The sequence below is a fragment of the Oryzias latipes genome, chromosome 16, assembly GCF_002234675.1.
Source record: "Oryzias latipes chromosome 16, ASM223467v1".
NCBI lineage: Eukaryota > Metazoa > Chordata > Actinopteri > Beloniformes > Adrianichthyidae > Oryzias > Oryzias latipes.
Window position 1 is genome coordinate 14,143,944 of NC_019874.2, and position 121,896 is coordinate 14,265,839.

Sequence of the window (121,896 nt, forward strand, 5' to 3'; positions counted from 1 at the left end):
CAAAAAGCCAAGATCCCATTGACCTCTATTGAGAAACAGCTATTACTCAGTCCAGGGCTTTAGGTGGACAACATGCAGCAGTGGTGGTCTTTTTCAATGAAGTCAAAACATAAAATGTAGAAAATCATGAATGTAAATATTGATCAATAAAAAGAAGTACTTTTTGCAATGCGTCATAATCTATAAACAAGTCTATAAATAAATGTAGTCTTACACTGACTGTACTAAATTGTTTTTAATTGGTGTAAAATTAGAATATTACAATATGTATGTTACCTGACACTGCCAGCAATTACATTTTTTTTAAATTTCTTTCTATTCTTTTCTTTAAAAATTTTAAAAGTGCCGGTACCAGCCCACTTGAAGCAATGACTCAGTCCCATGTAACACAAACTTTTGACATGTTTTTGCTAATCCAATTTTGTTTTCATTATATTTTTTTCTGTAGTGCAAGTTATTGAAGATAGAAACTGACCAATCAGATGCCTCGATGAAAGTTGGTGGTCTCACGTCAAACGTTAGAAATGTTTGTTTGACAGGTTATTGTGAGCCCGTTTTGAAGCGAAAAGAGTGTGAACCTCCAACAAGCTCAGATTGGCAAAAGTGCTGACTCAGACAGACTCAGACCAATCACCGCTTACTGACGATATCTGGTTCCAACATCGCGACGTCCATATTACAAAAGAATGGTGAATGATTTGAGTTCATTTCATTAGAGCCCGAAGGAATTCATTTTTAATGGGTGACATCACACTCGCTCGGTCCAGTCCTCATACACAGTAATTGGTGCTGACAAGTTCATCCATTGGGACATCCATTGTTAACGTTAGCTACTTCCGCAAACAACAAGTGACGTCGTTCACCGTTGAGTACTCTTCTGCGCATGCGGGTCACTTCTCGGTCATTTCACGGTCACACAGGAAATCACAAAAGTTTGCATTTAATTGGAAATGTGAACGGCCTTGCAAAAAAAATGATTTTTTTCAAAAAATCTGAATTGAGCCTTAAGCCCTGCAGTGTGAACGTAGCCTTAGCTGTGTATTACACTACAATATAATAAATATAGCAACTAAAATGTTCAGATGTTTATAGGTGCTTCACATGAAAAGCTGTTTATATCTAAAACCAACTTTAGCTTTCCCTCATTTAAGCTTTCTGCTTTCTTTATCTCTCATTTCATTGTCTCTTAAAAAATATATTTTTTAAGCAAGTGGTTCTTTCACACAGCCAACATCAACAGCTAATAAAGCCCAAAGATAAACATGGAGCTTGGTCTGTGGCAGAGTGGATTTCATCCCCAGAGAGCATTAGCCAACTCCTGTCCATCTGCCCAAACACAAACCTGCTGCAGGGAAAACAAGAGAATACCAACACAATGCGGTCACATCAAGAGTTCTAGTGGTCTTCAAAAAAAATAACTTTAAAGAATACGTTTGTCAGCAAAAACCACCAAGGCTTATCCTCTGTGCTTTCATTTTATCCCCAAAAGGTATCATGACTCCTTTTTTTGTTGTTATTGTGATGTGTTTGACTTTGGCCAGACTAAATAAAAATCTAACAACAACTTATAGACAGGCAGGGGCCTAAAAACTAGCTGGCACCCAGTAAAAATTCGCTGCCTGTGAGTGAAATAGTCTCTGGCTACTTTTTGATGATGAACAAAAGTTTCATTTAGTATTTTGCAGCAAATAATCTGTGTATTCAGGGACCGAAATTAACACTCATCACTTGCAAGCATTTCTTTCTGTTTGCCGAGTAAATGTTTGTGCTAAATTAGTCATATATATTTTGCTCTCCTTTCTGTGATTTTGTATAATTCTCTTTCTCTACTGTATGCATGCGAGGTACACAAGAACAAACGATACGAGAACTGGACCCCCACGCCCAGGTCACTCCTGTTATCCAGCTCCGTGTAAAGTTTGGCTGATGAAGCACCGCGACATGTGGCGATTTTAACAGGATCCAGACAGAACTGGAGGATATATCTGCTGGACTCATGGCAGCAGCAGGAAGTTTAATAAAAAGTGCTAATTTAGAGATAGTCTTTAGACACTGATGCTATGATGCTAATGAGCTGTTCTGCGTGTCGCCAGTTTGTGACCAATACCTGGTTTAATGTCAGACAATATTTTCACCGATAAAACTTAGGATGAATATAACAAAACTAATTCATAGGATGTTCATGAAAATGTTATCTTCCCAGCATTATAGAGCCAGTGTTGAGCTGAAAAAAGCCCCCACTCCTGAGGTTGTGTCAGACAGCCTCTATAAATGCCTCGATCTTTACTGTCAATAACATAATGGCAAGAATCCAAATCATTATAATTTTTGATTTATATAATTATAATTATATAATTGTAAATTATAATTATAATTTCATATAGAAATTAATCACCTAGAGACAAAATTATTGAAAAAAGTGCATTTTCTGTTAATCTGCCCACCTCTAGTAAATCTGTCCTTGTTTTCTCAGCAGGTTTTAATTTGAGTTACAAATAATAATAATTGATACTTTATTGATCCCACAATGGGGAAATTCTTCTCCGCATTTTGACCCATCCCCTGGGGGAGCGGTGAGCTGCAGCCTAACCACGCTCGGGAGGCAGTAGCGTTGAGGGGATTACCTAAGGGCCCTCACTGGGTGATGTTCACTGCTCACCATTGATATGGTAATTGACCCAGTACCATTGTTTATCCCCCTCCAGGAATCAAACCCTGGATTCCTGCATTGTAGCCTCTCACCTTACCAACCGAGCTACCCAATTAGATTGCATCAAAATGCATTTATACCATTTATGAATTACTTTTATGCTATTTCATTTTCGTGTAATGTAGGAAAAATGTAAGAAAATAACTGTCATTATGTTCAGTCGGTTCAGACTAAAGACTGACATAGCTCTCCTAATTGGGCAGGGGGGCATTTTTTTTAGCAGTGTTGTGCTGCTGTGCACAGGAAAACAGAAAAAACGTATTTGAGATAGTAAAATAAACATTTCATTGACAGTGTTACAAGTAAGTTTACTTTACCAGCAAGGGTCCTTCAGGGGCTCCTCCTCAAACGTTTTGGAAGTTGTGTAGTAGATAAGCGATCACAGGAAAACAGGTTGGGGGAAATCATAGTTGTCAACAGTAATAGAGTCGAAAAACTAAATACCCCTCTCTCCTGCTTTGAAATAAGCTGAAACAATGCCCCAGGTGCCTGGAAAATGGCCAAAAAGAGCCCTAAAGTCAACGCCTTTCTCTTTCAGCGCTTGGGTGGTAGCCTTCCACTTTCTCCTCAGTAGCCTCCTACCCTAGAAAATTTTTTGAGGCCCCTGGACAGCACAGAAAAGAAACATATGTTTCAGATAAAACAATAATGACTAAGGTTGGGTAACACATTACAACTATCCAAAGATAGTTTTGTGTGTCCTTGATTCTGAAAAACAAAGTCTTCATGTTGGAACGGAGTTCGCCACAGTGCATGAACAGCAGGTGTTCCCTGTCATCCTCAACAGAAAACGGCTTTAGTCAGAGATATACAACGATCATAAAAGAAAAGTGTGGTTTAAAAGGCAAATATGAGGAGGAGATGCTTAATATCATTTTTAGTCAAGGGGACCTCTGCCAAATGGAACACAACTTAAACAATTCCATCTGTGTCCTGGAAATTGGGTGATAAACTATTTTCTTGCTTTTGAAGTCTTTCGAACTGGATTTTACTTTTGACGTTTGAGGTTCTACTTTTAGGAACACTGAAGCTTTGTTGCAGTCTGTCATATACGATTGCTTTCTCCACCTGGTGGTGCCAGTGTGAGTCATGTGTGTTATGCACGCATTATCAGATCCCCAGTAGCTGTTACCCATCTCACATGTGGACTTACTAATCACATGAAATACAGATACATGCTTGCATGTATTTTCAGTGTTTCTGTAGATCTGTGCACCATAGAAGTGTCCAAGCTTTCCAGCATCTGTCTTGCCTGTGTGAGTGTGCCTTCATGTTTTCCATGCACATAGCCCGTGTGCAGCAGACTTGTCACTGCTCAGTGCCAGCACACAGATGTTTGGCCACTGCCTTTTCAGCAGGATTTCATCAGGAATCTGTGGACAGAAACAAAGAGGACTGTTCATACAGACCAATGAGTCTGTGTAGTCTGATGGCAAAGAACAAAAACTATTGAGTTGTATAAAGTAATTAAAAGCGAACATTTCCTGTTGGGTTTAGTGAACATGTGAAGTTGTTTCCTGTTCGCAGGGCGGATGGAGCAAAGGTAAAATTACAAATTAGTTTTTCATTTTTACAGACTAAAACAGTTGCATCAACTGAATCAAAGTTGTCTTCTCTGTCCTGCAAGAACTGTGATTGGTCCAAAATTCGGGAGGATGTGGTTAATATAGATGGTTGAATATTGTGTGGGAGTGCATGCTTAGTACAAGATACAAGTTGAAGATCTGATCTTTACCCTGGATGTATTTTCTTCCTTTTGTGCTTTAAGCATGCAGTCTTTTCTTCAGTCAACTGAAAGACCTTCCAGTACATCCTCCATAGCCTTTCTGTCACTATGACATGGTATATAAGTCACTGCTACAGGGATCAGTGCCCCTGCTGTGTCCTGCAGTTTGAGGGCCCCCAGAGGACTTTTATGGAGTTCTGCGCATAAACTTTTCTACAAGCATGACATGCCCTGACCAGAAGGACCGTCTGATTCCACTGAACAGTGTGTCTTTGGGACGGTGATTTGCTCACCACACTAATGAGTGCAATCAAAAAAAAAAACACACAATTATCCAAAGTTTAAAGCATTAGCCAATAATGACTGATTCCTTAAATCAATTTTTAAATTATTTTTACTGTAACATAATTATATAATACACTATGAAATAATACACTGCAAAAACTCAATCTTAAGAAAGTGAAAGAGACCCTTGTTTCACAATACATGTCTTATTTTCTGTCTTGCAAGAAAAAAAAAATCTTATTTGGAAATTTTTTCAACAGCAAACCAGAATTTCTTGAATAAAAATTATTGGTAAGACAACTTTATTGCCTCACTGGCAGATTTCTTGCTTATTTAAAATAACTTTTTTTCAAATTTTAGGAACTTTTGACTTGTTTCTTGATGGCCTGTTTTTGCAGTGTAATAGCAGATGAAGAAATATTAAAGTTTTTTGTGACTGTGTTTTCTATGACACTCAATTGTGTGTTTTTTTAAAGTTTTGTTTCTCTTTCTATGTTTGAAGAGGAATCAATGAACCTCAACTTCACGATCAAGAAAGCATTCTAAAACTGAATTTACAAATTTACTTAAAAGAAATGATTTTGTGCAACCTAAGGCATCGATCAATCATCTCCATTCTGTAGCAGTGGAATCTCAATGCAAGAAGAAGCTTAACATCAAAATATGAACATTGTTGTTTATCAAAGATTCCAAACAAAAAGATCAAAACGTTCACCACCTGCTAGTTGGAAAGCGCTTAATGGCTGCCTGGGACAGCCTGTGCTCCATAATCAAAGCTGGCTGATTCATCCTGCTAATGGTTGCATGTTGCAGCTGCACAATGACAGGGATCCCTGCCCAGAGTCACAACAGCCACAATCACTTCATGTGCTCAATTTTGTGCAGATGCTTGTTTCCAACCGCAGTCAGAGACTTTAATTTTGAGTTTTGCTTTTTTTTTTTTTAAACATATCAGCATAGCAATGTTATGATACTGACATTATTCTGGGGTTTCTGAGTTCTTTTTAGAAGAAAAGTAGGTCTGAGAGAGCACATAACCTTGTTTGACTCAGTCTAAACACAGAGAGAATATAGACAATGCAAGTACAACATTGGTGAAATTCTTGAGCCTAGCTTCTGTGAAAAGACAAAGACGACGTACCGGACATATGCATAGGGTGTGAAAACTGTACAACATCCTGTAGAGATCTTTTTTTTTTTTTTTGGAGGGGGGGTTTCTGCAGTTTGCTGGGTCACAAAATATCACATCAAAGCGTGTCTTTCTGATTATTCAGTGTTACTTAAAATGTAATTTATACCGTTTAATAGGATTCGTCTATTTTGACAAGAAGTATTCTGTCTGCTCTTTCTGCATTGGTTCGCTGGACCAATCTCTGATATTTCCCATATTTCCCACAGGATTCTGGAACATATAGGATTCAGTTGGTTGAGCAGGTTGGCCAACGATTCAAAGATTGGCGGTTCAATCCCCGCTCCCTCCAGCCAACTGTTGTTGTGTCCTTGGGCAAGAAACTTCACCCTCCCTGCCTCCAGTGTGGCTCCACTGGTGTGTGGATGTACATGAATGTCCCGGTGATGGTCAGAGGAGCCATAGGTGCGTGCATACCTGCAGCCACGACTCTGTCAGTCTACCCCAGAGCAGATCAGTAGCTAGCTACCATCACCAAGTATGAATAACCAGTGAATGAATAATGAACACATTGTAAGCGTTTTGAGCGCATGGAAAAGTGCAGATAAATCCAATTTATTATTATTATTATATTATTATTATTAAAAAATAGTGGGATGGACAAATAAACCAGAGTTTACTCCTCCCAACTCAGCAACAACCCGAGAATGGGAGAATGGGCAGGACTGAGTAAAGAAAGAGCTCTGCTGAGTCTACCCACTGGTCTCCACCACCTGCCAATCAAACAAATATGATCCTAATAGTGCAGAACTTTGATTTCTAATGAAATTAAGACGTTGACATGGGCATTCTGATACCCCCCACCACATTCATGATTAGAAAGCAGGGCGACAAACAGGAACTTTTTTGCAACCTGCTACATGGAGTTTTGTGTTAAGTTAGGCTTTTTAACTGGGAACTTGATGGGAAATGGAAACCAGCCTGCAGTAATCATTTGAGGAACAAGACTGATCAAGATCAATCTAACAAGGAAATGAAGGTTCTCTCCTGAATTCAGTCTCACACAAAATATTGTTTGCTTACTTTTGAAATAGACCAAACTAAGTCAAATATGTATTTTACATATTTTAGCCAAATTATGCAAAAAAAATTAAATACCTACAATGATTTCATGATTTCAATTGAACAATTTTAAGTTTTTATATAATTTAAAGAACCGGAAAGACTTATAAATCATTTTAATTTAAATGTTCTTTTGCAAGAGAAAACATATAAAACTTGACAAGAGATTCTGTTGCTACTACTGGAAAACATCTTTGCTGTTTTTAGGATTATTTTTTTGTTTATATATTTTGCTCCTGAATCAATTAGGCTCAGTTGGTAGCCACAGCGTAAAAGTCATACCCAAGTTAGGTATGTCATCTTTATTCATTAATCTCATCCCACTGCCTTTCCACTTTCTCATTGGCCCTCTCAGTGTGATGTGCTTTGTTGGGCTGACCTCATGCAGCGCCAAGGACCTGCCAGTCCTCCTTGTAAAACCCCCATGGCCATTTTAATTCTCCAGCCTCTTCCACCACTCCCTTTATCTAATTAAATCAGCTCTCTGTGGGTCCTTGGCACTGGAAACAACATTGTGGGGTCGCTAGACAAGCAAAACAAATGGAGAAACCAGCATGTGAAGATTAGAAGCAGAGCCTCCATGTGGCTTCTGAAGTAAAATCTGAGAGGGAGGATGAAAACATGAGGGTCAGGAAGGGAAATAGCATATAAAAGCAAGAAAGGTGCAGAACAGGAGAGATTTGGGTTAAGATATATGGTGTTATGGATTCAGTAAAATATATACACAAGAAGAAAAAGAGGAACCAATGAAAAGAAAACTTGATGAGGTAAATTAATATTGAGTAGTCTTTAAAAAAAACACATTTTGGAAACAACAAAAAAACCTGTCATAACATTTTACTTTTCTTTTTAACATCATGGTGTGGCCTACCACTTTATGTTTAAATACAGGTTTACGTTATTGTTGTAAGTGACTTAAAATTCGGTATAATGGAAGTTATGAAATTAACACGAGGACTGTAAGAATGATCAGTGTTATGGCATGGTTTAAAATCCACACAATACACACATAACACACGGATAACTCAGTCACGCCATTTTCAGGAAAGTAAATGTTTCCTTCAGATTCAACAGAAATAGAAAGAGAAAGTGAGACTAAAACAGAGTTTCATATATTTTCCAAACATTTAAAGACAGAACCTACTTTTTGTTGCATTTGTTTGTATATCTTCTGGTTAAAATGTTAGTATAAATCAAGACTTTTTTCTCTGTCCTTCAACCCAGTCTTTTAATTATATTTATTATCTTCCCCTTTTTAAAATAGCTTTTGGACGTCTTTGAAACTTCTTGGTTATCGTCATTATTTGTGTGTCTGAGAAAGACTTTGGCATTGGTCATTATACTTTTAGCATTATTGCCCTCTACTGGTGAAAGGTGAAAAATATTCTTTCAGGATGTTGTCAGATTGACCCAAGGTGTGAACCAAATGTCTGAATCTAGGCTGAATCTGAATATATGTATATATATATATATATATATATATATATATATATATATATAGAGAGAGAGAGAGAGAGAGAGAGAGAGAGAGAGAGAGAGAGAGAGAGAGAGAGAGAGAGAGAGAGAGAAAGAGAGAAAGAGAAAGAGAGAGAGAGAGAGAGAGAGAGAGAGATAGATAGATAGATAGATAGATAGATAGATAGATAGATAGATAGATAGATAGATAGATAGATAGATAGATAGATAGATGATAGATAGATGCAGAGTGTAAAATAAAAATATATTTAGTGTTTTGTGCAAAAGTTGTTGTTGTGATTATCATACAATTATTCCAATATGATTCAATGACTCTTTATGCATCGAAACACAACAGTGAAGTTAAGAGATTCAACTTGGGCTAAAATCTTTTTTTTGTACTAAAACACATGTCAATACAAATGCAAAAAAAAACACACAATCTCACACACTTAAATGGCAAACTAGAGCAATCCCTAGCTGGTCAATTAAGACGTACAGAAGGATCAAGAGAAGCTGACTCCCCAGCTCACATGACTTCTGTTGTCTGATACAGTTTTCTCTGGAGGAACACAACTGATAGCAGTTGTTTGTGTGTGTGTGTGTGTGTGGGGGGGGGGGGTATGCATGTGTGAGGGAAAGGGAGTGTGGGGGAAGATATTTGTTTGAACTGGGATGCAAGTGTGCTAATGCAAGCAAAAATTATGCAAAAGGTTTCCCCACACTCCACTGGACCCCTGTAGGAACAAAAGGGAACCATATAACAATGGAGCAATGTCATCATAATTCATGCCCTCGTTTTGTGAAAAATCTTAAATAAATTATATTGATTTAAAACACATTTTTGAAATATCTAAAAATATGGTGGTAATTATGACTGCAAACTCACATAACCACAAATGTATCAAATTCTTATTAGTAATACACTTGTCATATTTCATTACTTTGCTGGTAAGTTATTTAATACCAAATATCTAGTCAGAGAAAAGGGCTCCCTGAACCTTCTCTGTTTCTATGATGCTTTGCAGCAGATAATGGCCCTCACTGTTTTATGTGGATGAAAGCCAACTATTTTATTTTCCACAACTGAAGGGAGCAGCAGAGGGAGAAGAGGTGAACCGTGTGTCAGGGTGACATGAATTGCCCCAAGCAAGTGGCATGAACTGTTTATTAGATACGATGAGATAAAACTCTATGGCATGAAGGTAAGAAGATTTCTTAAAAACATATAAAGAAACGTGTTTTTCTTTAGAAGAAAACATGTATTTCTTTGATGTTGTAGTTTGAAAACATGGTACTCAAGAAATCAGGATTTTACTACAGACATGCAGCACACTATACAGTCCTGACAAAAAAACAACAACATCATAACGTCTTAACAATTCAGCACAGTGATTGTACACATGCAGCAATTCTAATGTAAGGTTTCTCCTTTTTCTATTATATCCCCCATTTGCCATACAGCGTTAACAGCAAACAAAGTTTGCTGTTTTTAGCCAAAAAAAAGATCTCTACAGCTACTCAGTGTTAGCAGAATAATCAAACACGAAAAGAGCTTCTTTTTGGCCTAACAATTTACTAATGAGAAAATTGATTGGAGTACCGCGTGCTAAAGAAGGATCAATTGGCCAATGCCTGTACACTGACATCTGTTAACAATGCTGTCTGATTATGTAAATACAGCACATAGAAACTCAGTTGCTCTTTGGCCACTTGAACTGAAGGTAGCTCCCTCTGAGAGGAAAATAATGCAACCTTACTCTACAAAGAAGCAGCACATCCGTCTGAGATGGAGTGGAAGCAAGAGAAACAGAAAATGAGGACAAAGAGGTCATAACGTGTGTTCCAGGTAAAATTGTTGCATCTTTTTTTAGCTTTTGATTTTATATATTTTAAATAAATCGGTTTCTAAAGACAAATCAAAGAGATTTCTATGACAGTATAAAAGGGAAAATTGAAAAAGACGAATGAGTCTATAGTGTGCATTGAAGAGCAAATAAAAAATACAAAGTAACAAAGAAAAACCTGTAAAATTCTTATTGTATTTTGTTTTTTTTAAGGTGGCTGGAATTAGAAGTCACACTACAATTATCTTTTGATCCATTGTAAAAGTGTTCCCAGTGGTCTTTTAATTATGATTATGCCATTTTTACCCCCCCAAAAAACAGGTGTTATTTTCAAGGACATAGTTTCTGCAGAGCAGCAATATCTTATTTAAAATTTGCCTGAGTTGTGGATGGTACTGTTGGCAAAGAGTAAGCCTGCCCCTACTTCCTGTCATCTATCTGTTAACACTTTCTCCCGTTAGCTTACAGCTCCTCACAAACCCCCAAAATAACATTATTGTTGCAACAAAAATGGCGAGCAATATATTCAGCTGTATAGTTTTGTGCCAGATATCAGCTTGGATAAGGAAGGCAAATACGTACAGGGATCTACAAGTGGTAGCATCAGGAGCAGAAAGCTTGAGGCCTGCCGATTTTAGCACCTACGTCTTCGCCAGAAGATTTTTCAAACAGTATTTTTTTTATCTGCTCCTGATTCACCATGATTTCATTAAAGAAATACTCAGAAATTCTAAGCTTATTTTTTTATGTGTCCTACAGCATCAGAAAAATGGCACTCGAACATGTTTCGTTGGAGTGAGTCTTTATTCTACAAGATGTTTCGCTTTTCTTCAGTTTCTTCATTTCTAACAATTTATGGGAATTTGAGTTACTCTTCACCTCTGAAGAGTTTAGCCACTTCAGAGGTGTGGCAAGAAAGTAAAAAAAATAGCTGCAATGTTGGTAGACAGAAATGTCATCCATCCAGTGCTGACAATATTGGATGTCTAATGTCCTATTACTTGATACTTTGATTGGCAGGTGGCTGGACTCAACAGTACTCATAGAAGCGAACAGAGATTGCAGGAGAGGCTGAGCAGACTGGGTTCCTTCTTGAAGAGTTTTTTATTTAATTTATTTTCTTTATGATTAATTAAAATTAATGCATCTGCCCTCTTCTACGGAGTAAACTGTCGGGGGTACGGATGCACTGACAGGAACAGGGGGAGGATTGACAAGCTGGTTCAGAGGTCTGGCTCCTTTCTGGGATATCCCATGGATAGGTGAGAGGAGGATGTCATGGAGACTGGAATCTATCATGGACAATCTTCTTCATAATCATCCTCTGAGACCATGGTGCACTGAGAAGCTTCTTTAATCAGAGACTTTGAAACCTCACTGCAGGAAGGAGTGCTTTCACAGATCTTTCTTCCCGTCAGTATTAGACTACAATGCCTCATACACACTGGACAATAATTGCTGTTGTAGTTCTTCACCTTTAGCATATCCCTTCAATGGTCACCACAGCGAATCAGCTTTCACTGATTCACACAGGTGGGTTGGCAGAGAGTTTTAATGCAGGATGCCCTTCCTGACACAACACTGTATTTGATCCAGGCTGAGAACCGGCACAGGAGGATCTAGTCTGGGAACCCCTTGTGGCAACATAGTTAGGAAGTAGCATGACGGTCTTGCCCAAGGATCCAAACTGGATGACGCTATAGACATATATATTTCAGTGGACAAAGCAGGTTTGATGTCACCTATAGAAAATACCTTACCTCAGGCTCCAGCAAAATGAACCCAATTCATTTTTCCGCGACACGGGCACTGTATTTGGAGCCAGTCAACAGTGATTGGTCTGAGTCGGTTTGAGTAACGTTTCCTGGGCAACTACAGTAGCAAACCATGAGAAAGCTTGTTCGAAATCCACACCCCTTCCACTGAAGGCGCAAGAGTTGCTTTTACTGAAGCATCTGATTGGTCAGTTTATAACTTGAATAACTTGCGATAAAAAATATATGTCCAGAAGAAAATTAGGATTAGCAAGAAGCTGTTGAGAAAATGGTATCAAAGCAAGAAACATTTTTCTGACAAGTAGAATGGCTGAGTAATAGCTGTTTATTTCTCAGTAGAGGTGTATGGGATTTTGACTTCTTGGAGCCAGTGGGTACTTCCTGTTTGGAACGCGAGGGGGGAGGGATCAGTCTGTCCAGTGATAAATAATGCCAACGGATGAAGCTCATCGCGGCCCCTGGGAAACAAACCCTGGTTTTCCTTTTTTTTTTTTTTTTTTTTTTTTTTTCTTTTTTTCAACTTGTCCTGTCCAACAGCTAGGCAGACAGATGAGAGCTGAGGGCCTCTTGGGTTGGACATATTTTACTTTAACAAGAGGGGTTATTAATCTTCAGACAAACCAAAGGTATGTCTGAATAAACCCCTTTTGTAATTGAGGCCAAACTTTATTAATTTCAAACATGTCTGAAAATCTTTGGTGTTGGACCGGACGGAAAAGGAAAGAGGGGAAGAAGAAAGAGGGATGTTAGAGAGAGGGGGGGTAGGGGGTGATAATAGGAGGGGAAAGGGGATAAGACCATGAAGCAGCATAAAGCAACAAGTTTACTGGTTGTTAATCATTATGGTAAGGTTCAAATGTAAAAAAAAAAACAAAAAAAAAAGGGCGGAGCCTGTCCACACACACACTCAAATGTTATAAACACACTTGTTAGTTGCAAAAATGTCCACCTGTCGACATGTACACAAAACAGATAGTGTTCACACGCATACTTATGCCTTAAAACCAACTAGTGTGAAATATTTCAGTCATTCAGTCTGTTGAGCTGACACCTGTGCTCAGGTGAGTGTTTATGTTCTTCTAAAATGGATGGTGGAACGTGAAAAGAAGGAGGGAGAGTGCCCAGCCATCCCCACCCCAAGACCCCCACCGCACCAGCAGCGGCAGCCGGATTCCCCCCAACACCACACGGGAACCGGCAGGGAACAACCGCCGCCCGGGCGACCAAGCCCGCCACCCAGGCCAGGGCCAGCAGGGCCGCCGCAAGGCCCCCAGAGCCAGAGAGCAGGGAGGCACGGAGGGAAAGAGGGCGCCGCCCCAGCCCAACCAGGAGAGCAGCCCCCCCGCCGCGCCGGGAGAACCCAACGCAGGGCCCCACCGGAGAAGGACGCCCACAGCCCCAGACGAGCACCCCACCACCACCCAGGAGTTCCGGGCATCCCCCCGCCCCAACCCCAGGTACGGGCCAGGACCCCCCAAGGGAGACCCACTCCGCACTCCAGGCAGCCATCCGCCCGGCCAACGGTTGGTCCAGGGAGGAGCGAGGCAGGGGCCCGCCGCCCCCGCCCAGGAGGGGGGAACCCCGGGGAAAAAAGAGGGCCCACAAGGGGTGTTGTAAATATGGCCCGACCCTGGTTTTCCATGTGCCAGTCATGCAGCCAACTGAACCATCCAGCTGCTATTCTATTCTGTTCTATTCTATTCTATTCTATTCTATTCTATTCTATTCTATTCTATTCTATTCTATTCTATTCTGACAATATCACAATCTGCCACACCACAGATGTAAATAAGAAGGTTTTTCAGAATTTGTCCTCTCTGGACACATAAAGGTTAAATAAAGAATATATATATATGTTTACATAGGTGAAAAGATTAAAATAGATGTGAAAATGTAACACCAATGTCTTTATTATGTTGGTAAAGTAACATGCCATCATTATGTATTCATAATAATGAGGTGAGTGGTTTGTTGTCTAAATGCTAGGGGGTCCTGGTTTAAATCTCTGTCTGTATGGGTGTTTCATGTTTTTCCTGTTCATATGTGGGTTTTCTCTGGATACTCTACTTCCTGCCACAATGTACAAACATGCATGTATAGTTAATTAGCGGTTTTAAATTGCCCAGGAGGAGTGAGTGTCTTGGTTTGTTTGTCTCTGTGTGGCCTTGGGATGGACTGCAGCATGTCCAGGGTTTCTTTTTTCCAGAGACAAGATGAAAAGGCTTCATTGCCTTAACAGCAAACAATATTTTGAAATTCTTGCAAACCTTTGAGATAAGTTGAAGTGGCATTGTGATCTTCCTTTGGTTTTTGTATTCAGAAAAAATCAAGGATCATTAGTAGAATGCATAGAATTACCAAAATACACATTGCTGAGAGAGAGCACATGAAAATTAACCAGTAACCGGAATGTGACCTTGCAGAGTTTGAGAAACCCTGAGAAGTACAAAGACCCATTTCAAGAAAATCGTCCATTTGCTACTCAACAGTTCCCTACTGGTTGTCAACATTGGATTGTTAAGTTTAGAGTGTTGAGGTTTCAAAGATCATTCGTCTGTCCACCAGTGTCAACGTTGACTCAGTCATGAAAATTGCAGTGTGGAAGGCGGGCTGACAGTTTCACAACTTCCTCGCAGAATTCAGCCAAGTGTTTTCAAGTTCAATCAACCATCAAACATTGCTAAGGCCATGCCAGCACTCAAGGAAAACAGCAGTCTCAAAGTTGATCTCTCAGGCCAAAGTAGCTGCAAACACCCTTGAAAGCCAAGAACACATAAACACAGGACAGGCCTCAGCAGCAGGACTCATAAGAAAGCGCTCTCATTAAACAAATGAGAGCCGTTTGAAAGCATTTAGCACACAGCCAATGAATGTTGGATTGTTTGCACCTTGCGGATAGGGACCATTTTTTTTTTTGCTGCAACAATGCTGGTTTAAAGCCCGTAAAAGTATTTTAACTACCTCTGTATAATTTAATGTCGTACAATTAGAAGTTTGGTAAAAGCTGCGTTTTCTTCAGAAAAAACAGCCAGGGGGACAACACTTACCTGGCTGTTTGTTAAATTCAGCTGTGATTATAATTATCTCTGTTTTGGCTGAAGCTATTAATAGTGCTGTTGTGACATGGATGCCTTGCTGACATGCTCCATACAACAAAGTGTTGCTAGTATTTTACCTCATCTAAAATGTCGCCACTGCCAGTAACGAGGTCATGAAAATATTTGCTTCTTTGCTGCATTGTGCAGCACTCACAGTAAACATACCTTCACAAAGCTTCAAACGGGCCTGCAGACATATTGTTTTGCGATACTCTGACCCCTATTTCAAACAAGCCTCTCCATTCACAGCTGTTTTGCTATGACAAGAGTGACCGCTAACCACCTAAGTCGAAACGTTCCAGTAAGACAGAGAAGTTTACCACCAAGTGGACACGCATCCATGTGTACATTCACATCAAAACCCACATTTACCACATAAGAAATGAGCATGATAGATTTCAGAATTTGAGTCATATTTACCGATCCCGTCATACAAGACTGTATGCACAAGGCCCCCAAAAAACATCCGCAAACCACTCACAGACCTTCCTAAAGGCCACCCTCATGGCAACACACTCATTCCTTTGACTGTCCCCACAACCACGGCTGGATGAAGCTCGTCTGCTGGACTTTTATATATGTAGTTGTAGATTTAGATAAGTTAATTCTTTTCTAAGAGTTCTGGTAAATCGCCTGTCCGTCCTGGGGGAGGATCTCTCCTTCATGTGGGCACCCCTGAGGTTTCTTCGTTTTTTCCGGAATCCGGTTTTTTTGGGAGTTTTTCCTTACCGCGAAGGGGGGTCTAAGGGCAGGGATGCCAGTATAGCTTAGTCAGTTTGTTAGTTCATTTTAGTATTTTTCTATTGAACTCTTTGTATTCGTGATCCTTTTGATTTCATGTTTTACTTCGAAGCCCATCGAGACGACTGTTGTTGTGATTTTGGGCTATACAAATAAAATTGAATTGAATTGAATTGAATTGAATTCCTCATCAGACCAGATTAAGCTAGATCTGCATGGGGAAATCAGAACTGGATTTTTATTTTTATTTATTTTTTAATAACAGAAGAATTTCACGGAACACCTGTTTACAACAAACACTGGCCAGCAGTCTACAAAAGAACATATGCATTAAATGCATCTGGCATTCCTTAATATAGCACACTAACCACTGTAGTGGCAAATATCCATAAAAACCACATGCACTTCTTAGAGCCCTACTCCCTCTAAACTGTTAAAAACTAATTAGAGACTTCAAACAGTATCAGTTAAAGAACTGGGTCTTCTGCTTTGGAGTAAAAGGAAACCTTAAAACACTTATGGTTTGAGCTGTTGTGGTTCTACAGTATAACCATGGTCAAAGCTAGTCATTCTTTTTCTCTTCTCCATAGAGCTCTGTTTGTTTGTTCGGGCAAGGTAGTATAACTTGATTTATTTTGTTTGATGTGAGGCAAAGAGGCAAATTAAACAACTTTCTTATATGTCTTCAGAGGACAGTTAGCTTTCAGTCATTGCTGCTGGCCCTTGTTATTTTGATCAAAGTAATTTGTGCTTTTTGATTTTTTTTTTTAGCAGCTTTCTCTAAAGTTGAACATACTTCTTTACACCGTGATCTTAGCACACTGAATGCGAGCTTTCCTATTTGGCACACTTGTGAATCCCCTCTTTTTAATGGTCATATTGCTCCAAAATACAAAGAATCAAAGAGACAAAGAAAAGCCAGAATGATTCGTGGTTGATAAAGTCACACAGCCACAGATGTTGCAGGAATTTCCGATAGACATGCACCTGAAAATAAACTGAAACAGGCCACACCACTATTGTTCCCTTTTTCAGTCAAAAGGGGTAGTTGAGGGGGGTCAGCGTGTTTGGTACCACTTCTATTCTCCTACATTGCCTTTCAAATTGTGAGGTATGTGAAACATCTGGAAAGCATTCGCAGAATTAAAAATAAATTATTAAATATTTATGGATGACGGGCGCTTGGCCAGGATGTTGAGTGTAATTTAATGGCAGATGGCTTAATGGATTGTATAAATTTAATATGAGCTGTGGCATTTAGCAACAAGTCAAAAATAAAAGAGACTATACCTGGACTAACGCCATCATATTTACTGAAAGAAAAAAATAAATCAGTGTTCAAAGTGCTATTTATGATCAACCTCATGATTTCCGGACTGAAATCCGGAGCTTGAAGTGCAAATGTGTCCGTGCCTGGCAAGAGGTAAAGTTCCAGCTTCATATGCACGCAGCGGAAGATAAAAAGTGTGATAGTGCATCAAAACAATTAACGGAAAATGGAATCAAGCATGAAAACTCAAACTTGCAACACTTGTTCAGATAACTCAATACTACTTCTTTGTGGACTTTTATTGTGCATTTGATGCACATAAACATAAATCTGATTCTCAAAGCACTGATTGAAACGAAATACGTTGCCTTTTTGAAGTTAACATTTTTCTAACTAGATTTTGTTTTTCAAGCTTTCAACGTAACCTGGTTTTTATGAGCTTTTATACCTACAATTGCATCTGGTGTTCCTGCCTAAGAACTGAAACGGTCAGCAACCGTTTTCCCCTTTGGCTGAAAAAGAGCCACATGGTAGCAGCTGGTGTTTGTGTTTAATCAGTGCTACAAATGAAGGTTTCACCAGCCAGATCTGATGCTAAGAAGAAGAAAAATACAAGTAAAGATCCAGACATTCTGATTTGTGTGCTCTTAATAGACTGTTAGAGCTGAATTCTTCTACAGTGAATGTGCTTGGTCAAACCGCAAAGGTTATTTTAAACCCATTTTGTAGATAACCACAATAAAAAAAATGTTTTTTTGATGATTAGCAAGTCATTTGCTGGCTGCAACATATTTTCTATTTCCTGCTTCGCACTGATGGTGGCTTGAAGCTCTGAAACGGGATCAAAGGCTTTTCATACACCATTAACCAGGAAGTGCTGCAATAACAACAAGCTGTTGCCAGTTTTGACACCCTTCCTAAATTCTCCAGGATTTTCTTCTCACCCAGAATAATTATTGGAGTTCGGACTCACTTTCTGAATTGTTTTAGCTCATATTTTAAATACTTCAAATAAATATTTTTTAGGATAGGTTTTATTTATAGGTACATTTCATTTTTGTGCATTCTTTATTAATTTTTTTTAATGTAGAAAAAAACTTTTAAGGCCACATTAATGGCATTAACATTCATATATTTACCTGCTCTCTCCTTTATAAATTTGAGTAACTTTTACTAATGGAGGAACAGTGTGGAATCACAAAATTTAGTAACAATTTACTCTATACATATTTTTTTGTTTTTTCATTGAAAAAAACAACGATTTATTTGTTTTAACACAGCTTTATTTGGAATTACTGTTGTCATATTGCAGACCAAAGAGTTTATTTACTTGTTTTATTTACAACACGCTCATGATTTCGAGGTTGACCCCCGTTGGGTATATGTCCTACTTTAAAAAGTTGCTCAAACACCACTAAATATAAGGTTTCTAAATTACTAACTTTTCAAATAAAAGAATTAGCATTAAGCAATGTTTCAATAGCTTGCTTGATAGTTTTTTATTTGCACAATAAGAAAACAAAAAGGTATCTATAAAGTATAAAACTTCTGCATTATTTATTTTGAATTTCATGTTAGTCCATATGTAATTAGAAAGAATCTTTGCTATGCGTTCACATATTCTTCTTATGATGAAATGAGTAAAAAACAGTTTCTTTCTTTGCAAAATGGAGCTCAAAAAGATATAGCTGTCTTTACAAGAGAGTTTATTTTACAAGGTCAGAGCTTCTTGTTCAAAGTATTACTGGCAAAATATATGTATTAGTAGGAACCTAACAGCCTTACAAGTGAGTTAGCAAATATTTCAACTATCAAAACTGGTCAGCAAAGATAGGTATGATCATGGAGGAGGAGGGTGTTGGTGTGGGCTTGTTTCTTCAGGTGGTGTGATTGACAGATTTACATTGATCTCTTTAGAGAGACTCCGGCATCTTGGTTAATCACAATAAAACTATTAATTCTGGATTCTAAAGGTCAAGGTCAGTGTAACATTGAAACTAAAGATACTAAAAACAAAATGGTGTTACAATTACAAAAGGGGTTTAATCGGACATACCTTTGGTTTGTCTGAAGATTAATAACCCCTCTTGTTAAAGTAAAATATGTCCAACACAAGAGGCAGTCAGCTCTCATCTGCCTGCCCAGCTGTTGGACAGGACAAGTTAAAAAAAAAAAAAATGGTGGATTTCTGCAGCCATGGTGATTTCGACCTGAGGCCTTAAAAACATTTCTCTGGACGAAAAACTCCAAACATAATGAATGTCTCAATTGCTATTTACAAAAAAAATAACTTACAGCACAAGTTGAAGACTTCTTTTAAAAAATCCTGGCATCCCATCTGTCTTGAACTCTTTTTTTTTTTTAACTTGTTCTGTTCAACAACTGAGCAAACAAATTAGAGCTGAAGGCCTTTTGTGTTGGACAGGTTTTACTATCACAAAAAGAGGTTATGTAACTTCGAGAAACAAAGTGTAGATTTGTAGAAACCCCTTTTTGTTTTTTTTATTATTTTTGTATAAACCCTTTTTGTTTTTTTATTATTTTTTATTTATTCGTTACATTTAGTGTGAGTGGGGAGGGAAAGGGGAAGAATGCGAGGGGTGGGTGGAAGAGAGTAAAAGGAAGAGAGGTTGAGAATGTGGGGGATACAAGCGCTGATTTGAATAAGTTATTATTTTAAGTTGTGTAAAAATCATACCAGATCTGCTGGAAAGACAAATATTACATCCAAAGGTGAAATTCTGACACGAAGAGGAGCGGAAGGTATCTGTCCATCAATACACTATGGGTTAGGAGGAGGGATGAAGCAGACAGGGAGCAGTGTGGCAGTGTGCACGTGTTCATGGGGTTGGAGATGCTGCCGAAGTGAACCGTGTGTTCATAAGCGGAACCAGATCCTACCCAGCCAGACCAGGAGAGGGGGGGAGAGTACCCCAGGCCGGGAGTGCCACCGGCGACGGGACCCAAGCAGCCCGGGAGGGGACCGCCCAGCCAAGTGCAGAGGGGGGCCTACAACCCCGGCGCCGAGAGGCATAGTCGAACCCGGCGTCTGGGCCCCCAGGCCACAGGACAGGCATGCTTAGCCGTACCAGGCGGCAGCCATGGGGGCCACCGGGTGCCGAACACCGAGATGCGGGCCGAGGACGCAGCCAGGCCCCCAAGAACCCATCACCCACCCACCACCCAGCCGGCGCCCCGTCTCCGCGAACCAGTCCCGGCATCCGACCCAAGCAACCCAGAGATCACCGCGCAACCACAGCTCCACCCCCCCACTACTCTATCCTCTACAACCCTCCTCACCCGCCATATTATCCGACCCCTCCTTCCATACTCCCCCCAATCCCCTCCCCACTCTGCGATGGGGAGTGAGAGCCCCAGAGGATCCCGGTGAGCCAGCCCCAAGGTCTGTCCCACCCATGCACTCTCGCACACGTGCTCACAATCTTCTGGATGCCCCCCCCGCCATGCAGTAACCCCTTCCGGCCGATCGACCCCCCAGCGCCGCACGCACAACCACCACTGTAGCCGACAGGATACCCACAACCCTGGCCGCCCTTAGAGGACCAGGCTGGAGAAGACCGGCCGCCCCTGCCCGACCCCACCTATGTATGGTGGTGTGAGTGAACTCTGTGTTTGCTGCAGGTAAAATAGGAGGTCTTTAGTATGGCGGGCCCCACCGCTGCCAAGCAGTGGAGCCCCCCCACTCCGGGGTCCCTCTGTATGTGGTGTGTATTTGCTGTGTGTGTGCTGCTTACATGCAGTGTGTATGTCTAAAGTGGAAGTTAAAATTGTGGGGCGGACCAGTGAAAGATGAGCATGGATGTTTCACCGTGCCCCCCTCCACCAGACCACCCCCACAAGGCCCTAGATGAATCAGGGTGTCTAGTATGTGAGTAAAAGTGAAATAGAGGGCAGGCGCTGACGCGACCCCAGAGAGAGACACCCCCAGTGAGCCCCGCCAGCATGTCCCACCCACCCAGTTCCCGGAGCCCTATGTTCCTGTGTGCAAATTGTCTGGGTGGGAGCGGGGATGAACAGGCGGAAACGGGGGAAGAAGGCTCCCCCAAAGGCTCCCCCAAGCGACCGGCCCCCCAGCCGGCCGCGGTTGACGTTCCCCCTCCCAGGGCGGCCAGGTAGCCAGGAGGTGGCAAGCCAGCCGCAGATAGAGGCCATAGCCGCGCCAGCGCCGAGAGACAGTCAGCAAGGAAGGGGCCCTGTGCCAACCCGAGGGGCAGGAGGTCCGAACCCACAATTCATGCCCTGACTTCACCTAAGGACTAGCACACGCCCCCCCAGGGCGCCCCCCCTCCTAAAAAGATAATAAATAAATGGAGAACCAAAAATAGATAAAAATAAATAATAATATATATTTATAATAATAAAAAAATAAATAAAATGAAATAATGAAGTAAAATTAAAAATAAAATAATAATAATAATTATAATAACAATGATAATAATAGAAAAAAAAACAAGAAAAAAAAACAGAGGAACCCCTTAACCCCTGCTGTGGATGCATGTCCGACTCCCGGGGGGCCAGGCCAAGCGTCAAAACAACCGGCCGAGGGCGAAACACCGGCCGTAGACAGCCAAGCCCCGGCCCCAAATCCCAAAGCCCCCAGCCACCCTGCACTGTCTACCCTGCGCCCAGAAGGCACCAACCGAGGAACCCCTGCCAAGTTGCTGGCAGGCTGGCTCCCATTTTGTAATGGGTAAGTAAATTGTATTATCTATCTTAGATATCAACTTGTAAATTTTGGAGGTGAGCTTTGTATTTTTAAGGTCGATGAAATGTGTTACTGTAAGGGGAAGGTCTAGATCTATTTGGGTCAAGCAATATTTAGTGCTTATAGTTGATTTAGGTTGCTGACATTCTAGAAATCTGTCTTTAACTCTTGAAAATTTGTCAGTTTTAGCTGTTTTGCACAACACACTTTAGTAGAGCTTTGGTCACTATACTGGAGAAAACTATGAAGTTTAAAAGCCTTAAATAAACTTTTAATACATTGTTTATAGCACACAGTAACACACAAAGCCAATGGCGTGTGTCTGCAACTGGAACTGCTGTGAGTATGCATGAGTGGTAGCAGCTGTATAAACAGATGGCAAATAGCCATAAAATAAAACACAGTGGTAATAATAAACACAAAAAACTAGTCATACAAAGTTACAAGTTCCGACAGGAAGCCTGCTTTTAATCATCAGATGTCATTAATTTATTTTTTATTTTTTTGGTGTTTCAACGCAAAACCTTCCTTTATATCTCTCTAGCTGTCTTAGACTTATGGCATTAAAAACCTCACGTGTCGGACTTTGGCTGTGTTGGATCAAAATGGTTTCCAGCTCTCTGCACAAAGGACTGATTGATTGCCTTTAGATGTTGTTTTCGTCCAAGTTAAGGGAACTTGGGAGAACATACGGACATTCACACACAATATATTTTTTTCCCTTTCCAAAAAGTGTCAAAGGTAATTGCTTAAATGTGTAACACTTCTGATGTTATTGGGGACCTCCAACAGATGAAGACAGTGATCCTTAAAGCTAACTTTCTATGATAATGAGCTGCTCTCACATTTTACTGGGGCCTTCCATCACTCTAACCAAAAAGTTAGAGTTCAGTTTTCTTCTAAATGTTCATGTGTCCTTTTTTAAGGGAAGTTGGTACAGGTGAGACTGGAGGAAATGTGAAAATAACACATTTTGTTTTTTGTTGGTGTCAAATCTGAAAATTGAATTGAAATAATATTTTAATAATGTATATTTCACATTTAATATGGTAGATTGGGAAAAGTACAACTTCAGAAACTACAAGATAGATAAATAAAAACAAATTTTAGATTTAAAGGGCCTACAGTATACAATGCTTTTCTTAAGTCTTTCAGAGTAAATTATATCCATTTATATTACAATGCTTTGGCACACTAAAGGATAATTTTTTAATGAAATACAAGTTATTTTAACGAGCTCTTTTCAACCATGAAGTAAGACAACTCGATATATAAAGCACAGTCTTTCACTCCTTGTGGGTGCTGTCTTAATGTCAACCTTGAGCCGGCCTCTGCAGCGTGTCTGCGTTTCGTTCATGAAAACAAACAACATCAGAACTTTTGCAAAGTAGCCTGGGGGCAGTGCTGACATTACAGACTCTTCCTGGAAGGGGCTGTTCTCACTTAGTCACAAACTAAGAGTTCGTCCATTTTCGTGGTGCTCAGAACGCGGGTTTTGAGAGGAATACTCAGAAATGCATGAAATACCGCTTTGGGGTTGTGTGTAGTGAGGAATTAACAATATAATACATGTAAAAGCTCAAAAAATTTTGCATGGGCCCTTCAACAGTTGAAAAATGTTTCCAGAACTCTGTGTTCATTCAAAAATACATGACAAACCTCCATGTGCCCTGTTTTTGTAAACTTTTTTCTGTTTCTAATGCAGATTTTAAAAGTTTGTGCAAAATAAGGATTAAGTCCTCATTTGCACAGGTTCATTTTTAAGGGTAAAATAACAGGATAGACCACATATTAATATATATAGAAAAGCGGTTTCACACATGTTTTTTTTGCTGGGTAAACTCCCAAAAATCCCATTTAGCTACAATCATCCAGCAACAAACACAGCTGCAATAGCAAAAGGCAGCCAGTTCATTCCTGCAGTGTAAGGGTCCGAAGGTGTCAAGATTGCTAACCCCTAAAACACAGCAAATAAAATTGATTTACTGCTGCTTCGCCGGCTGCACCACACTTTATAAAACTGTCCAAAGCAAAGTTATGACCTTGGGTAACATGCATGAACACAGTCACAGACTCATGCAAACACTCAGAGGTATAAACACATGCATATATAAAATGGATTTAAACAAACGTAGTTAGATGCATTGAAATTCTCCCATTATCTTTGCAGGCTGTTGCTTCTACTCAGGAACAGATCTAGACCAACAACCCTAATAAGGCAAATAATAAAACACTCACGAAATGATACGATCATCCCAGGCATTTCAAATGTAAAAACAATGACTGTTACATGTTCATTGTTTTTACTGTTAACAGGCAGTGGCTTTGTTTTCAAGGTGGATGTGTATTTTTTGGATGATATAAGAGAGCAGAAGTGCAGTAAACTTTGGACAGATAAATAAGGTGTTGATTTGGTTAGTATCAAACTGGGCTGGGATGGCTTGCAACAATAAGGACAGTATTTTGGCTTTTGTCAATAATTTATACTAGAAGTTGAGCATTTAAGTGCACTTGCATGTAACAATGCTTTGTGCTCATGTCACAGGAATTTTGAAGAAGTTCAAGTTCCGAAATTCCAAAAACAAATGATAGTGTGGATTGATTGTAGCAAGGGAGAAAGTGGGAAAAATCTAGAACAACCTTGTGAGGCCCCGACAGGCTGAGAATCTGGTTGGTGACTGATCAAAAACAAAAAGAAGATTCAATAAATTGGGTTTTTTAATAGTATGTAGCCAAAATACATACCTACATTTCTCCAGTCAAGAACCATGGCTTCAGGCCACTCGTTAGAAAGGTAGGTGGCGTGGGTGGAGTGGTGAAGTATCTTGGGGTCTTGTTCACCAGTCAGAAATAGTCGTAGCATGAAATTGACAGGCGGATTGGTGCAGCGTCCACTGTTATGTGTTCACTGTACTGGTCCTTTTTGGTGAAGAGAGAGCTGAGTCAGAAAGCAAAGCTCTCAATTTACCGGTCGATCATCGCTCCAATACTCACCTATGATCATGTGCTCTGGATCATGAACGAAAGATTGAGTCCCTTTATTCAAGTGGCTAAAATAAGCTTCCTCCATTGGGGGGCCTATAGGTCCCTTAGAGATAGGCTGAGAAGCCTGAAGCAGAACGTTGCTCCTCCACATCTAGAGGAGCCAGTTGAGGGGGCTCAGGTATCTGGTCTGAATGCCTCCTGGAAACCTCCCTGAGGTGGTGTTCTGGGAATGTCCCACTGGGCTGAGGCTCCTGGGAAGACCCAGGACATGCTGGAGAGTGGCCGGGAAAAAGGAAGTTGGGGCATCTTTGCATAGACTGCAGTTCCATGACTCAGTTCTGGATGATGGACTAACATGCCTTGATACAAAGGATTGAAGGATTTGGAAAGGCCTCATGTTCACTGCAAAAACTCAATCTTAAGAGAGTAACAAAGACTTGAAGCCTTGCAAGAAAAAAATCTTATCAGAAAACGTTTTCAATAACAAAATAATCTTAGTTTGAGAAAATATGTCTTATTGACTTTTAGTCACTAAGACACAAAAAAAGTCACTATTAGTTTTTTTCTTAAGATCAAAATTCTTGGGAAGACCATTTTTCATTACCCCATTGGCAGATTATTTTTTTTTGAAAAAAAAAACGTCTAAATAAAGAAATTCAATAAAATTAGATTCCTTCAAAAGTCCATGTGACTAACTAAAGCAAACACTAAACATTATACCTACTTTTTATTTATTTATTTTTTACCATTAAAAATATAAATGTCCTCAGACTGCATCAAACTATGCAGCTTGAATAAAACACATTTACAAGCTTTGCACATTGGACAATACAGTAAATGTAAATCCTCTGCCTCGTCGGCTCTACCCGCTTTCCTAAAAGGAGGAAAAGCAGAGCCATACTCTCATGAGTTTAAATCACCCTCCACTGCCACACACTCCCTTTGTGCAGTTCATCCCTTCACAAGACGGTTGTGTGGATCGCTGACGTTAAGCAGATGCCCCGGGCTTTATCTTGTCATGACATAAAGCTACTGAAGGAAACCCGTTGGGCTGAAGGGTTCAGTATGAACGTAGATTACACATTTGCTCAATATCCTGTTGGCAGCAGAACTGTTTGAGGTGAAAATCTAAGAATGTGTCAACCAAATGTTTGAGATGTCCCTTTTAGCAGATGTATACATTTGTCCATATTGTATATTTCAAAATTCATTAAAACAAAATTTTACTATGAAAGTTTAGTCATGCAACAACATCATTGTCGCATCACTGCTTATATAAGTTATCGAAATGACTCTAGTTAGCAAAATGCTTCAGCACTGAAAGGAATTCTGGGACTTCTCATGAACACGTCAGCTCAACTGTTAAGACCTGATAGCTGTCAGCGTCTTGAAACAGTTGAGGATTGTAATAAAGTAAAAGCAGTGAGACTAAGCAGATGTGCTTTGAATTATCTTGTCATGTTAAACTGTTACTCTGTTTTTCAGGACTTTTCCTACTCGATGCCCTCTTTGTTGCCAGTGACAGCGTTCTGATTAACAGCAGCTGTTAGTGTAACACAGCGTTTGACAGGACCCAATACAAACTATTAACTGTTTCTTTACAGAAAGACCAAATGTTACACAGTAACAAAAATACTGGAAATTACGTGTTTATACATGTCAATTATTACAGGGTGGGTATAGCCTTTTTGTGCTTTTACAAAGGTTTCCTGAATTGGTGCAAGTAAGACGGAGCTCAACCTTAAGACTTGACAAAACCCTTGTTAAACTTCCACTCTGCTACAGACAGATCTGCTGTCTCAATGGTTCTTTTCTCTTAATTGCATAAACATTTTATGCCATGTGCCAATCCTCCACATCTCCCACTTTTGCATGGAATGCTTCACCAATGACGTGTCACCTTCAGAATTGCAGTGGTGGAGGTTTGATCTCACCTTGTCACCAAGCATAACGAAGGCTCCTGGAATCAGCGCTCTATTAAATCAGCCTGGTTTGCATCAGGCAGTGGGGTCTGGTGGTAGCAGCGAGAGATGAAGAGGCATGGAAGGGGGAAAGGGAACAGGAGGCCGGGCAGAGAGGTAGGATTAAAAATAATTTGGTAAAATAAATGAAAAAGTTGAATAAAATAATATTAAAAAAGAATTAGTAGGAAAAACTTTGAAATATTATTGTGCAATTGGAAGAGGCTAGTTTTTATTTCTCACATTTCACAAAAACACATTTTGTTTTGCATTGCTGACATTTTAATTAAAAAACCTTTCCATTTAGTTGACACCTGAACCAAGACATTACAATTAGTTTAACACTTGAAGGAAAATGAAAATGGTATTAGGCAAGGCAAGGCAAGTTTATTTGTATAGCACAATTCGTACAAAAAGTAATTCAAGGTGCTTCACAAAACAGAAAAATGCATTAAAATCATAATACATCATAGAAGTAATCAACGTAAAATTTACTTTAAAAGAAAAGAACAAATTTGAAAATTAATTTAAAAATAAAGGAAAGAAAGGAAAGAAAAGTGCAGATAGGACCTTTCAGTCATATACACGGCTAAACAGAAATGTTTTAAGTCTAGATTTGAACATGAACACAGAAGAGGCCTGTCTTACGACTTCAGGGAGGCTGTTCCAGATTTTAGCTGCAGAATATTGAAACGCTGATTCCCCTTGTTTAGTTCTGACTCTGGGTATCAACAGGAGGCCGGCCCCTGAGGTCCTCAGAGTACGAGATGGTTCATATGGCACTAACATGTCAGAGATGTACTTTGGTGCTCGGCCATGGAGAGACTTGTACACAAGCAGAGCTGCTTTGAAGTCTATTCTTTGAGGTACAGGGAGCCAGTGCAGAGACCTGAGCACAGGACTAATGTGATCATACTTCCTGGTTTTGGTCAGGACTCGAGCAGCAGCATTCTGGATGTACTGAAGCTGTTATACAGTCGAAGCAAGTCGAAGTTATGAAAAGATTCACTTTTTTAGTCACCGTTGTAATTAGTTATGGATTGTTTTGTTGATCCACACTAAACGAGTATAGTCTGACTGTAACAGTCTGTAACATATCAAACATCTTAAAGCGAAACATGTCGCTATGTGAAGTTGGATAATTACTGGCCTGTTAAGGGACATTTCTTTTCTTTCTTTATTTCATTCCTTCATAATTTGAAATCTTTTACGTTTGAATTTGTAATGATATTAAACAATAAATAAATAAAAAGTACCCTCCACTCTTACAGCTGAAAAAGTAAAAAGAAATTAGAATAACTGAACTCCCCAAAGGATAACCCAGCATGGAACAATTACTTGTGGAAAAAAAAGGTTTTCTGTCATCCATTTTTTCATCTTCCTGAGACTCACCCTGTCAATCCTGCATCTTAAGTCTTGTGTTCTGTTCTGTTAATAGCTGATATTAGCTTACAATGATCGATTTCAGATCAATTTGTGCTGGTATGTGTGGAAACAAAATAGTTCAATTAATGTAGCATAATACAGTTATTTGTGCAGAGATTTGTTCAACATTTTATCTGTAATCTAATAAAACACTGATGTACATATACAATTATCTCTCAGAAATAAGTCCTTGCTATTTGGTCATTTTTGACTGATGTATCTCAATAACTACTTGCAATGACAAGCTTTTAATACTAAAAAGCGTTAGCTCAATAAAATAATGACTAAATATTTTAAAACTATAATATTGACATTTTTGAATATCTCTTGTTTCACTTTTATTCTCGAGCTGAATTATAATTGCAAAAGAACGGAGAATCAATCATAAAAGACCTTCATTACCCACAGGTGCAGCACCTATTCTGTTTCAAACAGAGGTCATTGTCACCCCCTATACAGAATGGAGGAATGATGGGAGGGATAAAGGGAGTAGAGGACAGGACCCTTCATTGCCTGTTTGGTTCGACAATGAGCTGTTTCTGCTTCACTGAACGGTGGGTTTGTGTCTGAAATGGAAGAGAGGGACGATGAAAAGAACAAAGAGAGGAAGAGTTGTTACCTCATAGAAGTACTGTCCATCCCATACACACACACATGCACGCAAGCACACACACATGTACCCCCACCATCCTTCAGCTGTCTTATATGACCTTGTACTGACCCAAGCTGTTATCTCCCTCACCTGTCCACAGGGGATCTCCTCACCCTGCTGTCTACTCATCACTCCCTGTCCAACTGTGATACCCCAGTGGCAGCTGACCGCACAATAAAGTATTGTTAAAGCCTGCATGTAACAACCATGAGACAGTTTGTGTTCACCAAAAGAAATGCATGGAGACAAAACAGAAAAAAGAAACTAGAACAAATTATGCAGACATTTCTTTAAATTCTGAAGAATTTGCATCTGCAAATTCTAAATACAGAAACTTATAGATGTAATTAGTTCATAAATAAAGGCTTATAGAAAATTAAAAAACTTTCAGTAGCCAAATTTGATCTAGATGTTTGTGTTTAGTCCCATTTTTTAACTAAAATTAGTTCTAAACAACACAAAACTTCTTCACCAAAACTTTCTAATTCAGTTGGATGCATCAGTTTGGGATCCAGAAAAAGGAATTTTAAAGGGATTTTAGAAAAAATGCACGCAGAAACTTGTTAGTCGTCTAGAGGCAATAGCGTCAACCAGAGAGGTGAGTGATAGCGAGATGAGAGCACTACCTTTCCCCTTGCATGACACCCATCCATCCACCTTTGTAACAAGAGAGCATCAGAGCTTAGGCCAACAAAGGCAGCTGGACTGGTTTTAGTCAAGCACTCACCACAATAAAAGGTCAAGAAGAACATCTCCTCATGTGTGCTTGAATGTGTGAGTATTTTGTGACAGAGACATCCATAGTTCGGTCTACTTAGCCTCAGTCATATCATCAAAGGACACAGGTGAGAGCAGCAGTGTGGGTTCTGGGTTCTCCTGTTACCCTCTCAGATCAGGGCAGACACATCAAAGAGGGGTTCCTGAAGCTCGCACACAGACCAAAGCATTAAAAATTCAAGAACATACTGTATGTCCACAAATATGCTGACAGACAGAAGAATGATGTACCCATTTAAGTGTCTTTGTATCCCACAAGCATAAATTATACATCACACTACCTATTTTTCCTGAGCAACACTTGAAAGATGTTGTGTTTGGTTACCTATACAACCACACAAAATCATACAGTAAAAAAGGTCTGTGGTTTTATTTTCATTTGTTTTACATAATTTCAAGATGTTTACTTATCACTGTTAAGAAACCAAAAAGAGAGAGAGAGAGAGAGAAAGTTGTGGAGATCAGGGGAAGTTGGAGAAACATGACAGAAGAATAGAAAGGAAAAAGCAAACTGAATGGACAAGCAGAAAACACTTTGGGGAGGAAAGGTAGAGAGACCACAGTAAAGTACACCAAAAAGATATCGAACCTACTAAGAAATCGACAAAATTGTGGCATTTACATCTGCAGAATCACATATGTAAACACGAGCAAACATAAATATGGCCACGGATATATCCTCCCAAAACAGTTGGACAAAATTAAACTTGCAAAAAAACTCAAATTCACAGAGAATCAAAAAGTCAAAATCACACCTTCCTTTTGAATTATTGTTCATATTAAAACTCAATGCAACGAAACAGGGGTGGGCAAAAGACGATAAGAAACTTAAGCAAAATATGCGGCCCATGACTTCTGCTCCTGTCAGCAACTGGTTTTGGCCCACTCCTCAAACTGCTCCTACAGTCTCAGGTTGGAAGGTTGTCCTCTGCAGACAACATGTTTCAGCTCCTTCCCCAGAGGTTTAACAGGATTTAGACCTGAGCTCTTTGAAAGGCTACTTCAGATGGTCCAGTGTTTTGTTTTTTAAGCCAATCTTGGGTGTTTTTAACAATGTGTTTTAGATCATTATCCTGATGGAAGACCCATGATTTGTGACTGAAACTCTAGACAGCACATTTCTCAGCAGAATGCCTCAATAATCTCAAAAACTCAATGTTCTCTAAACAGATTCAAGACACCCTGTTCCAGATGCTTTGGTAAATGTTGGACTGATGAGTCATAAAAATGCTTCACTTTTATATCCTTTGTGTTATGGTGAAAAATGGGGTAAGTTTAAAGTGTGTGACACTATAGCTTACTCACTATCTTTGGATAAAATAGTAACTGGGATAAAAAAGAAAATATTTGCAGGAGTATTTTATACTGTTGAGTTTTGTTTCAAAATATTTGGAAATCATCTTGGTTCTACATCTGTATAGGTCGGGAATCTGCAGCATTCATTACGTAAAAAAGCCTGCTATCTACTGCTATCCAGTAGGAGCCACAAAGTCTTGCTTCCCCCTTTACGTAATGAGATACTGATTTTCATTTAAATTTAAATAAAGCATTGTTTATTAGCCACAAATAAAACAGAATAATTAAGATATTGGAAAAAAATGAAATAGTTTATACACTTTTACAGAGGTTTACATGACTTCCTTTCAAAATAAAAGACATGCTGTACCACATAGAATCCCCTCAATGTAGCAAATGCAGTAGTAGGAAGTGTGGTGTCAACAGTGATAGATGGACCAGCAACGGGGTCCACTTCACAGCCGTGAGGCTGCAATGTAAAACTCCAGCCGCCCCAGCAAGGACGACAACCGCGGCAACAACCACCAACCAAGCCAGCAAGCCCTAGTAGAAAAGATCCCCGCAAGAAACACTTGAGCTAAAATCATAACAAGATGCCAAAATTAAATACATAAGATAGATAATAGACAATCCTCCTTAAAATCTGGTGATGAATTGTTGGGGGATTATGGGTACTGTGGTCAGGTGCCTGGTGGAGCAATATGTGCTTCAAAGGTTTGTGAATGGGATGAATAAATTTGACTTATTTGATTGTTGTGTTTCGCTTAATGCCCCTTATAATCTGAACATACTTTTATTTTTTTAAATTATTCTTCAACCAAATTCCCATAAAGGAGAGGTCAAGGAGGTTTTCAAATGAAACAAAAAATATATGTTTTATCAACTTCGTTATTGGTGTCTTGTGTTTAAAATGAGTTAAAAATGTACTTCTTTGTTTATTTGGATGATTATTTTGTGGAAACACACAAAAGAATGAATAAAACAAAAAAAAGAATGTTAACACTCATTTAAAAATGAAAGAAGAGATCGGGTCAAAACAGTTGAGAGCTGAGACTAGCAAAGATTTACAAAAAATGAAATCGCACACACTTGTAGAATTACAACAAAAAGAAAACACATGCACATTTCACATTTTACACATGTGCAGGGTTACATATAAACCTATACAGATCGCTCTAGATCTGTAAAGAACAATCAAACCTTTTGACTAGTGGGTCACAAAGGGTTCTAAAATTTGAATGAAGGGCTGGACCACGATGCTTGTTTTGATAATTCACCTCCAAAGAAAAAAGAAATAACATGGAATCTGAACAAAAACCTATTGAATTTAGATTGAAAATTGATTTAAATATTTTTTGAAAAGAACATTTTTATTTCAAAACTGAAGTTTTTCTTCTCATTTTAGTGGCAGCCAATGGATTGATGTCCATTAGGGAAAAACACAAATTTAGAGAAATGCTGCATTTTCCTTGGAAAAATGACTGTCCCACTCAGAAAACACACAGGAACGTCAGAAAAACAACAAATCTTCAAACACAACATAAATGCAGAATAACTTACTGCACCTAAACAAAGCTCAGTTTATTTCCTATGCACCATCTATGAGGAGACACCAGAATTACATGAAAAAATAAAACGTTATTAAGGATTGTTAATATAATTTATTGCAGTTTTGCAGGCAAAATTAAGTAGTTTGACATATGGCCTGAGTTTGCCCACCCCTGTTTCAGCTATGATGATGCCTCAAAGATAAGTAAAACTATAGCTAATCCTCACTTTAGTAAAAATGAAACTAATGGGCTACTGTGTGTTATCACAGACACTGTATGTTTTGTGCATGCACACAATACAGTCTGACAACATGATTCCCAAACAATTCTTAGTGTTCTGCAAAGTTTAAGTGGAGCAGGTTGACATTTTGGTGTGCTCTTTGTGGTTCATCTTTTAGAGAGTGAGGGGAAAAAAAGAACGCATCTACGCTTGTCATGCTGTAAAACTTACAGTAAGTGAAGTAATGTTTTCCACTTGGTCAGAGAGCTGAGTTTTTCATGGAGGATTTTGGCAAGTTAGATGACTTTTGAAGCCAGATCCTCATTCCATCCAACGTCTGCTATGGTTTTTGAGACTAAATCAATAACACAGTCAACCCTAAAATATGCATTAGGAATCATATGAACTGTATCCAAATATGGATTTAGTTTAGTTCCAAAAAATCTTAAATTAAATTGTCGAAATCAACCATGTATTATTGAATAGCGTCCTTGCTGAGTGAAATCAAGTCCTAAATGTCTGAGTGCACGAGAGATTTATTTCCATTATTTATTTTTCTCTTCCCATTTGGCATCTACTATGTATTTGATAAACAATGTTATACTACAATGATTAGGATTTTATAGGCCTTTACGCTGAAAACAGAACAACTTTTTCCTCTTCATACATTAATCCTACAGGTACAATAAATACTTAAACAAGGGTAAATTTGAATGACAGATTTATCTTATTTTAAAAGCCTTTTTAATAAAAAGCATAAAACAAAAGTTTCAAAATAAAATGTTTTAGTTCTCCTGTCAAAGGTAAAATAAGAAAACAAAACTACAAATGAACAAGACATTTTCCCTGTAATTTTCTGAGCACTATGTTAACATAAATATATGAAAACCATACTCCAGGAGTTGTGGACCCTTTTTCAAAGTATTAACTTTGTAAATTTGTTCTTCATTTTGTTCAGGTCTACAACATCAATGACATACACTGGTGGTCTTTTCTCTTCCCAGCTTTCTATTACGGAGATTTGCAGACATTTGATTTTGCCCAGCAGTCATTTTAACCCTTGTGCTATCCTATAGGGTCAAGATGGCCATTGATATGTTCTCCTTACTATGACAGAGGTGGATAAAGGTGGAGAGGATTTCATCTAATCCATGGAAACCAGTGAAGATCACAAATCATTGAAGAAACAAGTTCAGCGCACTGTCTAGTGCAGTGTTTTTCAACCTTTTTTGAGCCACGGCACACTCTAACCTTGACAAAAATCCCGCGGCACACCAGCATCCCAAAAAAAAAAAAAAAGCAGAAACTCATAGTCTGTTTTGATCTACAGCCCCCCCCCCCCGGCAATCTGACGTGCATTTTTGTGATAATTGTGGCAGAAAAAGCAGGAAGTTGCAGATGTTTTTCTAAAAGATGTAATAAAAGTTAAACATACAAACTGTATGTTCGTTGTGTTTTCAAGACGCTGTCCCTTTAAGCCAATGCATCATGGGAGATGTAGTGTGAAAACTGCGACAAAAAGGCAGAAAGACTCGCGTCTCTGAGCTTCATGGTTTTATTCACTTGTTCCACGGTCTGATACCGGATTCTGTGGAAAGCTACACCGCTAAAGACGAGCTTTAGCTGGTGTTTTTGTCGGAACTGACTGAGTTATGAGCTAAATTGGAACAAGGAAGTGGAGACTTTAACCACTTCTGATTGGTCAGACTGATGACATGTGATTAAGCCTTCAAGAATGATTGGTGGAGTCGTGGAGACAGTAAAAGCTGCGGGACTTTTCCTTACACAGTTATAGCTGCAGCTATTTCGCGTTACCGTCATTCTTATCAAAATGTCTTTAATAGAATCAAATAAACACAAAGAAAAAAGTATTTTATGATCGTTTATATTCCTCACTACTCAGTGTTTTATCAGGACCTGTTTGGATGAACAAAGAGCTGATTTCCTGGAGATGGGAAATGCTTTTAGATCAGTTAATGAGGGCAATTTTCCACGGCACACTTGACCATCTCCCACGGCACACTAGTGTGCCGCGGCACACTGGTTGAAAAACACTGGTCTAGTGCACATGTGTCAAATTCAAGGCCCGCGGGCCAAATGTGGCCCTCCATGTCATTTTATGCGGCCCGCGAGAGCATAAAAGTTTTTAAATTCTTAAAATAAAAAATAAAAATTGGTGTGTATTTTTTCTCATCTCGGGGGAATTGGACTTGAAATATCGGATTGGGCAACTATACATTAGAACTTAAACCCTGTCCATATAATCTAACCTGACAGAATCAAATGTAATAGGATTTATGCTAGACTAACAAGTAAACATATGTTTTCTATGCTACTGTGATTGTCACTTTAAAAAGTTATAGTAAGTTTTACAAGTTATTAAGGAGTAGTTATATTCATTTTTCTTTCGATTTAGTTACATTTATAAATTATTTCTGGCCCTTTGAGGACAGCCACTATGCTGATGTGGCCCTCAGTGAAAAGGAGTTTGACACCCCTGGTCTAGTGGGTCTAGATGACCCAACTCCCAATGTTAAAGTTTCTAGGATAGCACAAGGGTTAAAACTACCATAACATTTCAATCAGGCTTGCGTCTGAAGTTTGACTGGCCCACTGAACCATGTGGATCCTCTCCTTTTAAGATTTAACTGCCAGATAAGGTATGATAAAGTTTAAGCAGTCTTTCAAATGGCTTTAGATACATTTTTATTAGTCTTTTTGGAAGAAATTTTTTAGCTCAGCAATGCTGGAGGGTTTTGAACATCTAGTAAAAGGTCATGCCACAGCCTGTGAATCAGATTTAGGTTGAAGTAACAAAGTCACTTAAAACCCTTTCTTGTTTCTTTTCAGTGGTGTACTGCTAGAGGAATTCTGTTTACTATCATGCTTATGAAGCATGACAATTAGCCTCAGTCCAAAAGTGTGGTTTATTGGTCACATTTTCTTCTTTAAGCTATTCTGTGCTTAATTTATGGTTGGATCAATCAAAGACGAGTCAACCAGTTCTGATGTCAAAAGTTAACTCCTGGCACTTTATTTAAAGACATCCTTTCACAGACTACACTTAGTAAACATTACAGCAGCTGTTTCCATTACACATTTGTGCAAAACTTTATCAAAATTCTAGAAATGTCAAAAAAAACACAATTTCAAAATTACACTGCAAATCATAATTATGCAAATAAACGCAAACCAAATCATAATTATGCAAATAAACGCAAACCAACTCACGCAATAATTAGTTTAAAAGCATGGCGACAGATGTGAGCAACAGTTTTATTTGCAGCAGATACATTCATATTTCTGCCACAGCACTGGCACCAATCATCATCTATCTATCAATTAAGGAGTCATGGAGCAGCAGGCTCATTACATGTGGGAGCGGCTACAGACGAATCGATTTTGGGAAATCGCGGTTGGTGATTTTACAGAGGAGCTGTGGATACAATAATTCCGCTCAATTTTTGATGAACTGTGTGATTCTGTGGCACCTCTTGTGCTCTTGTGGCGCCCGCCCTGCAGTGCCCAAAGCAGCTAGTTCCTACAAAGAAGCGCATTTTCAAAAAAAGTGTTTCCATTGTGAAATACGTCAATTTTGATTCATCTAAAAAAATAAAACTACATCCTCCAAAAACTTTTTTGGGATAAATATGAGTTTTTCGAAATTGTTGTATTTCCATTAGGTAAATTTATTATCGCAAATCCTGACTGCACAATTTCCTGGTCAATGGAAATGCAGCTAATTTTTTGACTAACCTAAAACCAACTAAGAAGAATGCTTATGAGGTTAGTCTTACTAAGTGATGATGAATGTCCTTCACAACATGGTTTTGCAATTCTAAACTCCAAAGTCACAATACCAGACACCATTGCCTCCCATAGATGTTTGCGAGGATTTTGGCTCAGCAGAACCTTTCCTCACTTGCTGTTCCTTTAATTTTGTTTAGTCCGTCAGTGCATTTTGTTTGGTCATGCAAGTGCCAAGCTTTTGAGAATCTTAATCTAGTGTAGTTTGGTTCAAAACTTTGCACAAACGACATACGTAGAGAGAGAAAGGAATATCCCTGTTTTGACACAACTCAGGTTCCTCTTTGTTTGCTGCTTAAACTTTGCAACACTTAAAGAAGAATCATACATTTATTTGTTCAGGATTATCTGAACCACCTTAAAGCTTTGGGTCAAAGAAAATTCCACCAATCCATTAACACTGAAATGGTAAATTCAGATCACAAAATATCGGGAACATGAGTCTCTCCTTTCTGTCTGTAGGTCTTTTTTTGAAAAAACATTTATTTGCAAACTTTTTATTTTTATTTATTATTCTATAGAAATGAATGGTCAAGAAAGATTTACTTGATTCTTGATCATCAATTTTCTAAACATGTTCTTCCCTTTACGTGCTCACAAGCTTGCTGGAGTCTACCCATCAACTGTCTGGTGGGGCACACCCAGGACAGTTTGCCATTTTTTATTTAGATTATCCACCATCAAATTGTCTGCATAGTTATTGTGTTTGTCAATTTTTGGGGAAAAAAATAGATGATAAAATTGCACATAAAGTAATTTCTAGCAAGAAAAATGGAGGAACATGACATAGGGGGTAACTTACTTGACATATATGACTTTAATAAAAAGCGTGTTTTAACATGTGTTGCCTTGCATTATTACATTTCTATTGAATCAATTTAAGGAAAAGGGGGACATTAAGAATGAAATAAAAAGTTTGGAGCTGTGTTTTATCTGTGTGCATGTAACAGAACATTGACAGGAACCAGTGGCAAAGGACCCTTAATGCAGGAGACCAGGCGTGATGGCAGGAACTTATTTATAATTATTTTTTAAATTAAAAGATAAACTCAAACACAACTTAACTAAAAAACAAGGGAGAAACAAAAGAGTAACAAACCAGATGACTTGACAAGCATGAACTTAAAAAGTAGACACATAAATACACAGAAAGTGATTAGCTTAAATTAGAACAGCTGTGGGTGATTAGAAACTTGAACCTGGTGTGACTTTAGCAGTAGAAAACAGAACAAAGAAAAAAACAACTAAAAAACAAACCAAACTAAAGGCCATAATCCTCACAGACATAATAAAACATAATTATTGTGATTATAAATATATGTCTGGCATACCATTATATTTTTCCTGTACATGTCAACTTCAAAATTACTTTATGGGTCAAATCAATTTTAATGTTGTTTAGTCTGCTTTATTTTGATAAAATGCTTTGTTGTTTTACTTAAGGACCCACAAAATTGTCCAAAACATGAGTCATGATCTACCATCACTCTGATATATATATTTATTGTTTCTCTCTCATGATCTCAACATATTTTATATTGTCAAAACTGCTCACTCACCCAGCCAAATAATTAAATTCAGGTGTTGCAGTCACTTCCCCGTCTACAGCTGTAAAAAATTACACACCTAGACTTGCAGACTGCTTTTGCAAACATTTGTGAAAGATCGGGCCGCTCTCAGGAGCTCAGTGAATTCCAGCGTGAATAAATGCAGCATTCCAACTCTGCATTTAACTTTGCCAAGTGCATGTTTTACACAGTCGACTGTTTTTAGAAACAAAGTCGAAGCGACTGGGAATGACAGCAACTTAGCCATGAATTGATAAGGCATGTAATCTGACAGAGCAAGGACAGGGCATCTTGATGTGTGCGGCAGTCACCATGTTTGTGTAGAGTCAATCACTGTGGGCCTTCAAATCTCATTTGGTCTTCAGAGTAGCTCAAGAACAATGCACATAGAGCTTCATGGAGTGGGTTTCCATGGCCAAGTGGCTGCATCCATGCCATGCATTGCCTAGTGCAATGCAAAGATGAGGTGGGGTAAAGTAAACCATCACAAGACTCTAGAATGGTAGAGACAAATGATCAGTCGTACAGGGGGTATATTCGAGGGTTGTTTTCTAGAGCTGAGCTTAAACATTCAGTTCTAGCGAAGAAACTCTAAATGATTCAGTAAACCGAGAGATTTTGGAGAATTCCATGTTCCAGGCTATGTCCAAATTCCCTCCCTGCTCCATAACTACTAAAAAACTATACAGTACAAGGCTATCTAGTGCCCTGGATTTAAAAAGTAATTTGAACAGCATACTCACTACATTTTTCCCCCTAAACATCAAATATGATATCACCAATTTCCAGAAATAAAAAAGAAATTTGAACATTTACACAAAGACTATTTATGTGTTCTGATGGCGAAAATTTGGATGGCTCATAAAAGATATATTATGTTCTCAAAAATCATGCAAACGCAATGCATTGTGGTTTATATTCGCCAATCCAGTGTACATTGATGCACACTGTTTATTTTTTTAAGGACTTCTTGGAAATTTCTTGGATTTTGGAATTGTTGATTCGGATTCGGACTAAATTGCAAACGTACCTCATAGTGAACTAAGTAGTGAAGGAATGCGGACACAACCAAAGACTTTGTGGGAACAGTTTGGGAATGGCTATTCCTGTTCCAGCATATCTGCACTCCAATTCCTAAAGCAAAGTCGAAGGCGACATGGATGTTTGGTGTGGAAGAACTTGAGTGACCTGCACAGAGTCCTAAACCTCGACCTACCAGAACACCTTTGGGATTAATCAGAGCAGAGACCAGGACCTCTTGCTTCACATCAGTGTCTTACAACACAGATGTGCCTCTGGACAAATGGTCACATAAGTACTCTTGTGGAAAATCTTCTCAGAAGATGTAGCTGTTATAGCTGCAAAAGGTGGGCCAATGTCATAATCTATGAATTACAAATGAAATGTCACTGAAATTCAATTCCCTGTAAATGATGATGAATGAATTCTTTGAGAAATTCAGTGTAACTATTAAATACTAAGAAGAATTATCAAGCACAACTGCAGTACAACTGATAAATGTAATGTTTTATAATTATAATATTTCTAATTATTTGATAATTAATGCAAATATAAATGCTTTTCAAAGATGCAAGAGTGTTCAAAGTTCAAAGCATAATGGCTGCTTTGCAGGTGCTGTCTGTTCCTAATGTGGTTTTAAACTTGGCTGGTAATTGGCAGCATTTGAAATGCCCTTCAACACCTGTGAGTCATGTTCACCAAAGCTGAAAGATGGAAAGCTTCCAGTATCCTTTTTTCCAGCAGCCCTATCTGGAAAGTTCTGATGAAGTGTTAAGTGTGTAATAAAAGGTGGGATAAAACTTCTTAAGTCAGAACATGATTCCCCTCCAAACACTTTGAATGATCTCTTCATGATTTGCCAAGCAATTTACCAAATTAGAAATTCAGAAAACCAATAAACTCACATTGGTTTCTGTGTCAGAACTATGGTACGTGCCAGCATGGTTTAAACAACGAAAGGAAGCTGTTTACCTTCAGGAATCCAAATGTTCTTGAAGTACAGGAAAGCAGAGCCATCATTCATGATTTTATTGTTACTTTGTTAGGCTTTTCTTTTTCTAAACCCACTCATATAACACTAAAAGTTAGCATCAATTTACCAAAAGTAAGCCAGCGGCTCATTTGTGGTTTGAGGTGTTCCAAAATGCAGCCATTGTGCAAAAGTGTTTCATGTTGATGTAGACCAGTGACAGAAAAATGGCATGGGCTGCCAACAAAGTACATGGTTTAAGAGCAATGCTGTCTCCATTTAATACAGCGTGTACAATTTTTTAACTTTTTACTCTGAGCTAAGTTGAACAATGTAAGTATGCATCATGTGAAGACATAGAAACGATACAACACGAAGAAGTGAAAACTAACAAAACTCAGTCCCCAATCATCTTTGAAAGTTCATAAAGCCAGAATCTGTTGAATATTGGCGAGTGTTCTGAAAAAATGTATGGATAAATAAATAATGCTTAATAATGTTTCATAGAAAAATTGTGTTGAAACAATGTTGATTGCAATACTAATTTATTTTACTTATTCCCCCCCCCAAAAAAAAAAAAAAAAAATCCCTTTAGTTGCTCTCAAGAGAATCTGGCATCTTCAGTCTGACTGTTTACCAATACATGTCTTTCAGATATCTGCAGACAGAATGATGATAATGATCAAAAGTGTTCACACTGAGCATTGATCAGATTAATTCATTCTCAGCTCTTAGTAAAAGATTAAACTTGAATAAAAGAGAATTGCATGCAGTGTTTTTGTAGTACTTCTTTTCAGCTACTTTACTTGTTTGTACAGTTCAGTTGTCTAAATTAAAATTAGTTAGATGTTTTCAACTAAATGCAAAAATTAGTAAACATTATTGCATAGAAAGTTGATGGAAAGAAAAAGTAACAAATCTCTTGTATCTATATAATTCTGAACATATAGGCTCCTGTAGCTTGACTACGTTGTAAGGATTCCTTATTGCTGTCACTTATTGTAACCAGTTAACTTGTCAAATAAAACCGAAAAATAAGATAATATAAACATACATCAAAGAATCTCAATCTTTGTTCGTCTCTTTTCTGAATAAAATGTAAACATGGCAGAGTTTAAGTCTGATGCTGGTTTATAGTCATGGCACATGCTCAATCACTGACTCTGACAGGTGGTAAGTCAAAAGTATCTGAGTCCAGAGGTTGCATTTTAGTAGCAAGCTGTTGCTTAAAAACACAGTATTTTTTCTGAAAATCCCCCATCATACAAACTGCTGGCACATCATTACATACACTCACAGAGCCCCAAACTCTGAATCTGCTCTTCTGACATTTACACACACCAACATGCTCCTGCATGCACACACTCAAGGTTACACAAACACGTTTTTATTTATTTGGATTCATAGGGCCGCAAAATGTTCAACAAAGCTGTGCGTGGATGAAATGCAGAAAAAACAACATACTTTTTATCCAGAAATATCCCAAAATGGGTAAACAAATAAAATCAACTTTCCAGCACACAGCATAAAATCATTGTTTACAAGCTGGATTTACATAAGAAGCTTTTTGTATGTTTTTTTTTGCAGTGTTTTGCATCCTACAAAGTAAGTTCCATGCAGCAAACAGCAAATCAGCAAAGCCTCACTGAGTCTGAACACCAATACTTGGTAAAAGATCAAAAATCAAAAGGAAAAGCATCTTTATTTCTGTTCTATTTGTGCATGATTGTTTGGTGTTTTTGCTTTATATTAAACTAAAGTGTTCTAATGCCATTTTAACCCACCTGTTCTGCAGGCGCGTGCCTTACAGATTTTCCCTTTTTTTTTTTTTTTTTTAATGCACCGCAACATAAAACAGAGTTGTTACTGCTCTGGGAGGTTCTGAATGCTACATGGATGAGAGTCGGGTTGGTCCTAGCCAGCTCCAAGCTGTAACAACAAGAACAAGCAATAACTCAAATCCGCAGGGTTTATTTGGTTTGACTTCCTCACTGTCAGATTCTGGCAAAGAGGCTGTGGCCACATAGCGCAGGAGAAAACATGAAATCAAGAACTGCTTCGTTCACATTGGTTTAGTTGTCAGCCTCTTATTTGTCTGCAGAGTGCATCTCTGGAAAAACCTGTCATTAAAGTCAACTTATGTGTAATATCTGAGTTTTTCAGCACACCTATGGGTGTGTGTCAAGAATGTGTCATTCAATGTTAATACATAGTAATACATGGATTGCATTTAGTTTGAAATCTGCAGAGCATCAGTACAGTCTTGGTGAAAAAATAAAAGGAATTACTGAAAAGGACACATTGATTCAGCAATATTACTAATATTTGGTATTTTTTCTGATCTAGTTTTGATTTAGGAATATACATTTTGTACCTGATCCATTTTTCCAACTCTTTTCTTTTCTAATAATGGTTGCCAGATATGGTAAAGTTTAAGCTTTAATTTAAGAACTGACACATTTAGCTATATTTTGAGCAACAGTGCACTTTATCACCTGGGTCTTAGAAAACATAGAGATCTTGTTCTCTTCTAATGTTCTAACTTATGACTGCTACGTTAAATTGAGTCTCAGCAGTGGACCTTGTCATGGGGACAATCTAATATTTACAAACTGCAATACAAACAAAAAAATTTTCTAAGAAAGTGTGGAATTTCGTTTCATAAAACCATGACAAATGTATCCAGGAGTAATATATATATATATATATATATATATATATATATATATATATATATATATATATATATATATATATATATAAGTAAAGTCAGCTTTTAGGAAGGAAGAACAATGTTCTCAGGGGATTATATAAGAAAGGGAGTGGATGAAGTTTTTTTTTAAACTCACTAAAGATTTTACATAGAGGTATGACCCTCTTTAAAGTCCCACTCCAATCATATTTTGATCTATTGTAAAAGTGTCCGCCTTTTAATTATGATTGTGCCATTTTTAGCTAAATAAATTAAAAAAAACTTTTCTACGACACAGTTTCTGCAGAGCGGCAGTAGGTCATTAAAATGTCACCTCTGAGTTGTGGGCAGTACTGTTTGCACGGACCAAATCCGCACCCACTTCCCCTTCACTCATCTATTTATACGCTCTCCCACTAGCTTTTGGCCCCTCACAACCCCAACCTTTAACATTAGCCGTGCAACAAAAATGGTGGGCAATATCAGACCTATTCAGCGGTACAGTTTTGAGCCAGATGGCAGCTCAAATGAGGAAAATGAAGATGTCAATGGTTCTATCAAGTGGATGCATCAGAATGGAGCTGAGCAGGGAGCTTGTGGCCCGCCGATTGTAGTTTGTAAAAAACTGCAAGCTTTTACCAACTGCATTTTATGCGTCTGCTATTGATTTCCCATGATTTGATAAAAGAAATACTCAGAAATGCAAGTTTGATCTGAATTTTCTTGAAATATGCCCTACATCATGAGAAAAATGCTGCAAGAACATGTTAAAAGCAACAAAAAATGTATTGGAGTTGGATTTTTGGAGGAAAAAAAAGCAAGAACAAAACACAAACTTGGATACCTTAAAAGTTACAAATCCGTTAACATCTAAAATAAATGAATTAATAAAGTATTTAATGTGAAGTGAATGCTTTGCTGAGTAATTATCTCCACCTTTGATGTTGTCAAAATCCCAAAAGCATCATCTCCATTGTTGCTCTTCACTGAACCAAAAAGTCCTCGTCTGTGATCTTGGTAATGTTCCTGCTTTTTTGTTTTTCAGAGCTGCTGTATGCGCAGCCCACCTTCCCCTATCACCCTCTTCCTTATAGGTTTCACAACTAAAAACTATTCATCCCCATTTTATCTCTATTTCGAAACTACCAGAGTGTTGACGTTAAGCTATCCTGTCCCAACTCCCTTCTGCATCTGGGTTCCAGCTTAATAGGGTTTCAGATGAAGGTTTCTATATGTGCAAAACCTTTGCTTCACAACTTTTATCTTGTATTCTTTTGCTGTCATAGCTCAAATGAAATTTATAAGAAGCAATTTAGGTTGACAAAAATAAAATCAAGTTGCAAATACCTTGACTGAAAAACTGACAGATAATGGATGTGCTTTAACTCAATCAGTCCTAAATATCCTCACCTGTGCATAAAGGACAGGTGTGTGAGCACAGCCAGGAGACTATGACCCCATTACTGATAGGGGTGTGATAGTATCCGCAGGTCCCAGAGAGGAAAGCATTAAAGTGCTGTGCGTGTACCCATGGCCCTGACTAACGCACACCCCCATAGACTCACATTCCGCTCAGCTAAACTGCCATGAGAGCTGTGGGGGTGATCAGCACACTGTCTGCACAGCAAGGAATCCTCACAGACACACAACTGTCTGTTTCACACAAACAAGCGCAGATGCAATATCCTTACACCTCGGTCGGGCCCTCCCAGGAGGCACTGAAGTGCATCGCTGAAATTTGACCCTTACTTCGACTGTTCTCTGGAGCAGAGCAGCTCATCCTGAAAAATGTAATTTCTCAGTTCAAGAGTTGATCTGTGGGTTGCAGAAACCATACAAAGTGGGCTGGGGGTTGAGAAGATTTTTTTTTTCTCTCTAAGATAGGTTTATTGGAAATTGACTAGGAGGGCTGAAGATCTACAGCTGCTTTTAAAGTCTAAGGAACAGATTATTATTTTTGGTATTAAAGTCTGCAACTAATACGAAGAGAGTAGGAGCAGCCAGAACGCTGCGGGTAAAAAGCACATCCAAAGATGTATTTGTGTATAAATATCTGGAAAAGCAGACAAAATTAATATTTCTTCTTTGTGGTTTTCTTTCCGTATTCTCAGAGATTTCCATTGGCAGCTTCACTTTCCTCTCACTTTGCAAAGTGGCTCGTTAGTGTCAATGTGAGTGAGTGGGTCTGTACTGGTTCTATGGTAGGTTTGTTTCCTGTCCAGGATATTTCCATGCTTTTAGCACGGTGCATGCTGGGACTGGCTCCTGATATCCCTTGGAAATTCATGGAAAATGTGTAACTGGATTAAAAACCCTCTCATAATATATATTCACTGGTGTTATATATTAGGATCACTTAGAGACATTAGAGCTTTATGAGCAAAGAAAGAGTGGAAGGGGAAATGTGTCAGAGCCACCATGTTTGCCATCTTGGCAGTGTGTTTATGTGTTTGTGCCTCTTTGGCAGTTCGGAGGCATTAACAAAAGGCGTCAGGAAGCCATCGAGTGGTTTTTCAACATTAATGAAGAGCAGCACTGACGACCGCAGAAACCCACTCGTCCACACAGACAGTAAAAGCATGAAATGAAGCACATATGCTTCAATGTTTGTTTTTATCCGTTTTGCTCCCTCCCACTCTCCGCAATACATACTTTCCGGTCGTAATAAGTGTGATGACCCCATGAACACACTTTAGTCTACACACAAACAGAAAACGTTAAAAAGCAATGCATGTGTGAGGCTTTAAGGTCACATTTTAGTAAAAAGAGCAAGCTCCTAAACCATCAAATTGACTGGCAAAGAACCTTTACGGCAAAGCCTTGTGTAATTATTTAAAAAAAAATAGACAAATGTGGTAATTTAAAGTGGGCTGTGGATAGGTGAAGAAAAGGATGAGGAAGTTGTGTGACAAGACGTTCAGTCACCCCCTTTACTTCCTGGGCCAACAACCCTCATCACTTCCAGGCGAGTATCTTAAAGAGGATGTTGTGTGTACAGAGCTGCCCTGCACTTTCTCAACCACAGCTATATCACTTCAAAAGCTTAGCCACTGAACTGTTTGTTTACAAGCTGCAGAGCCCTGATTGTATGGCTAACAGTTTGCATGTTGGAATACAGCAGAGCACATGCAGGAACTTCAGCTACCACTTTAGAAGCATTGTTTCTAGGGCTTTGTCTGCTCGAGGCTTCCATCTAGTGGCAAGGAAGTCTGTGATGCTGGAAAATGTTGGTCGTTCCATTTGATGCATCACTAAAGCGTAGAGTTGTTAATCTTTGAAACAAAGCCTTGTCTGGCTCCCTTTGCATATCCATTTCTTCTTACATTTTAGTCACAGAATGGTTTGAGTTTCACTTGCCTGTGGAAAAATCACAGCTGGTGAGACGTAGCCCTCTTTCTGCTGCACTTGATCATCATCTACAGAGACTAATCAAGGCTTCTCCGGGTTAATGGGGGCACAGGTGTGACTTGAGGGCACTGGAGGCGGAGAGAAAAAGGGATGGAGGGCTTGCAGGTGTCCAAATTCTCCTGGACACAGACAGGTGCACAGCACCTGCGTACCATGTGGTCCTGTGTGTGTGTGCGTGTGTGTACGCTAAGCGTGGAGACTCATGACTACCAGCTGTGCTCTCATACACCTCACACCTGCAACCCCAGAAAAACCCACACAGCTTTCAGCTAAAATCACTGCAACACACATTTTCACATATGCCCTCCACAAGGTGCAGTACAAAGTCTGTGCTGGAGGCTTATTAGCTATCTCTGTTTAATAAATGCGATGGGCATTTTTCTGGAACCAAAAAGAGTAAAAGAAGTGATGATCTAGTCATATGGGAGAAAAAAAAAAGTTAAAGTGAAACAAAAAAAACCCCTCAAACTATCAGATTATTCTAGGCTAAAAAAACAAACATGATAAAATTTCTATATTGGGCTTTTTGTCTTATATTTGGATTTTATATGATCACTTTGAAAACCAAGCATGCCTCCAGAATTGATTAACTTATGTATTTTTTTTTCATTTGTAACTTTTCTTCATTTTACAGTGTGATTAAAAAAAAACTTTTTTTTCTGGCACCTCAGTTTTTTTAACCTTGATTTGTGCACCAATAAAACAATCACGACTAAGTAACATTTTTTTCCAATGCCAACAAAAATTTTGTTCTCTGAACTGACAGTTGCATAAATAAATATCATGACTTGTTGAACTTTGTGTAAATTTGACTATTTGTTTTGTTTACTATGAGAAATTCTGGTCCCTTTTCAGTCTGACTACGTCATATGTATAATTATATATTTAAAAATAAAAAAAACGCCCATCTCACCCTTCTGCGGGTGGTTTCTCACACAAGCTCGGGTCCTCTGCCAGAGGCCTGGGAGCGTGAGGGTCCTGCGCAGTATCTTAGCTGTTCCTAGCTCTGCGCTTCTCTGGTCTGCGAGGTCTGAAATATACTGTGGTGGACAAAATTGTTGGTACCCCTCAGTTAAAAAAAGAAAGTCCACAATACTCACTAAAATGACTTGAAATGCTCAAAAGTAACAATAAATTAAAATTGATTGAAGATTAAATAATCAAAATCAGCCATTACTTCTAGTTGTTGATTAACAGAATTATTAAAAAAAAAAAAAAAAAACTAATGAAATAGGGCTGGACAAAAATGATGGTACCTCTATAAATACTGAGAACTAATTGCTCAGGCGGTCATGATGAACTCAGGTATGTCCTTTAATATATATATATATATATATATATATATATATATATATATATATATATATATATATATATATATATATATATATATATATATATACATATATATATATATATATATATATATTTTAAATGTTACTTAATCGTGATTGTTTTATTGGTGCACAAATTAAGCTTACAAAAACTTGCCAAAAAAAAAGGAATAAAGTTTTTTTTTAATCACACTGTTATAAAGTATAAAAAGAGAGGGACAAAAAGTGCAAGCTCCAGCTCAACCAGTAGAACATGCCCCCCGCAGTGCCAGGAGGGCCCAATGCGGGACCTGCCCCAGAAGAGCGCTCAAAGCCCCAGACGAGCACCTCACCTCTGGGCATCCCCCCACCCCGACCCCAGGTACGAGCCAGGACCCCCCAAGGGAGACCCGCCCCGCGCTCCAGGCAGTCACGCACCCGGCCCACGGTTTGTCCAGGAGAGAGCAAGGCCGAGGCCAGCCATCCCCACCCAGGAGGAGGACACCCAGGGGAAGAGGGAGTCCACAGGAAGTGTTGTAAACATGGCCCGACCAGGCTCGCCGACAGTTGGAATTTTGGCGAGGCACAGCGCTCAGGGGTAAGGACCAGAACCCACACCACAGGGACACGGACACCCCCAGGCTCAGATGTGATGTGATCCCCGGCTCTTGGTCTTGCCAGAACTAAGAAGAACTAAGATCTTTTTTACAAGAACATAAAGATGAGAGTGTGCTTGGGTAGTTTCATTGACTTAGTTGGCATTTTGGAATGAAATACGCAAACATTTTTCTCACCTTATTTTAGTTTGCTTTCATACTTAAGAGGACCAGGATGCCAGAAGACGTGCATCAACAGTTGCACGTTTGGATGTGGTACTACCTAAAATGAAAAATGATCAGTAAACTTAAAAGGCAGAAACTAACTCTGGCAGTGAGTTGTCTGACAATCACATATTAAATTCCTCTGGATGCCTACTACACCAAGTCCGATCAAGTGTAAATAACACTGTTTTAATTGTTAGCAATTATGAAACTTAGTTCACCAGTATGCTGGATATTTGGTTTGCACTGACAGTGAACCCATAGCCTTGTTTTCAGACAGAACCAGGTTCGCTTGTTTGATCCACATTTAGTCCAAAACACGCTTCATAAATTGCCTGTTGACTCTGCATTTTCCTGTAGGAGTGAGTGGGGGGTTGTCTGATTTTGTGCGATGTATTTGCTGGTGACCTGTCCAGGATGAACCCTGTGTTTGCCCTGAAGCAGCAGATATGGGTTCCAACAACCTCTGTTACCTTGGACAAGATAAAGTGGGAAAAGAAGATGGATTTGACCACTGTTTTAACAAAAAAAGAAAAGATTAAAGTGACACAGATGCATATTCATGCAATATGACACAAAATCCCTTTACTTTTTAATCTAATAATATTGGTTTATAATGAATAGATGTAGGAGTCTTGTATTATTGTTATTTTTACAGTTCAAGGTATATAAATTGATTTTAATTTAAGATAAGTTTATATTTTAACTTTGTGCTGCGTGCTATAATTTCTTCATCAGCTGATTCAACAGGTTGCAGTTCAATTTCAGCTTAAGGGAGTTCAATCAGGAGTCATTTTTCAAAAGAATTGGGGTTCACTGGAAGTTGTGCTTTAAAAGAACAGAGGGGAGACAATGGAATAGGTAAACAATATAAAATGAGGAGGATGACTGCTCAGATAAAAACCTTGCAAATTGTGGAAATGGATAAAAAAGAACAAGCAGAGAAAAAAATGTTTCCTTTAAAATCAACTAAAACAAAAACTTGATTACCCAAAGGAAACTGAAAATAAAACAAGCCCATCTCTGTAATTATCAAGCAGTTGATGGTTAAAATATGACTATTTTTGAACTTAGACCGCCTTATTATTGCCGAGAGACATCAGAAAACGGCTGTGCTGCAGTTGGCATCCCAAATCAAACAAAACCAGATCTCACAAGAACATGTATAAGCATAAACACATTCGCAAACCAAACTTCCTCCACGTCTGGATAGTATTACATGCTGCAGAGGATATCCCCTCCCACACACACACAGGCGTACACACGCCCTCTCCCTAATTATAGTCTGCATCATTGAAGCCGAGCGCCCTCGAGAACACGTTTTCTCACTTTTCACTGGCAACACACACTCACAGACAAAACGCTATTCAAACATAGTAACAGAAGGCTGCTGCTTTGAGGCCACTGTCTTCAAAATACAGTAGGTCGTCTGTTGTGGCAAACCAGGGCCTCATTTCCCTGAGCAGAAAAAATAGTAGGCTCTAAAAGCCAGAAGAGATAAGTAAAGAACAGCCAGCAGTCTGTCTTATGGAACCACTTGATTTAGCAGAATTATGACAGACAACAAAAGGGCACTGTGGGGACTGTATACAACCGCTCACCACAAGCGATGGTGAGCCGGGTTCCATGTGATGACGCCTTGGAGAGCAAAGAAGGAAGCGTGAGGGACAGACAGAGGCTCAAGTGATAAACAGAGCAGCATGATAATGTAGCTGAAGGCCTGCAACACGGCTCTCTGGAGATGAATAATGAGCCCGGCTGCATGTAAACTGTGGTCGGAAAACAACTAAAGCTGCTGACTTACTGTAGTGGCACAGAGGTGAGGAGGCCCTACATTTGGTCTCTTGCCAGAAAGAGGTCTTGCTCACCTAAAAACGTTCCTTTTTGCTGAAGTAAAGCAGGGTCATCAGTGTAAATTTACATTCAGATTTACCCTTGAGATCTCCTGAAACTCCCTAAAAGTTTAACCCAAATGACGCATGTGGACGTGATAGTGATGTCCACATATATCAAACTCTTGATTTCTTTAAATTTCTCTTAAAAAACAACAATTTCAGGTACAAAAACAAAAAACAAGCAAAATGTACCACTGAAAGGTAAGCTTTAGCTCTACATTATCAAAAACAAACAGCATTGTTGCTAGGAAAATGGAAAAACCACCATCATTTTTATTATAATTAAAAACTTGCTTGATCTACTGAATAGGTATGAAGGGAGGATCAACAGATTGGATGGGCCTCATATGGAGATCAACTTGAGGTTGTTCAGTACAAACCGCTGTTAATTGTGGGTTTACTTGACAGTTTTGCATTATCCATCTTGACACATCACAAAAGTGAGGGAGTAGCAGCGTCGTTGTAAATGGAAATTTTAAAATGATGATTGTGAGTTCAAAATAAAGAGAGATTTGTTGATAAATCTACCTGATTTTGGAAAACATGCAGTGCACTTTGTGGTTAGCGTACGTGGTAGTCAAAACTGATGCGTTGATCACCACAGGAAGATAAATTAAGCAAAAAATCTCAAATGGTCCTGGCTTGGATGTCCTTTTTGAAAAATATACACTGTATATATACAGTATATATAGTATTTAGTCAGTCACCAATTCTTCCAAAGATTTGATTGAAATGCTTCTTATGAAGCCACTCCGTTGTTGTTATCATTTTAACCCCATGAGGAGAGATCTTGCGAGGAGCCCCAGATGGAGGGAGATCATCAGTGGTCTTGTTTGTCTTTCATTTCCTGATAATTACTTCCACAGTTGATTTCTTCACACCAAACTGCTTATCTATTGCAAATATAATCTTCCCTGGCTGGTGCAGGTGAACAGCTTGGACAGCTTTTGGTCTTGGCCACAACGGAGTTTGGAGTATGGACAGGAGTCTTTTATATAGATAATGAGTTTAGACAGGTGCCATTAATACAGGTGGACATAGGATCCGCTTACAGAAGACGTTACAGGTCTGTGAGAACCAGATGTCTTGCTTGTTTGAAGGTGACCAAATACATAATTTCCACCATAATTTACCAATAAATTCTTTCAAAATCAGACCTTGTGATTTTCTGGATTTATTTTTTCTCATTTTGTCTCTCTTAGGTGAGGTGTACCTATGATAAAAAATTACAGGCCTCTCCCATCTTTTTAAGTGGGAGAACTTGTACAATTGGTGGCTGACTAAATACTTTTTTTTATGAAACACAGCCAAGTATAAAAACATATTCTGCTCTTAGTGCTTCTTGGAAAAAAGTGGATATCCTGGAATGCAGAAGTTTGTTGACTGCAACATATGCAAACACAACAATTTCAATTTGAATTTAGAAAGATAAAAAAAAACTGACATAAAGCATAACAGTAGCTTTTTATCCCACCATGGCTTGTAATGTATTGTGCTAAACCATAATTATGAACAAAAGTCATTAAAAATTCAGTAGACAGTTAATACCACTAACAATATGAACTCAGCCAGTCATTAATCTGATATAAGATCAAACCTTTTATAAAAGACACTTGACAACTTGCATTTTATCTTTTTATTTAATGAGAATAAAAAATTATAAAAACAGTAAAAACATGTTTAATATAGTACATTTTTAATAATGGAGCAAAAAAAAAAAATTTGTTAAGATGTCTGGATTGACTAATTTTTATTGAAATATTTTGTGTCCTCTTTGCCACATCTCTTATTCAGTCCACTGAAGTATTTCTCCCTGAAGGCATTGTGTCCCTGGTAGGCGCTGAAGTGGGGGTCTGATAGATGAGCAATGATGTCAGATTCCTGCAGAGGAGAGGAACCAAGGTTACCATGTTGATTACCATTGACCTAACAGTTCCTTGTTTTACTGTCATTAAGTATACTGCATAAGGACAGAGTGTGAATATTGTAAGCCCACCTCTGGCTCTTTGACTTTCTCCATAGTGATCAGGCGTCGAGAAGTTTGGCTGGAGAGCATCTGTTCGCAGTTGCTGATGATCTGAAGACACGGGTGAACAGGAACCATCTCATCACAATACCTGAAAACAGGTCAAACAAATGATTACAATCGCAAATGATTGGTAAATAATAATAAGGATTTTTGCAAAATCAGCGTAGGCAAAATTGGGCAAATTAACAACCTGTTCTAATCTGGGCATTAAAAAACAGACGGGTCAGTATTAAAAAATCCATTAGTAGAAGAATGACCTTAAAAATGGATTCATCTAACAAATTTAAATGAAACGTAATGGTTTTTTTTTCATTTGGTTTAGAAGTTATTTGGTGTTTATTTGTTGATTTAAATAGTGTGATCATAGCAGGTCCTGAAATTTGGCAAAAAACTTTTTTAGTTATGAGTAAAAAGAAAAAACTAAAGAATAAATGAAGGCAGGGACATTCATAAACTATATATGAACAGACCACAACCCTTCCTAACAGGCAAATAAGACCAGGATGGAGATACTTAATATCCTAGCACCATGTTTGGTGAAAGAAAAAGAAAAATTAGCAGAAACATCTGTTTTGGTCATTTGAGCTGGTTTTGGAGCCACACAACCTGGTCACCTTGACTGCTGGTTCTTTCTTCACCAACCAGGCCAGGTTAAGGCCTATTAATAGCAGCTGATGTATATGTTTACACGTTTGTAGCAGTAGCACTTTCTCCAAACCAGCATCTGAATAGCAACAGTGCCTACTTGAAACCCCATTTGTGCTCGACTGTTTGCCTTGTTGCCTAGGCCACATGTGGGTCTCGGCGATAATGTTTGGTCACCACGGTGACTAGTGGCTGAAGCTTCCACAGGATACCTCCTCTTGCCAACCAGAACAACTTTAAACAGCTTCATTGGAGTTAGTGGCCTGATGGGGATAGTCTTTCATTTTTTTCCATGCAACCTTTTGGCCTCTGTAAATAAAAACTCATAAAAATGCCACTCCTCACAAATTATTTCACTTTATTATAGGTTTTGGCATGGAAAACTATGAAAGTCAAACCAATTTAAAAAAAAAAACACTCAGCAAAAGGGTCTGAGAAATGTTTTCCTGATGACCGACTTTGATTATCTTTTTTCTCGAACTTGCTGATAAAGCAGAAAATCTAGAGAACTAAAACGTATTGGTGAAGAAATGTCAAATTTCATATTTATGGTTTCCTTGTTTACGTTCTAATCAGCTCTCTGCTTGGTCGTGACGACTGACGGTGCATCGGCATCTTTTTCCTCCGCATCCATTTATTTTTTGAAGAGCAAAGATTGAAGAGAGTTGAAACTGAGTTAGAGGTTGTTTGTTGCCAACAGCAATTCATGTCACCTATCATTTCACGCACGCACACACACACACACCTCTATCCTCACAAAGTGCCTACTGTTCTGTTGCAACCACAGATGCACACGCATGAACGTGGGGGGCAACAGAAACCTGATAGCTCCCCCACGGAGCCCCAGATTAGACCCCGGAGACAGACTCTGTCTGAACATATACACACAGACATACACATCCCAAAAAATATACACACACTTTCAGGTCAGCATGCAGACCATAGAGACAGATAATTCATATATGGCAATGCCTGCCAGGTTCAGATGTTTATTTTGGTACAGCTCTCTACCAAGAATGGAGTCCAGCACCAATGAGATGAGAAGCAAAGAAGACAAATGTGTGAAGATGATGACACATTCACAAATATAAGACCACACACATACAGTGGGGCAAAAGAGTCTTTGGCATTTAGTGATTCTGCAAGTTGTCCCACTTAAAAAGATGAGTTTGGTCTGTAAGGTAGAAACACTTCAACTGTGAGAGACAGAATATAAAAAAAAATCTGATTTTTAAAGAATTTTATTTGTAGAACGGTGCAGAAAATAAGTATTTGGTCACTGCGAAAATTCACTTCAATACTTAGTAATGAAACCCTAGTATGCAATGACAGAGGTCAAAAGTTTCCTGCAGGGCTTCACCGGGTTTGCATTGTAGCTGCTATTTTGGTCCATTCTTCCATGCAGATCTCCTCAAGAGTTGTGATGTTTTGGGAAACTCAGACTTTCAATTCTCTCCACAGACTTTTTATTGCATTGAGATCTGGAAATTGGTTAGACCACTCCAGAACCTTTAAATAGTTTTCATGTGAGGTTGATGTGCTTTAGATTTTTGTCATGCTGGAAGATTCAGCCACCTTTCATCCTCAATGCTCAGCTAAATATGTGTTTTCTGCATTATTGTCGAAATATACACCTTAAAAATCAAACCATGTAATTTCCTGGGTACTTTTTTTTTACATTTGGTAAAGTGTATCTATCTATGATGAACTTTACAGACCAAACTCATGTTTCTAAGGGGGAGAACTTGCAGAATCTGTGACTGTCAAATACTTTTTTTTCTACCATACTGTGTGTGAAACTGCTTTAAGAAAGAAAGAAAAATGAATTGAAATATTTGGTGTAATTCAATACATTTTTTCCAAAGTGCCAAAAAAAAGAACTTCACAGTCTTTGCAGTGGTGACAAGAGTTCCATCCTTTGGTCTTTTCTTCCCCTGACATCTTTTAACACCAGCAATCTGATGTAATTCCTACTTTCCCAGCGGAACACCTGCACTTCCTCACTTGCTACCATGACACAGCACTTTTGACAGAACAAACCTTTGTTTGCAAAGTGGTGCTCATCCGCAGTCAGGCTGATTTAGCGCAGCCTTTTTCTATTGATGGAAATAGTTAAACACACCTCTAAACAATGTTGTTGTTGCCTTTGATGCTTCATCCAGAGAGGAGTGCTGAAGACGGGGACTCGGTCAAGTGGACAAAGCTAAATTTTGCATTCGTACTCATCACTTTATTTTTGCCTGATTTCATTAAATTAAAATGGCAAGAAGTCCCACTTTGTAGGGGTGTGAATTATTACCCAACTGGAACTGGCACAAAAAAAACATTAAATCTGCTACAATAAAAAATCTGAATTTGTAAAATTATATATTAAAAGCTTTAATCAGCTAAACAAAAAAACATTATACAATGTCAAAAAACAAAACTGTATTTCCGAGGAGATGCTGATGTAATACCCGTCAACACAGCATTCATACATTATTAATTAACAGTACAGTACTGTGGATCATATTTTGTGTAACTTTGGTGCCAATGACCCCATCCTGATTTTTTTCCCTTCATCCTCCGAAGGTAAAGTCTGTAAGAGGTGCTGGTAGGGATCCCCAGATTGTCATCACATTGATTTTACGATAATAAAAGTGAACCTACCTATAATTTCAGCTGAAAAAGGTGTGTGGTTGTTATCATTAGCATGCAGCTTTCTAAAGACTGCTTCTGAGTTTAAAGAATGAATTGAGCTACTCCTTACACATAAACTAATCCAGTATGACTTGTGGGAGCTCTGATATCAGAGAGGCCAGGTTCCTGTGATGCACTCAGGACAGGTATCTGTGGAAAGATCCACAGCTTCATGGATGCCCATCTAGGGCTAAAGCATCATGGGAAGCTTATTTATACTCATATGGGGTGAAGGGTAAAGATTGCTGCTAATCATGGTTCCATCATCTGTTACATGGGGGGCGGGGGGGTGTTTGATGCAAGACATGTCCAAAACCATGTTTATGTCCACATTCATGATCCATTAAAATGTTTTATTCATAAGCTTCTGTTTTTCCAACTCACACTTCTGATTGGATAAAAATGAAACTTTAAAAGTTTAGCTTAATGTGGTTTATTTTAGGTACAAAAAGATTGGGTTAAATGTGTGGGTTTACTTTTAGAGTCCTTAAAATTTTCTCAAAAAATACTTTGATTTGTGTTTTGAAGTACATTTAAAAAAATGTTACAAAACGAAATATTCATTCATTCATTCATTTTCGTAACCGTTTTTCCCTTTCGGGGTTTTTCGGGCTGCCGGAGCCTATCCCGGCCACTTGTGGGCGAAGGCAGGGGACAACCTGGACAGGTCGCCAGTCTGTCGCAGGGTAGAATGTCCACAATCACACATTCATTCACTCTCACACTCACACCTATGGACAATTTAGAGTGACCAATTAACCTATGAAGCATGTTTCTCCGGGGTCTCCGGCTTCCTCCCACCGTCCAAACGAAATATCGTTCTCGATTTACTATTTTCAAACAAAACATGGAGATGAAAACTGCAGATAAAAATTAAAACGCTTAATAATCTTATGATGTGAATCTGTCGTTTTTTGAATTGGTTGTTATTTAGGAGATTTAAATTTATGATCATAAGCAAAAGATTTTAATGTAAATCCCTAAGTCTTCAATTTGTGAAGGTCTGATTTGTGGAACAAGTCTGCCCCCTGCTGTTAGAAGTCCAGAACTGAACATAAGTGGATTTCCTGATAAAAAAAAGGTTTCATCAACCTTTGAAGGCTGGATATTCTTTAATTCTGAACCCAAACGTAAACAGTCCAGAAAATAGATTATCCAATGGAAGTCTTGTCTTGTGTATTGCTAGCTAGAAAAAAAAACATTTTTCTAAAAATGTCATTAATTTTCCCCCCCTGAGATTTAAAAAAAAACTGTTCTGACAGCCAAGTTTGTAACTGAAACAACTTTTTGAAAAAGTGTAAGCCCATTCCCAAGCAAACCTCCACCTCTTTAGACGTTCCTCCACCTGCTCCCTGCTCTCACTTCAGAACCCAGTTATCCACAAACATCCAAATGTTACATTCATGCAAAGAAACACAACCCAAGCCTTCCAACTTAGCAAATAAAGTTCACTTCTCTGTGTTTTTGTGACATTTTTATGATAAATTGTAGCTTCTTATAATATATAAAACCTTGTTGTGGACTATGGACATATAATGGATCTTAAGCTGTTACAAATAAAAAGGAAGACATTGATCACTGTTCCACAGATCATTTTATATATATTTTTTTGTTTTCTATGATTATTTTTATTACAATCTTTCTTTCAAATGTTTCACCATCTGCTTTCCGTCTGTCCATCGGCAAAGAGGTTATCAAACTGAACAGTCAAAAATCCACACTAAAAAGGTTAAATGTGTGTTTACTCACTCTGGCCTGTAGATAGGCAGCCAGTAGACCAGCCTCCCACCCAAAACCAGGTGGTGAGCAGAGAAGTTCAGCAGATCTGTGAAGATGTCACTCAGGTGGTAGGCCTGTGAGACCGGCACATGAGACTCGACGTAGCTAGAACAGGCAATCAGGGGGGAAAAAAGGTTCCGAATGAAAATGTGAAATGACATTTAGATTCTTTCTCATAAAATATTTGATTCTAAAGATTTTGCTGAGTCAGACTCTGTCATTCAAGTGGTCACAAGCAGGTTTGGTGGAACTCACGTGCAGTCAGGTAGTTTAGTGTTCTCTTTGTAAGAGCCTGTTTTTCTTGTAGATTCCCGAATACCATATGGAGCTATGGAGAATGGAGAACAAGCAAAGACAGAAACGTACATCTGTAATGAATGCAAATGTTAGCTTTGACTCTTTAGAACCATGAGCACTTTGCTCTGCTCCTTGTCTGCATCATCAACACGCAGGAGGTCAACTGTGCGGTTAGGAAAACAGAAGCTCATTTCATTTCTGTTGACTTTTTGTCAGCTCACGTTTTTCGTGTTATGTTGCAGCTGTGACACGTGTAGTCGCTTAATATTGATGTCACTATCTGTGTCTGTGTTAGTTTTTGATAACAATTGATTTCCAACATGCTAAGCATTTAGGAAACTGTGTTTAATTGGAAAAAATGCAAAAATTGCAACTTTTTTGTGAACTTTTTTTGGTGTGTTTTGGTAACAATAACAACACGTTTTTAATCTACTGCTTCTGTTTTACTGATCCAATAATTAAAACACAGACAACCAGTGTAAAATGCAGTTTCCAACTGTAGGTAAAATGATGATTAAAACAATTTTAACCCTTGTGTGGTGTTCATATTGTTGTTACTCAGCCAGTGTTCGTGGGTCTGGTGGACCCGTTGCATGTTGTGGTTTTTAATGCCTCAATCAAACACTTTGATGTTAAAATACTCGACAGATGTTTACCTCATCCAATTACAATCAGTATATTTGGTTGATATTTGCCCTTAACCTTTGTTAGATCACATTCATAACTCATTATCTAAAACGTGATAAAGAAAATCAATTAAAATCAAGATATGAGTGGAAACAAATTTTCAAGTGAAGTAAGGGTTTTCAAAACTACTAACTTTTATTTATTTGAACACAGAAACTGAACCCATTCAGGTGCACAACACAAGCTGAACACATAAAGTAAACCTATTAGTCAAGACAACACATCAGCCCCATTGAACACATGGCCTTCTAGCCACTAGCCTGTACATATGGTCCTGGCTGCTGACGGCCTGGTCCTGTGGCTGGGTGCTGATGGCTTCGTTTTGGAACTGGCTGATGCTCAATCTAAATGGTAAATTGTAAATGGCATATACTTATATAGCGCCTTTCTTCCAACAAGGACAAAGCGCTTTACAGTCACAGACCCATTCACCCAGTCACACACACATTCACTCACACATTCAGACACTGGTGGCGGCTCCGCTGCCAAACACAGGCGCCTGCCTACCACCAGAGGCAAGGTGGGGTTCAGTGTCTTGCCCAAGGACACTTCAACTCATGGGCGTGCAAGGCGGGAATTGAACCTGCAATCTTACGATCATGGGCCGGCCGCCCTACCGCTGCTCCACGGCCGCCCCAATCTAATCATCTTCTTCAGAGTCACTGTCAGACTCTGAATTTTCAGAAATGTGATCCTCTAATTCTGAAACCTCCTCTTCTGAATCGTCTCCCTCTACATCATCATCAAAAACGTCTCTCTTCTAAAATCAATTCCAGGGCCCTCTGCGCAGAAAGTCTTTTGGCCATTTTGATCAGTTGTGATGAGAAACCACACTGGCAAGGCTATATTCATAGTGTCCCGCCTCCAATTTGTAGCTGATAAAGATTGAGATATTAAAGATTCCCGTAAGAAAGTCAAATGGTCAAATGTGCGGGAGAACGAGAGCAAACAGAGTTGATTCTTGAATTATTCTAACAATGTTGCAACCTTGTGCGGGAACCGCAGGTGCAGAAACAGAACTCACATTTACAGTGAAACTTTCTCTCTCTGCCACTCTCTCTCTCTCTTTCTCAGTGGTCACACACACACACATACACACCTACACACATCCACACACACATAGCAGGCCCAGACAGGTGGAGGACAGAGTGTAGGTACATAAAACATCAATTTCCACACTTCTATTAGCCCCGGGTCCAGTGGACCCGAACATCTTATATGTAATAGAAATGTGTTGGGGGGGTATACGGTGTCTGGTTATTAAAAATGTATTCTGATATCTGTTCTTCACAGAAAATGAGCCAAGGCCAGTGAGTCTGAGTTTGAAAAATTAATTAATTGTATCATTTTTCTTTTGATAAAAAATGAAAACAGGTCCCACAGACCCGAACACCACATAAGGGTTAAACAAAAAATCTTTTCATTTTATAATAAGACAAAAGTAGATGACAATTTTTGGTAAAAATTGGTTATTTTTGTTGCTCTACATGCAAAAAAAAGCTAAAAGTGCAAATACAAATGGCTCGATTTCATTTGAATGCATGTTTGGAAAAGCCTCTGGACCTACGGTCAGTGATGATAGCATCGAACAGAGCAGCGTTCCTCCACACCGGTTTGGATGCGTCAGAAACCATCACATCTACAAACATCTTCTCTGTCCCGTACTGCCGGAGATTTGCTCTGATGTTCTCGTCCGGTCCCCTCCACTTCTGGTTTTTGCGGCTGGACCGCCCTGCAAACCACAGGAATGCAGTTTATCAAAGGTGTTCCGCCTCTGCTGACAAAAACGACTTCAAGGCCCATTTCTGAGTACTGCCAAAAGCCACACAGACTACAGCTGGAAGACTGAACCTACCTTTGCCGTGTATGGTGTTGTAATCGATGTCTGTTCCACAAACATAGGCTCCAAAATGAGAACATGCAACCAAAAGGCTCCCTGACAAAGAGGACAGAGGCGATTACTGACGGTTCATCGTTCTCTTTAATATTCTGCCCTTTCAGTCTTAACAATCTTACCAGTGCCAACAAAAGGGTCAAAGATGAGATCGTTCTCTTTGACCTTAGCGTGGTTGGTCATGATGAGGGAGAGGCCAGCATCCATGCTGGTGTTTCCTATGAAGTGTCTGTTCTTCACACTGTGGGTGCGAATCAGCTCCCGCTGACCATCTGCTATCTGACATGCACATGTTAGACCGTAAGTCTGGCCCAGTTCGTCCTCATGCAAATAGAGCGTGCAGTGCTCCTCCTCACCCATCTGCCAAAGTAGATGTAGTTGGGATCCTCCGGGATGTTGTTGGGATCTGTGCCATAATCCTCCAGCAAACAGAAGATGTGCTGAGGGGTCTTCAAGCTCACTGTGCCCTCAAACGGAAGATAGTCCAAAGCCTGGTTACAAAAACACAACGTCATCAAAACTCCAACAAACAATAGTTAGCTTAAAACACACACAAAGCCAGTTCCAACGATCAATAACTACATACTTACATCAATTTTTTTGATTCTGTCCTGAAACTGCAACGTCTTGTTGAAAGTATAGACGTTAATTCTGTAGGTAGAATCTTTGTGCATGAATGGACTCTGTTGGATTGACATATAATTCACATATCTAGACATTTTAGATGGGACTGGCATTGAGTTTTAGAGAAATATTTAACATAAAGTTGCAGGATGCCATTTAAAAGAATGTGACGGCTATTTCTCAAACCATGCTCTGTGGTGGGTAGTTAAGCAGAGAACTTCTGAGGTTCCCATCTGTCTGTCCGTGACCCCAAAGTTCAAAGGCCGACCTGCAGAGACGGTGACAGTTAGCTCAAAAAACTGAGACAAGACCGTCACAGATGAAGCTCTTCTTTAAGAAAACAGACAGATTTCTATCACTAGTTCAGCGTTGTGCATTTCCTTCTGGTAAAACGGTTTCAAGGAATTAAAATTAAAACCTACTTTGCACAAACAGATCTGGCCATGACACTGCGAACATCCTCTTCTGACAGACCCTCCAAGCACCAGAAAGGAGACTAAGGGAAACAAGCAAACAGTAAAGAAAGAGTCGTGTAAATTGAACTGGTTACAAACTATTATTTCATGAGAGACAGAGCTAAAAACATTATCCACTACACAATGGGAAACTGGTCATCTACCAGATCAGACCACCCAGCTATTACACAAGACAGAAAACAACAAACATTTTTCAAAACCTAAGGGTCAGAAAAACTAGAAAGGCATTAAAATGACAGGCAAAGAAGATTTAAGGCTGATAAAACAAAAGTGAGAAATAAACATAATCTTCATGAAAGGGTTAAAAAGAAAAACCCTGTAGGATTAAAAGTCCACTATCATCCAGATTATTGACTGAGTTAAGATGAGACCTGTGGTGCTTTTGTGTTTGTGAAAATGTCAGCATAGATCTACAAAAAAACTTAACTTTTATGGAATGAGTTCAAAGACTGACGCTACAATACCCAATTTAAAATGAGTTGGTTTGTTTATAGCACATAACTATATATTTAAAAAAGTTAATCCTATTAGAGCTCAAGGTTTTCAAAGTGAAAATGAATCTGCTTAGAAAGTTATTTTTAAAAATCATTATCAAATGATTAAAGTGGAGAAAGACCGACATCTCAGACACAGTTGACCCTCTTAAAGTACTTCATCATGTGAGAAGTAGAAGCTCTAAATCTCAGTTGAGTCGGACTACCAAATGTATTTAAGCATAGAAAGAAAGTTTTCCACACATTTAGATTTGTTAGGATACAAAACAAAGACGGCCAGCACAGACTCAGAGAGCGTATCAGAACACTGTCCTTGTTAACACCGAATACGTTTTTTTTCTAAAGCAAGTTATTAGATCCTACCGAGTTAAAGGTTCATTTCAAGAGAATTTCTCATAACGTGCAAACCTGTTCGTTGAAGTTTTCACAAGGATGAAATGGTTTCCCCCTCAAAGCAAGCAAAGCTTTAATTTCCTACAGTGAAAAAGAAAACATAAAAAAATGTCAAATAAAACACTGATATTGATTAGAAAACCACTTTCTCAACCTAAACTGCTGGATCAATGAGGCCAAATTTCTTTATGTTCTGGGCAATAACCTAAAGCAATGAGGCGGTCACATGATTCCATCCTTTTTGCTCACATGGTTTCAGTCAGATGATGAGATCTTCCTTGTCCAATACAGATGCAAATACATGGGGATGAAAGTTGGCCTGTGAATCTTTACTCTGAGATATTTCTTCAGAGATTGGACTAAAATGTTTTCACTCCACAGCAAAATTTGAAAAAAATGTGCCTCCTTTTTCAACAATGTATGTTGAGTGGAATGAATGTCTCCAGCTTTTAAATGCTGTGGAAATATTTTCGACTGTGTATTTTTATTTTATTCAACCAAAACGTTTATATTACGGACCCTTTAAAAATAATTTTGAAGTTGCATACGTGTGTAAAGTGGTGGACAAAATTGTTGGTACCCCTCAGTTAAAGAAAGAAAGTCCACAACAATGCTCACTGAAATGACTTGAAACGTTCAAAAGTAACAATAAATTAAAATTGATTGAAGATTAAATAATTAAAATCAGCCATTACTTTTGAGTTGTTGATTAACAGAATTATTAAAAAAAAAAAAAACGAAACAAATAGGGCTGGACAAAAATGATGGTACCCATAACTTAATATTTTGTTGCACAACCTTTTGAGGCAAACACTGCAATTAAATAAAGTTGACTTGACATTTGCAAAAAAGCATGTTAAAAAGCCACAAAGCTTCTGGGAAGATGTCCTTTGGACAGATGAGACAAAACTGGAGCTTTTTGGTAAGGCACATCAGCTCTATGTTGGTAGACTCAAAAATGAAGTATACAACGAAAAGAACACTGTCCCTACTGTGAAACATGGAGGAGGCTCCGTTCTGTTTTGGGGCTGCTTTGCTGCATCTGCCACAGGGTGTCTTGAAGTTGTGCAAGGTCAAATGAAATCTCCACATTATCAAGGCATTCTGGGTAGAAATGTGCTGCCTAGTGTCAGAAAGCTTGGTCTCAGTCGCAGGTCATGGGTCTTCCAACAGGACAACGATCCAAAACACACAGCCAAAAATCCCAAGAATGGCTCAGAGAAAAGCGTTGGACTATTCTGAAGTTGCCTTCTATGAGCCCAGATCTGAATCCCATTGAACATCTGTGGAAGGAGCTGAAACATGCCATTTGGAGAAGACACCCGTCAAACCTGAGACAACTGGAGCAGTTTGCTCATGAGGAGTGGGCCAAAATACCTGTGGACAGGTGCAGAAGGTTCATTGACAAATACAGAAACTGTTTAATTGCAGTGATTGCCTCAAAGGTTGTGCAACAAAACATTAAGTTATGGGTACCATCATTTTTGTCCAGCCCTATTTAATTCGTTTTTTTTTTTTTTTAAATAATCCTGTTAATCAACAACTCAAAAGTAATGGCTGATTTCAATTATTTAATTTTCAATTTTAATTTGTTACTTTTGAGCATTACAGGTCATTTCAGTGAGCATTGTGGACTTTCTTTCTTTTCACTGAGGGATACCAACCAACAACTTTGTCCACCACTGTAGATTTGTTACCACAATAAAGTGGGAGAAGAATTCAGTAAGAAGGGGGCCAGAGATTTTCAACCTGAAAACTGTTTAAACTAGCAAATGCGTTCAATTTTAATCACTGTCAGCAGTTGTCACTTCATGATTGAGGCATAAAAATGGGCTGCATTTCTACTGTTTAACAAACAAGCTAAAGCTAACACTAGCACAGTAAAAAGAAAATGAAAGAGAATAGTAGGTGGTTTACGAAAGAATACCAAATTAAACATTTAAACTAACGGCTAAAGCAACACCGACAAGTAAAAAATAACAAATATTTACCGGTAACCTGAAATCCACATTATCGTGTGCAAGATGTATTAAATACCGGAGGCGTGAACTGCTACAGGGGGTAGCCATCTTTGTTGTACCTCATAACATATCCGGCTGGAAACTCGGTCCTGACGAAACGTACCGCTTAGACGAAAATTACATAGAACACATAAACATGTATAATTTCAAAAGTAAAAAAAAAAATAAGGTAAAATAAAACACTAAATAATCTTGACATCGTGGCTTTCTCAGTTTGTTAATCTGTGAAATTGTTATTTTTTTAATGTTTGCCCCATGGACCCCGCCCCCCATAGAATGAAAGCAACTGCTCCAATTTCTTGAGCATGTTAGTTTATTGTCTTACTTTGCGTGGAATAAATGTGAAGAGTATATGCTGACATTAATCTGCTTTGCTTCAGTGACACCTACTCAAGCTCCTCCTTCTAGACAGTGATTGGCTCGCTATTCAAACACTTCCACGCTATTGGTCGATAAACATGCCAATCAGCGTGACTTAGCTTGGCGCTTCATAAGCATTCTGCACTCCTGCCATTGTCAGCAAAGCTGCTGGCTCCATTAAACGCGCTGAGTTGTAACAGTGTAATCAGAAATTGCTGCATTTTGGCTGCAAAATGACGAGTCACTTTTGGTGAAGGAAAGTGAACAAATGAGTCAGCTACATGTAAGTTTAGTTTTTTTTTCTTTACTTTAAATGTGGCAATTAACAGAATGCGTTTGTTTTAGTCCCAATCAATGATCACTTAGATTTAGACCTAAGAAAGAGGGGAAAAAACATTTAGTTGCATTTAGAATGATAATAAAAATGCTCTTGTACACAGAAATGACTGGACTCATGGGAGGGGACCACCATGGAGCCTGAGGGGGACCTTTGTGCTCCTGCTCAGTCCAGTGATTCTGCTGCAGAGCACAGTGTTTCTGTCAAAGGCCTCAAAGAGAACTGGCAGAGGTGGTCCAGTGAGCGGCAGGACTACCAGAAGCACAATCCCTTCAGCCATCACACCACACCCGACGGGACAGTTCATCAGAGGGGACAGGAGGATTATGGGAGACCCCTGCAGGGATCCCTGACGGAGCAGCGTGGCAGGGATGCTCAAACGCTCATCAGCAGAGAGGTCCAGGAGCTCTGCCAGGTGATTCGGAGCATCGGAGAGCTGAAGGAAAGAGACGGAACTGGGACGGTCATTACAGTGGAATTTGGGAAGCTGTTTGAGCATTATGTGACTATCTCTAATAAACTGGTGGGAATTCTTTTACGCGCCAGGAAGCAAAGACTGGTACACTTTGAGGGAGAGATGCTTTGGCAGGGGAAGGACGATCATGTAGTTATCACTCTGGAACAATGACCTAGAAAACTCCAATAGGAGAGGATGCCTTTGTTTACATTATAATATCATTTCTATTAACAGATAGCTCAGGAAAACAAACTAAAATCTAGCTGCTATTTAAAATATAAACTAATCTTCACTAGTGAAGTACATCTTAAACACTATTGTGTGTCGGTTTTTGTGCAGTGACAGTGCGAGTATGGAGCCGCCAAAGAACCCCCACAGTGAACACGGACCTGTCTGTGACAGGCGGTCTGGTGCTATAGCATGAACTCCATCCGACTCCTCTGGAGGCATAAGTCACACAAGAGAGATCTCAGAAACAACAGACATCATCTCGCTATTTTGTTTGTTGTCATTAAACTTCATGAACATGTGAAACCAACCAATGCTTTATTTAAACTTGTACTGTAGGTCAAAACTGGCTTAAACAACAAAGCCTGTTGAAATAGTGAAACCAAAGCCGTCGTTTCATGTAACTGAAGATGTCAGCACCAGATGATGTAATTAAACTCCGGAGAGGAGAGGTGGCTGTCCATAAACGTAAAGAGCAGCAGCCATATTTATACTATAAATTCTATTACGCATTCATTTGATCACATTCTCCATGAAAATGTGACGCTAACATGTTTTCAGAAATGAAGGCTTATCCTTTAAAATAAAAGCAATGTTTGACGAGCTTTTAACATGCTGTTAGTCAGAGGAGTTTCTCCAAGTTTAAACATCTCCCATGATTTATCACTCGTTTTAACATTTCCACAGTGTGTAGGCAATTTATCATCTTATTCAGCATTGCAGTTAATTAAAAATATATTTTCATTTACAATATTTTGTCAACTCCTACATTTTAACACACAGTAGGCACTATTGTGTGAAAGTCCCTATTCAGTAAAAGAGCTTAAATTAAATGTAAAAAAAAAAAAAAGTGAAATATGTCAATAATCAGATGCAGATGACTTAAAAGAGTACTACCTCAATGTCCTGCATTCTACTTAAGCTCCTGTTGTGTGGCACTTTACATCTAGGGTCTGTGGATTTTTTTTTTCCCAGCATGCTCTAAGGCTTTAAGGACCAGCCCAACAAATATAGAATTTCCAAAACTATATAAAAATATTTCTTCATTTGAATAAAAAACTTTTCCCCCTATTCTAGTAAACATAAGAAAAACAATGTTTGTGTTTTTTGTTAAATATTAATAATTCATTTTAATCCTATTGGTTTGAAAACATACAACAAACAGTTTAAAGACATTTATTCAATTTAAATCTTTCAAAGTGCCAGTATTTTCATTAGCTAATAAAAAAAAATAAAACAGATTATTATAAGAAAATCACAAATGGAGGAGGAGTAATGTGATCCAAGCCATCATCTAGTGTCTCCTTTTGATGAGAGGATTTCAATCAGCTGGTCCGCCTGCAAAACATCCCCCAAAAAAATGGTAACTGAAAGAAAATATTGCAACTTTGAAAAAGAAAAAACAAATCTATCTGTTGTATTGATATTGTTCCATTCAGCTGCACTGTTGAACCTTAATGAGGGATCTTACGGTGATGAACCAGTAGGAGTTTAGTCTGAAGATGAGCCGAGACATGAAGCCCATTTGACTGGCCGGTGCCAGGACGTGAAGGTGCAGGTGTGTCACCGAGCAGAATGGTGGCCAGTGAAACCCAAACCTGCACACAAAACCCACGTAAATTTAGCATTTTTGACAATTCTTATGTGTGCAGTTCACCACATCATCGCAGTTTTTTCTTTGATAAAAACAAAACAAACAAAAAAGAGTTAGAATGGCTTCATGGATTCAGTAAAATGGGGCAGAAATAGAAAATGTTCCTGGATCTTTGATTGTTTTGTGAGATTAAATAAATAAATAAATAAATATGCTTGTCTGAAGAAAATCTTTCAGAAAACTCCAAATCAATGTGAACTATTTTATAAAACACAAAGTAGTGGCAATTGGCAGATAAACCTTCGTCTTCTGACCCTTTATTCTTTTGGTTTTGACATGGTAAACTTTGGGGTTTTTTGGAAAAATCAAAACAAAAAAAATGCATGCTTTGTTTTCTGCTGAAAATATAAAACTGGCATTAAGAAGAGAATGGCGAGAAACTTCACCAGTTTCTCAGTTTTCACTATCAGCTGCTTTTCTACACTCAAATGAAACTGCTTTTGCAGTTTTAAACAGAGCAAAACCATGAACACATTGCACTCTGACCTAAAGCTCTAAAACATAAGAGATTACTTTTGAAATGATCTCTAAGCTTTGGGTTATACCAGCCATTTCAGAATTGACAAAGCCTTTTGGATAAGAGATGAAACATTTTTTACTTTCAAAAGCAAGTCCAGATGACAACCTTTAAACCTCCTACTGTGATGGAATCGACCTGGATGAATGAGAGTCTTCACTGACGAGCTTTGAGTTATGTTTTTGAACTATTGCCTAAAATGGTGAAACTATAATTAAGAGATCACTGGGATCATTTTACAACAGATCAAAAGATGCTCGCAGTGGAAACTTTATCCATTTGACATTTTACACAGCTTTTTTTTAGTCCTCTGCAACATCTACACTTATCTATGTGGAATGTATTCATAAGACGATATTTTTTAAAGGGTGGTTTTTTTCTTTTCTTTATTTATGTAAAATACATAAGATTTGAAGTTACTTCTGGCAGCGTACACTTTAGCTTACTTATCACGCTTTGGTCGGCAAAAGTAAAAAATCTGCAGAAACGCCTGTCTTTCATTTATTAGTAGACAAAATGGATGATGGGTCTGTGTTTTTACTGTTTTTTAAAATATATTTATTCATTTGGGTATTAGTACACAGTGGCGGTTTTTGATATGGGCGATGTGGGCGGTCGCCCAGGGCGGCACTTCATAGGGGGCGGCATTTGCCGTGCCCGATGCTGTACTACTGTATTCAAAGAGGCTACTATATTCATAGAGGAAGATTTGCGCTTTTAATTTGAAATTGCTTCAGCTGCCGACACTTAACACTTTTAGTTTGACACATCAGACTCTTAAGAATGTCTTCATCCTATTTCCTCTTCACACTTATGGTGCAAAAAAAAAAAAAGATGAAATAACTCAGAGTGAAACAACATAAAACAGGCACATGAAAAGGAATTAGGCAGAACAAACACCCGTGCTCAACCCCATTTTCAACAAAAGCAGGCAATGGGGATTATTTCCCATAATTCTTTGCTCCGACACAGCAGACCCGACGCACACGTGACCACCGCCCTCTGCTGCAAGATGCTTGCGGCCACACCTCTTTGCGGTAGTCTTTGGAGCATAAGTCCAAAAACTCGAGAGGGGGGCGCAACTCGCCGGTGGCTGGGTGAATCACGCTAACAGGTGATTGGGAGAATTTTCTATTTGACAATCAACTCTGGGCCGCAGCTGTGCCTCCCGTCATAGAGACGGAGCCGCGTGTGTCAGAGGGAAGGGGAGGGGGAGGGATTGTTACGGGGGGAGAAGGGAGGAAGCACCCAGGCGCAGAGAGCGAGAGGAGGCAGGAGGTTGCAGGGGAACGGGGGCTTTAATAAACACAACTAAGGACACAAAACCAAAACCACTGCAGACGGCAGGCTAGAAACACTAAACACTCGAAACGGGGAGAGCAGACTAACATACTAACTAACATACTATGGACCAGCCCAGGAGGAAGGGAATGACAAGACTTAAATACATACAGACAACCGAGACACAGGTGAACACAATCAGGAAGGATGGGGAACCAAAGTAAAACTCACAACAAAAACGAAACAGGAAACCCTACAAAATAAAACAAGAAGTTAAACTCAAAACATGCCAGAACAAAAAGGAAACAAACCACAAGGGCAAAGAAACAGAAACTGTAACAGGGGTGCTGGGTGCAGACCATTTTTTATGGATTGAGTTTTTTTGGAGGATTTCTACTGTTGGTGTTGCACAAATTTAGGGAAATGCCAAATATTTTTGGAGTAATCCCACTGATGAATTCTATGATTTAGTCTTTTATGTTTTACAAGACATAAACATATTAATCACAATAATTTTTTTTTTAGATCTAATCCCTCTGATATGTTTCACAAAGACTCACTCAGGACGTCACACATTAAGAAATTATTGCTAAAAATTAAGGAGGTGTCTAGCTTTAAAAAAAAATGCTCTAAAGAATGATAAAAGAGCAAAAAAAAAAAAAACGGAAATATTTGAATTGTAATTTCTTATTAATATTTCCAGGCTTTCTTTGTTTTATTCTGCAGCATGTTTATATTTGTATAATTTTAACAGAATATATTTCTATGGAGAGCAAAATATAACAAGTTATTTAGGGTTTAAGTGTTCCTGTTTTTATGCATATTTATGTTAAAAAAGTTCAGTTTAAAAGGTTTAAAAGTTTAGCTTTAGTGTGTTCAGTAAATGTTTATCTTCTTCGGCCCAAAACCTTAAGCGTGTGTGACTGAGTTTGACCCCCCTGTAATACGAGTCTAGAAAGTGCATGCATTTTTTTATGTAAAATTGCTAAAAAGAAGATAGGGAACACAACAGGATGTTGTCAAATTTTGTATGGGGGCGGGGGGGGGGGGGGGGGCGCCTGTGGGGTTACTCGCCCAGGGAGTAGGTTAGTGTAGAACCGCCACTGTTAGTACATATACTTGCTGAAACTGTTTTTTTTTTTTTTTTTTTTTTTTTACCTTACCTGACATCAGAGAGATCCATCACGTTGTTTTTCTGAAGGATCTCCTTCCCTACGTCCACCAGCCGGTTCACTGGAAAACAAAAGCATATCTAATACTTAATCAATAACTGCCTTTACACACAACTGCAAATCAAACTGAAATAGGATTACTGTAGGACATCAAACCCTTATTTATTTAATAATTGGTTAAAGGGAGTGGAAAGAAGTGAACTTATATAGGCCAACTCCCACCCCTAAAATCTAAACATTTGTCAAAAGGTTCAGTTTCTCTCATCTTTACCTAAAGGCACGTGCTCTTTACTCAGTGATTTGCAGTTTCCCACGTGCTGAGTTGGTACAACCAGGTAATGATGTGGAGCTCCAGGTTTAATGTCTCTGAAACACGAGATCTCTTCATCCTAAAAGGACATGATTGACATTTTTACATAAAGGTCTGTTTTTGTAAATCTGACACAGATTATTTTTTTTTTTTCTGTCTCAGAGGATGAACATGTTTGATGCCACTGACAATCATTCTAATGAAAACATTCGGATCCACACAGGTGTAGCTAGCTAATAGTGAATCGGGATTCTCACGCTGTAAAGCAGCTCTGTCCCCATTTCTCTGTTTACGATCCTGCAGAAGATACACTTCTTTTCGTATCCCACGACCGACTCGCTGTTGTCTTTCGAAGCATTTTCGGTGACTCCTGCCTCCACTCCGGCCATTGCTGCAGCTGGACAAATCCAGACCACAAGAGTCGATACCGGAAATCATCGAGTGCAGGAAAAAGCAATCAAAATGTGAGTCAGTGTTTTGCCGCTAGAGGGCACTGTGGTTTAACTAATTATTGATTCTAACAGATTTTAAGATGAATGCAGCTAACCTGAAACATAATAATAATAATAATAATAATAATAATAATAATAATAATAATAATAATAATAATAATAATAATAATAATAATAATAATAATACAGAAAATATACACCTATGTTTTCCCTAACAGATGACATTCAAACTTTAGTAATTTCTAATAACTTTATTACAAAATACACATTCACTTTATTGATATTTACTTTAATTTTATTGATCAGTCATGAGGTATACAAAATTTTAAGAAAATCTTCTCTGGCATCATCCAGTTTTAAGATTGAAATGATCTCAGTTCTGTTCTGACAACAACATACGGTCCCTGCAGGAATCTAACTAACTAAATAGCAAATATTTTTTTCTGAGACATCATTAATATCGAGTCCTTGTCTCTGAGCAGAACACCATAGCATCTGAGTCCCTGATGCATAAGTGGATTCTCTGTCTCGAAAGTCTGGAATAGGAATCTGGAATATTTCTGAATTGAAACAACAACTCCTTTTTGCAGCAGTTGTGTTTAACTTGTTTACAGGTTTAAATAATATTATTAGCTTTTGTCAACGGATTAATTACATGATGTTGGTATGATAAGGCTCCTTTGACCTTCATTTGTTATACCTGTTAATATAGCACAGATGAGTTGCTTACTGGTACTTTGCAGCAGAATAATAGGTAGTGATGCTCATTTGTTTGCTTCAACTGCTCTGATCTGGCAAACTGATGAAACAATTCAAAGAATTTGGCAAGCAAATATTAGTGGTAAGGTCTGATGTCAGTTATTAAACCCAAAATGAGAAGATGAAAGATTTTTAATGCTTTACTGGAGGCACAGGACACAGATACACATTTTTTTTCTGTGGTCCTGAGAAGGAGTTAGCTGATTCGTGAGGTTTTATTGATGCATAAATAAAATGGCTTTACCCCTTTGAATAGAAAAGGCAAAGTTTTATTGAGGTTTCAAAAATGAAGGACTCTGCACAGCAGGCCCTCATGCACAGTCATACTCAAACCAAAAACATTCACATATACTTTGCTTTATTCTTTTTCTAAAAAATAGTCCTTTATAAAATAAGAAGCTGTCATACAGTAAAATTTTGTGCAATTACAAGCATTTAGATCAGAACAGCAGAGGTTCAATTCTCCAGAAAAAAATAAAAAAACTCACACCAAAGAGTATACAGCAAACTATTTGAAGTGCATCTCTAATTTCTTTTTGCTCTGGTTTGGTTTTTACTTCAGAACCAAACTTTGAATGGCAACTAAGATGGGCTATTTTTAGAACCCAGCTTTAAAACGTAATCATGAAAGCTGATTAGAACACAACAAAATGTAGATACTGCATCGCAAACACAATGCAATGTTGCAGACAAAAAAATTAAACATAAACAAATGAATTAAGGTTAAGAGAACTGAAAAAATAGGTTTCTATTCAAAATGTGCTTCCAGTTGCTGTGGACTTAAAACATACAACAGCTAGTTTGGTCAACCGTACATCATAATGATCTCCTTAACATCCACCTACTTTGCAAAGAGCAAATAGATAAGTTAAAAGCACATGAAACCAATGCGATGGAACCTGCACAGCACCTTTTTCTGAAAAGGTTCACAAAATCGTTTGGGAGTCATGCAAAAGGCTGTTTATCAGAATCCCAAACACATTTTTTTAAACAAAAGTAGTGTCTCGACCTCACATTTTCCCTGAGATCATGAAGTTGAATAACTCCATAAATAGCAGCTTTTTCGCTGGGTAACTATTTTTCAGTCAGTTCTGCACGGTCCAGACCTCGGCATCTTGTACGATGAAGTCTTCATGTGTGGAAAGTGTTGCGTTGTGAAAGGTAGAGCTGGAAAAACTGGCACCGTGGTACAGATCAGCATCCAGCCACAGGGCAAAGCCACCACTGAAAGGTGAGAGAAATCATCATTTATTTTCAAACTCTGTCGCAGTTTTCTTGCATATGAAAAGATGAGGAAACTTAGCTACCATAAGTCAAATCAGAAGAAAAACATTATATGATTACAAATATTTGATTTATTTTCCAATGTTTAGCATTTGACACCAAACGGGGGTCAAACCCCATTGAATCAGTTCTCTCATCTCAAATTGTGCTTAGATAGCAGATCAAATTGCAGCCACAGCTCAACGCTGTTCCATTGAATTTATATTCGGCCCAAATAGTAAACAAATGACAAAATTAAACATTTCTAAACAACTTTAAAGTTATCTCAGAACTAAAGGGGAAGCCAAGAAGAAACCCAAATACTTTTAGCCTAAAATTCCACTGCAAGTATCCACTTGCAATGTTTTGGGATGGTTTTTATTATTATAACATATTAAGTGAGCATATATAGCAACTTACCCTCCTCCACCAATCTGCAGCGATCCCAAGTCTCCACTCACAAAATAAGAGTTTTCTCCACTCCACTTGTACTGCTACAGAAAGTAAGAACACAGGACATTAGAAACTTAAGTCTAAAATCATTACATCTTTATGGATCTCTTAAATCTATTTTGCATTTGATTTGAATTATTTGTACATGAATTTAAGATTTGCTGATGATAAGCTCCTTCAACTGCAGTGTATGTGACCAAAACAAAGCTTTTTTACCTGGAAATCCGGGCTGAAGGTGAACAGAAAGGTTTCCCCGGTGCCGTAGCAGTATTTACTGATTCTAAATGGATCTGAAGAAAACGCCCCAAACACCTGAAATGTTAAGAAACACCAGTTCGTTAGTTAAAGCATGTGTGTTTTTAAGCTAAAAAAAAATCTTGAAGTATTCAGATGCCAACCTTTTTGTGCATGTCTTTGATGACCAGCAGCACTGGGCTGTCCAGACCCGCCATGTTTCTGTAAAGGGTCTTCAGGCTGCTGCCATGGATGGCTGTGCTGTAGACCAGATTCCATCTGTAGCCCTGAGTTCTTGGTGGTAGATGAGTAACAAGCTGTTGGAAAAAAGAAGTGTCGATCAAATTATGCTCTTAAAAAAGCCTCATCAAAGGAACGTCAGAGGCTGAATGATGTAGAATAGTAAAATCGTACTGTTTTCAGGTGATGGTCCTCCAGCAACAGGCTTTGGTCACTCAGGACAGGGAGTTCATTTTCCACCTCCTGAAATTCCTGCTCCTCTTTCTCAAAGTCCTCTAAGTTGCACAAACTAATGTGTTGCTTTGCTTGCTTCACAGTGATAAACTGCAGGGAATAAAATTTGAACACAATTGGTCAGGAAAATTCAAAACTTGTCAGTTTTATTTTCTGATTTTTCTCTTTGCGTGATTGCATTTGTGTGTTGTGTTAAATAATCTAAATGTACTTTTCTTTAGCTGTAGAAATGTGGTTTTTACAACACCAATTTGTCCAGAGAGTACCACATTTCACCAGGAAGTGGCAGTGAAAGACTGTGCATGTACTTCACTGTATTTCCTCTAAATGGCGGAAAACGTGCGGAAAAGAAAGCCACGTTTCCCTGTCTCATAAGTTTATTTTTGCATTTCATATAGCTTCTTACAGGTGGTATCCGCTGATACCAGCAACATTTGCATCTTACATGTATAAATAAACAAGGATGTTTAGATAGTGTTTTTTTCTTCCATAAGTGGTATGCAATTTAAAAAAAAGTATTTTTTATGTAACAGTTGTAAAGTTTACCTTATTTTCTTTCATTTGTGGCATGTTATTTAGAGACGATGCATAGATAAAGAATTAAAATCAAGGCTGCCTCACAGCTCAAAGAGGCTCCAGATGTTGAATGATTCACAAACAGCAAGTTTCCCACACAAAGCACATAAAGTCTGCAAGTTTCATAATCTCACCTTAACATATGGCTCCACACAGTCACTAGCACGAAACAGGACCATCACATTCTCCAGCATTATCTTCATAGCTCCTTCTATCTCTACAGTAAACCAGTAGAAAAAGTCCTCCATGCCTGCCCCATCCAGGCAGCAGGGGTTATAAACCCTCATGAGTTTTTTTTTTCACTTTCACATAGTGGAAACTTGAGCGGGAAGATGTGCTGTGGTTGCACCCGCCTTAGGGGCATACTTACAAAGATTCAAGGAGGAAAGAGGATGTCCTTATATGGGCAGTAGGACATTCCTCACAAAGATGTGAATGTTGGTCCTTAAAACTCACCTCCCAGTTGTTTGCAGCTTTGAGGTTGTTGTTCAGCTGGCTGAATAGGCCATTGATCACATTCTTGTCGGCAAAGAAGCGATTTTTATATTTTTTCCTGAAGTGCTGAGCCCGGCAGTGCTTTTTCATGAAGAAGGGGTAGAGGTGATCGACTCTGCAGGGGATTAGAAAACAATGTAAAAGATAACCACATGTGTTTACTTGACTGCAGAGTGAAATGGGAATTTCCAACACATTTTGCTTTGATTTACTTTTTTTTTTTTTTGTCTCTTAAATGTCACAAATTCTTTCTTTCAGTCAAGACAGGAAATATTTGAGAGTAAAATCAGTTGGAAACAGCATTTAAATATATAAAATGTTTGTAGGAGGCCAACATTTTATTGTGCTAACCCAGGATACTTACATATGGAGACAAAAAAATAGATGAAAATAAGACTGTTTTAGATTTTCTTTAATTTCTCTTGAGAGTAAAATTTGTTGTAGGACTTGAGACATCTCTAATACAGAATAATTGGAATTTCTTTGGGTTTTTCAAATGAAAATAAACAAAATTAAAATTTAGAAGACTTTTGTTTTAACCATTTTCTGTATGTTCCATTCGTTAAAGTACCGTATTGCTTTATTAATACTAAAAGCATTGCACTGTTTATCTCTTTTTTCTGTCATTCCTCTATTTTTTTTAAAATCCTTCTTCTGATAATCTCTTTAACTTTCAGCTAAACAAAATAATTTCACAAAAGGGTACATTTAAATTTCTCCAAAACATCATTTCTTTTACTTACTCTCCAACGCTGTAGGCAACTCCCATGACTGAAGACGTAGGTGATGGCAGACTGCAGACAATAGACGTGTGGAGTTGGGGGGACAGTGCTGTAGATTTCTGTTTTAAGTCTCCATCCCTGCTTTTTATAGGAGTGGCTCTTTCTTTAAGAGAAGCTACTTGACTATTAACCCTCCCCCTCCCAGGTAACGGCTCCAGAAAATCCATATTCTAGCAAAGATTTCACAAGGGAGTGCAAGAGACAAGGCTGGTGACACATTAACCTGACCTCCTCTGGGACCTTGTTGAAGTCAGAATAGATTTCAAGATATTGCAGTGTCAACTTAAAGCTCTGTGACATAAAAAAGTGACTTAATGCAAAGATAAAGGCCTGAATGTAGGCATTCTTCTTTATATGCTTTGATGCCTCATTGGACGACCATACTTCTGCTTCTTATCTCATTATTGGTACAGAGTACTGCTGCTGGAGTATTGCTTTTTCCAAACACATCAACTGTGCTTTTACACAATCAGTCCTCTCTACTTGTTTTCCCTTAGTCAGATCTCTCTTTACAGTGTTTTGGACATAACCCATAAGAACCCAAACCAAATTTTCCTTCAAATGAAAATTAAATGGGACATACCACAAACAGAGTGGACCACAGAACACATTTTTGATAGTGTCTTGTAACAAGCTTCACATCTTACAAATCACACAAACACAAGTTCATGTTATTACTGCACATCTAAAGGACAAGATGTGGCACATTTCTTTAATGAAACATTCCTCATTAACACATTGTTCTTGTTTTTTCTTTTTCCTTTTTAGTGCATCACTGTAATGCTCTCCTTTTGTTTCTCATGGAGAGAAGCTTCTCACCACTTCCGGGTGTTTCTGGGGTTACCCTGAGCAATCCCCTTTGATGGCTTTGATTAATGTTAATGTTGATCACACAAAGACAAAAGCATACTCTTATTTTACATGCTCGCATTGTCGCAGACCTTTGTCCCAAAAGTATCCAGCTCATCAACATGTCTTTCTATCAGGCCTTAATATCAAGATCTAATCAGAATTCCAAAGCTTGATTACAGTGAAAAGAAATAATGTTCAACACCAATCATTTAAACTTGATCAGTCATCATACCGTCTCTTATACTCACACTACTATTTCAACAGTGTATTATCTGTTGTTTCTATCAAGAGTTGTTAGGAGTACAGAGTAAGGACAAACAAACAAGCTACTCATTAAGTCCAAATCAACCAAGTGTACTAAGTTTGTTGAGTCAGTAATCCTATTTGTGTGAGCTGATTCTGTGAGAGGGTGTTATTTCCTCCATGTTTTTCTGCCCTTTACCGGTATAAAAAATGTATTGAAAACATCTTATGAGCTGAACACACCAAAAACTGATGAAATGTGCCAGAGACAGAGTGTCAATGACAAGAGCTGGTGCACAAGCGCCACAGCAGGCCACTTCTGTAAAGACGTCCTGGGGTCAACAGTCATCCTTTGGGGTTTGGGAGAAGTAGGAGGGAGATAATCAATCTTAGACAGTGTGTCTTGCGTCACTCAGAACAGATCAATAGGACACTAAAACACATGGACACATATGCAGATACAAGGAGATATGTAGTGCATAAAAAAAGGAATTTTTTTTTGTTTTCCTACAAGCACTGGATAATTATGTCAGTCTTGCATGTGCATTTATAATTTTTTTTCCAATCTAGTTGATGTAAAGATTTTTTAGCAAAAGTCTGAGGTCATCCAAAACGCGGGTCATTCAGCCGTCCAAAGAATTCTTGATTATTAATGTGTGATGAAATCATATTTGCTTTACACTTGTCATCTCAGATTACTGTTACTTGAAATGTCTTTAATACTTTGCTCTTAATTTTTTTTGTTTTTGTTTTTTTGAGAACAGCAGGTTTACCGGTAATTTGACTGTGTTTCTAAGGAAAATAACTTGAGCTAATGAGTGCTTAGGCATGCCTTTGTCTGTTTCTTGGCAGCTGTTTCTGCTTCAGCTGCTCCACCCGTTCCAGTAAAGTCTGACTGTGTGCTCCATGATTGCAGCCTGGCAGAAGTTGGGTCCACAAAAATCCACATAGGATTTTTTCAAAACTGTTACAGCTTTTTGCATCATTGAAATAGTACATCAAAGCTTCCTATACTGTGACTCACGTTGGTGCCGATAAGCAACACCTTTAACAACCACTTTACACAGTTTCTCGTTTTTTGCTTCAACCTTCCATTCTCACCACTAAAACATTAACATCCGTCAGAGAAGCCTCAGAAGCTTCCATCTGTGTTCCTACTTGTTTGGATTGGATCACTGTTAAAAAATGCTGTACTTGCAACTCCTTGAACATTAGCTGGGGCAATTGTAACGCTTTGTAACATTTGCCCCTGATAAAGGTGGTCATGTTTTCACAAATTTCTTTTTATATTAGCTTTGGTATTTGTTGTTGTAAAATTCATCAAACAAACCTGAAAGTATATTTTTAAATATATAAAAATGACAGCCATATCTCGATCACATATTTGCCAAGTAAAAAAATATATATATTAGACAGTCTAAAATTTTACTTACCTGCCCAAAAAGAAATTGATATTTTGGGGGTAGAATGTGACATGAAATGCTAAATCTGCTTGCATTCAAACAGCATGTGAAGGTATGAAATGAGCATGCTTGGAGTTGGGAACTTTTGTTACAGTTGACCCTGGTCTCCCCCTACGTTTTTTGTTTTTCTAATTTGAGCTGGCATCTGGAATTGAGTCCTTCATTCCACAAATTTTATGCACAAACACCAAGAAAATTCTGGAGTGACAGCTGTTTTTACCTTTTTCAACAAATGTCTGGAGTTATGCAGTGTAGCGACTTTAAGGCTTGACCAGTCGCAGGAAGTGCTAAGGCAGATCAACTGTTTGTAATGCATACAAATAAATGAATACTCCTTGGCCAACAAATTCCTTACATTTATTACTGAACAAAAAAATGTATAACAGCAACAAAACAAAATCTTTCCAAGGTTTATTACTATCTCATTTTTAGGTAAATGTGTGAAACGAAGCGGTCAACAAAAATACTGGCACTTGCTCTCGCTCTCCATACACAAACCACTAAAGAAAAACTCCTGCAGGTGAATAAGGTGAAAAGGTGCACTAAATCCCTCCCCCTGATATTGTGCACTTTGGAAAACAATGGGGGCTATATGCAGAGTCCTGCCTAATTCCAATGCCTTTAGCAGGAGTGAACATATCTCTGCAAAACCTGTGAGTGAACTGCTTGTGCAAGATCAAAGAATCTATATTTACATTATTAACCTCATGCTAAACTTAACTGTTGCAACAAATTTGTTGAGAACCCTCTTGAGAATTACTTTGTTTTCAAAAGATTCAGAAAAAGTAACAGAAAAAAATATTTTTATTGTTACTGTCCCATCCAGTTTTAGGCAAGGTTTGTCACAAGTTCTATTTTTAGTATACATGTTGCTGGTTATTCAAAATAATCTAATGCAATCTTTGATTTTTGATTGTAATTTTATGTCACTCAGATTTCCAAACATGTCATCAACTTCCACTGAAGTGTTGCTATTTCCCATTTTTCCAACCCGTGAGCATATTTGATCCTACAAAATGTGGTGTTTGAACATCTCTTTGAAATATAGGAGCCTTGCTTTACATAGTTCTTCAAAGCAAATTCCCAGAATTCAATATAACCCTAAATGATCTTTGGCACAGAGGAAATGCTAAAATGTATGCAGGTATGTCCCATTTGTTGCCTTTTCATAAGCATATTACTCATAACCAAATATTATTACACATTCTTTGCAAAGTGATATTGTTTAGACTTAAATGAGTGACACATATTCCGTCAAAAAATGTTTAAATATCAAACTCACGTTAGTGTCAAGAATCAAGAAAAAAACTGTGTAAACATGTCTTTATGTTCCAAGGTATGATGTATTTAGTGAGGAATGAGGGTCCTCCATGTCATTGAACAGGGAAAGCATAAAGCACTTTGTAAAAATATGTCAAGCATGGTTTTAGGACCTGCAAAAATGTCTGTTATTTAATATGCAAAAGCCTTCTCTTACACAGCACACTTTACTATTGAAAAAATCAAATAAATACATAAACACAAAGTCAATCAAATTTAGTAAAAGATCAAAAAGAGACTGTCCAAGCTACCAAAATGTCATCAAAGCATGAGTAAATACAGCACGTCTGCAGCTTTTTTTTCTTTAAAGTTGACACATTTTCAGGACCAGAAAGTGATTGCAGAGATTTGACCTGCATGGTAACACCAAAAAAGCAAACAAGAATGGACAAGAATTATGAAAATATAGCAGTTTAAAATCAAGAGTCAGATAATCAGATGATTGAAAGAACTCAGTTTTCTATCGGAAGAATCTCATTCAATGTGACTCTTAAAATGAAAATACATCTGGTTCTTGCATAAACTGCATGTTCAATCATGCTGAGACATAGATTATCTGCAATCTCAAAGTCCTACAACACTTACTGCTTAAAGTGAATACGTGTCCATGCTAATGGTATGAAAAAGTTCCCTCTTCACTCTCAAAAGTTGCCTTTTTATGTTAGAGAATTGTTCTCTTCCACGTTTTTCCTGACTTGAGGCTACAAACATTGATCAACTGTAACGCTAAGTAGTGGCAGAAATGAGCATTCGTCAGAACCTTTGCTGTTCATAAATGGTTCCATCAAAGTGAAGGCGTTGCTCTGCTGGCAAGAAGCAGTCTGTAAAACTGGAAAATGAATCAATAAATTTGTTTAAATCTACGTGGCAACAAAATTCTATTTTAACATTCTACGTGCATTTATGTGTGCAAAAAAGAATTAAAAGAAAATCTTTTTAAAACAAAAATCTCTTAAAATAACGTACGATTAATCTATCGGCCTTTAGTCCAGTTTTTGGCACTGTATAAATAACGGGTGAGGTCAAAATAATTGATGTTACTGTAATGTAATTATTGGCTACAACAGGTCAAATCAAGTACCAAAGTTAATCTAAAATTTAAAATCTGGTTTGCACTTGATTTTTGACTGCTTGCTTTAGCATTGGATCACAGGGGACAAAGATAAAGACAAACGTTTAAAGTGTAAAATGAAACCTTTTGAACTTTGTATACAAGATTCCGCTTTTTGTCCTCTTATTATTTTTTGCCCTCTGTTACCGTGCTCCACACTAGCTGGTAGCCGTCCTACATGGTTAGGGAGCCGAAAGTTGTAGACCCCTGGACAAGATCTTTCTTTAAATTGAAAACTGTACAGTGACACTTTCATGTTTAATAATGTAACAGGTTTTGCAACATTTACTAATAGTATTTTTGAATGCACAAAGACTCTTTTGGGTTAGTAACAGTAAAGTCTGTAATCAATTCACTAGAAGAGCACAGAAAAATGAAAAAAAGCATGCAAATGAATTGTCAGAAATTGCCTTGAACATCAAAACAAATGTGGCTTCCTCCCTTCACTGGAAATTGTAAGGGGGGGGGGAATACTGTATGTGGAAGTTCTTACTCATATCTAATATAAACAGTTCCATCTAAAATGCATAAAAGATAATCAAAAACTGTACTACACTGTGTGTGGAGTAATTAACCTTTGTCAATGTGGATTAACACAATAACATAAGGATTGTGAATTTGAGCTGCTTGAGCACTTTCTGCACTTTATGTGGTATCACAGAGAAAATTCCAAATTAAACTAGATCCTTCTCAACAATTAGTTGTGAGAATCTCAGTAGATTATTTTATGTCTGTGTGTGCATGCATTTACATTCAAACAGGAATTGGAAATTTCTTAACACAACGATCATGCCAAACAATTGGGGATTATTATTGCAACTTTTCTAGAAAAGCAACAGCTTGGAGTCTGAAATTGCTAAAAAAAAAAAGAAGTCCAAATTTGTTGTGTGTCGCATTCATGATAATTTAGAGAAAAACCTTCCCACATTATTTGAATGTCCTAAAGCTATCAGCTCTAGGATCTTCAGCGGCCACGTTCAGCTTACAACATTCAGACTTGCATTATCGGAAGTAATGCTATTTGTGTAGTTAGTTAAAATATTTGTTACTGCTGAGGTCTATGGTATGCTGACCTCATTTTGTCGCTTGTTATGGGGGTTTTGGAAATAAAATAAATAGAACCATTGCGTGGTGTGTCGTGTAAGAGCCGCATCCTGTGTGTGTGTGAACAGGAAACCCCTCAGAATTTCATTGCACATTTTCCCAGACCTGATATGAAACTAAACCATGAACTGCCAGGGCTGTTTACTCCACTTTATTTTGTTTAGTAAAATACTGTAAAATATTGGTTCTTCACCACAAGCAATATCAAACTAGTTCTCAGATTGTAGTTTATTTCACAAATATAAAGATAAATACATAATAAAGTGTCTTTTGACAGCTCTATAAAAGAAAACATTTTTATTGTCTTTATGATAACTCACTTGATCAAGAACAGCAAGCCTACCTGCAGACTCACTGAGATTACATCTTTGCAACAACAATTTTTTTTTTGATAGAGTCCCATTTTAAACAAAATCAAAAGTGTTCCTTTTTGCTTAAATCCTTAGAAAAAAAAACAGGCCAACTGAACATTTTTGAGGGTTCAAGTAGTGAGTGTAATCTAGTGTGTTGGCCTTGTTTCATCCAACTTTTCCCTGTGTGTATCTGTCAAACCTTTGTGGAGTTGTACTTTTTTCTGTCGTTTAATTCATGTTTTGTGAATATGACATTTTGTTACAAAATTGTCTTAAGTATGGAGGTGTTTTTATGATGCCAATGCATGCTACTCTCGCTTTTACAGAACAAGCCCACACATGAACACTTTTTCCGCCCTGAATGAAACTTTTTGACCAAAGTGTTGTTTTTGTCGAACATCATGGTTAACACATTAGAACAGAGGAAGCTTTCTCATGGATGCCTTTGATGGTGTAGGATGGTGTAGCATGACGTTCATCACTTATTTTGCACAGAGAACACCAGTGAGATCCTTTTTCTCTGAAGATCAGGAGCTACATCTAAACCCATCCATCCACCTTCTGAACCCCTGTTGGGGTAATGGGGTTGTTGGAGCCTATCCTTGTTACTGTTCGAGAAAAGGTGCAGAACACCTGAATAAGTTGCCAGTCTGTCAGAGAGCCACACAATCACACACGCCTATTCACACCTAGAGAGAATTCAGAGTAACCAAGTACTGGTAAACTATGAAGCATGCTTTTGGGAGGGAGCCCGAGTCCACACAGAAAGGTTCTAGCTGGAATTAATCTATAACCTGATTACACCAATGAATCTAAATAAATTCAACAAATGAATGGGCAAATAAAAATGTTCAATTTAAATAGTTTTTAACCCTTTGCAGATTGACTCTTCATAATTGTTGTTTATTTCCTCTTCCACTTGTTTCTTAATGCTTCAGAAGGCATCAGATCAGCAAAGTTTTCCACCGTGTCCCTTAATTTGAAATATTGCCGACATTTAAAAAAAAAAATCGTATTTAATCCTAAGGGAAGATTTTTTGTACCAACGTTTTTTTTTACTTTATTTTTTTGTAACATACAGTACAGACCAAAAGTTTGGACACACCTTCTCATTCTGTACTGTATTTTACAGCCCCCTGCTGTACTCAACGTACACTTTTGACCGTATAGGTACTTCCAGCTCCACCACCATCATTACATTTTCTGATGACACTGTGGTGTTGGGGCATATCTCCAACAATGAGAAGGTGGTCTAACGACAAGAGATCAAAAACTTTAAGTGTTAGTGCCAAATGCACAACTCACTCCTGAACATTGGCAAATACTTAATTGTTGACTTAATAGTGGACTTTAGTACAAAGCAGTGGCGAAAGGGAATAGTCTCCAAGACCTAGGAATTCACAAAACGCAGGACTTAACTTGGTCCTGCCATACCCATACCCTGTTGTTATCCATAACAAGTGGTGTCAGGAGATTGTGAATGACCTCAGCCATCCCAGTAGTGGACTCTTGCCTGCTGCATTCAGGAAAGCTTGAACCAAGAATCAACGAAAACCAATAACAGTTGCTGAAACTTTTCCAGCATTTACTACCTTGACATTTTCCATTTTGAGACAAGTCACTCTTTGGGCAATTTTCATTTGGAAAAATGTTGACATTACTACTTTAATACTTACTGAATCTTTTTATATCGTTCCCATAGGTTACACAGATTATACTACGTGTCTTTATTACCTTGTCTATTGGGTGTACAAAAAAAACGTTTTATCTCATTCGCACCTTTCAATTTTTGTTTAATTTATATTCCATTATATTCTAATCCTGTGTTTCATATTATTTTTATGTTACATTTCTTTATTTTAAATATCACAGTTGTCTGGGTAGTTTTATATTTTTAACATTAATTTACTTTTCATGTCTTTTAAAATCTGTCTTTAAAAACTTTCTTTTCAAATGTTTACATGTTAAAAAGTTGCACAAAGCACTTCACAGTATGTCATATTGTATATTGACATATACAATTTGAATTTCAAATTTGAGATATTGTTTGCCAAGTTTGAATAGCACCAATAGCACTTCATGAAGAATTTATATATGTATATATATAAATATGAAAAAAGATTCCACTTGGTTTTAAAGAAAACGTTTTATGTGGTTCCACAAAAGTACACCGGCAGTGCCAGCACTGCCAAAGAGTCTCAGACTTTTCAAAGAAATGTTCACACAAACACATCACATGGACATTTCATCTGCTCTCCAGTCTCATTCTTCTCATTACAAATACTTATTTAAATAATAAGATAGCAAAAATATCAGATTTTTTATCAGAGAAATCTAAGAAAGCACAACATTGGAGGTCTTCCCACTCATTTTCTTTCACACCAGTGAAGATTTACATCTAAATCCATGTTATTTTAACGCCTGACAGGCTTGGTTTTTAAATGGAGGTATTTCCAAAAGTAAGTGTGCAGTAAAAGCTTTGCTGGAATACCAGGGATTCATCACAAACAGAAGCACACTTCAACACAAATTCCACAATGCGACAGTCACAATAAGTTCATGGCCTCAAAACAAAGTATCCCTCCATGGAAAAAGATTAGATAAGAGTGTTTAAATACATCCTTCTCCGTACAGTGTGTAAACATTTCATTAAAACAGTTTTCAACCTGCTTAGTGCCCTTTTTATCCAAAGGAGGGCACAGTTCAGTGGCCACTCACTTTCAGCTGTTAAAAAAAAGTCTGTAGCAGCAGATACATGAGTCGATCACAGTTTAACCACGCAGAAAAGAAATTCTGACAACCACTCGAATAGGCACTGTGGAGGACGAAGATGGACAGCCATCTTGGCTGTGGAGTCATCCATGATGGTAGATCCTCCATTAGGATAAAACCGTGGCCGACCATCACATGCCCCTCGAAGGCTTGCAACTCCGAATCAGACTGCTTTGATTGTCCAGTCAGTTTTTTAAGGTCCACACCTCAACATCTTGCACTATAAAGTCTTGGTGTGTGGAAAGAGTTGGGTTGTGAAAGGTTGGGCAGGAAAAGCTGGCACCGTGGTACAGATCAGCATCTAGCCACAGCGCAAAGCCACCACTGAAACATTAGAAAAAATACATTTCTTAATGATTTTCCTTACAAACAGCTACGTGAATGTTAAGATATTCAAAATGCAATAATTATAATGTTTTTTTTATTGGTATAACAGGCCAAAAAATTGCATAGTTTTAAGGATAAATAACTGAGTTTATAGCTTACCCTCCTCCACCAATCTGCAGTGACTCCAAGTCCCCACTCACAAAGTAGGAGTTTTCACCACTCCACTTATATTGCTTAGTAAAAATATAAAGAATAAGCATTTAATTTTCCTACATCGGATTACAGAGCCCTACAACAGCTGTGCACAAAGCTCTTTTACCTGGAAATCCGGGCTGAAGGTGAACAGAAAGGTTTCCCCGGTGCCGTAGCAGTATTTACTGATTCTAAATGGATCTGAAGAAAACGCCCCAAACACCTGAAATGTTAAGAAACACCATTTTGTTAGTTAAAGCATGTGTGTTTTTCCTATTGTGCTAAAAAAAAAAATCTTGAAGTTTTCAGATGCCAACCTTTTTGTGCATGTCTTTGATGACCAGCAGCACTGGGCTGTCCAGACCCGCCATATTTCTGTAGAGGGTCTTCAGGCTGCTTCCATGGATGGCTGTGCTGTAGACCAGATACCACTTGTAGCTCTGAGTTCTTGGTGGTAGATGAGCAAGAAGCTGTTGGAAAAGAGATAACAATCATGTCATACTAGATAAAATATATCAAGGGAAAGTCATGGTCAGAGGTTTAGGCATGAAAAGGCAAAAACAAGTCAGTTTGACTCACTGTTTTTAGGTGGCGGTCATCTATCAGCTGGCTCTGGTCACTCAGGACAGGAAAGCTGTTGCCCACCTCCTGAAATTCCTGTTCATCTGCCTCTGAGTCCTCCAAGCTGCATAGGCTTAGGCGGCGCTTTGTTTGCTTCACTGTAATAATCTGCATCAAATCACAACCACACAAAAATGGATTTAAAACATGAAAAAACACTTTTCTACATTCATCTCAAACTAACTGAACCTGCAAAACTGAATTCTATGTAATCTTATTAACATGCTTTTATGAAATGCACGTATACATATTCTGCACACTTCACAAACCCACCTTCACATATGGCTCCACACAGTCCCCGGCAATATAAAGCACTTTCATATTTTCAATCATCACTTTCAGAGTTCCTAAACTACCCGTCTAGTTCTGCACTGCACGTTTGCTCCTTACAGGAAGCTGCCATCACTTTTTGTAACCTGCAGTTGCCCTCTTTCTTTCATTGGTTGGAAACCGGAGCAGACAGACACTCATTGGCTAGATCTGGAAACAGCGGTTTCTTTTCTTTCCTTACAAAGAAACGAAAGCTAGATTGTGACATACAGGGAGGGAATAGGAAAGGATATCCATAAATAGTCTGGGGGGACGTCCTTTAAGTTGTGCAAAACTGCCATGTGCAGAACTTTCTGTAAGTGAGCACATGGCCAATTTTCTCCCCACGTTTAGACAGAGGTACCTCTTTCCCAGCTGGACCCACTTTACAGCGTGGGCTTTTCCCAAACTTGTACTTAAGTAGTTATGCTTGATCGGAACTCACCTCCCAGTTTGTTGCACTGTTGAGACTGTTGACAGGTTTGCTGCGGAGTGTGTTGATTGCAGCCACCTCTTTCCCTGCAGCAGCTGGATCATTTAGATTTTTCTTCCTGAAGTGTCGAGGCTTACGGTTCTTCTTGCTGCCCTTCATGTAGATATTTGGTGACCACTTCACAAAGAAGGTGTAGAGGTGGTCCACCCTGTTTATAAGACGAATTTTTAAAAGCATATAATGACATATTAAACCTATCTAATTAAAAATGTCTTTGTAAATAGGTATTTGTATTATAAATAGTGTATTTATAAAAAAGTTTACTTCCAATTTCTTTAGAAAAATTTTGTCTATATCAAGAAAAACCTGATCATTTTGTTGAAAATGCAGACAAGACACACCTTGTTTTTTAAGAAATCATAATAATATAACCTTTAGTTTTTTAGGTCTTGTTTTACAAAATGTCCAAGCGTAAACCAAAAGATTAAAACAATAGCAGTACACGATTACATCTGAGCCTTATCATGCATAGGAGTCCTTATTCTTGAATGAAGCTTTGCATCCAGCTAACTCATGTTCGGAACCACTTTCCAGCGTTTTCTAAACGATGACAATTTAGAAAAATTACGCAATCAGTATGGTCTTTCTCTGTCATTTCCTTTCACGCCTTAACTTAGAAACTTTTAAAGAGACCCAGTAATGTTAGCATCCAAAATTCAAACTTTTTCACCTTTGTACAGCAGGACTCAAAATTCAAGACCCCCAAGTTCAAGGAAGATATTTTAAATTTTGAACAGCATCACCCTGAATCAAGAATCTGGCAAATAAAACTTGTAAAAAATCCTGTTTTCTTTCATGTTTTAGATGAAGCATGCAAATCAGAATGCTGTTACTCTCTTTAGATTTCAGAAAACACCACCATATCAAGGATTTAGACTGGGAAAGAGGATTTCTTCTTTGACTTACTCTCCAACGCTGTAGGCAACTCCCATGATTGAAAGATGAAGGTGCAGACGATAAACAGCATAGAAAAGAAGGCTCGTAGCTAAAAAAGCATTTCCAGTCTGAGTCTGGCATCCCTGCTTTTTAAAGGATCGGATCAATCGCTGAGATAAGCTTTTTGACCATTAACCCTTTCTTTTCAAGCTGACTGCTCCACACGGCCTGCACGTATTCTAGCAAGGATTTCACAATGGAAGCCAGAGCTGGTGACATATTAACTTGACCTGCTCTGGGTCTCTTTAAATTTGTTCAGGCGTTACTCTGGCATAGTCCCAGGGACAAAAAAGTTGACTTGACACAAAGATAAAAGCTTGGATGTATGTCAGTAGGGTGAATTGTCTTTCTATTGTCTTACCTTTAATGTGAATTATTAGCCTGTGGTATTTTATCATCTTATCTTAAGAACAAAGTAAGCACGTTTGAACGCTACTTTACTGGAAGCATTTTTGAAACTGTTTTTTTCACTTCTAAATTCTCACCTCTCTGAGATAAACTGTGAGACTTTTGCTTAACAGGAAACTATACTATGAGGGGATAAGACTTAATTCATAATGTATGAATTACACATTATCAAAGCCAGTCATAATTATATTTTTATTCCTGTTTAATGCTCTGATAAAAAGATTGTAATTGAGTCATTGTGTTTCATGTTTAAGGTACAAAGAAGATTGTAGCTAAACTGAGATACTCTCAAATCTAACATCCTCATTTTTGGTTGAATTAAAGTAGATATATGTGGGCCAGCATTCAGTTTTATTTTACTTTACATTTTTTTTTAATGGTTTTATTCTCCAAATGTTGAAGGACTTACTCAGCCATCCATCCACCTTCACAATCCGCTGAATCCCTTTCAGGGTCATGGGGTTGCTGGAGCCTATCCCAGCTAGGTCACCAGCCTGCAGGGTCACTCAACCACAGTTTAGAGCCACCAGAGAAGAAACTGGAGTTCCTGGGAAACAATAAAAATAAAAAACTGCACAAAATCATAGGGAAAAATTTCAAACTCCACAAAGAAAGGACCCAGCCAATATTTGAACCAGGGCCTTCCTACTGCATGATACACCACTGTGCAGCCCTGTAAACTTATATTTCCCAAAAAGTACACTACAGTTCAGTTTTACTTGTTGCAAGCATTATCATGGTCACATTTTCAGCCATTTCACATTTCTGACACCTCTGTGCAAAAAAGATTGACTTTCTTTATGTGACTAGAGAATGAATGACTCTCTTCACATTATTTTCTAAGTCAAATGGTGAACGATGTGTATTTGATGGTGTAACATATTTTTCTTGATCTGTTTTTATTGCTTTTAATGCCCTTCATTTTTTTCTTTTTGCAGCCTAATATGAGCTTTTTCACGTGGGTTTTCCTATAAATGACATGTTTGGATTAAGGCCTTCATTAGTTTGGGGACTATTTGAGACAATAATGCTGCTTTGGTAGTGTTCTAATTTTGCTGCAAAAAGCAGCTTAGTGTTTATGTGTTTTTTGTTTGTTTTTCAGACCAAGAGGCTTTGAGCAAACAAACACTGTAATCATTCTGTCGTCACGCTTTCAGGGCTTTGTCCTGTCAGAGGGTTTGTGGTGTCGGGCTCACCACATTATGACATCCTGATTTCCATAAAACCTCTATACCCTGACAACACGTTGAAAACCGTCAACTTTGGACAGGATGAATTTTCAGGACCGCCTGATACGTCCACTCTAATGTTCAAATCTTTGTTTTTTGTACAACTTTTTGTCATAGAACAAAACAGAACTGTTTTTTTTAGTAAATGAACCTACTGTACAGTTCACTCTGTAATCCAAAACTGCTTCAATGACATCCATCCATCCACTTTCTCAACCTGCTTTACCCTTTTCCAGGTCGCAGGGCTGCCAGACCTAAAACTAGCTACTGTTAGGCCGAAGGCTGGGCACCCTGAACAAGTCGCCGGCCTGTTGTGCACGCAATTATTCACCAATGCACACTAACAATCACACCTATGGACAATTTTGGAGTAATCAATTAACCTATGAACCAAGTCTTTGGACTGACGTAATTTACTAAATGTTTACCATTATGGCTAGATTTTTCCACAGCTTTCTCTCCTCTACCACAGATATCAGCTCCTTCATGATCATTTTCCATCATGCCTGCAGAATTCAACAAGGACATAATGGGGTCAACAATCAGCCTTGAGTGTTTTCCCCCTGGAGAAAAATACAGAATTGATCATTTTGAGACAACAGGTCTTGCACCACAGAGACTACATCGATACATGCTGTAAACACATGCACATTTACACATGTGCTGGAAAAAATGCATCAGTCCATTACATGTACACTCTATTTTTCCGTGTTTTTTGTTTTTGCTTCAGTAAAGTTTTTATAGGCAAACATTTATCTCAGTTTAGACACAATAATTTTAGGTTGCCATAATTTACCTTTGTTACTTTCTGTAATAAAAAAAAAACGTTGGGAAATCCAGCTTCCTCCCACGATCCAAAAATGTGTTTTATAGGTTGATTAATGATTCAAAATTGTCCCTATGTGTGTGTGGTTGTGTGGCCCTCTGACAGACTGGCGACTTGTCAAGAGTCTTCTCCATATTTGCCCAACAGTAACTGGGATAGGCCCCAGCAGCCCATGACCCAAAAAGGGATTCAGTGAATTTGGAAGATTGATGCACTGTAATAAATCCAACCGAAATTTTTTGACTTAACAAAATCTTTTATGTTGTAATAACTCTATAATCCAAGTTCTACTATTCAATTCAACAATTTAAGTCAGTTCAGCAAGTTAAGGTAGTTGTACAGTTCAACATTATTTATTGAGTTGTCTGTACTTATATATCTAAGTTGCAGTTCATTACAGTATGATAAAGTTCTGTGAACTTATCTTTTTTAATTGTGAAATGCGGGAATGGCAACTTTTGGAGTTGGCATTGTCCACTGATTGAGTGGTTTGTCAAGAAGCGTCTGCAGAAGTTTTAACTATTATTTAATGACATAAGTATTAGCAAGTACATAAAGTACGTTATATCCCACAATTCCTTGCGGTGCCGATCTAACAGCAGCATCAAAGTTACACCTACTTAATTTAATTAAATTGAATGAAAGTATAATAACTGTCTGATAACTACATGTTATTTTGAAGATAACATGTAGTTAAACAAAAAAATATATTTATCTTAACTGAAGCAAATAACTAAGTTAGATCAAAGTAAAAAAGTTTATTTTTCCAACATCCATATGAGGTCTTATCACCCTCTCACGGTGGAAAAAGTATTATCTGAGCTTCTTCATCCACTAAATCATCTTCGAATGGACACGCCATGCTGCTTCACCTCTCTGAAAACAAACTAACCTTCAACTAAACCTGCTCCAGACCAGGTTATGTTCAGAGCATGAGTTGCTATGGCAACTTGACATATCCTGAAACATACCTCCATTTCTGGAACCGAAAGCTCAAACTTACCGTTATAACGATAACTTGCTTTCTGGACCCCCCCCCCCCCCCCCCCCCCCCAGGGCTTCAGCCATTTTGTATGTTTCTCGCCATGTGGCTGCATCGCTAATGGTAGGTTGGAGTTGTGAAGTCCTGTAAGGGAACAGGTGGGAATGTAAATGAAGGGATGATGGGAAATCAGGGCAGGCTTGCTTTGCACCAACAGTCCCGCACACTACTTAGAGGTGAATCTCTACTGAACCCCCTCCACTCTGCAGAAGCCATGTCCTAGAAAAGGTTTTTTGATTTTGCTTTGATTTTTTGATTTTGATTTGAACACTTTTGCGATGCATCAAAGGATAATGGGAGTGGGATTTTAATAAAAGTGAGTATTTAATTTACAGATCTATTTGTTCCGAAAAAACTTTTCGATGCCAAAATGGAAAAAAAACAACCTCCAGAATGTCATCAGTTCATAGAAAAAGGTAAAGGCCACTTTTACACGTGGATCTGTTTTATAGTTATTAAACACAACTAATTAACCAGTTCAGATTCTACTTATATTTCAACAAATCAGCTTGGGTTTTAGTGTACATGAATGCTGCTTATTAATCATGTTACTTCCTTTAACCCTGAGGTTTTCCTCTGGGTGTCATTGAGCGCACAGCTGGTATGGATATGGCTAAACATATTTCTAAAGATTTAACTTACATTTCCTCAAAGGTCCTTCTTTTATTTTTTTATTTTTTTTTGAATTTCACAAAGTGAAAGGCTTGGTGGTAAGCTTTACAGTACAAAAGCAGGTCACTGCAAAATCTGCAGAGAATCAAGGATTCCAAATCTGGTTTGTTCTGGATCACAAACTGCTAATCATAGCATTCAGTCATGAGCCACAGTTAAACAGTTTAGAGAGCATTACAAAAGCAGCGTGTAGCGTTTTACACCTAAGGTCTGTAAACCAATTTATGACTGGGATCTCCAAGTCTGTCTGTTTCTTATCTCCTGCCTTATTGCTCTTTTCACCCACGTGTCTCCTTGCTGAGGTTGGCTGCCCAGCCAGCATTTTTAATTTACTGGATCGTTAAACATAAAAATCTATTTTTGTGGCATCCTGATGCAACAGCCAGTGAAAGACGTATTACTATGAAATCCTGGTGCAGAAGGTCTGACTCTGCAGGAACAATCAAGGTTAATCAGTGATGTCTGCCAGGGAGTGCAGTTTCATTGACCCTCGGACAACACATTACAGGTTACTGAGCACAAAAAAAAGGCTTCAGTGAGTCTTTGAGTGGAGAGGCATGGACAAGAGACCAAAAATGGATTCTTCTGCTTTTGCTTTGCAAGACAAAATAGATTTCAATGTGTAACCTTTTGTACTATTGTAAGAAATAACATTTTTAAATGCTAAACTTTCAAAAGGTCAAAATAATAATAAAAGTAAAGTGTATAATTGAGCTTGACTTTACAAACTGTGTTATTATTTAGTTTTCAAGTCATTATCAAGCATTTACTCATAAAGTTTTTATCTTTTTTTTATATTAGCGATAAACTATAATGACCCCAAACTGTTTCAGGAACTTGCATGTCTATGATGGATTTGGGCCCATCTATTAGTGATCTGTCCTCAGATTGAATCCACATCAGTGAATCTCTACTCCAGGGGAATTGTTTCGAAATTCTGTGCAAACACTCAAACAGCAAAGAGTCAAAACCGTTGTAGAAAAACTGGACCTTCAGTTGACTAACACAGAATGAGCTCATGACGGCTAATAAACTTTGCAAGGTTTACATGAGGAGTTTTATTGACGCCGTCACTGTGACGGGACTATTAAATGGTCCCAGCTTTCTTTTGCCTACATTACAAGTCTGAATAAATGAGGTCAATGATTACCTTATGCAAAAAATGGGAGTCGAACAGAGTCTGGTAACTTGCCAAATTCAACTTGATTTTCAGCAGAATGTATAACTAACTTCTGCACTTTTGACCAGACTGGACTTTACATAAAAGAAAAAACAAGGTCAGCATTCTTCTCCCATTGCGGGCTAGAATCTCTCTCTCTCTCTCTCTCTATTTCAGGCATTAAGACAATTCTTGTATAAAAAAAAGGCAACTGAGCTAGAGGTGAAGAATTCAATTAATGTTTTTTCTGCAATGTTTTACCACAGTATGTCATGCTTTTTTTCCTTGTGCATTTAAGAGAAAAAAAGCTTTTCCCAATGGAAGAGTATTAAATGCTCCATGGCATATTAAAGAGTGCTACTTTGTGGTCTCACGAGGCCAAAAACTATAGCGACTTACAGGACCAAAAAAAGAACAACACATCCACTTTGCATTTTGCATCTTTCACATGTAAAATATTTTTCCTCCCCTTCACATGCACAGATATTTCAATTTCTTTTAGCTGGTTTGGGGTTAAACGACAGTTTCTGCTGCAATGCACATGCGCACACTGGCAGAAATTCAGTTGAAGTCAGAGGTTGTTTGTTGACTTTTATGTGCCGCACGTAACAATTAAACTGAAGTTTATGACACGTACTAACCGGTTTTAAGCCACAGCTGCCCACTACGGCTCAAAAAACATGAAATGGAGGGAACTCTGTAGTATTTTTAAAGTTGATCTTTGCCACCACATTAGTGCTGTTTCAAACTGAATAAATGTGTTCCTGTCAGAATGTCCACATTAGAAAATTAAATTAAAACTACGCAATTTTGTTACTAAATAAACTCTGAGAAGAGTTAAGAATTAGAGAGTGTGGAAAATAAGTTAGTACTTGAAAATATTGAAAATGATTCCGTGTTGTGTTCAATTTCCAAGTGAATATTGGATTTTTTTTCTATGTTCTTCTAGTTTAGTGTAAAGCTCTATGAACCAGTTAAGATTTCTGACAGTTTTACATGTTCCTATTGTCTTAATAGTTCTGTAGAATCACAAATATTATCAGGAAGCAGCAAAGCAGCCATTTAACGTTAAAATTGTTTATTTTGTTATGAAACTCAGCTTCTCTCTCTGGGAACTGAGCATGCTTATCCACAAACTTGCCCAGATTACAGCATTTTGCTGTTTCATAACTGAGGCTAGATTTTGGGTGTACTAACAAGTTTGGTAATGTGATTATTAAACAGTAATAGTGTGAAACTGCCAGTAGCAGAGCTGTTTTTAGAGGAAGATGGGTTTGGTACGCAAAGACCAACTCTTATGAAAAAGCCACACTTCTCAAAAATACGAATGCCATTAACGTTGAAGATTTGCTTCATCTGAATCAGAATTGCTATTTTGTTTTTACAAAACATTAGTTGCCACTTTTCTGACATTTTTTAGCTCTGCAGTTCAACACCTCTGAAGAGTCCTGACTGCTGTGCTGAACGACTTGTAGTTCAATTTAGGTCACACCTCGCTGTCATGAATGAGTTTTTTATGGAGTGTAAAGTAATTTAAATTAAAGGTTTTTTTGGAGGGGTTGTGGGGAACTGACAGCTCCAAGTTCCTCATTTACCTCATGATGCCTGAATTTGTTCCCAGCTATAAAAAAAATCCCTTATGTTTTTGCTTTCATGGTGATGCTAAATTAAGATAAGTGGTTTGATGGATGTTTGCATCCATCTGCCATCTGGCTCAGACATTGCAGATTTAGAAGTTCTGGTATTTTCCTTTTGATTATTTGGGAACTTTGCAGATAGGAGTTTTCATGTCCTGGTGTTTTATGATTAATGCAAAACCGTTAAAAGCATTGACTATCTGCTTTAAAACTAGATTCAGTCTCATGCAGTTTTTTCCTAAATCAATATATCTGGTTGAATATATTGATTTTATTCAGCTCTTGTTACAGCAATGTAACGTGTTTGCAAGAAGACAAAAACAATAGCTGCTTTCATAATTGGTTTATACAATAGGTAACTTATTTTTGCGTAAAATAAAGCTGAGTAATAAATATACATTACAGCAAGTTTAATAATCAAACATGCAAAGTTTCTCTTTATATCTTTATCTTACCAGCAAACACTGAAACTAATAAAAAACTAAAACACTGGATATCTGCAGAACCTTTAAGGGCAATTGTGGATGCTCCCTTCCTTGGGGCATTAGATAACAAAAATGTTCTTGAAGTCAAAACGTTTAGTTAAAATTTTATCACAAAAAATTATGACAATACATATGAATACTGAGATTTGGTGATATAGGGGCAGTTAAATGTGCAAAATATAAAATTATATGAAAATAGGAGCTTTTATATTCCAGAGTAAAGAAACATGTCTATAAAAAGAAGCCACAATAGGGACATTTGATAACACAAATTTACTATACTTAAATTAGAAACAAAACTAATTCTTACCAAAGGAGAAGTAAATAGATTCTACGCAATGTAAAAGAAAAAACGTTGATGGAAAGTGGACTTTTGTCCTACATTTTCATGTTTATTTTTGACTTATGTTCAGATATGACAGTTGCACAGGTGGATACAACAAGTAACAATTCCACTTCACACAAATGTAGAGAAAAGTCGTTTTCTCTCTCTGTTAAATTCCTTTGTTTATTTTAGCTGATAAAATATATCAGTGAACTCAACCTCACTGCTGCTTAGTGATACTCTCTGCAACATTTATTGATTAAAGGCAGCCACCCCTGCCCTTCTATGTAATAGTTACGCACAGGGAAGCTTCAACCCTTTTTGAAACATGGGAAAATGTGATGACTACTGCTCTTCTTCTGAGCTTTTCCAGGCGTGAAGGCTCAGGCAGCTGCTCCCTGCATAGCACAGCGTGGTGAGAAATGCAAAGAACTGGAAAAGGAAGAGGACAGTTGCAAAATTTTAGTGACTGTTCTTGTTGTATTTGCAAGACAGTAATGCCTTGTCAACCAGTTATTGTGGTTTATAACTGTACGGTTGTTCACTTTCTGTCACCTTTTGGGTGTCATTTAGAAGAAAATTGAATATTTTTTATTTTTCCCATATGGAAAAATGATTAAAACGTAAATCATTTCTGATTGGTTCCGTTTTTTCAAAAGTTTCAAAGGTGCAGAGAATTCTTTTTTAACTTATATGTTCACAAAATGAAAACTAAATGTCTGTATGAACAAAAAAGGATGTTCTTACTGCAGATGCTGCCCAACAGTTGTAGTTATGTCGCCCTCTGATGGCCTGGCTGACAGAAAGAGCATGTACCACTGCTGTTACCAGATACAGTGCTGTCGCGCTGCAGTCAAAGCACACAGACTGAAAGAAACAACGTTTTGTCATGTATGAATCAAAACAGCTCCTTTGAGCTACACTGGAGGGAATCTAATGTTTGCAAGGTTTGTGCATGTTACCAGTGTTGTCCAGGGGATCTGTGGTAACCTGTCATGAGCTCTGGTGAGGTAAATTATAAACAGGCACACCGTTAAAATCCAGAAAACGATGGCAACAAACATCACCCAGCTAAGAGCAGGGAGATGAAAATAATCTGTGCCCGCGACCAGAATCCACACCAACATGCCACACACCTGACGAGAGAACAGAAAACAACCTTTTTCATTTCTGATCATCTATTTCTATTGTCTATAAATTTGAATTTCTGCCCTGAATTGTTTTTTTTTTCCTGTGATGCCCCTTTTCTAGCTAAACCACACCCTTCCTTATCCACAACAAAACATGTAGACTCCCACGAGAGACAAAAATACTTTCACTAGTAGAACATAACTGTTTCTTTGCAAAGCAAATCACAAATTGGTTTGTAGTTTTACATTAGCCTTGTTTTACTACAAAGTTAAAATCATTTTCAATGAAATATAACTATATTCAAGATGCATCTAGAAGCCTGCATATATCATTTTGGACACTCTTTGTGATGCGTTTATATGCATTTATGAGAAAATGGTGCAGAATTCGCCTAAAAATTTTATCTGGTGATGTTGGAACAGAAAACATCAGTTGTGGCCAATCCGATTCCTGACCTTGTTTTGGATTAGGCCATCCAGACTTTTTTCCTGTAGTTGACATGAAAAGGAAGACGAACAATGAGGAAAGGAGAGGAGGAAAACTGGACTTGTTTTGTGTTTTTGGTTAACCTCCTATTTTCATGCAAACAGTGTCTTTGTCTTTTAGGCTTTTTGTTTTTTGCTTTGTTTTTATATTTATATTTATTCTTTTCAAAGCTGGGTAAAGCTTTTCTGACTTTTTGGTTTATTTTTGTTGTTACTATTTTATGGTGTAGAATACTGTCTCATGCAAAATAAAACCTTCCATTTTTTAAAATGCTTATAAGCATGCAAATCATCACTATATAGTTTTTTTTTACTTCTCTGGCCAATAAAACAAACAAAAACTAAACAAATCTCTTTTTTTTCTAAAAGTAACCTCTTGTCCTCAGCTTAATGTCAGAGCTCCTGAGCAGCGTGAAGGCAGAGTCTAACAAGTGAACCTTACTATCTCAGAGAGGAGGAGTATTCCTTTAGCTGTTGAAGTGAAATGCTGGTCAAAGGCCAAGGTAGATGTGGAGGTATTGTGGTGCAGTGATGAGGGTCCCCTGCGAGTTGACGCTGCACTCGGTAGCTCCATAATGCACTTCCACACAGTGCCTGCGTGCACTGAAAGAGGCTGTCACTGTGGAGGAAGTTGTCTTCTGGTCCTGGAATCTGGCAAGGACACCCATTTGGGAAACAATAAAGTCATATTAGAGCTGTCAGTTTGTGGTCAATGCAATGACAGACATTGTTTCAAGACAGACCACTTTTGTGTTTTTCAAGTTTATATAAAGTACCGTTTGTTGTAAAAGCCACTCCAGGGGTGTTCTGGACTTAAAGTGAGAAGACAAATTGTGCTAAAATGTGCTTTTTGTGAGAGAAAGAGCAACATTGTCAATCAGTTTGCAGAGCACCATTAATTCACTTTTATTATTTTTTGAATTAGGAATATTGTAGCACTTAAGATTAGGCTCAAAGCTGTTCATTCAGACAAGTCAAACAAACATCTTCATATGAGACAGAAATAAAGTAAACGTTAATAATAAAGGAAGCTTACCTGAATGTGGCGCTGCGATGAATTGGCGAACCATCCAGCGTGTACCCTGTCTTTGCCCAACAATGGCTGGGATAGGCTCCAGCAACCCAATGACTCCCCAAAACGGATTGAGCGGGTCTTAAGAAATTGATGGATGGATGGAAAGTTGCCAAAAGAAAAAACAAAAACTAGGTTCAAAATCAGTCTGTTCAGTTTTGTTTGTGCTCAGGACAAAATAGATGTATCCACGTTACCCTGGCTTGGACCGCAATTGACTTTTAGTTTAATTGCATGTAAATAATATAACCTTTACCTCGTACATACAGATTCATGATACGCTGGATGGAAAACGAAATTTTTCCCCAGCGAAATTAACAAACTTTTGAGTTCTCTTTTAAGTTAAACTGAACCACAAAAAATATAAGCTGACGAGACACTGCAATGCAGTGATGGACACAATGACAGATTCTGGCCACACGGGGGCAGTAGTTACACACAGCGATTAAGAGTTATTTAGGGGAGAGGGGAAAAAAACCAAGAGCAAAGCAAATGGACAAAAGGGAAGAGGTTGAGGCCAAACGAGACTCACTAAGCTGGTTAATTGTCAGCATCGGTGGGTGTGGAAATTGCCGTTTTCACTCATTTATTCTTTTGTTGTTGGTGTCATTGTGTGACCAAACAACACTCCATTATTTCCTGACTGCTCTGGGAGCGCAGAGGCATGTGTGCCTTAGGCCTGCTTGCATTTAGGAAACTAGTAAAAAAAGAAGCTGATATGTAATATATTTTGAAGCTGCGACCAGTGAATTGCAATGTTTTGACGCATGTGAATGGGCTTGTTGGAGTCGTTTCTGCAGGCCAAGTTAAAAAGAAAGCAGAAATGCACATGAAAACCCTCAGATGGATAGAGTTGTGGCCACAGCCTCCACAGTTTGATGCGAGTCAGTATAGACAGAAATGACTGGAGTAACAAAGGCACGTTATTAAACTAAAATAAACAGAAATGTGTGTGTTTCTTGAGTAATTTTTTTTACCCTGAGAGCTTACTAATCTCTTGTTTCCAATTGAATGAACTAGTAACCTCCACATGTTTCTCCGATTCAGTCAACATAGTAAAGATAGGTGTAGATTCTTCATGTTGTTATATGTTATTACTTTTGCATTTTTTGCACATTTTAAATACCCTTTTATTCTTTTTGCACATTGTTGTTATTCTTCTTTTTTTCTCTTCTTTTTTCTCTATTTTGCTCTGACCCGCTGTGACAGTTGAATTTCCCCCACGTGGGATCAATAAAGAATATCTTATCTTATTTTATCTTATTATGAGTTATGCAACTGCATATTTAACTTTTTTTAATCTACTTGATAGATTAATTTCAGCTGCTGGGTACATTCTGCTCCACATGCAATATATCCACTGCAGCAATCCATACTGTGCATTACCCTTTCTCTCTGGCTTCTCTTGCTCAATTCCTCTCATTTTACTGAAGCACCAGGTAGGTTTGTCTTCCATGAGCAAGTCACTGATTAATGCAGCCAGGATATAAACAGAGCTCATGGCACACCAGAGCATTTCTTCAGAGAATTCACAGCAGTCTGTGCATGGACAGTCTGCTATCTCTTTCTTGAGATTCTGGGATCAATTTAAAATCACACTGTTATTTAAAAACATCTCCAGTCTTCTTTAGAAATATCACCAGGCATTTTTAATTATTTTGTGCCAGACTAACTGTGTAAAATATTTATATTCATCTTCACAAATGTTCTGTGTTTTTATTTGAGGCTTTGTCTTCATTATGGTAATGTGGTGTCTTAGTCAGAATTTGACAAAATGCCTGTGATTATCTTCACAGGATGAAATAGATGAAGACAGTGGAGGACAAGTGAAGGCATAAAAAATAAGCTGTAAGCACAGTTTTAGTAACAATGGAATGGACAATGGAAAGTGTTTAAAATGTGTTTTTGTTATTTTGAACAATTTTTCTCGTCCCACGACACCAGTCTTTACAACTGATGCAATTGTTATCTTTTAAAATAGCATTTACAGGTCTTTTTTTTTAGAGGTCCTTTCTTCAGATAGAACCAGTTTGATGTAACAAAGATGAGATTTATTCATTCAATTAAAAAAAAAACACATTTTTTTTGTATTGAAATAAGCGTCTGTCATCCAATAAAACAATTAAAGCTGAGGTTGTTATTATACATCCAGCATATAATGTGTTGTTATTAGATTTTATTTGCTATTTGTAAAATAGGCTGTATAAAATTGCATGTTTTGCAATGTTTGAACATACTGGGAACTTAATATAATTCAGCACAGGCATAACAGGTGGCAACATGTGTTATATTTTTTCAAACCTCTTTAAAATTAAAGTCAAGCCATTCAGACACTTGTGCTCATTGACCAGAATGATAAAAAAAATATGGAAAAAGTACATTATTTATTTATTTCATACAAGTTGAAATATCAGCAAGTAAGCCAAAAACAAATGTGAGGCTTTGCACAAGTCTAACAATATTAACCTGCAGCATCAGCCGAAGAAACAACGAAAAACATTTTACTTAAATTTAAGATTGCTAAGGGAAGATTAGATTTAAAATGTCCCTGGCCTCACCCCTGTGGAACTCCCTGGCTGGATTCAACCAGTTTGGCCTCTGTGTTCTCAACAGATCATTTTCAAGCAGAAATCAGAAAAAAAATAATGCCCTTCTAAAGATCATATTTAATTTACATTGTCATTGCATCCTCTATTGTGCTGGGAAGACAGCTTTGTAAAAGAAAATGCATTTCTTGTTGTAAAAGCACTAAATAGTAAACTTATTGTTTTACGTTGCTGTGGTAGTACCTAGGCTTTTTTAAATGCAGCCAGGAAGGATATTATTAAAAAGAAATTTAATAAAAGATTCTGGAAAGTGATTGAGGACTTAAAACACCTGTTATGAACAACATAGAAATGTGTCCTTAAATTAAAATAGGATTAGATCGAACTTCAATTGATCCTAGAACAGGGAAATTGATTTGTTCCCATAGCTCAAAAAACTAAACATAATAATATAAACAACAGGTCATTTGTAGCAATAAAACAAAATATCTATGATATAGTCACTCGTATTCAATAAGACAAACAAAATTTCTGTTTTGGAATGAAATTCATTTGTAAAGAAATATTGAAAGATATTTAAGTTTTAGACAAATTGTAGCTGCGGAGTAGAATACTAGAGTAAAACCGTGTGTCATGTGTGGCCTTCAGTATTGCCTAAAAGTTGCAATGTCAAGTTCAAAAGAATAAAATGAAAGCTAAACGTTTGACCTTTTGAAGGAAAGCATTTACTTTGTGTTCCTCTTTCATAATCTTCATTGAAATAGTTTGATTTAAATGAAAGGGAACCTCTGAACCATTTGGGAAGTCTAGCGATTGTTGTCTTGGAGAGAAAAAGCAGGATTTTCTGAATTTTTTTTGCAACAAACCAACAGTAATTAAGCAAGAGAAATAATTCCAGTTCTTCAAGAGAAAGAACCGCATTGTTTTCTGCATTTTTTTAAAGAGTAGAATAAAAACTAAGGTGTGTTTTGTGTTTTTTGGGCAAAAAGGAGATTTTCTTTTCTGCTCTGGCTTTCTTTTAATGCAACTTTTTTCTGTTTGCAGTTTTGTTTTTGTTGCCTCTCCACATTTCCCCATCATTCCTTCCGTTGATTTCTGTCATTTCGATGGCGTGAGTTAGGAATTTGTTCCTGTGTCACAAGTTCTCCTCGTTGTCAAACCCGCCCTGCATCATTTACTGAAACTCCACGAGCAAAGATGTGAGTAATCTGAACTCCGCCTGAACCACCCAGCACACACTCCACACACACACACCCACACGCCTGCATGCACACTAATAAATGTGTGCAAGCCCAGATGCTGCACTGTAATTGCCCACTGTGGCTTCCCGCTGTGGCAAAGATATTTTTAACACACATGCTTAAAGCCACACACAGTAATCCTTGCCTCTGCAGCATCTGCCACATCCCCCAACATGCGTTGGTTAAATGCAACCTCACATGCACAAACACACACACACACTGCAGGCCGTGACCATGAAGGCAGTCCCTCCCTGTTTAACCACCAGGCCTGACATCAGTCCTAAAAAGAAAAAAAAAATTATGTGGTTATTCATCGAAAGACACAACTTTTTTCCTCTGAGACTGCTGTTTTCATCTTCAGCAGTGTTTTCCTTGGACCACTCTCTTGATTCTGCGGTAAAGGCCTCTGGAACAATCTTTGAGTCACGTGACGTTTCGGTAAAAACCTGCAGAAAAGCAATGGGGTTCTCTCAGAAAGTGTTTGTCATGTTGCAAGAGCAAATCTGAACGTTTTCTCACCAGCTCTCCTCAGGTTGAATGTCACTTGAAAACTCGCTGTTCTCTTTTACACCTGCACAACTAACATTATAGCAGGCTGTTCTCGAAAAGAACACATTTCTCTGATAGACGTGTCCTGAATTTTCATATCATGCACATAGTGGGTTTTGCTGTCTGTATTTGTTTGGCAAACACTTACTGACAGCAATTCTTGAATAAATAATTGAGACGTGATGCCAAAATGTGCCAGGAGCTATTTGAAGTAGATGCTCAGCAGGCAATAACAAATTCATGGCCCTGATTAAAAAGGTCCTGCAGTAAATTACAGTTGATTTTTACCTCTATGACTCTGCTTCTAAGTTTGATAACAAGTGATGTGAAATAGTTTTGAACTGATTTGACATCTATGAAAACCGTCTGTGATAATATTAATTTTGACCTATTTCTTCAACAGTTTTTAATTGGTTAAAACAGGGTTTTTAATCTAAATTAACAGAAAAACCTAAAATGAGTTTTGGCTTTAATATTTGAAAGGTTTGTTTTTTTGCCTTTTGCTAAATCACTTAATCACTCGTCTATCAAGCATTGAAAGTTATTATACAACTGCAACACACTAAATGGTCATTTTTAAGGGTTAAAGTCAAGTTTTATGCATAAGCGACACTTTTTACAGACACCAGAAACAATAAGGTTGACAAAGTTAAAAAAGTGATTTTTCATTCCTTTAATACAGTAGCCTTTAAGTTTGAAGATACATTTGTTTACATTCTAGTTGGCTTCATCACTATGCAGATCTTTTTGAGGCAATAATATGAATATTCTGGACACACTGTGGACCAGCTCCTAAATCCTGTTGTTGCACTTTTGGCAACCCTCAAGTAACTTAGCATCAGGTAGAAGGAACTTGAGAAGATCCATAAATACCAATACCTGAGAGAAGAGTTGGAATAAATCTGGATGGTGAAGGCAACAGGGGTCCCCACAGTTAGACCAGCTCAGTGGCCTTGTGGTAGAGCATTTGCAATGAGACTGACAGGGTGAGTCATACCAAAGACCCAAGGCCTTCCTGATTGATGCTCAACATTAAGGGGTTGGATTGGGGGTTAAACTGCGGCTGTATCTGCAGCTCACCGCTCCCCGAGCAGATGGGTCAAATGCAGAAAACAGATTTCACACATCTAGCGTGTGACCACTAATGGGACTTGAATGTGACCCCCAAACTGGAAGAGTGACTCCAGCAGATTCCAGAAACAACACTCGGTCCAGGAGAGTGCAGTCAGTGAAGATACGGCGAAAGACCCTCAAGCGGTCAGGGGTCTAATAGAGGATTACTGGAATCAGACACAGCACAGCAGAGAAAATGTATACAAATGATGATGACACACTGGAGGATGCTGGGATTTTCCTCTTGCCAAATATCTTATTACAATGACGATAATGAACAAATGAACTTTCTATTTGTGTAGCTTTTTTAACTGCTGCCCAGTAAAAAAAGAAAACGCTCTTACTAAAGCTGAAAACAAAGACAAATATATATAAAAAAAAGTTGTGTTAAGAGATCACATTTTTGGTTGTAAATCTTTTTTTTTAAAATCAATTTACTACTTCATTTGTACACTAACATATAATTTCCATTTGTATGTCATATTTTCTGCATTTGTTGGTTCCCTGTGTCCAAAAGAAAGTTAATGAATTATTTTAATAAGTTATTTGTTGGTGTTTTTTGAGTGATGCACAAAAAACACAAATGTAGATGTGGATGGTTTTAGTTTGAAAATGCCATATCAGAGATAAAATACCTTCATGTGGACTCAGCGTCAAAGTCAGATCTTTTTACAGCCAGTATTTTGATGCAGGTGTTTAGAAACTAAGTCAATGTGATTTGAGATGATCAGTCTTTTCGGAGGAGAAAATGACCCAGATGGTCTTTCGGATAACTTGGTGATTCACTGGGTGTGCTTTAGCGTAGCCAAGTTTCATGAATCAAACAGATTGCCATCTTTTCAGTCTGAGCAGCAAATAATTCCCACAAGATGGTATCTTAATATTAATATTTATTTTGGGATCATTTCTGTGCGTCTGATTCAAAACTTTTGAAAGACACGTCTTTACTGATGGAAGCCATTTTTCATCAGCCTGTGTCTGAAGGGCAGGGACGGTCCAGGTTGGAGCGGAGAGAGATCTGCCATCTCTTGAAGAGCATTTACCATCTACCAGCCTCACTAGTTAAGAGAGTCTGAGGGAGGAGGGGGGCTGAGGGGGTGAGAGGCAAAGAGGGAGAGCGCGATGGATGTATCAAACAGCAGCCCCCTGCCGAGCAGGGAATGGAAAAGCTGCTGGCACCAACATGAATATTTCAGCAGATAGCTACAGCTCTCTGTACCACCCCCTTCACCCCATCTCTCTGTCTGTCAGTCTTTCGCTCTCTGTCTCTCATCTTTTGCTTCTTTCCACTTCCCTCCACCCCCTTCCACCCCCACCCCACCCTTTTCACTGTCTCATGGAATGGACTCTGATAATCAAGAGAGTGATGGAGGAAGAGACAGAAAAGAGACCTCTTCGGACGGATTTCTGGGTAGCTGAAAAAATGGATTCTGAATGTAAATCTGGTAGACGGCGTCAGAGTGTTGCCTCAACGTAGCCTTCCAACACACCCTCACCCCTTTCATGGAACTCGTGGTGGTATGGTCCGGGGTAGTTAGACTGTAAAACCGAGCAAATGGAAGTAAACAGACAACAGGAAGAAAATGGAAACAATTGTTGTTTTTGCTGTAATTTAATACCATCCCTGCTGATTTTTAGTTTTTTTCGGCAGGTTTTTGTGTTGTTATAAGTTCTTTAGAGCTGGTCCGTGCATTGAGTTGAGAAAAAAAAAAACCTAATCAAGCATGAAGAAAAGTCTCTTAATCAGTCATATCTGCTGCGTCTAATATTTGCACACAGCTGCACAGCAAATTTTGCATGCACAACTCACAATAAAGGTGAGATTTTGCCTGGAGGTGCAGTCTGTGTGATCTGAACTTGTTTTCTGCACAAAAAAAATAAAACTTAACTTCTATTGCAGATTTGTTTAGAAAGTGTTTCCTTCAAGCGTGAATAAAACAAGTCACTTGGGACAACGTTACCAGTAATATTCAGCAGCTTCGTGTGCATATTTTTGTCATCACACTCAAAATAAACAAAACTTTCCCGTTTTACGAGAAGGGTGTCTCATTCAACCCCTTGAGAGAGCTCAACCCCTTGACTTTTTTTTCTATAACTTATTCTACATCACTCTTTAGGATAGAAATGTGAAGGCGTACACCCGTCAGAAAGGTTGAAGTGATTATATGTACAAACACGAGGTTATACATTTTGTTTATTGATGGGCTCATAAAGGTTGTCATTGATTTAAAGTTATAATAAGTGTCTCTAAAAATGGCTTGAACCTGGCCAACAGCCCCCACTTTTTGCAGATACAGGCACTTTCACATGATTTTGAGTTACAGTGCCTTACAGTTGCAGAAGCTGGGGCCACTCATGTCTTGAATATTTTCTGAAAAACCTGGCACCATTGGCAACCTTAAAATATCTGTTAAAATATCTGTTTTGGAACTTTTATTTTTGCAGTCATTTTTTAATAATATACTGTTTTTATATTATCTGAGCCAGCCAAGTTTTCATTACAAATCAATGTTTGGGAGTATTTTCTGGACACTTTTGGAAGCTATCAATAAGATGTCAAAGGTCGACCCTCATGGTTTTATCATTTATGCTACAGCTACTTTCAACTTCTCTTCAAGTCCCTCTCCGATCACCAATTGATATATTTTCAAAGCGTTCCCAGTGGTCTTTTAATTATGGTTATGCCGTTTTTAGGCAAAAAAAAAAAAAACCTGTGTTGTTTTCTAGGACATAATTTCTGTAGTGCTTCATTAGAAATTTCCCTCTGAGTTGAGGGTGGGACCGTTGCCGTAGAGCAACCCCGCCCCCCTTTCCCTCCCTTTTGCTGAGAGCTTAGAGCAAGGATGTTGTGGTTTGCCCAGCATATTTTCTGCGTCATAAATCTTTGTCATCTGCTCCTGATTCACAATGATTTGAATAAAAAAATACTCAGAAATGTAAATGTATGCATAATTTGCTCTCTTTGTCCTCCATCATCAGAAAAATGCTACAAGAACATGTTAAAAACAGGATTTCCATGAGATGGGCCTTTATATTTTGTTTCCCTTTAAATTAATAATATTTTTAAAAGTGTAAAGTGTAAAAATACAAATACTATAGAAAATTCTAAGAACAGATAGGTAAAAAATCCTTCACAGAGCAGAAAATCTTTCTTTAATCAAGTTTGATCTTTATAAGAAACTCATACTGGAAACTAAACAAAAAATAAAGTGACTAGAAAGTTGTTTGGGAGCAGTGAGACAAGAAGGCATCACACGCTTGTAACGTAATGGATCATTTACCATTCTTTTTTTCTTCGTTTATTTTTGGTGTTTAAATATTTCGTTCTTCTGATGCACTTATTTACCAAATTGCAAAATCCTTTTTAAAGATAATATTAACTGTGTGAACAAATGTGCTAGTTTTTGGTGATATTTTTCAGTTTGACATCCCTAACCTTTAGCTTTTGTAGCATGTAAAAAATCAAACTTAATAAGTATTTTCAATGTGGCATTAGAATGTGTAAGTACAAGAAATATAGCTGAGTGAATTTTGAGTAACAGCAATGAGTTCATGTTTGAGTAGACAGAGGCAGACGTCTTCAGCACCACACCCTCTATAGACATCCATCCACATGGATGGAAACGCACTTCAGCGTTTGCAAACGCGCTTCAGCGTTTTGCTGCATTGTCTCATTGTGGCTGTGCTTGGCCTTGTTTTTGTTCAAATCATGTGCCAGTTTTAATGAGTATGCCTCAGACTTTTCTTGCCTCTGTTCCCAAAGCGACTCTCTAATTCATAGTTAATAACATGTTGAGTTTGCATTGTGCAGAATTAAAAGGCCTACACTGCAGCTCACATTAATACTGCACAAAAGCACTCAAAGGAGTCTGCAGATGTGCGGCACATCTCAAAGAGGTTTAGTAATTATTGCAAAGGCAAAAGTTAGGACTCATTTGAAGCTGCTCCAAAATTTAGAATAAAGGACAACAAATGATGGAACTGATTAAAATGGCAATTAACAGAAAACAGCTGATAAACCTGGAAATGTGCAGCTCCACAAGATGTGTTGTTTTACATATGTTTGCTGTGCGGCTCCAGAGCGCCGTCTCCACTGACCCTGACATGCATATTGAAAGGTGTGAGCTGAAAAACAGTTTTTTTTTCATCCAAATCTGTTACCTGGTGCTAGCAAAGTATATCATGTTTGAGTGTGTGCTGAGTGAGGTCACTGCACAGTTAGTTTTCCATCAGTAGATATGCCTGTCATCATACAGGTCCAAGTGCCTGCCCCCGGCCAAGATATGGAGCAGTATCTAACTCTGATAGAGCTGCAGCATACCATCAAATGATTTCATGTGTATGTGACGTGTTAGATAAGAACAGATGTGATGGTATGTGACTTTTCTGTGTGTGTGTGTGTGCATAAGTGTGCAGTGTGTGATAAATAGTCAGCTTAGTGTTTCATGGGGGTAAATTGTTGATTCTGTCTCATCTCGCTTTGCCGGACAGAGGAGTCTGCAATAGCCTGATAAAGCAGAAAGAGCGCTAGTTTAATGGCCCGCACTGTTACACCCTGTTGCACACACATGTGCATGCCCTCAAAGACTAAACAAAACCTCTGCCTGACTTTACAGACCCAGAAAACATCTCAACCTGAGTAAACTCTGTATATGTCTTGTAAGGGCTGTGCCCTTCACTGCAAAAGCCATTTTTTTCTCGAAAAACTTGCACATTTGCAACGCACTAAGCTGAGCGCAAGGTTATCAGAATATAGAAAAACACACATATGAAAGGCCTATATCATCTAAAATCAACTTTTATGAGCTCTTAAGTATATAATAATGTTAATTCCTCACAATAAACAACCCCAAAGTGGTATTTTAATCCATTCACGCATCTCTGAGTATTCCTCTTACAACCTGCGCTGCAGGCACCAGTCCCTCCCAATCCACAAAAACGAGTGGATTCTCACATTGTGACGTAGATAAGTGAAGAACAGCCAAGAGTCTGTGCTGCCAGCATTCCCCCCCGGGCTAACACACACACCCACTTTCTAGTCGTTCTTCCGTGTGCCAACGGTAATATATATTATCTTATATATAAAGTTTACTCTGACAGGCTTAGGGACAGCATGACATAATCTGATTTAGTGAGAGGAGTGTCTGGATGCTAAGTCTTCACCACTTTTATCACTTTAGGAGTTAGAAACCTGGTGGGATTACAATGTCCAACAATTATTATATGTGCATGTAATTTTTTAACATCTTTATCCTCTTTGTCATCATTACTGAAACCATTTGAAGCTGCATCATCTTGGAGAGAATTGACACATCTGAGCATGTTGGTAGTTCATCACAGAGGGCCACACAGAGGTAAAACCTACCCCTGTGGCCTAATCACAGCTTTGCATTGGTGTTGTGAGAGGAAGCTGAAGAAAACGCAGGAAAGCACAGAAGTATAAAAAATGTGCATGGTTGGAGCTGACAGAATTACAGAAAGCACATATTTCTACAGTCATGTGGGGGGGGGGGGGGGGGTCTACAAAAAATATGCTTTTATTTTTTTACCTAAGGCTTAAAAGAAGTATACAAACACACACAAAACAGAAATAATTATAAACCTCAAAAACGAAACATTTTTCAGAAACATATTTACAACATAATATTCAAAATGAACAAAAACTCACAATCTATCTTGAATATTCGAAAGAGACTTTGAAATACTTAGGTGTACTTTCATTTAGCCTGTTACTGGAAAACCAGGCAGGATGGAACTTTGTTGATGTGTTTATTATTTGTCTAGCGGTAACTGGAGTCTGCTGCATAAAAACAGGAAGAGCCTGTTTAAGCCTGTAGGCAGAGCACACTCACTCATTTTTGGAACCACTTCTTCTTAATTCATGGTTATGGAAGTCTGCTGGAGCCTTTGCTAGACTCTGTCAGAAGAGAGGGGGGCTACACCCTGCATGGGTTGCCAGTACATCACAGAGACAAAAAAGGAAAAAGCACTTACAGTTACTCTCAAGGCCGATATACAGTTACCAGTGAACGTATAAAGGCATGTTTTCCTTTTTTTGGGGGGGGGGGGGGCAGCAGGGCCAATTTAACACTTGAAGAACAAGTCCACATGGAAATGTGGAACTGAGAACACGCCTGCTATAAAGTAATCGATTTGTCTGTTGGCTGCAAAAAAAGTCCCCTAAACTCAAGATTACCTCATGAGCACACTGACTATTGTGCTGCCATAATAGAGATCACTCATCTAAGATACAAGGTGTATGGTCAAATATCCTGCCAAAAGGAGGACACTGTTGCAGAAAGAAGGATGTTGTTGCATCAAAACTAACTAAAATAGAAAAAAAAGGAGATGGATTTGAGGAGATTTTGCAGAGTTCCAGATAAGGGAGGCCGAGGTAGCATAACTGATAGGAGAGGAGGAGATTGGGGTGGGGGCGGGGTCCTGATGGGGCTCGGAGCTGAAAATGGAAGCATGGGAAGATGAGAGAGGAACAGATAGGAAAGCTGAGGAGGAGAGAGCAATCAAATCTTTCCAGCACAGAGGTTATGAAGCCATTGAACTCACAAAGAGCCGTAATAGATGGCACAAGACGCGCGTGTGTGTGTGAGAGTGTGTGTGTGTTTGCTGTGTATGTAAAATGGAGACTTAATACTGCTGGCTCTTAATGGTAATTTCAGCCTGTCACTCTTCTAAAGGCCATCTCTGTGGGCCATCAGCCGACCATGCACAGACATCAGCACACTGAAAATGTCACCATTATCACAGCGGTGAGCATTGAGAGTCCTCTGTTTTTGTCTCTTTCTTTTTTCATACCGCTCACTCTCTCCTCTTTTCTCTGTATCGACAGGACAGGCTGTAAATATTTACATGCACTCCAAGTGTATTGATCCAACATCCTTTTTCCATCTGCCTCACGGTGACAGGGATCAGTTACCTTGGCAGTCCCCGGATCTTTGTCTTTTCCCCTGCTTTTTTGTAAACACTTACAGAAACCGTCTAAGCTCTGATCCCAAGGTTTTTAAGAGGGAGCAAAAAAAGTTAGTAAAATTCAAAAAGGCTAAAGCAAAGTCTTTAAAAAGGGCTATACTTTTTGTTTTAAAACACACCATTGCAAAAAAAAACCAAAAAGTAACAAGATACATTTCCAGACCAGTAACAGCTATGAACTACCCTAAAAATATAAAACTTGTGTATAGCTGAAAGGTTCTTGTGTTCAACCTGAATATTAGCTGAACTTCTTCGGAATGTTGCATTTCTCATTAAATGTCTTATTTTAGTTGTTTACTTACTTAGTCAAACAAATATAGAAATTGTAATTTTCTTGTCAATAGACAGATTTGTTGATATCTTTAATGATCCTGACTCAAATGTATAATTAATTTATAACAAAAAAATTTGGATTTGTTGTTAAACCAAAACCTATTGATCAGAACAGAAAAATTGACGGTTTTAATGAGTGCATGTAAACGTTTTAAATATTTTATTTTTTTATTTATTTATTTATTTTATTTTTATTTTTCATTTTATTTTTCCACAATGCGTCGAAAGCAACAAATCTCACAATACAGAATGTGGAAAAAATGGACATCCCAGAAGCAGCTGCTTATTATTAGGGGTCCAGCATTTTAGACAAGCATAAAAATACAAAAGATAAGTGGCGGAAGGAAAAGAAAAGAAAAGAAAATAATTTCATAAGTAAAATATACTAATAGAATGAGAGAAATGATGGTAATATAGTGGAAAGTGTTAGACAATAGGGACAATGAATTTGAACAACATTTTGTTTAAATGTTAGCGTTATTTTTTTTTTTTGTTTAAACGTTTTATTTGTATTATATTTATCTGAATTGTTATTTGATCTGTGTAATTTTACAGAAGTATTTTTGATACTTTAAATATTTTCAAAAAACAAATGATGAAAGCACAACTTTCTTTGAGAAAACAACAATCAACTTTAAGAGTGTGGCACCTAGAGGATCTTTGCTTCATCACATCAAGGTTGATTCCATAATAAAATTAAGGATACCCAGAAAAATAGGCAAATAAATGGCAGTTTTTTATTTTGGATTAGTTTATGATGCTAGTATAGGTTAACTAGACAGGTTGCAGCAGGGTTTTGTAAGAGTGGCATGCTTTCTACCTCCTCTGACAATAGGTTTCTGTGGATTCAGACAGCTTTTAACCAACTGAATAGAAACTGAACTCCTTTCACAAACTCACCAAGGTCTTAGCTTTTGTGTGTGTGTGTGTGTGGTTGTGTGTGTCCGAGGCTGGTGGCAACACTGAACAGATGACCGCGTAGTGTGTATTGTCCTCTGGGAGATCAATGACATTCCCCTTCCTTTGAGCCCACAGAATATCTGCCTGTCTGTCTTCTTGTTTGAAAACCTGTCTGTCTCTCGATCTCCTTGCCTCAGTCTTCTGTTTTCTGCCGTTCCGCTGTCGGAGTGTTCTTCTGCGTGCAACAGCAACATTTATCAAAGCAATTTTTGTTTTAGGTATATGAGAGGTTCAATATGCTAAACACAGCCCCATCTATCATTAAAGTGTTGATCTGAGTAAATGTGGCTCCTGTGAGCTGCAGTAACTGTTCTACATGGTAACATAGGATTTCTGCAAAAAAAAATCCTCTGGTGGATTTTCAAGGTGTTTAAATTAATAGAGATGTCGTTGAGTTCATCAGACACGCAAAAGCATGCCTTCATGACTCTCCAGCTAAGAAAAAACAGACAAAAGGCCCCATACCTTCATGAAAGATATTATGAAACAATCAATGGGAACCAAACCTGCATTGTCTCTTGAGGCAGATGCTAGATATAGATGAAGGTTTTGACATCACCTTCTTCACCTTTTTTTCTTGCCACAATTATATCCATTTTGTTAGAACCCATAAAGTCCTCTGCTTTACTAAAAGCTTCCCCAAGACGTCCTTCTGTCTTCCTTCTATTTAAGCAGTTTTAATCTGAAATATAAAGTCAGTGAGACTGCATAAGGCCTACAGACATGTTTGAGCATGTAAGGCCTTATTTTCTTGGAACAACAACCTCCTCATTGCCCTCTTTGCCACACGCAAAGTCACAGGTCATTGACATAATGTGTGTTTACCTGCACAAGGAAAAAATAAATGTTTGCAAGATTAATAAATTGAAAAATATCTATAAAGTCTGAATGAGAAAAATGTGTTTGTCTGACTTGACAAAGCATAATGAAGCAAAAAAAAAAGCTACTTTGGTTGATTTGAATGGCGTCTAAATAATGCATGCAATAGGTGTATTTTCCAAACATTATGCTTTATAAAGGCCAAAAAATATACGGTAAGTTAAAATATTTTACAGAGAGCATCAGCAGAACCACTACTACCAACAAAGACTTAGAGGTTAGTTAAATAAAATGCTGTTATATAAATCTGACCACTGTTTTGAAATAATAAGTAGAAAAGACTAAAAAAGAGATTGTGTTTTTTTTTAATTATTTGTGTTTGTTTTGTAAAAATGTAGGCACAAAATTTAGGACAATTGGGGTTGGGAATCAAAACAATTTTCCTTACCCACATGTTTTTTGAGGACTTTATAACTTTTTGTTTATTGTGTCTATTTAACTATTTTATTTTGTGTTTAGAAAGAAAAGCATATTTATCAACCAACCAATCAATCAATAATTGATGTGTTCGATGATATCTATCTTATTCAACCTCAGGTTTCTTGTCTTCAGCAAGAAAGCAAACCAAGGTTACAACTTTAGATCTCAGGTTATCAGAAAAGATCATGCCTAAGCTTGAATTAGGGACATAAAGACAATATTTTTGTCTTTCTTTTTGTTTCTGGTCTTTCTGGAGACTGCTATGCAATGTGGATATTACTGTGTTATTGGTATGAAACTGTAGACTGAAAAAAACAAACAAGATATGAACTTGAGAGAAAAACATGGACATATAAAGCCAGGAGAAGGCCAGAGAGAGGAGAAGGACAACACCTCTCCTCACTTTAACCCCTGATGTTACCAGAAGGTTCCAAAAAAACACACAAACACATGCGCACAAACACAAATTAACATTAGCCTGCTCTCCACATGAACACGCAAGCGCGTATACACATGCAGGTGGGACTAAGAAGAGTGGTGTGCCAATTTGCTGTGCCCTTGGTCCCCTCTCAGGAGGCCCATAGACAGGCATCCAGCCATGCCAAGACTGGCACAGGTCCCACAAACACATATGAGCACACACACCCTCAATCTTATTGCACTGTGGCTTCAGGCATTGCAGGGCTCATGTGTGTTTATACATGTGTGGGAGCATCCACTTTTCTCCATTTTTATAGATCACAAGAGACAAATGCCAAAGGGAAGATGTAAAAGACTCTGCAACTTCTCAAAGATGCAGGGAGCACTACTTACTTCGTATACATCCTAGTGTCATTTTTCTCATATATGGAGGAATGTTTCCACAGATCTGTGAATCTATGAGGAGCAGCATGGTGGAGGTTAAGGATGGGGGGTGGGGGGGTTGCTATGACATGCTGGCTCATGGGACGTTTTCAAACTAATCAGCAGCTCAGCAACTGTTTAAATGAAGAGTTTAAACTTGATCTACAGACCAGGCCCGCATGTAAAAATGTGGGACTTCGTTTGCTAGGTATTGTTGCTAAAGTAAGAGCTTGCATCTCTCTTTATTTTATCTGTGCTGAGATGATTTGTGCCCATGACCAGTAGTGACAGCTAACCCAAGGCCTGAAAACACAGATTACATATTGAACACCTCCCTCATTATCTGCAAAACCTCACTGTGAAAATCCAAAGACCTTTTAACTACCGATCTCCCCTTACCTGCTAAACAGAGATCTACACTGTCTGAATGACAGTTGATAGAATAATTGTTTCCATCTTAATATGCTCACTACAAAGGTGAGGTCCAATCAAGACTCATCCAGCTCTACCGACGCTGCATTAAAGCTAGATCATTAAACTGTCACATAAATAATCCATTCCCTTTCTCTGAACCTTTTTGACCTTAATAACAATTTATTAATTTGAAGAGACAAGCTGAAAACACAGTTGCCGAGCCAACACTGGAATTTTTCTAGGTTTCTTAAACATTTTCATTGGTTTTAAAGAATAAAAAAAACAAATACAAAAAAATAATTGCCAAATTATAATGTTTTAAGTAATTGGAAAAACAGGGCTCATTTGTCATCCTTGTTGTTTTTTCCAATCCCTTGGAAAGTTATGTATTGAAGAAGATCTGACTAAAACAAGCTGAAACTGACCATTATGAATTATTAAATACTATCTGCCTTGTTTTTTAGATATGTTTTTGTTGTGATCTGAATTCGAGCCCCTGAATTACAAATTCAGCCAGGCAACAAGAGAATATAGATACCTGAGCAGCAAAGTATTCACATCCTGAATTTTAACGTTGAATGTGTTTGTTACCATCACAGGAATTTTATATTTTGAAAAAAATGTATTGTCACAGGAATATCCATGTCCTTCAGTTTGCTGACCCAAAAGTTGATCACAAATCTTATTTTACTTCAAAGTGAAACCACGTGGTGTTTCTGCTCCAGTGTTTTTGCTCTCTGCAGCTAATGTCATTGTCAGTGTCCTTTGGGGCAATTACAGTGCTGAGTTGGTCTATGTATTGTTCCAGCATCAGCAGCTGTATTTGTGGAGGATAAATGTGTCTTTGGAATCAAAAGTGATAAGTATCTTTGGAGTGTGGGGAGAATATAGGATTGAAAGATGCATAAAAAAAAGACCTGACTCTTGCTTTTCTGTCTTGTCAGGTCCTTACTCTGACTCTCATTAAGTAAAACACAAGAACCACTGAGCTCAGTTTTTCACTCATCAGTGAACAGAAGAGGTCAAACAGAGCTGTGCAGACTGCAAATCACTACCTCATAATCACCATCATTTATTAGACAGGCTCAGTATTTATTCTTACATACTCTGACAGTTTACACAGGATTTAAAAACGTTAGATGTTAGAAAAGTTTTTTTTTTTTCAAATGAGTGTGGTAGTATTTTGGATACAGCTTGTTAAAAACTCATCTATCAAAGAATTAGCTTACTTACAGAATTGAAAAGTGCCACATATCAAGTTCTACAACCCAATTAACGTTGTTAGTGGTATCGCAGCGATCCAGATCAACTTCATTATCATCAGCAACATGAATTCACTTTTCTTTAACACAGCACCGGTATGTTTTCTGGTGGACTAATTTATTGGGTCACATGTTTTCAGTCATCGGCCCTGCAAATGTAAAAAAAAAAATAGTTGCAATTTATTTTTATTTTTTTCAATGTAACAAATATTAACTGAAAAACAAGAACACCAATTTCATTTAATAAATGAAATATTATATGGAGGCAACTTCTGACTCAATGTGCAGAAGTATAAATCATAAGATTATCAACAAACATTTATTAAATAAAACACGATTTAACTTCAACTTTTAAAAATGGACTGATAGGAACCTTCTGTGTGTTTTGACCATCATCTGTATCACACATTGAAAACATTGACTCTTCATGAATGCTGTATAAATTGTGAAGAATGTTTCATTACTTTTGCCTAAATTTATTACCCTACACATTTCATGTTACCTGTCATGCGTGTCATGAATTGTGAAATTAAAAAAAATCCCTTTACATGTCTAACCCTAACAATAATGATCCATCAACCCATCCCACTTTTGAACCCACTAAATCCCTTTTGGGGTCACGGGGCTGTTGGCTAGCTATTGTTGGGCAAAGGTGAGGTACACCCTGGACAAGTTGCCAATCTGTTGTAGGGCCTAAAATCAACAAACCACAAACAATTTTACCATAGAATGTTATGGTTGGGCTTTTTTTGCTCAAAACAAATAGGCTCTAAAAATACTCTATTATCTCCAAATGTTTTTTAAATTACGTCATATAAATATGCTGCTTGATATGGTTTTACCTTCATAATGCCCACTAGTGAACATTCTGCATTTAGATGGATTAGGAATGATCCCACTCTGATATTTTTTTATAACTGCTTAACAGGCCAAAATTGCAGGATGTTATTGGTAGAAGAAAGGGAGGGGGTAGTATTTTGAAGACAAGTCTCTAAATGCATAAGATCCGCAAGACTTGTGCAAATTATACCCAAATTCTATTCAACTTCATAACTTTGCAGCTAATGGATCTATTTGTCTGCAAATGGATGCATCAACCTGGAGCGGAGCAGGGAGCTTGTGGCTGGCCAGCGTCTTTTCTACATCACAAATACGCTCTGTTTTATACCAAATTTTTGGGCTGCTCCTGATTCATAATGATTCAAAGAAAGAAATAATCCAAAATACAATTTTAGCTTGATATACTGTATACGTCCAACATAATCAGAAAGAATGACACAAGAACATGTTAAAAACACCAAAAACATGGTTTTCTTCTGAACGGAACTTTAATTGAATAGGCTAACCTGTAACTGCTATTTCATGATTTTTTTTAGGTATGGTTTCATGTTTTCATTTTCCAAGAATTCTCTTAAGTAAATATCTATTAAATCTAATAAATATTTCTTGTTTGCATCAGACTCAGAGATGGGTCTCTGCCCTCAGCTACACACTGTCAAACACCTGTGTGTCTCTAAGTCTGTGTGTTTGCAGGCAATGTGCAGGTCATGTGTAGCCCCACGGCACTTCATAAAAATGCATGTGTGTTGTGGAAATTGCGAGTGTGTCTGCACGAATGTGCTGCAACTCTGTTCAGACAACTCTTTACATAATTGATGAATATGATAATGACACAAGCTGGCACTGTACTCGTGGGCATTTGTGTGCAAGCTCAGATGTAGGTCTGTGTGTTTGCAGGAGTGCAGAATGTTCGAACCTAAAGCAGACAAACCCCCATCGCCTCGCCTCGCCATCCCAGCGTCTTGGCACTGACAGTTTGACCGCTGATAGCACTTTGTTTGGTTGGCAGGGAGGTGCAAAACAGACAGACAGGTAGACAGACATACTGACAGCATATGCTGCAAGACAGGAGACCTGTGACCCATGTGCTAGTTAGAAAAACACTTATTCCCCATTCTCACTCGCTCTCTTCCCCCTTGGCATATGTAGTGAGTGGTTGGCTGCGCGCCACATGCCGATCTGATGCCCTCGGCACTGCTGGGGCTCTGTGCCACCTGTGCCACTCACTCCCACTACAGCCCCCCAGCTCTCCATGCATACACACCCCCCTACACACACACCTTAGCTGTAGCTTGCAGTTTGCACCTGTGTCTGTGAGAGAGAATCTCAAAAAAGAAAACACAGACATCATATTGTCCTCTTAATGAGTTCAGTGGCCTATCTAATGGATTTTTTTAACACAAACTTACCTTAAAATTTCCCAGATGGGACCCATTTTTAGTGGAGCACTCATAGCTTTTTACTGTCTCTGAGAAAATGTCAAATGTCTGGATTTAAAAAGCTACAATTAATGTGTCATCTAAAGGATTTTATTCTAAAAAGGTAAGGAATATTTTAACGGTGGGTAATTCTCGCCCTGCAACAGACTGGCGACCTCTTTAGGCTGTGCCCAGCCTCCAGCCAACAATAGTTGGGACAGGCTCCAGCAACCCAGAGACCCTAAAGGAATTTAGCAGGTTCAAAAGATGCATGGATGTGTTGTTCTCAGTCGCAAAAAACTATTGAAAAGTTGTGTCAATTAAAATTGCCTTCCACTTCATTTTGGATCTTTCACCTTTTCTGACCTCTTGTGCCCCCATTTCCTCTCCACCTTTAAACCAATAAATGTCCAGCCCATCCATCAATCCATTTTCTAAACCTGCAGAGTCCCTTTCGTGTCACAGAGTTGCTGGAGCCTATCCCAGCCACTGTTGGACAAACGCAGGGTACACCCTGAATAGGTCATCACACCTGTTTCACCTGTATCCTTATGTATTTAAAGAGCTACTTCTCTGTCATTGTCAGATTCTAGTAGTTCTTGCTCCTTCCAGCCATTGTTTGTGGCAACTCTGGTCCTAATTGTTGGCAACAAATAAGATGAAGCCCAAGCAACTGACCTGGTTCTCATCTAAGATCCCATTACACCGACTCAAAAAGTTTAACTCTACTTACCTCTTCGAGGAGGTTGATTGATAGAAATGTACACCATAAAATTCAAACGTTGTCAGGTGCCGTGATTGTTTTGACTGTGGTTTTAATGTATTTTAGAAGAAGACGCACAGATGTATGGTCTCCAGGGAGGATGAATCACCAGAACCCATGCAGTTGAGTCATATCCAAGTGAATCATAACGTCAACATTTCCATGCCATTTTAGGCAAGTATTTATTGCGTAAACACAACCCTGATTGGAGAGATTTAATCTTGAGGGGGTGGGGGAGGGGTACATTGAATTCTCAAGTCTCCAGTCCTAGCAAACTGGGCCCATGAATAATTACATAGTGAAAGAGACAGATCCTTATCTATCTAAGGTGCCTTTGCAGTGTTGTCAAGAAAATATACAAACTCAAAGCAACCTCTTTGTCCTCACCCCAGACCTTTTGATGTACTGTCGATATACTTCCTAGAACCAGACCCTTATTCTACGGCTATGCAATTTAGAGACACTGCATCCGATAAAGGTCTGTAATTCACCTCTGACCTTTGGTTTGAGCCTGTCAGGATTCTTCCCAAGTCGGAACAGTGTGAGAGAATGACTCAACAACTTGAGACTAGTCTTCTTATTCTGTCCTCACGGGATCCCTCATTGTGATCAGATGAGGTTTTCTGGACTGAACATGCTCTTATCATCCTACCATTCTCTGCTTGTCATCTAGGGGTATCCTCGAACAGTTTTCTTGTCTGAGGACAATCTGGTTCATCAGCCCTGGTAGAGGGCTCATCCTGTGCTGGGTCAGTAAACTGTAAATTACAACAAAAGGTGTGCTGTTATTAAGTGGGCCGGAGGGGCTGGGTTTCCACTCCTATGCCTGAGGGTGTTTCACAGGGGGCATTCTGCCTATTTCATTGGACCTTTAGCTATTTCTAAGGTGGTCAATCTTGTTGCTTTTGGTCTTCACCCACCCAGGAATCTCAGGGTCTCCCCACATTTCATGTCTCCAAGATCAAACGAGTTCGCTTCACAGAGTTGGTTCCCACATCTGGACCACTGATTTCACTCAGTCTAAGACCAAGTTGCAGAATTCACCTTATTTCCAACCACAGATTAGTCAAGTCTCAGTTGTAAAACTAGTCTCTGCTCCCAACTACAATTAAGTCTTCAGATCTTCCTCTCTGTGGATTCTTGCCAAAAGGAAGCAAGGCATTCTGCTATTGTATTTTCTTGTGTTGCGTTTACCAGACTCACTCTTATATTTACCCCCCACTGTCACCTGCTTACAGTTGTCGGTTCAACAGCCATACCTTTATCTAATATACAAAGACTGCAGGCCAGACTCTTCCATTACTGCATGCAATAGTTTCTCAATGTACTGTATAAAGATTCTGCACTCATCAACCTTGAGTTGCTTAGTGGTGTTCTGGGATCTCCATCAGTTCTTCTGGCAAATAATGACCTTGGAATTGTGTGAATTGTCTATTAGGACAGCATTTAAAATACAAAGAAAAAATGCAACAAAAAAGACCTGTAAAAACTTTAAAGACTTGGACTTGGATAATATACTAATTTGATGAAATTACTTTGTGCAAAGGTTTTGTCAGTTTATAATCTTCTTTTTCTAAAATGTTGACCTTTTTTCTTGCTGCTCAGACTGACGTCATCGAGGTATGTGTGTGTTTGTTTACGCACAGCTCTTTTGAAGTCCCACTGCAGAATTTTATTCACAATGATGCCTGGGTTTGAAATAGCTACATCTTGATGTTTCTTCTTTTAATCTACCATTTAAAAAAAAATATCAGGTATATTTTTACAAACATTGTCTTACTGTACTTGTAAGTTTTTATTAATTTAAAAGTGATGTCTATTGATGCAAAATGTGCAGGCATTGTCCAGATAACCCCCTTCAACTTAACCATGCAATTGGTTAGAAGTGATGTACTGCCATGGTTAAGCTTGTTGTATCTTTCCTAAAAAGACATTTTGGATATTTTCTAATGCAATCCCTTCCATGCTGGTATATACTGACTAAAAGATAAGCAACATTAAGGCACTTTATTCCTAATTATTTACTGCTGAGCATTATTCTTTGGCAAGCTGAGGTTTGGTAATCTTTGATGTAATTTTTTTAATCCATCTGATTTTTCTTAAATTATTACATTCTAGTTCTGTACTAATGTCCTAAATGCTTTGATAAAGATCATTAATTGTCTTGATTTAATCTACTAGTAAGACATTTTTACTGGAATTATGAACCCTAGTTTATTTAAAAATGACCACAGTGGTATTTATGTCTATTTGTGTTCCATAAAACTATTTTGTACATGGTATGCTGTTTAGATTTTTTTTTATTAAATTCTTGAATGGAACACAATAACTGCATGCTTCAATAAAATCAATATTTGTCTTAGATAGTGTAGAACATTAGAACAGAGACTTTAACAAGAGAAAAGAGGAAATAAAATGGAAAAAAGAGGACATCCAACAGCTGCAGAATTGGCTCAATGAGGTATGGAAACAGAAAAATGCCCAAAAGGAGTTACAGTGTCTACAAACACACAGCAAAAATATACAGACTGTATTTTCACCAGTAAAGTTCCATTAAGGTCCAAAAGTGGTGGATTTATACACTTAAAACATTAAAAATAACTTTTGTAGAACAATTTATGACTAAATATGCCAACTAGGTTTGATATATTTGTGTTTTTGTCTATTTTTTTGTTTTTATTGCTTAAAATAAATC

At 38.2% G+C, this 121,896-nt stretch overlaps 5 protein-coding genes across 8 annotated transcripts; all 5 read right to left on the minus strand.

Moving 5' to 3' along the window:
• Positions 1-51,918: 51,918 nt before the first annotated feature.
• Positions 51,919-64,316, minus strand: trmt11 (tRNA methyltransferase 11 homolog). 2 transcript variants are annotated; one of them, XM_004077776.3, is made up of 13 exons: positions 64,233-64,316; positions 62,257-62,322; positions 61,301-61,374; positions 61,065-61,146; positions 60,845-60,937; positions 60,611-60,745; positions 60,377-60,533; positions 60,216-60,296; positions 59,928-60,092; positions 57,632-57,704; positions 57,347-57,481; positions 52,241-52,361; positions 51,919-52,125 (listed from the first exon to the last, which is right to left on the minus strand). In XM_004077776.3, the coding sequence occupies exons 1-13, from the start codon at positions 64,308-64,310 to the stop codon at positions 51,988-51,990; spliced, it is 1,398 nt and encodes a 465-aa protein (XP_004077824.1). In that variant the 5' UTR covers positions 64,311-64,316; the 3' UTR covers positions 51,919-51,987. The 2 variants fall into 2 exon arrangements, with proteins under 2 accessions (XP_004077824.1, XP_023820103.1); XM_023964335.1 differs by lacking the exon at positions 64,233-64,316 and adding an exon at positions 62,491-62,755.
• Positions 64,317-66,747: 2,431 nt separating this feature from the next.
• On the minus strand, positions 66,748-71,021 carry hint3 (histidine triad nucleotide binding protein 3). The gene is made up of 5 exons (XM_023964336.1): positions 70,836-71,021; positions 70,540-70,657; positions 70,260-70,329; positions 67,116-67,242; positions 66,748-66,982 (listed from the first exon to the last, which is right to left on the minus strand). The coding sequence occupies exons 1-5, from the start codon at positions 70,965-70,967 to the stop codon at positions 66,935-66,937; spliced, it is 495 nt and encodes a 164-aa protein (XP_023820104.1). The 5' UTR covers positions 70,968-71,021; the 3' UTR covers positions 66,748-66,934.
• Positions 71,022-72,036: 1,015 nt separating this feature from the next.
• LOC101166493 (TLD domain-containing protein 2-like) lies at positions 72,037-76,134 on the minus strand. Of its 2 annotated transcripts, XM_011485063.3 has the most exons (7): positions 76,028-76,134; positions 75,246-75,399; positions 74,154-74,303; positions 73,904-74,056; positions 73,722-73,817; positions 73,473-73,546; positions 72,037-73,013 (listed from the first exon to the last, which is right to left on the minus strand). In XM_011485063.3, the coding sequence occupies exons 1-7, from the start codon at positions 76,051-76,053 to the stop codon at positions 72,875-72,877; spliced, it is 792 nt and encodes a 263-aa protein (XP_011483365.1). In that variant the 5' UTR covers positions 76,054-76,134; the 3' UTR covers positions 72,037-72,874. The 2 variants fall into 2 exon arrangements, with proteins under 2 accessions (XP_011483365.1, XP_020565711.1); XM_020710052.2 differs by lacking the exons at positions 75,246-75,399; positions 76,028-76,134 and adding an exon at positions 74,924-75,216.
• An 8,505-nt stretch (positions 76,135-84,639) lies between these two features.
• On the minus strand, positions 84,640-88,259 carry LOC101169561 (nuclear receptor coactivator 7). 2 transcript variants are annotated; one of them, XM_011485065.2, is made up of 7 exons: positions 88,133-88,259; positions 87,179-87,374; positions 86,383-86,532; positions 86,121-86,273; positions 85,931-86,026; positions 85,771-85,844; positions 84,640-85,608 (listed from the first exon to the last, which is right to left on the minus strand). In XM_011485065.2, the coding sequence occupies exons 1-7, from the start codon at positions 88,156-88,158 to the stop codon at positions 85,470-85,472; spliced, it is 834 nt and encodes a 277-aa protein (XP_011483367.1). In that variant the 5' UTR covers positions 88,159-88,259; the 3' UTR covers positions 84,640-85,469. The 2 variants fall into 2 exon arrangements, with proteins under 2 accessions (XP_011483367.1, XP_011483368.1); XM_011485066.3 differs by lacking the exons at positions 87,179-87,374; positions 88,133-88,259 and adding an exon at positions 86,698-87,134.
• A 7,611-nt stretch (positions 88,260-95,870) lies between these two features.
• Positions 95,871-98,494, minus strand: cmtm8 (CKLF like MARVEL transmembrane domain containing 8). The gene is made up of 4 exons (XM_004078045.3): positions 98,004-98,494; positions 96,908-97,081; positions 96,693-96,812; positions 95,871-96,377 (listed from the first exon to the last, which is right to left on the minus strand). The coding sequence occupies exons 1-4, from the start codon at positions 98,133-98,135 to the stop codon at positions 96,291-96,293; spliced, it is 513 nt and encodes a 170-aa protein (XP_004078093.1). The 5' UTR covers positions 98,136-98,494; the 3' UTR covers positions 95,871-96,290.
• Between the last annotated feature and the right edge of the window lie 23,402 nt (positions 98,495-121,896).

Coding starts and splice junctions, on each gene's coding strand:
- trmt11 (XM_004077776.3), bottom strand. CDS start 64,310: ATGGCTACCCCCTGTAGCAGTTCACGCCTCCGGTATTTAATACATCTT. Junction 62,323..64,232: donor ATGTGGATTTCAGGTTACCG/GTAAATATTTGT, acceptor TTTTCACTGTAG/GAAATTAAAGCTTTGCTTGC. Junction 60,534..60,610: donor ACATCTACTTTGGCAGATGG/GTGAGGAGGAGC, acceptor TGTGCATGTCAG/ATAGCAGATGGTCAGCGGGA.
- hint3 (XM_023964336.1), bottom strand. CDS start 70,967: ATGGCCGGAGTGGAGGCAGGAGTCACCGAAAATGCTTCGAAAGACAAC. Junction 70,658..70,835: donor GGACAGAGCTGCTTTACAGC/GTGAGAATCCCG, acceptor ATGTCCTTTTAG/GATGAAGAGATCTCGTGTTT. Junction 70,330..70,539: donor TAAAGAGCACGTGCCTTTAG/GTAAAGATGAGA, acceptor TTTGTTTTCCAG/TGAACCGGCTGGTGGACGTA.
- LOC101166493 (XM_011485063.3), bottom strand. CDS start 76,053: ATGGGAGTTGCCTACAGCGTTGGAGA. Junction 74,304..75,245: donor AAGCTGCAAACAACTGGGAG/GTGAGTTTTAAG, acceptor TATTCCCTGCAG/TTTATCACTGTGAAGCAAGC. Junction 73,014..73,472: donor CTGCAGATTGGTGGAGGAGG/GTAAGTTGCTAT, acceptor CTCACCTTTCAG/TGGTGGCTTTGCCCTGTGGC.
- LOC101169561 (XM_011485065.2), bottom strand. CDS start 88,158: ATGGGAGTTGCCTACAGCGTTGGAGA. Junction 86,533..87,178: donor ACAGTGCAACAAACTGGGAG/GTGAGTTCCGAT, acceptor GATTTGATGCAG/ATTATTACAGTGAAGCAAAC. Junction 86,274..86,382: donor ATGACCGCCACCTAAAAACA/GTGAGTCAAACT, acceptor CTTTTCCAACAG/CTTCTTGCTCATCTACCACC.
- cmtm8 (XM_004078045.3), bottom strand. CDS start 98,135: ATGGAGCTACCGAGTGCAGCGTCAACTCGCAGGGGACCCTCATCACTG. Junction 97,082..98,003: donor TACTCCTCCTCTCTGAGATA/GTAAGGTTCACT, acceptor TTCTCTCGTCAG/GTGTGTGGCATGTTGGTGTG. Junction 96,378..96,692: donor ACTGTTGGGCAGCATCTGCA/GTAAGAACATCC, acceptor TTCCTTTTCCAG/TTCTTTGCATTTCTCACCAC.